General features: G+C 39.5%; 1 protein-coding gene and 1 non-coding gene across 2 annotated transcripts; one reads left to right on the top strand and one right to left on the bottom strand.

Moving 5' to 3' along the window:
- Positions 1-70,505: 70,505 nt before the first annotated feature.
- On the top strand, positions 70,506-139,918 carry GATA4 (GATA binding protein 4). The gene is made up of 7 exons (XM_072634398.1): positions 70,506-70,698; positions 74,681-75,879; positions 121,367-121,533; positions 130,775-130,900; positions 134,604-134,691; positions 136,135-136,277; positions 138,639-139,918. Exons 2-7 carry the CDS (start codon positions 75,225-75,227, stop codon positions 138,819-138,821), a joined length of 1,362 nt encoding a protein of 453 aa, XP_072490499.1. The 5' UTR covers positions 70,506-70,698; positions 74,681-75,224; the 3' UTR covers positions 138,822-139,918.
- Positions 139,919-140,645: 727 nt separating this feature from the next.
- LOC140521774 (U6 spliceosomal RNA) lies at positions 140,646-140,748 on the bottom strand. The gene has a single exon (XR_011973074.1). It is a non-coding gene; the product is annotated as a U6 spliceosomal RNA (small nuclear RNA).
- Positions 140,749-144,179: the final 3,431 nt, after the last annotated feature.

The following is a 144,179-nucleotide window of genomic DNA, read 5'->3' as shown; positions in this document are numbered from 1 at the left end:
ACAAGTCCTCTAGTCTCTGGTCTTTAATAAACCCTTCAGAAAGAGGGGTAGTGATTTGGCCAAGGTGATATAAGATGAAAGTTTTGGAGTGAAAAGTCTCATTCATATCTAGAACCCAGGCACTCTGATTCCTGGCCCAGTAATCTAACTATATCGTTTTGAAATTGAGGCTGATGGAGGATAGATGCATAAAGTCTGTTCCCTTCTTTAAGAATGGGATCACAGATTTAGAGCTGAAAGGGATCTTAGAGGTCATTTAGTCTTTGTAACTTTACACACAAAGAAACTGAAGCCCAGAGAGGCTGACTTCACAGAAACACAGAATTTGAAACTGGAAGGAAATTAATCACTTATCTAATTTAATGCATGGGGCAGCTAGGTGGTGCAGTGGATAGAGCACCAGTGAAGGAGTCAGGAGGATCTGAGTTCAAATCTCACCTCAGACACTTGACACTCACTAGCTGTGTGACCTTGGGCAAGTCACTTAACCCCAATTGCCTCATCCTGGGTCATCTCCAGTCATCCTGATGAATATCTGGTCACTGGATTCAGATGGCTCTGGAGGAGAAGTGAGGCTGGTGACCTGCACAGCCCTCCCTCACTCAAAACAAAGTCAAGTGCAAGTCCTGTCATCATTTCTCTGATGGCATGGTCTTCTTTGGCAGCGAAGGACAAACACACACATACACACACACACACACACAATTCAATGCATACAGAAAAAGTATCACAACCACAACATATCTTGCCCAAGGTTGTACAGGAAGTGGCAGAGACAAGATTTGAGGTCAGGTTTTCTAACTCCAAATCCATCATCCTTTTGGCTATACCACATGGAATGAAGATAATAGGATGATAATTTACATTTGTGTTGGGCCTTTTCTAGAGCTTCCCTCTCCTCTAACAGAGAGACTTTACATTTTTGTGAGCACAATAAAAATGATAAACTCTTCATTTGCATAGAACTGTTAAGTTAACAAAGGCTTTCAAATACATTATCTCATTTGATCCTCCTAACAACTTTCTGAGATAAGACGGACAGATTGTGCTATCCATCCCTATTTTACAGATGTAAAATGGAGGTTCAGTCACATGGCTAGTTAATGGCAGAACTGTGACTGTAATCCATATCTCTTGACTACAAGTTAGATATCTTTCCTCCTACCATCTAGTGTAGCAGTTTGATAAATTTTTGGTTACTCTTGGGTGGCCATCTCCTTTCTTCCACAGTAAGCATGATGAAGAGGAAGGTATAGGGCAAGAGGAGAAAGGGCCATGTTCTCTGTCCCCAAGAAAAAAGATTCTTAGCAGTGACTTGATGCCAAAGAGGAAAACGTCTCAGAGATAGGGTGGCCAGAGGGAAGTAAGTAAGGATCTTGTAAACAACATGAATTTCCATATTACCTAGTCTGGCAGCATATATGGAAGCTTTACTAGCTTTTTTACTAACTTTTGAGGAGAACAATACAGACTTGGAAAAAAATAATAGTCAACATTTTCATGTGGCTTTAAGTTTTACTAAGTACTCTATATGCATTACCTCATTTGATCCTCACAAAAATCAAAAGGAAGCTCATTGTCACCAGACATGCAATGTCTAAGATAATGGAAGTATAGGAAGGCCTGGGGACTGCAAAACGAGGACTGCAAAAGAAAAAGGAGAATACCTTGAAATCATTAGAGCTATGCAGGATGGAAGATTTCCTCTCCATCACTGGAGATGTTGGCAATGTTTGATAGGGGATTTTTTTAGATACACTTAGATCCAAATGACCTCTGAGGTCCCTAAAAACCCTGACATTTTTTCAAATATTATCTGGGAGCTTTAAAATATAAGTGGGAAACCTGGGAAGACAAACTTCATTACAGGATAACAAGAGTGATTTTATGCCACAGAATCAGACTTCACTAACAGGAAGGACTGTGCCTAAATTATTTAGAAAGAAAAGATTTTCCTTTTTTATTTTGTAACAGGGAACTTCTGTACTGAATTGCAGGTGTTAGGTGGTCTCTTCCCAACAGTGGGATGATAACAACTTTTCTATTAATTAACCCATAGCTTCAGGGCTATTTCAGCTCTTTTGTGACCCCTGAAAGCTACATCTTGGAGCAAGGTAATCTTTGGTTCAACATCTATTCAAAATCTCAACTCATGAACCTCTCTGTCTCTTGTTTCCCATTCGTTATATCAACTGGATAGAACATTTATTTAAAGCAAATGCATTTAATAAAAAGGAAACGTAAGAGAAGAAAAGAAGAAACTCCTCCCTGACTCCCCAACACACACAAGGGTATACTCTTGTAGCAAGATCCCCTTGTTACTCATAGGAGATGGAAGAGGAAACATGTTTGATGCAAACAATTCATGTTCCTGTAGTTGCACCACAGCTAGAAGTTGTTTTTCTGCCTCTGAAGTTGCCACTTGCTGCTACTCTACAAAAGTATATCTGCCAGGCTACTGATATCCTCTGTAGCACTACTTTATCCTCTGAGCACTAAGGCTCCTTCTCCTGAACCATGTGTCTTCCCCATAACTAGACAGCCTTTCCCCAACAATAAAGTGATAACAACCCATTCCTGAGGTAGCCTATCAGGGCTTTTCAGCTCTTTTGTGATTCAGACTCACAGCCCCATCCAGTCAAAATAGCAAGAATTACTCAGGCTTAATCTGTTAGGGTTTTGTTTTTGGTTTTTTTTTTCCTTTGGCTACCTTCCTCTCTGCAGGAACTTCAGTAGACCCATTTGACACTCAGTTTGGGGGTGAGTAAATTTCTTTCAACTCCCATAATGCTACTAGTAGCTAGTACCAGCAACATACAGGTTACCTTGGAACTTTAGTTAATAATACTTGTGGACCAGAGTGTGTCTATTAACAACTGTTATGTATTCCTATAGCTACACCAAAATAAATGTCCCACTTACACTTTAAAGTTTGCAGAGAATATTTGGAAAATGTGACCTCAGAGGTTATTTAGCTCTAACTGCACCTGAACAAAAATCCCTTATCAAACATTGAAAATATTCCCAGTGATGGGGAACAACCACTGGAAGTCTTTCCATCTTGGATAGCTCTAATGGTTTCAAGGTTTTCTCCTTTTTTCACATCTAAGTGTGCTGCTTGTATGTAATTTCCAACCCTTATTCCTTATTCTGCCTCTGGGAAAGCAGACCATGTCTAATCTTTCTTCTAATTAAGATTACTTCAGATATTTTAAAACAGTGATCACAAACCCCACAAGTTTTTTCTTCTCAATTTAGAACATTTCTAATTTCTTCAACCTTTTTTCCAATATCTTACACTATTTATCAGGGAGTTCTAAATTTTAACCAACACCCTTCATGTCACAGTTTAATCACCATCTCTCTAACATAATCAGCCATGTTCTTCCTTTCAGGATTCCCACCACTCCCACTCCCTTTCTTTATCTTGAGAATAGCATCACCAAAAAAACATTTAAGCGATCAATTCCAACTATACAAAATTCTGTACACTTATAAGAGAGAGACAAGATAGTGGCCGTGGGAAAGTAGAACTAAGGGTGGTGAATGTATGTCTCATTTCTGAACCTGAACCTGAACCACTGGAGTGGGCTTAGCCAGACATGGCCCAAAATATACAGTCTATAGTGGAGAGTTCCTTTTGTGCACAGGTTGAACTGGATGGCTGCTGAGGTCCCTTCCAAGTCTGAAATTGTATGAGCAGCTCTATACCGGTAGAGAAAGAGAGAGTAGATAGAGAAAGGTCAATATGTTTCCCCAACATAAATCTGTAGAGGACATTTTTTTCCACCAGCCAGTATGAGCACCATTTCCGACCCACCCCCATCCTCTCTTCCAGCAGAAGCTCAAGCTCATTCTCTAACTTTGAAGCTAGACTCTCCCACCTTACCACATGACTCAAGTTTCTGAGCTTTACCAACCAAGCCCTATGGAGGAACAGGGATAGAAGTAAAGCAGTGATCTCAAATGGTATATACATCAAGGACTGAGCCTTTGCTGATTCTTTGGCACAAACTCCAATCTCTCTGTAGTAGGTCTATGAAGGCCCAAACTTTGGGTGTTATAGACCCATTTGTCACCCATAATCACACTGTTGTCATTCACATTCCACACTTGTCTCCCCTCATTCCCTCCCCACTCCCAGTTTTTTCTTCTCATTAGGAAACCGCTACAGGGAGCTTAGAAACTTCCCATTTTTAAATATATATTTAGTATACCACAAAATCTAACTAGGCTTTCTCAACATGTCTTCCCAATACTAGTGTTACTGGAGGGGGGGAGGGAGGAGAGAACAGAATTAGAACTTTAAAAACATCCCAACCCCCACAGCAGATATTCTTACTCATAGAGAGTCCCAGAGCATACTCTGGACTGCCAATTCCAGACTTAATTTCCATGGAATCTCATCTGACTCACCTAAATTACATTTCACCTCTCTGTCTCTCTCTGTCTCTGTCTCTCTCTCTCTCTCCCTCTCCCTCCCCCCCTTTCTCCTTGCCCCTCCTTCCCCATTGCCCCTGCGTCCTCCCCCATTCACAGATTAAATACTCCTACTTCACGCTGTCATATATGACATTACCTCATATGTTCAGGCCTGACTTTTAACCATGCTGCTTTATCGATCCTGTCATTTCCAATACTGAATCAGTTTAGACCGATTCAGATATTTTAACTGTAATGATTTAGTTTAGTTCAATTCAGTAAGCATTTATTAAATACCTGCTATGTGCCATGCACTATGCCAGGTTCTGATGATACAAAGATAAAATGACACAGTCCCTACTATCCAGGAACTCATATTATATTGGAGAGAAACAACATGCACACCTAAAAATACAAAAGACAAAGTAATTTCTGAGGGGAGGACATAGGTCTAATATGAAGGGCAATCTTTTTTACCACAGACCATGGGTTCTAGAGAACACAACTGAAAGGTAATAAAGAGGGGATAGGGACACATGAGGAATGATAGTGATGTGGATTGGCATGAGGGAGTTCAGATGTCCAGGTAAGGGAGCTTCAGCATGGTCAGCCTTCAATTCCTAGGCAAAGAAATTCTGAGTAGAGTAATAGGAAAGTATATTGCCATATACCCCTTTATAACGGCAAAAATAATATTGATTGATTATCAATTGCCAAGCAAAAGACTGGGAAAGAAAAAGGCATAGTCAACCCAAAATGGCCTACTTGGTAGTTACAATTAGGATCAGGGGAGTCCTGGAGCCAGATTGGTAGAGGTTATGTTTGAAGTGCTCACTCTCCAATCATCAGCCAAGTCAAGTCTGCCTCAAGGTTTCCTCTAGTCTTGAGTAGATCATCTCTCCTAGAATGGGAGTCTCAGGACAGTATTTGGTCCTGGACTTATGACTGGTGTGGAGAAAGAAGTTTATCAGGACAGATGATGATACCTTATATTGCCATGGACTAATTTCTCCCAGCACAACTCTAATATCAGCATTCTGACTTGTATAGGACCTCATTTAGAGTTTAATTCACCAGGGAAGAGTCTCCACACTATTTCCTTCAAAAGTCTGTGCAGGGATTCTACAACTTGGAGACATCTACAGAGTCCTATGTGCTCCAATGAACCCAGGCACTCCTATGAACAAGATTCTAAGCCAAGACTATAGTCCCAATGCACATTATATGTACTGATTCAGAATGTGACTACGTATTATTCTTATACATATCAGTTACCATTAACCATTGTTAAGTAAGGGGAAAGCCTAGCAACAAAAATTTCTAATAGCTAAGCTTTTACTATAATCTTTCATTGGCAGGAAAGAAAATAAAATAGTAAATTAATACCATCCCCAGTAATATGGTGCTAAACTCTTAAAGCTCTGAGTATACCAAGTTTTAGAGCATTGGTTTATAATAATTTGGGGGCTGATAGATTCTTAGTATTTTTCAAAGAAATGTTACTATACAAGTTAACTAATTTGTGCAAAAATATAATGAGAAATTATTTACTAGAAATATTTTTATCTGCCTAATTTCAGATTGCTTGCTACTATATAGTTACTTTCTCATATTGAATCTCTTTTTTTTATCAAAAAGGGGTTACTGAAAGCTATGTGACTTGTGAGTATAGTGGTTCAGTCCTGAAATCTAAGCTACTGGGGAGACTGAGGCTAAAGGATCTATTGAGCTCTAGAGTTCCCAGTCTCAGTGGGCTAAGCCAACCAAATATCTGCACTAAATTTAGCATCAATATAGTGAAACATTGGGAGAGAGTAGGGGAGGGCAGCTGCCAATTTACCTAAGGAGGATTGAACTAGGCCTGAAATGGAGCATTTCAAAGCTCTTGTGTTGATCAGCAATGGAATTGGACCCTTAAGTAGCTCATACACTTCCATTCAAAGAAAGGAAGGAAGGAAAGAAGGAAGGAATGAAGAAAGGAAGAAAAGAAGGAAGAGAAAGAAAGAAGCAAGGAGAGAAGGAAAGAAAGAAAATAAAAGGAAGAGAACACTTTTAGGTAAATTACTGCCTCTTTCTGGTCCCTAGTTTTGGACAGGATCTTTAAAATCTTTTTTAACTTTGAGATGATTTAATCAATAAAAGACTGGACCTTTTCTATAAACTTTTACATGCAATTGAAAAGTTAAGAAATGTATTTATATATGTTGTCTATACAATTAATGCCAAAATATGTATGTTGCCTAACACTCATTGTTTCTTTTCATGTAGTTCTAACAACCAGATGACGGCAAACAAGGGTTTCCAGATTAATAGACCCTAGACTTAGGCATCCTATTGGAGCTGGAGATTCACTTATTGCTAGAGATACATGTGTGTGTTCGTCCTTCGTCGCCAAAGAAGACCATGCCATCAGAGAAATGATGACATGACTTGCACTTGACTTTGCTTTGAGTGAGGGAGGGCTGTGCAGGTCACCAGCCTCACTTCTTCTCCAGAGCCATCTGAATCCAGTGACCAGATATTCATCAGGATGACTGGAGATGACCCAGGTTGAGGCAATTGGGCTTAAGTGACTTGCCCAAGGTCACGCAGCTAGTGAGTGTCAAGTATCTGAGGTGAGATTTGAACTCAGGTCCATCCTGACTCCTGCACTGGTGCTCTATCCACTGCACCACCTAGCTGCCCCGCTAGAGATGAAAGGGGCTTCAAAGAACTGAGCAGAAATCCCATTTAGAATATTTAGAATAAGTGATCATCCAGCTTTTGCTTGGTATCATCCACTGTTTGATGAGCTCACTCCATTCTAAAATAGCCCATTCTATTTTTTCAATAGCTCTACTAATTAGGAAATGTTTCCTTAAACAAAAACCTCTCACATTAACTTCCACTCAATTCTCCTATTTCTGAACTCTAGGGCAAAGCAAAACAAATCGAATCCTTTCTTCCATGTAAAGCCTGTTATATACTTAAAATGGTGATCATATTTCCTCAGCATATTCTGTTGTCTTAAATTGAATCTTGCAAGACCCGGTCTCAAATTCCTACCTTACTACTCTGCATGCAGCCCTTCACTCTCCAGCATGCATTTGTCATTGCAACATCGTCATCCTTCATTTTTACCTATTTGACCTTTTAGAAGGTCCTTGTATTTTTCTGTTGACAATTTTGGTTGCTTCCTGGTTACAAATAGGGAGGAACCTTAATGTCATCACAATATAAGCCTGGAAAGTTAATTCTGGAAAGACTTTTTACTGACAACTAATGTCCTTCCTGAAGTGTACATTCTTTTTTTTTTGAAGTGTACATTCTTATTTGCTCCAGTCACAGTGTAGTTTGCTGACCTTATCCTTACAGTTTTTTTTTACTTTAAGATCTTCCAGTAGCATTAATTAATCCATGTTAATCTCCGCTTCTCCAAAGTAAAGGTGACTGTGGATTCTCTCCACAGTCCTCTTCTCTTCCTACATTCCTGTCCCATAAATACTCTGATTCCCCTGTTCACAGCCTACATCCATTTCCACACACTATTTCTTTCCCAGGACTTCCTACTTCAAGGTCTTCTTGTCACATCATCTATCTATCTATCTATCTATCTATCTATCTATCTATCTATCTATCTACCTATCTACATGTCTACCTTGAGAAACAGAGACAGAGAGACAAAGAGAGAGAAAGGGAAAGTACTTCCCTCCCTTTATCTTTTGACTGTCCTGGTTTCTACTCCCTTGCTGCTCCACCCCCTTCTGGGGCCACAAATAAGCCTTAAGATTGCATCATGAGCACCTTTAGACTACAGGTGCCACATGGACAAGGACTCTGCTATTTATTTGCCTTGGTGCCATTTTCTTTATTAGCTCCCCAACATCCTCGTTTACAACCCTATCATAAAAATAGAGGGCTGGAAAGAAATAAATAACCAACTGGCCGTTGGCACTTCCTTTTGCTAGGAGACTGCTGCTTTCCGATTTCATAAGGGAAATTTCACCTTTCACCTCAATTTTATAATGAAATCTAGACATGAACTCACTACTGTTCAACAATCCATCTATTCATCTCTTGTTGGTTCCCTATAGTATTTCTTGTCATGGCTTTCCAGACGTATCCACTTGTCACACATAATTTCGTTCTTCTCTACACGTATGTCTCCTTTCTCCTACTACACTTGTGAGCATATTCTGGAAAGGAATCTTGTCTTAAACAACTTTGCATACAATCCACTTTCCTATATTTCAATTTTATTGGCTTACTTTGTAATCTTATGTATTTTTTTATGCATTTAAAAACATTATTTGGAGAAAAGAGTTCTTAGGCTTCACCAGCCTTCCAACGGGGTCCTTGACACGTGCAAAAAAGATAAAGAATTCTTTGCTCTAACTAATAGAACTTCAGTCACTTGATAGAGCAGGGAAAATTAGGTGAATTAATTGTGTACCTCCTTAATGCCCCTTAAACCATACTAAATCATTTACCTCCTGTTCCCTGGAACAACAAAGGGATGCAGATCCTTGGCATACTACTTCTGAAAAGTTGCCAACCCCTGGGCTAGAACTTTTCCTATACCAGGTGAGATCGGTGAGAAATCTTCTGTAGCAGGTTATTTCCTACCAGATTTCTCCACTAACTTGACTGGGGTCAGGGACTCGGTGAAGGAAAGTAGAAACATCAAACTGCACCCATGTAAGTTTTATGTTTTTGCCCTACCAGGGCAGAGAGATGAAATGAGCAGATTTTCAATAAAGCAGTCATTTAACTAATTTCCTACCACACTTAATCATAGTTGTTCTTCCCTTTCTAAAGTGACACTGATCACAATGTAACCACCTTCACTAGAATGAATACCATATTCAGGACTTCATGAACAGTCACTCCCTAACCGTAAAACTCATGGGTAGGCCAAATAAGACTGCTAAGATGAGACAAAATAGAGGTCAACACATCACTGGTCTTGAAAGGAAGAAAAAGAAGTTGTTTCACAACATATCATATACTTAGAATTGGAAAGGACTTCAGAAAACCACTTAATCATGAATTCTTGTTCTTTTTTGTGTGTCATGGATCTCTTTGGCAGTCTAGTGAAGTCTATGGATATCTCCTCAAAATAATATTTTTAAATGTGTAGCATAGCATGAACAACACAGGATTACAAAGGAAACCAATTATAATAAAATGATCATTTTTAAAAAAAAAAACCAAGTTCATGGACTCCAGGTTAAAAAGCCCTGATTCAAGTGCAACCTCAATCTGAATCATGAATCTCACCTATAAAACTCCACAAGTACATCAGCTAGTGTTTACTTCTAGTGACAAATAACTCACTAACTCCTAAGTCGGTATTCTCCAAATTTTTTTAAATAAAACACCCTTATTAGTAAATGTTTTTGAGCATACATCCTCAATATACATATATATTTATTTGTAAAATATAAACATGGATTACTGTACTAATATTATATATACATCACATGTTACAGAAAATAGACATTTTGATGGATGCAATAAAGAAAAATATTAGTTTAAAATAATTTTATTTAATACAAAAATATTTTTGCTCTCACTAGAATATAATAATACTTTTCAAAAGAGTAATATGATTGAATAGGCTTCATTATATTATGGGGATAAAATGAATTTATAAATAATAACTGTTAATAATCAATTATTTGATTAATTTGATCCATGCAACTAGACAAGCAGGTGAATTTCAATTTGGAAAACCATTTTCTCCCACCAAAAATAGAAAGTTAGTTAGGTAATGTTCCCACTCTGTATCATGGCACACAGAGCCAACCAATGGGTACTACAATAAGGTGATGAAAAGATTGCAAGAAGGGGAGAGTAGGTATGTGCTGAGTGTGGGGTAGGGAAAGATTCCCATTAATGTCTACACAGGTGCTATGGATATCTGACTCATGGTTATAACTACCTTGAATTGATTTATTTGGCACAGAAGAAAGGATGGTGGGAAGCTTACTCAGAGGACTAGGTCAACAACAAAGGAGGGAAGGGTGGGAGAGAGATTATTGGATGCTAACTCATAAAAGAGTCATACAGTTGTGTTTGAGACAGTCCCAGTGATTAGTTTCCCTGTATCTCAGCTACAAATTTTTCCTCATTAGTAATTGAAGGCTCCAGGCTTCAGTAGAACTGGACCTTTATTGATGAAACTCAGCAGGTTGGAGTTCTCTGGGTGACAATCCATAGAAGGTGTAAACCACAGAGGTCTCAGTTCTCCTCTCTTTAGAAGAAAGCCCTTCAGATACTTCAAGAAAGTAATGATATCTCCTGTGTCTTCTTTTCTCCAAGCAATACATCTCCAGGAGAAAACAAGAATGAGTTCCAACCTCAAAAAAGCAATGGATTACCTTGTGTACAATCTAGAGTATTTCTCCATGTCACTTTGAAGACCGTTGTTCTAAGGCATTCAGTTTGATTTTAGGAAAGCTCTAGCATAGAAGTTCTCAGGTTCCCAAGACCCTTTCAAGGGATCTGCAAGGTAAAAATGATCTTCAGCATGATACTAAAATCTTCTTTGCACATTAAAATACTCCTTCCTTTTTCAAATACTTATCTCCATGAAGTCATTGAGGAGCAGCTACATGGCTGGTTGGTAGACTGCTTGGTTGGGAGTCAGGAAATCCTGAGTTCAAATCCAACCTCAGATAGTTATTAGTTGTGTGACCCTGGGAAAGTCATTTATACTTTATACTTTTTTCATATACTTTAACCAAAATGATTTACAGCAACAAATTGAATATATGAGGATCCAAACAGTAAAGAGACTTTCAAAATTATGTAAAACAATGAGTTCTTCTCAACAATTTTTTTTTGTTTTGGAAAACATAATTATTTTTCATAAAAGAATGTAACATTTATGTTAACATTTAATGGGTTTATTATCATTATTTTAAATGAATAGATATTTTAAAATTTATGATAAATATAAATAAATATAACCCACATAAATAAGAGCTCTCTGGAGTCCTCATAGTTTTTAAGAATATAAAGATGTCTCACCTTCAGCAAGTCATCTAACATCTCTATGACTTAGGTTCCCTATCTGTAAAATTAGGGTGTTGAACTTGTGACCTCTAAGGCCCCTCTCAGCTCTAATCTGATGAGCCTATGACTTAACCAGAATCACCCAGAAACTTGTTTTTTAATTCCCTTTCTGTCCTCTTTGCCTTTTTTCCTCCCTCTAGTTATCCTTCTTCCCTATGATTTCTCTAGCACACTTAAGATCTTGGGGTCAGAGGGCTTTACAGATGGAAGGAATCTATTTCAGAAGTCATTAAGTCCAGCCTTCTCATTTTACCCAGGAAAAAATGGAGGCAGAGAAGGGAAGTGACTTGTTCGTGGTTACCCAGTAGTAAATCGCAGAGCCCCCACTAGAACCCAGAGCCTGATTTCAAGTCCAGTTCTTTCGAAGCTATAATCCAAAGTCTGCTGTTGAGCAGTATTTTCCTACTGGCAGTATTGTATTTATATTATCCTATCCCCATAAAATTCCTGGACCTTAATCTGCCAGCTGGACATGTAAAAGATATGAGACTTTTTAGCCCTTCTCAGCAATGCAAGTATCTAAAACAACTTCAAAAGACTCATGATGGAAAATGCCAACCACATCCAGACAATACAGAATCTGAATGCAGATTGAAGCATACTATTTGCTCACTTGTTTTGTTTTGTTCTGTTATTTCTTTCTCATGGTTCCTCCCATACCTTCTAATTCTTCTATACAGCATGACTAATGTGAAAATACATTTAATAAGAATGTATATGTAGATCCTGTATTGGATGACACACCATCTTGGGGAAGGAGGAAGGGGTGGGAGGTGGAGAAAATTTAAAATTTATGAAAGTGAATGTTGCAAACTAAAAATAAAGAAATTAATTTGTTAAAAAAAAAAAAAAAAGATAAGACTTTTTTCCCCAAAAAAACCACTTTTACTCCAAGAGGGAAAGATTATATGCCCAACCCATTTTAAACTTCCAAACTTTAAAGAGCTCTCTGGGGGACACCCTACCTGCTCCCTGCTCTCAGAGGTAGTCTAAACAAGCATCTTGAGACAGAGAGACATTTTATTGCCAAGACAACTGGAGATAAGGAAAGATCATCTGTCTACAAAAATGACTCCAGTTGAGCCTGACCTGTGGCATTGGCAGAGTGACTTTAATGTCCACTGAGGCCTGTGCTCAAGTATTATAGTTTCTAGATAAGAGCCTTGTATTTATAGAGGTTGTCAGGAGAAGTAGGGGGAGGTAGGGGGAGCAATAGCCGCCACTGTAGATAAGAAGAATCTATATTTTGTTTAACCATACCTGTCCCAGCTAGAAAATCAAATGAGCTGACATCCATCAAATCCTTTTCTGATTTACATGAATGCCTGATTTCCTTGATAAGAAAAAGTGTAAGTCAACACTGTTCTGTTGTAATTGGGTGTTACCTGCCCAGATAGAGGACTTTATCTCCAGATCCCTTTGCAGGCTCCCTGAAGTTTTATCTACCTTCTAGGCGTGACCAAATTGTCCCCTTTTTGGTGCTGGCCATTCATAAATAGATTCTATAGAAATGTCTAGAAGTTACCCCTGCCAACAATGAAGGGGGAAAAGGGATGACTGCAGAGTAAACACATTTGTTTTAATACATGTGTCTAAGCCTTATTCCACTCTCTATTACACCTGATAATACTGCTCCACTCTGCCACTTATGGTAAAGTTGAAATCAATGAAACTCTACTGTAAAGCCCATTCTACAAGTAAATTGATTAAGGTTTCCAACTCTGTGTCTTTGAGAATTCAAATTCTAACACTCTGCTGGGACGCAATTTTTTCATCTACGAAAGGATCAACGAGTCAAATCCTTTCAGTGCACACTTGTACTAGGCCTATGTCTCAGAGACCGAAGAAAAAGGAAAAGGAATTATATGTACAAAAATATTTATAGCAGTTCTTTTTGTAGTGGCAAAGAATTGGAAACCCACGGAATTTCTATCAAATAGGAATGGCTGAACAAATTCTAATGTATGAATTTAATAGAATACAATTATGCCATAAGAAATCAGTAAGGAGATAGATTCAGAGACACCTAAGAAGAGCTGTGAAAATCTATAGAGAAGGAAGTGAACAAGATAACACACACACATACACACATACACACACGTACATCAGCAATGGAAAGACAAACAGCTTTGAAAGACTGAATATCTCTAATCAATAAAATTACCAAACACATTTATAGAGGACTGATGATGGCTCAACTCACCTCCTGATAGAGGTGATGGACTCAACATAGAGAGTGAGACAAACTTAGTGTGGGAATTTCTTTTATTTCACTATGTATATATGTTACAAAGATCTTGTTTTTCTTTTTAAATGGGGGGAGGAAAACTTAATGCTTGTTAATTGAAAAATAAAAGGGAAAAAAAAGGATGGAGAATTCTTTCAGGACCTGGAGGAAAAAGTGTTCAATGAAGATAAAACCTTAGATATCAGGATTTTTGGGGAATGAGTTTTTCCATCTAACTGGGTCATCTGTAGAACTGAGAGTTTAGCCCTTTAAGCATCAAACCTTCATTACCACTGTTATTATTACAACTGTTACCGTTAATTACCTGAAAAAATATGATGCATTTTCCTACCTTAAATAGAGTACACTGAATATAATATATTTTTTCTTGGACAATTAGGGTCAACCTAATGAAAATTAATTATTATCATTGTAACATCTGTGTAATAATATTATTCAGATGTTCTTGAATCCTACTGGAGAGGACAGGACTCTTTGCCCTCACATTTAATGGTCTTTGACTCCAGAGCCTTATGACTCCCTCTATTAGTGAGGTTTTTTTTCTCCTGTTACCTCCCTTGTTGTCAGATTTGTCAGATTTGTCAGCTGTCCCTTCCTCCAATCCAAGTACCTGTCTCTGGCAGTCTCTCTCCTCCTTTCTATAATCTACTGTCTCTAGTCTGTGATAAGCTTGGAAATCAGATAGCCAAGCTTGCTATCAACATATTCAAATCAAAAATAACTGTCAGCAAAGGCCCAACAGACTGTCCTGTGATTAACATGCTTGAGCTTTTAGTTCATGGACTTTGTGAAAGCTATTTTTGGCTGCTCAGCAGGCTTTTTCACTTACTTCCTTTGTTCCTGATAGGGGTAGTTATCAGATAATTGGGTTGCAGATAAATGAGATGCTATTGTAAAAACAATAATGATCCATCATCATTAAAGACATTAAACTAACTCAATGAATTGGCCTTGGGAAAGTTTTTTCACCTCTCTAGTACTCAGTTACTTCAACTGTAAAATGAGAGAGTTGAGCCAGGAAGGACTTTCAAGGATTGATTCTCCATGTTTAACCACATTTTGTGATTTCTAATTTATATTATAAAATATAGACTCCTAAGGCCAGAAGAGACTAATACAGATCATCTAATCTAATTGCTCCATTTTATAAATGAAGCAACTGAAGCTAAAAGGGGGAAATGACTTGTCCAAGGTCACAAAGCAAATTAGTACATAAAGAATTATAGTCAATCAATCCCTAATTGTGAATAGAATTAGTCATGGGTATTTCAGCTCACTCTCTCAGTGACTAGTGAGTGTTAGATGCTACCTAAGGATAACAGGTTTAGAGCCACAAGGATCTTATCCATCAGGAAATTCAATCCCCTAATTTTACAGATGAGCAAAATGAAACTGAAAGAGCTATGTCTTGTTTGGGATGGGATTTAAACCAAGATCTTATAGACTTCCAGTCTACCACTTTATCCAACACACCTCAGTTCCTCCAAGAGTGTCACCCTTTCTTCCCTCTTGAGTCATCATAAGCCCTCAGTTGTAGTACCCCAGACTCCCAGACCAGATATAGGAAGAGAAGACGTATGAAGGGGAGATAACTAGCCACTTTAGGATCTTTAACTCTCCCTACCTGCTGGTGGTCAATTGATTCCACCTCTACCAAGCCACTTTAACCCTCCAATTTCCAAGTCTGTATTTTATAAAATGTCAGAACCAAAAATAACCTTTAAAATTGCCCAATTCAACCCTCTCAGTTTACAGATGAGAAAACTGAGGTTTAAAAAAAAAAGGTCTATCAAAAGTCACACAGCAACTAACATTTGCAAGATAATCTAAGTTAAGAATTGTATCCTTCTTGGACTGATCAGTTCAGTTACCAGGAAAGAAAAGCTGTCACTTTATGATGAAGATGACTTAGAAGTTTCCAGGTATGATCTCTTGTAACCAAAAAGGGAAATATGCTCACTGGGAGTAAACCTTTACTGGAGGTAAACAAACTCCTTTCCACATGACCATGATGAGGTGCTGAATAGGGTTCTCTTAGAGGAAGAACTGGGTTCATTCACCTTACTGAGTGAAGACTTTACTCCCAGAAAGTTGATTCATCACAGGAACTGGTCCTTCCCCTCCTGTTCTGATAACACCCACACTTCTTGGAGTTGGAGGCTCAAGCCTTCCATTTTAGTCAAATGCAAGTCTGATAGACAGGAAGATCAATCAGGGAGTCACTGCATGGGTAAATAAGAGCTCTTGTTGAGTCCGATTAAAACAAATAGAAAGAAAAATGATAACAAAAGTAAGCATTTTCTATGACATAATACTGCATTGATAATAGTAGCTTAGTGTATCAGAAAGACAGCTATAAAGAGAACAAATGAACTGAGTTTTAATATTGTCCATAATATTTTTTGATATTGAAGAATTCAGTCGATCTCTCTGAACCTGTCTCCTTGCCAGTTAAATAGGGTTGATAATTCTCAGAATATATACATAATAAGATTGTTGTAAGGCAAACATTTTGGATTTTAAAAGATTTTTAAGGTTTATGGATATAGTTTGGTTTTGTATCACCTTTATTTTCAGATAGATGCTTCACCTATATCCTTGCCCAAGTGTCATCTCTTGTAATGGGCCATTACAAAATTAAAAGAATTATTAAAAAATAAATTTAATCTATATTTAAAGAATTTTAATGAAAGATTAAATTAATTGAAAGAAATTAAATTAATTTAAAATGAAAATAAAAGTAAATTAAAATTAAAATTTTAATTATTAAAAGAAAAAGGAAAAAAGTCAGGTCAACAAAATAAACCAACATAATAACTTAGTGTGACTACTTAAGCCATAGTGGTACCCACCTTTACTCTTCCACCTCTGGAACAAAAAAGAGGTACATTTTCTCATCTACTTTTCATAGATAAGCTTGATCATTATTATCATTACATAGTTTGGCTGGGGGAGTTGTTTTTATTTTTCTATTTTTGCAATTTTTTTGTTGTGATTACATCTATTGTTTTTCCTGAATCTTCCTGTTTAATTATCTTAGTTCATTTAAGTTTTTCCATTTTCTCCAAAATTCTTCATATTCACTGTTACTTATAACAAAGTAACATTCCATTTAAATTCATGTACCATATTTTGTTTAGTCATACCCCTATCAATCTTTGTTTCCAATTCATTTTGTAGACCACAAATTAATCCATAAATATGAGTTACTTATAATACAAATGGACAAGGCTAATAGACTAGCAAATCAATCAAACAACAAGCATTTACTAAATGCTAATAAGCACTATGTTCCAGAAACTGTGCTAAGTTCTGGGGCTACAAAGACAAACATAAACCAGTCCCTGCCCTCAAGGAGCTGACATCCTAAAGGATGAGACAACATGTTTGTATAAGAGTATCTACAGAATGTTCATGAATACAAGGTAATTTAAGAGGTGCCGTAGCAGCAAGAAGAACCAGGAAAGGTTTCACGTAGATGATGGTGCTTGAGCTCAGTAATGAAGGAAGACAGGGATGTCAAGAAGTATAGAGGAGGGAGTCCATTCCAGGCACAGAGGATAGCCAGTACATAGACAGAGACAGAAGATGGAATGTCATGTGTTCAAAGCAGTGGAGAGGTCACTTTGGCTATATTAAAGAATGTGAGGAGGGGAATAAAACATTAGACTGAAAAGGTAGAGAGGTCAGGCATTCAAAAGATTTAAATGTCTTACAGGTGTTTGTTTTTATTTGATCTTTCAGTAAAATGAAAACCACTGGAGGAGCCAAGATGGCAGAGTAGAAAGACACACATATGCTAGCTCCAAACCCACAGCCCATAAAATATCTGTAAAGAAGAACTCCCAACAAATTCTGGAGCAGCAGAAGCCACAGAACAACGGAGCAGAGGAGATTTCTGTTCCAGAGAGCCCTGAAAACCTGATGTGAAAGGTCCATCGTGCACCCGACCCGGAGCGGAGCCCAGCCCTGTCTTGGCCGGGTGGCACTGAGAGGAGCAGATCCGAGCAGGCTTCAGGGACAGAATCTCCAGCAGCCATGCAGGTCCTTCCACCCACAGGTGACAAGGGTTGGTGAGAGAGTCTTTTAGGGTGGCCAAAAGGGGAGTGGGGTGTCCCTGTGGCTCGGGCCCCCTCGGGAGGCAGCAGCGGGGGCAGCAGCAGACAGGGGTTCCCCAAGCAGGCAGGAGCTCAGATCCATTGTTGAAGGTCTCCACATAAACCCCCTGAGGGAACTGAGCCCTGTGAGGCAGCCCTGCCCCCACCTGAGCACCTGAACTTAATCTCATTGAATAGCAGCCCCTCCCCCACCCAAAGCCCTGAGGCTGGAAGGCAGCATTTGGATCTTAGACCCCAAGCGCTGGCTGGGCAGATCTGGAGGTGAGGTGGGGGTGGAAAGAAAACTCAGAAGGCAAGTCACTGGCTGGGAAAATGCCCAGAAAAGGGAAAAAAAATAAGACTATAGAAGGTTACTTTCTTGGTGAACAGATAATTCCTCCCTTCCTTTCTGATGAAGAAGAACAATGCTTACCATCAGGCAAAGACACAGAAGTCAAGGCTTCTGTATCCCACACATCCAAAATAAATATACCATGGGCTAAGGCCATGGAAGAACTCAAAAAGGATTTTGAAAATCAAGTAAGAGAGGTGGAGGAAAAACTGGGAAGAGAAATGAGAGAGATGCAAGAAAAAGCATGAGAAGCAGGTCACCACCTTGCTAAAGGAGACCCAAAAAAATGTTGAAGAAATTAACACCTTGAAAACTAGCCTAACTCAATTGGCAAAAGAGGTTCCAAAAGCCAATGAGGAGAAGAATGCTTTCAAAAGCAGAATTAGCCAAATGGAAAAGGAGGTTCAAAAGCTCACTGGAGAAAATAGTTCTTTCAAAATTAGAATGGAACAGACGGAGGCTAATGACTTTGTGAGAAACCAAGAAATCACAAAACAAAACCAAAAGAATGAAAAAATGGAAGATAATGTGAAATATCTCACTTAAAAACAACTGACCTGGAAAATAGATCCAGGAGAGACAATTTAAAAATTATGGGACTACCTGAAAGCCATGATCAGAAAAAGAGCCTAGACATCATCTTTCATGAAATTATCAAGGAAAACTGCTCTGAGATTCTAGAACCAGAGGGCAAAATAAGTATTCAAGGAATCCACAGATCACCGCCTGAAAGAGATCCTAAAAGAGAAACTCCTAGGAACATTGTGGCCAAATTCCAGAGTTCCCTGGTCAAGGAGAAAATATTGCAAGCAGCTAGAAAGAAACAATTCAAGTGTTGTAGAAATACAATCAGGATAACACAAGATCTAGCAGCTTCTATATTAAGGGATCGAAGGGCATGGAATAGGATATTCCAGAAGTCAAAGGAACTAGGACTAAAACCAAGAATCACCCACCCAGCAAAACTGAGTATAATACTTCAGGGGAAAAAATGGTCTTTCAATGATATTGGGGACTTTCAAGCATTCTTGATGAAAAGACCAGAGCTGAAAAGAAAATTTGACTTTCAAACACAAGAATGAAGAGAAGCATGAAAAGGTAAATAGCAAAGAGAAGTCACAAGGGACTTAATAAAGTTGAACTGTTTACATTCCTACATGGAAAGACAATATTTGTAACTCTTGAAACTTTTCAGTATCTGGGTAGTGGGTGGGATTACACACATACACACACGCACACACACAGAGAGAGACAGAGAGCACAGAGTGAATTGAATAGGATGGGATCATATCTTAAAAAAAATGAAATTAAGCAGTGAGAGAGAAATATATTGGGAGGAGAAAAGGAGAAATGGAATGGGGCAAATTATCTCTCATAAAAGAGGCAAGCAAAAGACTTTTTAGTGGAGGGAAAAAGAGGGGAGGTGAGAGAAAAACATGAAGTTTACTCTCATCACATGCCACTAAAGGAAGGAATAAAATGCACACTCATTTTGGTATGAAAACCTATCTTACAATACAGGAAAGTGGGGGAGAAGGGGATAAGCAGGGTGGGGGGGATGATGGAAGGGAGGGCAATGGGAGGAGGGAGCAATTAGAAGTCAACACTCTTGGGGAGGGACAGGATCAAAAGAGAGAATAGAAGCAATAGGGGGCAGGATAGGATGGAGGGAAATGTAGTTAGTCTTACGCAACATGACTATTATGGAAGTCATTTGCAAAACTACACAGATATGGCCCATATTGAATTGCTTGCCTTCCAAAAGGAAGGGGTGGGGAGGGAGGGATGAAGAGAAGTTGGAACTCAAAGTTTTAGGATCAACTGTCAAGTACCGTTCTCACTACTAGGAAATAAGAAATATAGGTAAAGGGGTATAGAAAGTTATCTGGCCCTACAGGACAAAAGAGAAGATGGGGACAAGGGAAGGGAGGGATGATAGAAGAGAGTGCAGATTGGTGATAGGGGCAATTAGAATGCTCAGTGTTTTGGGGTGGGGGGAGGGGACAAATGGGGAGAAAATTTGGAACCCAAAATTTTGTGAAAATGAATGTTAAAAGTTAAATAAATTAATTTTAAAAAAAGGAAAAAAAGAAGAAGAGAAAAAAAGAAAACCACTGAAGTTTATTGAGAAGGAAAATGACATGACCAGAACTGTCCCTAGAAAAATCATGATGGGACTTATGGGGAGGTTTGAAGTAAGGAAATATTTTAGGAAAGGAGAACAAACAGGAGGCTCTTGCAATAATCTGTGCTGAAGGTGATCAGGGTCTAAATTAAGGTGATTGCTGTGTAAGCACAGAGAAAAGGAAGATGCAAGAGATGTTATGGAGAAAGAAAAAAATGACAAGACTGGACAATGCTGTGAACTTAGTGGATGTGGATTTCAGCTAGTCATTTGACTAAGACTCATAATATTCTCAGGGATAAGACAGAGGGATCTGGCCAGGATAGTAACATGGCTAGCTGCATTTTTGGTTGGTTCAACAACTATACTGGAGAGTGCTGATTAGAGTATCAGTTAATGGAAAGAGGATTCTAGTACTCAAACTTTCCTGTTCAACATTTTGATCAACCATTGGGAGGACAAAGATGATGTTTTTGTCTCATTTGCAGTTGACATAAATTTGGTAGGGAGAGTTAATATACTGGAAACAGAACTCGAATTCAAGAAAACCCCAAAAGATCATGACCCAAAACTAACAAGATCAAATTTAGTGGGGATAAATATAAAATAATATATTTATAGTAGCTTTTTAAGTCAACTACATAGTTATAGAACAGGGGAGTGTAAGTAACCACCCTTATCAGTAATTCATACGGGAATAGGTCAGGACTTTTTAGTGAATTTTAAGCTCTATGAATCCACACTGTGATGAGACAACCAAAAATGTTATTTTGGTCTGAGCTTTATTAACAGAAGCATGAAGTCAAGAACTCCAGATGGGATGTGACCAATTCTGGATACCACATTTAAGATAAGAACATTGATAATCCAGCATATGTATGTAGAATCAGGCAACCAAGATGCTAAAGGTCCTCACAATAAAAGAACAGTTTAAAGAACTGGAGGCATTTAGTCTGAAGATTTATTCAGGGTAAGGGAGGAAACAGGTTAATGTTATTAAAGTATTTGAAAGATGATGATATTTGGAAAAGAGATTAGACATTTTTTTTTACAGGGTTGAAGGGGAACGAGAAAAATAGGGCCAATGGTGAATGTTAGAAAGAGGTAGATTTTTGCCTTGTGATAGAAAAGAACTTATGAATAATAAAAGCTGTCCAAAACATTAAATGATACACCCTTACTGACTGATAAGGTCCTTCTGGCTCTAAATCTGTTATCATTAGGTAGCATCAAACACTCATTAGTCACTGGGAGAGTGAGTTGAAATACCCATGACTAAATGTACATTAAATGAAGTGGTGAGTTTTCCAATAAGAGAAGTAAATGATTGATTTCCACCTGTCAGAAACATTGTAGAGAGAATTCCTTTGTTTCCTCACCTCCACCCCAGGCCTCCAAGTTCTTTTGTAGTTGAGGTTGTTGAGTTTCAAGCTGTTTTCGTTCCTCCTCCCAACCCTGCACTAGAGAAGGTCAACATTTGACGCATATATATTTGAAACTACAAAATACATAGTTCCATATATTAGGTCTTTCTCTGGAGGTGAATAAGATCTCCCTTCATAAGTCCTTTGTAGTTGATTTGAATATTCATATAACTCAGAATAGCTTAGTCATTGACATTTATTCTTCAAGCAATATTGCTTTTAGTATATACAGTGTTCTCTTAGTTCTGCTTGTTTCACTCTTCATTATTTCATAATAAGTCTTTCCATGCTTTCCTAAAATCAGTCTGTTCATCATTTCTTACTGCAAAGTAGGTAGTATTCCATTAAATATGTACTTACAACTTCTTCATTCATTCCCCAATTGATGGGCATCCCCTCAATTCCAGGTCCTTGCCACCATAAAGAGAGCAGCAAATATGGAAAGATAACTTTTCATTTTTCCTTGCTCACCTGGGGAAACAGATCTAGTAGGGGTATTGCTGGACTAAAGGGTATACAGTTTTGTAACTCTTTGGGCATAATTCCAGATTGCTCTTCGAAATGGTTGAATCAATTCAGTTCCACCAACAGTATATTCGTGTCCCAATTTTTCCACACGCCCCACATTTGTCTTTTTCCCCTTCAATCACTTTAGCCAGTCTGATAGGTGTGAGATGGTATCTTAAAGTTGTTTTAATGTGCATTTCTCTAATCAATAATGATTTAGAGTATTTTTTCATGTGCATACATACACACACACATATATCTACAGAGAAAGAGCTTTGATTTCTTCCTCCAAAAACTGCCTGTTCATATCCTTTGACCATTTATCAGTTGAAAATGACTCATTCTTATAAATTTGACAAAGATTTTTATATGTTTGAGATATGAGGCCTTTATCTGAGAAACTATAAAATTTTCTGCTTTCCTTCTAATCTTGGCTTCATTGGTTTTATTTGTATCTCATCAATTCCTTAACTGTTACTCCACTGGAAGAGCTAGAGGAATGGACACACAATGGGAGTCTAATGAACAATCATACTTTTCCTGTGGTTTCATTGTGATGATCTTATAGCACATTGCAGGACAATGGTTTTTTTTTTCAAATTGCATCTCATAGCTTTAGATAATTGTAAACATTTTAAGTGTACACTAATAATACAACGAAATTTTCAGTAATAATAGGAAATGATGACTTCAGCACATAATCCATCTTGCTTAGATTGATTATTAAAGTCAGCCTTCATTCTCTGAGTGAGCATTAGCTGGCAGCACAAAGTTTGAGCTTTTGAATCTAAAAAGAAAGTTTGGGGCCTGCCTGAGTGAGAGTTAGACTTAAATGACAAGGCTGAGGGAAGAGTCAAAGATGTTTGATAGAAGAAGAGAGAGATGAAAAGCCCAAGCTTTTTCTGAGCGCATAAGCAAACTTAATAACGTGCTAGTGATGCTACTAACCCTAGTGCTCACAAATAGAAATTAGTGAGTAAAATTACAAAAAAATCCCAAAAAACTCAAGCATGTCTTGAAAGAACCAATGAGAAGATACTCTCTCCCCATCCCTCTGCAAAGGTATAAATAAGGCCCACAAGTATTGCACATTGTACAATATATTCAGATTTTTTTCAATGTATTAAGTAGTCACACTGATTTTTTCCCCTCTTTTTCTTTCTTTCTTTTTCTTCTTTAAAAATCCCTTTGTATAGGGAATGGTGCTATGGGAGGGGGAGAGGGAAGAATACTGGAGAAAACTATTCTATCAAAAGCAAAATATATCAGTAAAAACTTATTTGAAAATGGAGGTGGAAAAAGATAGAAATGAGTGAGTAAGGCAAAAGCGGAGATTTTCCACTTTAACAACCATGAAGACCTCCAGGAGAAAAGGCAAATGTATTTTTGAGGATAGTTCAAGAGATGTACAATGGACAGGTGAAAATACAGCGCTGAAATTCAGAGGACAGTTATCTTGATTTGTTAACTTTTGTTTAAGATTCTGATAATGTGTTTTTGTCCTCCATTCTCGAAAGGACCATGACATCAGGGAGATAATGACATGACTTGCAGGTCATCACCACCACTTGACAGAGGGAGGGCTATGCAAGGTCACTAGCCTCACTTTCTCTTTAGGAGCCAGCTGGGTCCACTGGCCAGATATTCATCAAGATAAGACTCTCACTCTTCTCAGACTATAAACAGACTGACTATGGTTGGTTGTCCCTGGTCACATGACAAACAAGGGAGCATGTGGAGTGGCAACTCACCTGTCAAATTATGAGGGGCACAATAGTGACTAGTGGAAGGCGGGTTAAGTGAGTAACGGACAAAGCACTTGTTACATCTTTACTTTCATTGACATCCTCTACATTTTTCTGCAGATTACTGGAAATCCTTTGGCAGGCCACAAGCGGCCTGTGGGCCATATGCTGTGCAAGCCTATTTTAAGGGATGAGTTTCAATGGCTGGGACTTGCTCCCAAGTTGAATTGCCTGGTCTGGACTCTTGAAAGGAAGTATTTGTCTGGAAGGAATCGCTCTCTATGTTAGCCTATAAAAATGAGCCAGTAAAATCTGTTCAGTCCTCTATAGGATTATATTCTTCAATAGACTCTCCAATGTCCACAAAAGGATAGGCTTCAACAGAGTAAGGAACATCACTAGTAAGTAAACAATGGATGTGTTACACCCCACTTAGCCTTTAAATTCTGAATGACAGGCCACATCATCACTCTTTGTAGACTCTTTTAAGTAATACACGAATGATACTAGGATTTGTTATGTCTTAATAACCTTGGAAAACTCCAGAGAAACACTTTTGGGGTTAAACCGAAGTCACGAAATCACAGATTTGGAGTCAAAAACAACTTTAGAGATCACCTAATCCAACCCACTAACTTCACAAGTGAGAAAATTAAGGCTCAGAGTGGTACTGGTTATATTTTGGATGGATTATTTGTAAAGACTGGACGATTTTCCCCTTGGGAGGGATGGGAATAATATTCAACAGTGCTTCTTGTAAACCCTAAAGGGTCTCTGAGTTGACTGGATTCTTTCTCAGACCCATTCCTCCCCCCACCCCATATCCTCAACAACCAGAACACAGTCAGGTAATGCAATAATTCTTTTGCTGTTTTCTTTGAGCCATTCTGATTCTATATTGAATGTTCTCATCCTAACCAAATGGAAATTTTTAAAGGATTCATATGTAAGTATGGTACATTGTATCAAGCATAAAGAACAATGATCTTTGTCCACCAGGGACTTAGAATATAATGAAGGGTGTCCTAGTTTTAAAAATACTTAGAATGCTCTGCCTGGAGAGATCACATACATTTTAGAGTGGAGGTTAAGTTTAGAGACATTTTGATGAAGTCCTTTTTTGTTGATAGTTTTAATTGAATAGCTTCTGGGAAAAGGAAGTTAACTGTGGTCTGACAGGGATATATCACGTGGCCATTCTGGGTCCCAGTTTACTTACCTGACTGTCACAGAATTTGTGAAAGAGTGATTTCATCATCTTAGATCCTGGCCAAGGGCTGACTGGAAAACCCTTTTAATTTATACTGCTCACTGTAAAATTGCTCCAGGGTGTGGATTCTTAGCAAGGATAACCAGATTCTAGAGTGCATCTTTGATGACAAGGTGGTGCAGTAGAAAGAATTTTGAATTTAGAAGTCAGAGACCTGAGTTCTAATTTTGGCTCTTTTACTAAATACTTAAATTGAGCAAATCATGAAATATTCTCTGAGCCTCAGTTTCTGATGCGATAATGAACAAAATCACCTTTGCAGCCCACCACAGGGTCTGAGAGTACCATAACCCCTCTTGTTCTCAACCCAGACATTCAGATGAATTAAGATAATTCATAGATAATTTTTCAAGAGAAGGGCCTCCCTCTTCTCACATGCTTCAGCTCATTAGGCCTCTCATCTATTGCTCCCAGTGATCATTTTAGTTACTGGCTCAGGTCTAGCATCTCCTCAGAAAGGTGAAGTACAAAGATATTTGATGTATGATATGAAACAGACAAGATATTTATTCCCCAAAGGCTAAACATTAAAGTCCCACAAATGCATATTAACCAAGTAGAATTCAGTAAATAAATTTATAACTAGTGGCAGTCTAGTGCAAGGAAGAGACCCAAACTTCAGAACATGAAGCAATTTGTGCAATTGCTGATTAAACATTTTTCCTTGGGTTTTCACTGTACCACTCTACTTGAAATGCTAACCTCTTCTGAATTTCGTGCTCAATCACTTCCACGGTCCTTCATCCACAGAAACCATCTGTTCTTTTCATTGCTATAACCATCTGAATAGAACTCTTGGACCTTTCAAACTCACAAAGTCACCTCCAACCCTGGACACAGCTATCTCAAACTACTAGTTTATCAGAGATCACGAAAAGTACAAACAGAAAATAGGCAGCTCAAAACCCAGGCTCAAACTTCTCCAGGTAAGACATATCGTTAAATCAACAAATATTTATTAAATGTCTACTATGAGTCAGGCACTGTGCTAAGTGCTGGAGATACAAAAAACAAAAGAGGAAAAAGAGAACCTGCTGTCAAGGAACTTACAATCTAATGGGGAGACAATATGCAAATATATACCAAGCAAACTAGATACAGGATAAATAGGAAATAATTAACAGCAGGAAGGTACTAGAATTAAGAGGAGATGGGAAAGACTTTTTGTAAAATATGGAATTTTACTTGGGACTTAAAGGAAGCCAGGGGAGCAAGGGGTCAGAATTATTGAATATGCTCACGGCCACATGGAAACCATATGGGAGAATAGAGCCAGTCACCCCAGACTACAGGACTCTTGGGATGCAAATCAAAACAGTCTTGCAAGATTTTTAGCCGAAAGAGAGGTGAGGGGATGGACAATTCCCTTTTTATATCCACTGAGTAATCAATTTTTCTGAATCCACATAAAATAATAGAATTCAAAGGTATTTTACAGTGCAAGTCTCTCAGTTGTAAGTCACAGGTGGCCAGAAGCAAGCACCCTAAATCTTTCACATAGGCATCCATAATCAGAAATAGCAACTGAGCATGTTCCATTGGGGAGGAGAGCAGACCTGTTACACACTACTCACTTGTTGGAAAGTTATCATCAATACGATAAAAAAGGACTTATAATACAACCACAAGAATATCACTTCCGTAGCTTGGGAGGATATTCATGCAATATTGTAAGGTATCATGCTGATGGCCATTAGATTTGTCCCCTGAAAATTCCTATATAGTTTACCTGTCTATGGGGTTGTACTCAGCTTCGTATTGGTCATGTATCTTGCATGACCCCTGATTAGATTGCTTCACCAAGTCAGTCAATTCATCAATAAACAGTCTCTATAATGTGTCAGACGCTATGATGCTGGGTGCTGAAGATACCAAGACAAAAAATTAAACAGTCCCTACCTTCAATGTGCTTATATTCTACTGGGGAGAAAACATATGCATAAATAAGTATACGCAAAATATACTGAAGATAAACAAATGGCAATTATTTTCCCCCTGGGAGACCACTCATAAGGCTGAATGGGTGGGGAAAGGGTTGTACATCAAGATGATAGGACTACTAGCAGAGCTGTGGTCTGCCAGGCTTGCTATGTTTAAGAGCCCACAACCAAGAAAGATGAACTTTATTTTCTGGGCTCCAACATCTCATCCTCAAAGGTCAGGAGGACCACTTGCAGCCCTGCCAACACACACACATTCTCTCTCTCTCTCTCTCTCACTCTCTCTCTCGCCCTCTCATATCAATACAGAGAGCCAATGGCCCCCACCTGCTCCTTCAGAACCTCTCCCCAGTCCTATTGCTGGCATGTTCCTACTCTTTCCCCATAATCAACTTTGAAACATACTTGTATAGGATGTCAGATAGGCAGCTCAAACTGATGATAGGATCACAGTGGGACTAGAGGACTTCCAGTTTCTCCCAGGGAAAATGTTTGCAAAGTGACTTGGGGAAATTAGCACTGAAATACAAATCAGCAGATCTGGATTTTGGTTCCTATAAAAAATGTAAAATTTCTATACATTTTTAAATATTTGGAGGTGGGGAAGAGGGAAGCCCCTCCCTCCATGTTTTGAAAAGGAACATTTAGGGAAACTGGAAATAGGTATAATGTTTGTTTCAACAACCTTTTGAGATCGTTTACTTTAGGAACATAAAAATGTATTCTATTTCATATGGTTTGCTCAAAAAATTACTCTGCTTGGTTTTTCGATTAAAAAATATATACTTTCAGCAACTTTTTGGATATCAAAGGCCAAGAGGAACCAAGTTCTAATTCATGCTCAACTTCAAGACCTTTAGCCTTGCTCTTACTTCTCTCTGTACTTTGTCCTTTAGAAACAAGGAACTCCTCCTGCTTGTTCAAATCGATATAGGAATAAATGGATGCTATTATAGGAGGTAGAATAGTAAAGGAGGAGAATAAATATTCACTAAGCACCTGCTATGTGCCAGAAATTGTGCTAAGTACTGTACAAATATTATCTCATTTTATCATCACAACAACCCTGTGAGTTAGGTGCCTTACTATCCCCATTTTGTAGTTCAGGAAACTGAGGCAAATAGAGGTTAAGTGACTTGCCCAGCTAGGAAGTGTCTGAGACTGGATTTGAACACAGTCTTCCTGGGACCAGGCCAGGTCATCTACTCTGCCATCTATTTGCTATTTCAATACAGTAGAAAGACTACTGAATCTGGAGTCAGCGGATTTGGGTTCAAATCCCACCTCTGACACTATTTATGTGACCTTGTACAAGTTACTTTGCTTCTGAATGCCTCAGTTTCTTCATCTGTAAAATTGAGGAGGGGGATAAACTAGCAGATCTCTGAAGTCCCTTTCAGTTCTAGATCTATGATTCTATGATTTGTCAATGTTGCATCTATTCCTAGTACTCTGAGGAAGGCAAAAGCATCATTTCCAACCTCAAGAGCAGAAGGCTATGAAAAAAAATAGACCAAAAACACAACCTCTAGATCCTTCCTTCCTCTCTTGAGAAAATGGTTATGCCCCTCCAGCCCACCCCCAAAGTTAGGAATGCTTCTTGATCTTATATGGCAGGAGGTATACAGGGATGCTTAACTTCTGTATACTGACTGGATCAACGTGATCTATTACTATAGTTTTATATGAAGATCTTCCTATTATATGCTTCCTAAATTAGTGGGTGGGGTAGGGAAAGGGAGTGTGTTTCAGTGGGCAACTGAGTAGTAACGTATGAACTTCCTTTGTGACAATAACAATATTTTTAACTCAGGTGGCATTTTACAGCTTACACTTTCACATGCAGTCAATATGTGGTCTGGGCTCTGTCCTGGGTCTTCTCTTCTCTTTCTACCCTCTTTCTCTAAATGGCCTACCTTTTCTGTTGTAGTTGGTTGAACTCTTGCAACTATAAAGAAGTCTCATAAATCAACATATCTAGCCCTCATCTTTCTCCAGAGCTCCAGGAAAACATCACCAAATGATTGTTTTTTATCTTCACTTGGATGGGTCAAATGCCTCTCAAACTAAACCCTCTCTTCTCAGTTTCCCTCTTTCTGTCATGGGAGCTACCATCCTGCTCTTCACAGTGGTTCAAAACCTACTGAAGGCATCACCTTCAACTCTCCACTCTCACTTTCTACCCCTTACCCAGTGAGTTTCCAAGTCTTCTTCAATCTATCTACAAAACATCCTTCTAATGTGTCTACTCTCCATTCATGCCACAGCTACCCTTGATCAGGCATTCATTATCTTTTGCCTAGACCATGAAAATAGCCTCCTAATCGGTCTCCCTGCATATATCTACCACACTCCTATTCTTAAGGCACAAATCTCATTTACCTGGTCAAGATGCTTCAGTGACTCCCCATTTCTTCTACTCTGCTTAGCATTTAAAGCCCTTCACAGTCTGCCTCCAGTTTTTTTTTTTTTTTCTGGGCTAATCATTCATTGCTCTCCCTCACCCATTTTCTAAGTTATAGGTAAACTGGTCTACTTGCCCTTTCTGGTCCACAATATTCCATCTCCTGCCTTTGTCTTAGCATCCCCATGCTCACAATTCCTGGCTTTCTCATGGTTTGGTGTCTTCACAGTTCAGGTCAAGAAGTCTTCTGTTGACTCTCTCAGTTGTTAGTTCCCCTATCTCTAACATTCTCCTTTTCCTAACAAATTACTTTGTATTCATGTTGTATGTATCTTTTATTTACTTATCTGGGAATAAACGCTATCCCCTCCTACCCTAAACAGAACTTAAGCTCATGCAGGCAGAGATTATCTCATAATTGTGTTGGTATTTGTGCCCAGACAGTGCCTGGCTTACAGTGGGATTGTTCAGTTATCAGTTATCTTATTTGAGCCCTGTGAAGTACAAGTAAAATAAATTTCCCACTGTCATATTTCTAAGAGTATAGTATAGTCTAAGAAAAAGAACCATGGACTCAAAGAGAGCTGGGTTCTGGTCCTTGCTGGGTGACTCTGTGTCCTGAGGTAAGTTCCCTCCCCTACCAGGTCTCAGTTTTCTCCTGTGTAAAACCAAGTTTGATTTGATATTAAGATCCATCTCTAACATCTTAGAATTCTGTGAATGAATGAATAGAATTACAACTTACAATTCTATAAATGAATTAATAGAACTTCTAGAAAAAATTCTTGAAAGAATATAAAAAGAATCTTGGCTACACCCTGTTCTTCTGACTCCTCTGATTTGCAGTCCAGCTTTTTCCTTTATGCAATGCTATTCCACTTATTAAATACTAATACAAAATGTTTCTTTTTAAAAAAAAAAATCTGTACTGCAAGAAAAAGAAAGGAAAAAACCTATAAGGGAATTTTTTCCTGTTATTTCCCCCTTTCTTCCTAATTCCACTCCCCAATCCTCAGAGACACATCTCTAACCATGATCAACTCTACATTCTCTGTGGGATCCTGAGCAAGTAATAATCTTTGTTTCCTGATCTGTAAAGTAGGAGAAATATCACACCTTTCAAAAGGTTATGGCTGAAGTCATGAATAAAAAGTGGGTGGCTCAGTAGAAAGGGACATGGATTCATAGTCAGAAGTTCTGATTTTAAACTTTGCCACCTATACCACTTGCGTGACCCTGAACAAAGTCATAACCTCATTGGCCCTGTTTCCTCTCTATAAAATAAGGGAGTTGAGCAAGATGACCTCTGGAGACTATTCCGACCTTAACTCTATAATCCTATTAAGTGCTATACAAACATAATAATGTAATAATTTACAACTAGTCACAGTAGCCCCACCCATATCCCCAACCAGACCATTTTGGAAAGTGCCAAGTTTAGACTAGACAAGAGGGGAGAGCAGGATCCTGGAAAGCCTGCGGGGGTATATTTGGATACAGAATAGGCTCCTCAAAATATATTATAAGCAATAATCCTTTTGGGAATCCCCTACTAGTTCATTCCTTATGCTCCCATCACAAGGAGAAACATAGCCTAGGCACCTAGAGCTTTGCAATCACAAAATTTAGTCCCCAAAAGAGAGAAAAAAGAGCTGGGATCAAAGGGAGGTTTTTCTGACTAACAACTGCAATTCTTGTTTTACTTCAAGGTTTCATAGAATTTCACATTCTTGTTCTTTTGGGACTTACAGCAACCTGGTGACATAAAGAAAACAAGTATCCTAGCTTCATTTTGCAGAAGAGGAAACTGGGGTTCAAAGCAGTGCCCAAGTGGCATGACTCGTATTCAAACCAAGGTTTTCTGATGCCCCAGTTCACGTTCTCTTCTGTACACATTATGCCACTGAGTGATCTGATGATTTGGAGCTGGGGATAGAGCATTCCTCTCAAGACTATACACTCCTCAGAAGGAATCAAAAGCAGCCCTCAATTTGCTTAAAAATGAGGGACTCGGTATAGATTCAGAAGTGGCATTATGGAATGCCAAATGTCCTGTGCCTTTGCTTTAAATCCATTTGTAAATTTTTCCTTCTCCCCTGAATGTATCAAGGGAAGCCCTTGTTGAATTACTGAACCACTTTTCTTATCTATTTTTCCTGTTATCTAATTCTCAGGGAATTGCTGGGAACTCTGAGGGAGCAGGGAGACACTCTCTGCTTTGGAGCTCTCTCCCCTCCTGATTTCCAGAACACACTGGAGTCACCCGGATCCGGCCAGTACCGGATTCCTGGCTTTGCACAGCAGAAAGAAGCAGCGGATCAACTTAGCCTTAGGGTAAGCCACCTTCCTAGCTTTTCAAGAGCTATCCCTTTCCTCTTTGTGAGTCCATCCCTGTAACTAATGGTGGAGACAACTAAGAAAGGAGGGAAAAACACAAGAGGTCTGAAAAAAATGAAAGACAGGGTCCATGTAAGGACCACTCATGGAGAAATCTCAGTGGCTCAGAACAGGCAGTCCTGTAGTACCTATTAAATATAAAGTTGAATGACATTTTTGGGCATGGCCCATATGGGAATATGTATTGCTTGACTATGCTTATTTGTTACAAGAGTTTTAGGGTTCCCCGGCCATGGGTGAGGGACGGCAGGGAAAGAAAATCGATACATGAAAATAGAAAAATGTAATTTAAAATATTATATTAATTTAAAAAATATAACATAAGAAAGAAAAAGAAAGGAGGACTGAAGAAGGGATAGTCAATAGGCATGCTGCTACCATGCTGAGGGCCATTCCCTCTGGCCAGAACAACGTGTATTTCCAAAACAGGAAGACCATCACCTCTCTCTCTGCCTTTGTCTCTGTCTGAGTCTCTCTCAGTCTCTGTCTCTCTTATTTTTCTTAACAACACTAAAATGTTTTAATTTCTCTTTGCCTCTATGCAAGCTTCCCTCTCCTTATTTGATAAATTGACTTGAATCAGGATGGTTTCTTTGGGGGGAAATATTTTTTAAATACAATAAGGACATGAAATCAATAAAAGGGTCACTTCTGTTTGGTCAGGTGTCTTAAGGGTGCTAGAACCTTAGCCCCTGTACGTAAAAACCAGATTGTTTGCATTTTCATTACTGTTGGGCTTGGAGTCAAAAATCTCTTTGGAAAAGTTATATAACTCCTTTTCCCCAGCACCATAGCCCACATTTCTTTTCTGTGCTCCCTAGTTCAAAGGCTGATTTTTGGAGGGAGTAGTTAGTAAGCAAGTTAGCTCCTTAGTTACTTAGCTAGTTAGCAAGTTAATCAGTCAAATGATCAATAACAGGGTGGGGAGGAGGGGAGTGGTTTATAGTTTGTATGTAGGACCTCATAGGATCCCAGAATTGACTTTGATTTTTATTAGTTCTATTGAAAAAAGGATCTATCTCCCACCACATTAAAAAGAGTGATCTTGCTTAATAGTGATCAATTTGTTTTTATTGAAGGGGAGGGGAGACAAGCATAGAATTTTCATTTTCTCCAGAGCCCTCCATTAACTGCAGGATATTTTATTAACTAGGCAATGTGACCAAGAGAGACTGCACAATTCAAAATTACTCTTTCCTGTAAATCCAATATTTTGAAATACTACCTCTCAGTAGTTAATGTGTCATCAATCCTCAGGAATTTGGAATAAAACACAAAAGAAGACAGGATAAGGGATGGAGGGACTGTGATAAAAGCAGGAAGAAAACATATATATTCAAAAAATGTAGATATCTGAGTTCTGCACATAGATCCCTCCCCCAGCCAATTAATGTAATATTTCATCTTATAGATGCACTTGTATAAAAATACACAATGAACATAGCTCAGTACTTCTGAGATTGAAAGGACTTAAAATCCTGTAATTCTTTGCAATCTGCTGTGATATACTGGGTTGTATGGTCTTCTGGATCCCTAGGCAGTGGGCACAAATCTCATTTTTGCTCATCTAAGAATAGGTCACTGTGACCTTTGGGTTCTGCTGTTCTCTGCATGCTCTAGAACCAAATAGTGCCTACATCCATTGAAGACAAAAGCAAAATATGCAAAGGAAAAAACTGATAAACTGCCTTCTTACTTTCTCATTCCCTTAGAATTCCCCATGCTTTCTCAATTCATTTCTAACTTCCACCTTTTGCTAGACTTCAGAATATATGTGTGTGTGGACATTTGTCAGAAAATGTGTGTGTGTGTGTGTGTGTGTGTGTGTGTGTGTGTGTGTGTGCTACAGAGAGGGGGTGGGGGGGAGTTCCCATTTAGGAGTATCAGGAAAGTGTCACAATCTTAAACAAGAAATGATTGAGTTTTTTCCTAGATTGTGTAACTAACACATATTTTTTAAAGCCCTTGTTACTAATGTCCCTTTCCATTTCAACCTGACCTGTGGAAATTTACATTCTTGAAACCATTATTTTAAAAAAGTAACTTGTGTTTAAAAAAAAAGCTTTGTGCTGAAATCCAGCTCCACTAAACTATATTGAAATGAAAAGTAACAAAAAATAACAAAGTAAATACTTTGCAAACCGTAAGGCACGTTATAAACGCTCGGTATTATTGTTATTTTTTAAATCTATATCAGAATGACAAGATGCAAGAAAGATTTAGTTTTTCCATTTAGGGAAATCCTATTTCCAGTAGAGGTGACTGGGAAGGGAGAAATGCCTCAAGAGACATTAGAAAGCATTTGGATGTGGAGGGATATTTAGAACCATAACTATTTTCTGTTCTATTTCTCAAACTACCGACCCAATCAAAATTTAGTTGAAGAGTTTGTTTCTAGAAGATTTGGAATGGCTATGTAACCTATAATGGACAGTGAATGTAGGACATAACAGTATTTTTGCATTTTAGAAAGCATTTTGGTTTTCTGGGTTCAAAGTATTAAGTAAGGAGGCAGCAAGATGACCAGGAGGTAGTTTTTTCGTATTTAGGGGAAATACGCACCAAAAATGAAGCAAGATCCTGAAGACAAATGTCTAAACAGTCTGAAAATATTTAAGGCAATTATCTGGACAATTTAAGGAAGACTCTTTTCATTGAAAAATCTAGACTAGAAGCTCCCAAAGTGTGGTCTGGGGACCCCTGCCCACACCCTCTCAAGGAATCCTTGAAAATAAAATTTTTCATAATAATACTAAGATTAACGCAGGTAAATATCTATAGATGTAATTCACATAAACATAAGCTGTTTGGAAGAATTCTCAGTCATTTTTAAGAGTGCAAAGGAGTCCTGAGAGCAAAAGAAATTTTGAGAATTTCTGTTCTAAAGGCAAAGCAAAAGTAACTTTTGGGCTCGAATTCATTGTCTAACTTCTTTCCACTTTGCTGCGGATCGAAAGTTTCTCAGAGACAGGACAGGGAGGGAGGTGCCGTTAGAAAGAAGCTTAAAGCAAATTTATACACCCATGCAGGCACATACAATATGCAGAATGGAACATATATCTCAGGATGGATCCCCCACAGACGGAATAGAGCTCCTAGTGATCTAAAATCAATAGACCACGTGGCGTCGGTCTCTCGGGTTCGACCTGGAGAGAGCTTAGTGATAAGTATCAAAGAGATGAATAGTAGGGTGAAATAAATGAAGTTTCAAATGGGAGTGGGACCGAGTTGTAGGATGTAATGAAACATACCTCCCCTTTTTCTGCATAGAAGTGGACGACTGTGGGGGAAGAGTGTTGTATACCTTATCCGGCATTCATTGCTTAAAGTGCTTTTCATTGTTAAAGAGGAGGACAAAATGATGGGGGGGGAGGGGGGCAAGGATAAACAAAATGTGATGTACAAACAAGAAATATTAATAACACATTTCAAAAAATGCATTCTTTAGTGGGGAAAGAAGAAGGAAGGAAGGAAGGAAGGAAGGAAGGAAGGAAGGAAGGAAGGAAGGAAGGAAGGAAGGAAGGAAGGAAGGAAGGAAGGAAGGAAGAAAGCTGACCAGGACGGGGAATGTTGTCAGTCTCTGGCTTACTGTCTCCCCTAAAGGTTCCCTACGTTTTCTCCAACTGAACTGGGAGCCCTGGAGCTTCTAGAGAAGAATTCAGAAGCAGATAGGCAGCCCTATAAGTTGCTTTGCCTGTCCAGGCAAACACGTCGGGGTGGAGCGAAGCTGAGGAGAGAGGATCCCAGATGTCAAACCTCTAGCTGTCCCGCGACCACGAGCTCCCAGCTTCAGTTCTGGGGAGACCCGGAGACTAGAGATAAGGAGAAAAGGCAGAAACAGCCTTCTAGACGCCGCCAACAGCGCGGCGCCAGCCCAGCCGACCCCGGAGATACTGACAGGACAGGGAGAACACATAGAGAGTCCCTGGTTGCCTGCTGGCTGGGAAGACTGAAGCAAGTGGTCCTTGGGGAGGTGGAAGTAGTTCCCCCTAAAAAGCTCCCCAAGGCCCGAAAGGGGCAAGAGCTTCTGAGAAATGTGCCGAGTCTTCGTGAGAAGCTTCTAGTTGCCTTTCTCCAACCTTACTGAGCAACAAGTCCTTTAATTTCGCCCCACCCGGGAATCGCCCCCTAAACTTTCTCCAAGGGCAACCTCTCATTGGAAAAATATTGAGTATTGACTGAGAATAGTGATAAAAATGATGAGGATGAAAATGTTATCCTCTGAGCAATCTGTCTGCAGTCCTTGACCTTGGAAGCCTCTTTACTTAAACGAAGCACTTTAAGTTCTTACATCCTTCAAAGAACTTGAGGATCATAGAAAGTCAGACCTGCGAAAGACATCTTACAAAATAACTCGTACGACCTCATTTTACAAAGAAAACTGAGGCTCAGGGAAAGAAGGGGAACTTATCCAAGATTACATAGCTTGTTAGTGGCATTGCAGATGTCTCTAAAATCTAGGTTTCCTGACTCCTAATCCCATTCATTGCCTTTTTTTCCTTTACCAGACAGATAGAAAGGACAGGCATGCCCTTTTTCAGATGAAGGAAAGAGGTTTCCCTAATAAGTGACAATCAGGCTAGAACTTAGGCTTTCTACCCCCACTGCCAGGAAGTGTTGTTCAAAGAAACAAATTAGGGGTGGGGGGAGCGGAGAGGGAGTCTCCAGTGGATACGGGGGAGGAGCTAAAGAAAGTACTGACAGAAGAGCTAAAGAAAATGAAGGTGGAGAAAATGAATAAATTAGAGATAAAACTCGGCCTTTTCCCCAGCAGGAAATCTAAGTAGGGACCTAACTTGGCATCTTTTCTAAGTGTACCTCTTACAGATTGAGACATCATGTAGAGAATTCTCAGGAAGGATAAGAGCAGCAGACAACGAAGATGGGCCCAGGCTCTTAGGAAGCATGAAGTAATCCTGGCTGGCACATAGTTGGATTTCTATAAATCCTAGTTGGGATTGGTTGAATTGAGCTTGCCTTTCACTAATGAGGTATGATAATCATTTTCCTCCTTTAGGAAAAGGAGGATCTGAATGAAGAGTATGAGTGTGTATGGACCTTTTGGGCCATTCATTACAAATGCGATAAGAAATGAAGGGAGAATCCAGGTGATCCAACAAGCACCTAAATCAGAAGTAACACACGCTAAGGGCTACATATTCAGATGTACTCCATTGTTTTGTTTGCTTATTATCCTGATCATTATGACAGAGAGAAAGTCAAAAAGGCTTTAGTCTAAGAAGTTAAAATATCTAGCTGAACGACCTTGGGGAAAGAACTTTCCTCCCTCTGAATCTTAGTTTCCTTTGTAAAGTAACCTCGTTGCGCGTCCTAATTATGACATTCAGTAATAGTCCTTGTAGCAATCGTAGCACCGTAGGACTTGAAGCTTGGAAGGATCTTGGAATTCATCTCTTCTTCAGCACCCTCATTTAACAAAGGAAGAATCATGCCCAGAGTCGCGAAGGAGTGTGATCTTCCTGGGATGCCTCGAGGAAAACGAAGGATGTTTGCTCGTTAACTAAAATAAACCCAACTAAACTTATTAGGCGGTGGCCCTTGAAAATCTACTTAGGGAAACAGAGGTGGGAGACCACAGGTCACATCCTCTCCCCAGGAAGCCACAACTAGAAGAATGAATGGTAGCGGCCTCCACCGTGGTCAGAATCTAGACTCATCGTCTAGATACTGGGTATATCCGACCTCAGAGATAACTATTCAGTTATTCAACTCCTGATTAGAAAAAAAGGAAACTGGGGGCCAGGGAAGGGAAGTAACTTGCCCAAAGTCACAGAGCTAAGTGAAATGATGCAGAATGTGTCCGTATGAATTCTTCCGCGGCGTTTGCACACGGTCCTGCCTCGGAAATCCGAGCAGGCCTACGTGCTGCCTTACCCGCTCTGGGAAAATACGTTTAGGGTTTACGTATATATGGGTCTCCCCTCAGTCTATCAAGCGGTCTCAGAATCTCCCAGGAAGCGACGCGGAATGGCAAGAAGAGAGGGACAGAAAGGAGAGGGGCTGGATATGATAGACAGGGAAGGAGAGAGCCTTTGGAAATTTTCCCACCCTTAACCATTGTTTTCCAGGATACTAATGAAAAATACAAGATTGAGCTGCATTCTGTCCCGGAATGGAGGGGTGCAAGACCAATGTTTCGGGGAAATTGTTCCCTGCTTTTCCTAGACCAACGGACACTAGAAAATATCCCCAAACACCACAGTTCCCTCCCTCTGTGTCTTCCCGCAGCCACTGAATCCTTGAACCAAATCTGGGGACCTGAGTCTCCTCCTTAGCCCTGAACCCCGGGAGCCAAAGATCCACTTTTCTCTTTCGGCCGCTACTTTTCCGGGGCCAAGGGACTGATGTCAGGTGCATGATCCTGGGAAGTCAATGCCGATGGAAAGGAATCTCCCAGCGTTAATGAGAGCGGAGAACTAGCAGTGAGTTTGGGAGAAATGAGATTAAGGATGGGTCTGTATCTTGTTCTCCACTCCAGACCAGGATGGGGAGTAGGGCCCCTCAATTCCACATGTCAAAGCACCCTATCGCGTCAAAGAAAAGGAGAAAACCTTCCCCATACATTTTACCAGACGGCCCCGGCGTACTCCCAGGCGCCCCAAACGCTCAGACCTAAGCTGTCTCTGCCCCAACTGGGGCTGGAGAGTGGGGGTGGGGTAGAGGTGGGGGGATCGAACAATTAGGGAAACCTTCGGGGCGCCCTTAGGCAGAACTCCCGCGAAGTCGAAGCAGAGCTGTGGACAGCGCTCAGGCTCAGTGCCCGTCCATTCAACCATCCAAGTGAGAATCAAGAAAGCACCCAGAGCTTCTAGGGTGCTCTGAGAACCGGTATATGAAGCGTTGGAAAAGTCCAAGGAAGGAAGTTTTGTCAACATTTTTTCTGTCGGATGATTGATTGTGTCGTCTCTTTTTTCTTCTCCTTAGGTCTCCGAAATTTTTTCGGGTTGTTATCATTTTGCTCCCGTTCCTTTTCTCTATCCTGTATTTCTTCCCTGTTCTATTTCTTTCCCTCTCTGATTTCTTTCACTCACCTGTACTTAGAGGATGCAAACGCGGTCACTTCTTTTTCTTTCGTTCTTTGGTCTTTCAGTTCCTTTCCTCTTCCCGGTGCCTGTGCTTGAATATTCATTTTCATCTTCCTTTTTTATGTCTGTCTTTTATTTCTTATTCTTTTTTCCCTTTCGTCTATAGATTTACCACACTAGATCAGAGGTTCTCTCGACCAAAAAGTATATTCTAGGATGTCTCCTGGACCAGACAATAAAAACATACAAAACGGAACAAAAAAAATTTTTTATACTGCTATTGCTTGACTTCTCCAACCCCAAGCCTGAACTAGTTGGTTGCAAATTCATCTTTATTGTTGTCCTGGCTTGAATGCAGCCTAATCAACATGCCGTGTATTACAACAGCTTATTTAATTAGTTTAATTAGCTTATTTAATCAGTATTTTTTTAAACTGGAAAACTGTAGACCAGTTAATTTGCAATTATGAAAATGGAGCTACATCTCAGTCCCTCTGGGTTCCTGAGGGATTTCTCAAAGTTTGCAGATTCCACCTCCTTCCAAACAGATTTCAAATAGTTGTCTAATGACTTGGCTGTTCATTGATCCAATTTAAATATATATGGATATACGAACATAACTCTGTGTGTGTGTGTGTGTGTGTGTGTGTGTGTGTGTGTAGGGGAACCTGAAAAAAAATGAGCTAGACTGTTTTCCTGCCTCGAATTTATGATGACTTCCTATTGACTCCCGGGATTTAACAGGAAATTGATGCGATATAAATAGATGATTTCCTTTTTTTTTTTCCTTTTGGTCTCCTGGCTGTTTCATTTGCCTTCCTCAGATCACAGGAGTTAAGTATAATAATGATTGAGTTATTGGCTCATTTTTGACAGATGATACATTTGAGCCAATTTATAAATATATATATTTGTAATATAATACATAATACATACAATATATAATAATAATACATATATATGCCCCAAGGTGATAGATACATGCTGGAACTGACTGGATAATGTCAAAAAGTACTTCTAGAACCAATATTCTGATTCTATAGACATGTCTAGTAAGCCTAGGAGATAGTAAAATCCTATGATAGACTAAAAGTTTCTTGGGGGTAGAACTGTGTTTTATTTAACCTTGTACTCACTGCTCACTTCTCACGTTTTATCCCCCATATACAAAGACTTTACATTTAATTATTTATTGACAAGTCAATGAATTGTTTTCGTTATGGAATAGAGGCCCAATCTGTTATATTATCTTTTTAAAAGATGTTGTCTTTTGCATTCAATAAATAAGGAATTAGGTTACCTACATTCGATCAGATCAAGCCTAATTAGATTAGATAAGGAACTCTAACGGCAGCATAACTTTATTGGATAGAGAGCAGAAAGAGTCAGAAATATCTGCATTTAAGTCCTGATTCTCATCCATACTAGATGTATGTTCCTGAGCAAGTCACAATCTCTCAGTTCCCCCGGGGCAACTTACTAACTACTAAATTAATAGGGAAGACAATGTGCAAATAACTATGTACAAACAAGCTATATATAAGATAAATCAGAAATAATCAACAGTGGGAAGGGACTAGAATTGAGAGAGACTGGGAAAGATGTCCATAGAAAGTGGGATTTTAGCTGGGGCTTGAAGGAAGCCAGGAAAGCCAGAAGGCAGAGATGAGGAAGGAGGGTATTCCAGGTATGGGGGACAGTCTGTAAAAATGCCCAGAGTTGGGGCACGGATTGTTTTGTGTGAGGAGGAATAACTTGGGAGCCAGTGTCACTGAATCTCATAATATGTGAGGGGGGGGGATAAAGTATGGAAAAGGGGAAGGGGCAGATTATAAAAAGTTTTGAAAGCTAAACAGAGGATTTTATATTTGATCGTGGAGATAGTAGGTATCTCCTCGAGTTTATTGTCACTGCTTAGGGAAATGCGCTCTGAGGGGAGGGTCAACTATAATTTAAAGGCTTGGGGAATTTCCTGGAGAATTGAGAGGTTAAACGGCTTCCCCAAGAGGTGAAGAGTTAGTATCAGAGGCAAGAGTTGAATCTCAATGTTCCTGACTCTGAGACACATCGACTATGCCAGTGTTACCTCTGTGAAAGACATTATGAGAAAGAAATTAAGCAGCTGGTTTGAGATGTTAGAATGTTAGAACTGAAAGGGGATTTAGACATCTGATATAGATCTCCTTTTACAAATGAGGCAGCTAAGACCAAGAGACTCAGCAAATGTCATACGGACTGTAAATGAAAACTGGATTATTTTCCCAGGCTAGCATTCTGTCCCTCTGAGAGAAAAAGCCCAGAAATATCTTTAAAGTATCTTGGCCTTCCATGGAAGACCTTGGACTCCTGAGACCCTGCAGCAGTTCTCAGCAACTCCTTCATTCTTCTTTTTGTGATAGCTTCCTTAGTAACCTACCAAGTTCTTAGTGACTACTAGAGCAGTCAGTATCAACTGAGGTTTTCCCCAGCCCTGATAACTTGCTGTCTCCCTATCTAATCTGGATGACAACATGAACAATCTATTAGACCTCAGCATTTTACAATGGGGTGGGGTAGGAAGGGGAGAAAGAAGAGGAGGAGGAGAAGAAAAATGAAGAAGAGGAAAAAAAGGAGGAGAAGGGGAGAGGGAAGAAGAGGAGGAGGATGGGGATGCAAGCAAAAGCCCAGAATAAATGCCTAGCTGTTTTTGTGGACAGTGAGTGGAGTTGAGTCCTGGTCTCCAAGCAGTGAAATTTTAGCCACCAGAGTATGTTCCAAAATTGTGCAATTCTATGCGATTTTGGGGGGGGGGGAGTGGGGGGCTGATGGTAGTTACTATTTTTCTATAAATAATAGCAATAACTGCTAGGTTTCCAAAGTGCTTTACAGGCATTGTTACAATTGATCCTCACAACAACCCTAAGTGATAGGTGCTGTTATTATCCTCATTCTAGAGATAAGGAAACTGAATCTCAGAAAAGTTAGGTGATTTTTAAAAATTGAATTTAATTATTTTTTGTTATATTTTAAGTTCTTAACTGTCTCCTGCCCTTCCTTCCCACCTCACAGCAGAGAAGGGCACCATTTCATATATGTGTATATATATATATATATATATATATAGACAGAGAGAGAGAGAGAGATGTATATGTGTATAATGACTGTAAAATCATACCATGCATACTTCTATTTATCAGTTCTCTGCAGGTGGATAGCATCTTCCTTCATAGGTCCTTTGTAGTTGAAATGAATATTTACAATATTCAAAATAGCTTAGTCATTCACAATTAATCTTCAAACAACATTGCTGTTACTGTATACAATGTTCTCTTGGTTCTGCTCATCTCACTCTTCACTATTTCATGCAAGTCTTTCAATGTTTTTCTAAAATCAACCTGCTTCTTACTTCTTACAGCACAGTAGTATTCCATCCCAACCATATACCACAACTTGTTCAGCCATTCTCCAATCGATGTGCATGTCCTCAATTTCCAGTTCTTTGCCACCACAAAGAGAGCTGTTACAAATACTTTAGAACATATGGGTTCTTTTTCATTTTCCCTGATCCCTGGGGAAACAGAACTAATAGTGGTACTGCTGGGTCAAAGGTTATACACAGTTTTATAACTCTTTGAGCATAATTCCAAAATGGTTGGATCAGTTCACAGTTCCACTTCCCCTCCACTATTTGTCATTTTCCCTTTATATCATTTTAGCCAATCTGATAAAAGTTAGGTGATTTGCCCAGGGGCAAATAAGCTAATTAAATATTTAAAGCAGGATCAGAATTTTTTTTCTTTTTCCTTTAAATTTTGTTATTTTGAACTTGATGAACATCAAAAAGCATGAAATTTCCATGTATACAGAACAGGAAATATATGAAATTATTAATCTTCATTATGTAGAAGTTTCATTTTTAAAAGAGTATGATAAATTCATATTTCATGAAATTAGTTTCAAAACTGTTCCATGTCTCCTAAATTTGACTCAGTATTCGAATTTAGGTCTTCTTATTACAGTATTCCAACATGTGTTTATTATAAAATGGGCAAAATGTTCTATGTGGGATCTCATAACCATAGATGTTTCAAGGGATCCTAGAGGCTATGTAGTTCCACTCATTTTCCATTTTGCAGTTGAGGAAACTCAGAGCTAGAAAGAAGAAATTATTTGGCTAAGTTACTTAGCTAGTTAGGGGGAAAGGGGAGGAAAAGGATTAATGTTCTTTTCCTCCAATTACAACAGTTAAAGCAGGGCTTTGGCATTAGCACTGAATTTAAAGACAAATGACTTGCACTCAGATCTCAGTTCTTCTATTTGTGGTCAGTGGATATATCATTTCCTCTTTACATGGAAATCAGTTTTTTTCTCCATCTCCCAGTGTTTACTGCAAGTGACCATTTCTGCCTTCTGAATAAGTCTCTATTTGCTGGATTTTCTAAACACTTTTAGTTCTTCTACCTGTCTAAGAGATGCTAATTTTTAAATTTATTTTTAAAAATTCTTTATTTCTTTTTAGTTTTCAACATTTATTTCCACAAGATTTTGAGTTCCAGATTTTATCCCTATCTCTCCCCTTCCCCCTCACATGGCATGCATTTTGATTATCCCTTCCCCCAGTCTGCCCTCCCTTCTATCATCTCCCTTTATCCCCCTCCTCCTTTCTTTCCTGTAGGATAAAATACCTAATTGAGTGTATATGTTATTGTCTCCTTAAGTCAAATCCAATGACAATAAGGTTCACTCATTTCCTCTCACCTCCCTCCTTTTCCCCCCTTTGTGAAACCTTTATCTTGCCTTTTTTATGAGAGATAAATTACCCCCATTCTACCTCTCCTTTTGTCCTTCTCCCAATTTATTCTTCTCTCACCCCTTAATTTTATTTTTTAGGTATCATCCCTTCATATTCAACTCACCTTGTGCCATCTATCTATCTATCTATCTATCTATCTATCTATCTATCTATCTGTCTGTCTGTCTGTCTGTGTATCTATCTACCTACCTATCTATCCTCCAACTACCCTAATACTAAGCAAGGTCTCATGAGTTACAAATGTCATCTTTCCATGTAGGAATATAAACAGTTCAACTTTAATAAGTCCCTTATGATTTCTCTTTCCTATTTACCTTTTCATGGTTCTCTTGACTTGTTTCTGAAAGTCAAATTTTCTAATCAGCTCTGGTCTTTTCAGCAAGAATGCATGAAAGTCCTCTATTTCATTGCAATTCCATTTTTTTCCCCTGAAGTATTATACTCAGTTTTGCTGGGTAGGTGATTCTTGGTTTTAATCCTATCTCCTCTGACCTCTGGAATATCATATTCCAAGCCCTTCAATCCCTTAGTGTAGAAGTTGCTAAATCCTATGCTATCCTGATTTTATTTCCACAATACTTGAATTGTTTCTTTCTGGCTGTTTGTATTATTTTCTCCTTGACCTGAGAACTCTGAAATTTGCCTACAATATTCCTAGGAGTTTTTCTTTTGAGATCTCTTTCAAGAGGCAATCAGTGGATTCTTTCTATTTATATTTTACCCTCTGGTTCTAGAATATCAGGGCAATTTTCCTTGATAATTTCTTGAAAGTTAATATCTAGACTCTTTTTTTGATCATGGCTTTCAGGTAGTCCAATAAATTTTAAATTATCTCTCCTTGATCTATTTTCCAGGTCAGTGGTTTTTCCAATGAGATATTTCACAGTCTTCTACTTTTTTCATTCTTATGGATCTGTATTATAATTTCTTGATTTCTCATAAAATCATTAGCTTCAATTATTTTCTTCAGTGAGATTTTAGAACTCCTTTTCCATTTGGTCAATCCTGCTTTTTAAGAAATTCTTTTCATTAACTTTTTGGACCTCTTTTGCCAGTTGGGTTAGTTTATTTTTAAGGTGTTATTTTCTTCAATATTTTGGGGGGTTCTCCTTTAACAAACTGTTGACTCATTTTTCATGATTTTCTTGCATCACTCTCATTTCTCTTCCCAATTTTCCTCTTACTTGATTTTCAAAATCCTTTTTGAGCTCTTCCATGGCCTATGACCAATTCCTATTTTTCTTGGAGGCTTTTTATGTAGGTTTTCTTCTAGTTGTATATTGTGATCTTCTTTGTCACCAGAGTAAGATTCTATAGTCTGAGTGTTTTTTTACAGTTTCCTCATGTTCCCAATAAGATACAGACCTCTTTGTCAAGGTAGGACTCTGCTTACAGTGGGGTTGGGATGGAGGTGGATGCACTGTCCCAAGTTTCAGGGGTTTTGTATCAGCTGATCAATCCCCCACTGTCTGTGGATCCAGAGTTCTGGAAGCAGCCAGCCACTGTAGCCCCTGACAGATGCTTCTTGCAGACTTCACCTGAACTGTTGAAATGAACTGATTGGTCTGCCTTCATCTTGCCTTTTTCCTTTCTAATCCATCCCTAAAGCTGCAACATTGATATTCCTAGATAACAAATCTAATTATGTCATTCCCTTGTTCTCTATTCTCTTGGCAAACACAACACAATGTAGCTTCAAACTGTCTTTCTTTTTCAAACTATCTAGTTATTATTCCTCCCCATTCAACTGAAACCTAGCCAGACTAGCCCACTTGCTATTCCCCACATACAACATTCTATTCCTTACTACATTTTTGACTCTGCACAGTGAAGCAGGTACCCCATAACTGGAAAACTGCCCTTCCTTAGCTCTGCCCACTGGAACTCCCAACCCTTTTCAAGGGATAATATAGTGAGATCTTTTACAAGGAGCCTTTCACAATTTTCCTATTTCTTGCTGCTGTCCTCTTTCACAGAATCTATTTTTTCTTTATTTTGTACTTATTTATCTGTGTACATGTTGTTTCCCCCTCCCCTGACCCCAGTAAGATGTACGCTCTTTGAAGTCAAGGATGATTTTGCTTTTATCTTAATTCATAGTACTTGGAACCGTGTCTAACATGTTACAGGTATTCAATCAATGTTTGTTGAATTTCCTTATTACTGTAAAAATGGGGGGATTAGAGTATCTCTAAGGTCTCTTCCAGTTCCTTCAAAAGCTCCAGAGTCTGTGAGCTGATGAACATGTGGTTCCCACGTTCACTATAAGGAAGAAATGGCAGAAGCCCCTGAAACTATTAGCCTCAGATCATCAACATTCATGGGACCCAGGGTAGGATTATAAACTTAGTCTCCTCTATTTGGGTTCAGAGTGCCCTGGACACTACCTGCTGTGGTAAAATAATGAGCTTATCATTCAATTGTTTTAAAAAGAAAAACTACAAGAGTAAGCTCCCTAGACAATGAACTCATTATCACAAAGTCATGTCTGGGAAACCTTTGAAGCCTAATGGGATTCAAATTGATTTAAACTGACTTTTCAACCAACGTCTTCTTGGCAGAATGAGCTCCAAATTCAGGTCCATTATGACTTTAGCTAAGTTGGGATCCTCCTTTGATAGAGACTCAATGGTCCTGTCCCCAAAAAGATGGTAATACTTCCCCCTTTTCCTCAGGTTTTATGAGTAAAATATGAAGATTTGTCAATGGATTTCAACCGAGACATTTTGATTTGAGAAAATACTGAGTTTAAGGCTGACTATAGGTAACTGTCTGGGAAGGATAAGTGTGTGTGTGTGTGTGTGTGTGTATGCGTGTGCATGTGTGTATGTATGTGAGTGCTACTAAATTGAACTGTGAATTCCTGGGGGTGAGGGGGCAAAATGGAACAGAAAAACAAAACAGGAGAGAAAAAATATCTTTTCAAGACCTTTTCTCTTTCCTTTTTAAAACTGGAGAGGGAAAAAAAGGAAGAAAAAAAATTTATTTACAAAGCTCTTTAAATTTCCAACTATAGCAACCAAGATGACATTTTGAATGAATCAAGTATTATATAACACATTTATATGTTCCTAAACAAAAAAAGACTTTAGGCTTACAGAAGAGTTGCTTTTTACATTCATGACTTCAACATTTCCAGAAGTTTTACATACCTAGTAAAAAGTAGGAGGATTTGGCCAGAATCAGGCCATGCTAGGCTTTCCAAGAATCTGTGACTCTATTTTTTTTGGTGGGGGGGGGGGGGGTGGCAAAAATTTATGACCTTCATGGAACCCAGCATACTGAAACATGAATAAATGAACAACAGAGCCTGAGACCCAGATGAGGATTTTCACAATTTGTGGGAGTGATTTTTCCACATAGAGATTTTTCTTGTCTTAAAAAAAAAAAAATGTTTTTACAACTCTCCAAATCTTCTCTGAATTTTGCTTGTAGCCTTGAGTGTTTCTGAAATAGAAAACAGTGGTCTGAGTTCTTGTAGCGTTTTCCTCTCTTTAAGACTCCCTTTGCTGGCAAGGGAGTGAGGTGCAATCTAAGGCCAGGTGTACATCCAGCTGCAGAGAAAGGACAATTAATTCAGCTCTTTCCGTCCTCCCCATTAACCAAAGGTGGAGGAGATTAAGAGGGGCCTGCAGGGAGAGAAGGAAAAAGAATTTATAGGGATAGCAAAATTGAAGCTTCTACAGAATAATAGAATGTTAAAACTTGAGAACTTGCATGGAGATCATCTAATCAAAGGGTGAAGAACCTGTGGCATCAAGGCCACATGTGGCCCTCTAGGTCCTCAAGTGTGGCCCTTTGACTGAATCCAAACTTTACAGAAAAAAAAAAAATAAAGGATTTATTCTGTAAAACTTGGACTCAATCAAAAGGTTGCCCCCAAGGACCTGGAAGGCCACATGCAGCCTCAAGGCTGCAGTGTCCCCACCCAACCCTCCCATTTTATATGTGAAGAAACTGAGGCATAAGAAAGGGAAGACATTTGTCTCCTGTTACTTAGGGAGAAGAGACTCAAACCTTCATCTTCAGACTCTAAGTCCAAGGATCTTTCCTCTATTTCACACTGCCTCAGATGGACTTGGAAGGAACATTTTCCATTAAAGGAACAGAGAAGATTTTGTGAGGATAAGGAAATTAAACCATAAGAGTAAACAGAGAGATCAGAAAGAAGCAGCAACAAAATAATAATTTATATTTATATTACACTTTCACTTTTTATATAATAGCTAGCAATAAAAAATAACTAGCATTTAGATTTGTGAAGCACTTTACATGTGTTATCTCATATTATCCAATTTGATACAACAACCTTGTGAAGTAGGTACTATTATCTCTCTTTTGGCTGGGCTCAGCAATTTGCCCATGTTCACAAAGCTCCATAGTTAGAGGTAAGGTTTAAACTCAGGTCTCTCCTGCCTTCAAGTTCAACACTTTCCCCATTATATTTCCTTGCCTCTCAAAGGTAACTTTTGGCCTTTAACAAATACAGTAGCCTCTTTTTAAAAGCCTAAATGATGTGATTAATATATTAATTAACTAAAACAAATGATAGTACATTAAAGATTCATCCATATATTCATCCATCCTACAAACACATATTGACCTTTTGCCATTTGTAGAGAAGTATGTGAAAGGAACTACTAAAATTTTGAGATAAATATATCAATATGTCAATGCATCTGTGTGATGTCATTGACTTGGATTCTCTCTTCAGTGGTACATATAATTCTCCCACGTTCCCCATTCCTGTCAATAATTCTTGTCAATGTCATTCTATAAAGGGTCTACCTAATGCACAAAGGTATTTCCTTTAGAACTTTTAATAGCTAATAATAATTAGAGCTAGCATTTATATAGGTCCTGCCATTCACCAAGTACTTTACAAATATTATGTCTCACAATAACCCTAGAAGGTAGGTACTATTATCATCCATATTTTACAGTTTAGGAAAGTGAGGCAAACAGAGGTTAAGTGACTTATCCAAGCTCACACAGCTAGTAAGTATCTGAGGATAAATTGAATTCACATCTTTCTGACTCCAGATCCAGTGCTCTATCCATTGGACTGCTTAGTCACCTATTTTGTAGGTAACAGTGCAACATTCAGGATTTCCATTTGTAGATTCATCACTCTCATTAAATGACTGGCCTGACAACTTACCTACTCCTATGGTTTTTTTGGATGATACTACTTGTACCTCTTTTTCAGTGTGTCCTTATTAATAATAAGTCATGGGCTACGTATATCTATTATGTGGCTTTCCATTGTCTTTTTCTTCACCCATAATTTTGATTCTTTGAAAATCATGGTATTCTACAATTCACAGCATATAATATCACTAGAAGAATAGAATATTGGTGTTAAAAGATAGGTTTTTATTTTTGCATATTTTGCACAATTTCCAAATACAATCCAGCCCACTTTCTTCCTCCTTTTTTGCTTTTAATGTGTAGAAATTTTTAGATTCTTGATATATGAATGAGAGATAACTTATTGGAAGAGAGGCTTTAATGCAATTTTGCAAATGAGTGGATTCTGAGGTAGTATTATTAATAGCTACCATGTCTTACCACTTGGTAAGGAAATTATGTGTTTCTATCTGAAGTAGTTTCTGGGCTCTTTATCATGGTAATTGCCTTACATGAGTTGATCTTCTATAGGAAATGGTGATAATCAGAGTTAATGTCTCAATAAATATCCATTTTCACTACCAGTAGCTTGCTCAAAAAGGTAAAGTTTGAGCTGTAGTAATATTATACCATGTCTTCTCTTTATCGTAATTTGGTGTTGATTTTAACTTTTGCTCTATCCAGTCAATGGTTTGATTGTCTACAGACAATTAATTCTGAATCAACTTCAATCTTATCCTTCCTCTTAAGACATAATCAATTGTTTTACATTGTTTTGTGTTCATCATCTTCAGTCCCTTTTGATCCTTTTCTAGAGGAAGCTATTGATATATAGACATGAGCATTCTACAGGCCTTTGACCTTTCAGTTTAATCCCAAACTATGTTTTCCAACATATTTTTTACTTTCCTGCTCTGTGCATACTTTGCATTGGAGTCACTAGCCATCAATGTACATGTTAAATTGGTTTGAGAGATTTTTGTCAAGTTCTTCATAGAATTTATTGAACTTTTGATCCTTTGCAACAAATGTTGGAACAGAGGCTTCAATAATCTCCATTGTGGGAGTTTGGAGTTGTTTTTGTTCGGGGCTTTCACATATGATGAGCAATTCAAGGCAGGATAGCCAATTACCCCCATGAAATTATGCTTCTTGTTGCATTTGGTTATATGATGAAAATCGCTTGATTAGCCTCTCCAAAATTACCTATAAAGCATTGCTCCATTTGCCTGCAACTTCCTTATGTCTTTTGGTACCATTTATGATACAATGTTAATATAAATATGATTCCTTTCCTCTAGTAGCAAAACTCACTTGAATAAAGTTCTAGAATACCAACAGCGCAATTTATGTTTATAGACATTCTAAATACTTTTTGTTTCTTAGGACCTTCCAGGCCCCTTTCTATCACTCTGTCACTGATTCTTTAGAATTAAAAGGGGGCATGAGAAGATTAAGGGCCATTTTGTGTTTTTCTCTGTCTCATGGATTACAGTTGTCTCAGTCATGGCCAACACTTTATGAAATCATTTGGGGTTTTCTTGGCAAAGATGCTACAGTGGTTTGCCTTTCCTTCTCCAGTGGATCCATTTTGTCAGGCAATCAGAGGTAAAGTGATTTTCTCAGGGTCACACAGCTAGGAAGTGTCTGAAGTTGGATTTGAACTCAGGCCTTCCTAACTCCCAGTGCTTTATCCACTGAGCCACTGGCTGTCTCTCATGGATCAGTCTAGCCAAAGAATTTATTGCCTTGTGATAAGCTTCTATGTTCTTAGTTAGATTTGTCTGTCCTTAGCAGATATAACCTGACACTAAACATAGTCATGATAAATGAGTATTTAAAAAAAAATTAATGGTGCTCCAGAACTATGAATCCATGGAGTGATAGAATTTAAAGAAACCTTAGAAACTATCTAGTCTAATATCCTCATTTTGTAGATGAGGAAACTCAGGTCTGAGAAGACAAATAATATATCCAAAGTCAGACAGCAATTGATGAGAAATGACCAAAGTAATTTTTAAAATTTTAGTTAAAAGAACCTTCTTAGAGGCTCACCAAGCCCATTTTTATGACTGGTTTTAAGCAGGTTAATAAGTATACAGGCACTGTTTTAAATACAGCCAAGCAAATGCTGACACTAGTTTATAGATAAAGCTGGTAAGTAACAATAAGAAACTATTCATCTCCTATTTATCTTCTAGTCTTTTCAAAGTATTAGTTAAAGATGAAACAAATGCTCATTTAAAAGCTTCCTTACATATAATATTGAAACAGTCAACATCAACTGGCTTACAGAGCCATAAATTAAGAAAAGCAAGCATTTTCAAGGTTTTAAAAAAATTAATAAAAATCCCACAAATTTTGAAAAGTGAAATACATTTCACAAAAACATGTCTCACATAAGAGCCATATTTTAAAAACTGTAATCTGCAGACTCCCTTATTCATTCATTCATTTATTCAAGTATTGAGAAAGCATATAATAGCAATAACACAAGACTGAGAATCTGGACCCCTGGATTCAGGTTCCAATACTAGCACTTTTTGTGTGAACTCAGTAAGTCAGTGTCCTTCCCTGGAATTGTATAAAATGAGGAGACTCAATTATTTCATCTCCAACATCCCTGCTGGAAGTGTCTATGATTCTGTAGTGTCTATAGCCTTCCTATATTGCTACCCACTGTAATGGACATCCCAAAGTAACAGACAGCATTTAGTTGAGGAAACAAAACTGACCCACATCACTATCTCATTTTCATCAAGCTGAGCTAGCCATTCCCTGAAACGCTGAATAGGTAGTATGATACTTAGAATCAGGGTGAGTAAAAGAACTGCGTGTCTTGGAGAAGATGAGACTGAGGGTGAACATTAAAGGACTAAAGCTTCTCACAGGCTCATGAACGCACAATACACAATATGCACTTAAACTGGCCCCATAATCAATGTTTCAAATGAATTTAACAACCAAAATGGTGTTTTGCAAAAGTCAAAGATTTTTGACCAACTTGATGTGTCCTATAAAGTGCCTGCTGGAAACCAAAAATGAATAGAAGTAATTAGGATGCTCCTGAAAAGCTAGATTTCATACACCCAGCTCTACCAAGTGTTGCTATGCACGTAGAGATGATTAAGTGATCGTCAGACTAATCAGTATGGCTATAGAACAGGTCATCATGGTACAATGGGAGGAATGATAAATTTGGACAGGACCCATGTCCTCTTCCTTCCTGTGATCTTAGATAAATTGTTCAATCACACTAAGCCTTAACTCCTCAGCTATAAATTAGAGTTAGACTGGATGATCTTTGAAGTCTCTTCCAGCTGTAAATCTCTCATCTTCATAATGGAACAGTCTAAAAAATAATTTGTCTGGGAGTGAGTTCTAACAAACCCTATAGCATCCCTGCTTCACTCAGAGAAACTGATTGGTATAGTTCCCAATTTATGGATGATGAAACTGAGGTACAAACTTCAGTGTCTTAAAAAAAAAGCAATGAACCATCTAATAAATAGATTGGTTCATAGTTGCCTGTACAAGGATCCTTGAGTAGAAGGGTACCTTAGGAAACAACTGATTCCAAAAAGTTCCAACTAACCTTTGCTACACGATCGTGTGTCTTTAGGCATAAAACCCAGTTCCTTGTGTCTCATTTTTCTTATTTCTATGGTGAAAACCTTCACTTCATCCTAGCATCACAGAACTAAAATCATACACATACATATCATACACATACATATCATACACAACTGGCTTAAAGCCCTCATTCTACACTTTGACAAAGCTGAAGCCTAGAGAGGGATAAATCACTTGCCCAAGATCACACGGCTATCTTGTGACCAGGACTCCTGACTCCAAATCCTCTAATCTTTCCATTCTGCCTAGCTGCTTCCTAGACAGTTGGGGAGGTAACCAATTAGACAATTTCAAAATTCACTGCAAGTATGGAGACTGAGTAGTTCTGAGTACATTTTCCTTTTGTAAGCATATACTATGTTTATTTTTCCCCCATCAGTTTATTATTTTCTTAGTCACAGACTTAAGAGTTGAAAATATGGATAACTGTTCATTTGAATGTATGCTGCTCAAGATACATTACATTTTCATCATCTTCTCAAGTGGGCTAAGGTCCATTGTTTAGATCTTCAAAAATCCAAATTCAGGTTTTATTCCATAAGATGATTTTGCCCAAATAACAGTTCCCCAAAACAACCCTGGATAGTAGGTTATGCAATTATCATGATCCCCATTTTACAGATGAAAAAACTGAGGCTCAAGGAGGTTGTGATTTGCCTACAGTCATGTGTTTAATAGATGTCAAATGTGGAACTTGTCCCCAGGTCCTTTGACTCCTGAGACCAGGGTTCTTTCCACTATACTCTGCTTACTTAATCTTAATTTCTGCCACTTTGGTGATTGCATCATTGTGAAGAAAGGTCAGCTTTGGGATTTGGGTTAATAGAGACATGATATTTTCTAGCCAAATAGAGGTGCTAACCAAAGATGTGCTTTTTCTGCTTCACCTAAAAGACAGAGAGGCATGTGGCTGGGTTTCTGATATATGGAACTTGGGATTATGGCCATTGATGCTGATTGTATTCATCCATGTTGTAGTGCAGGGAGGAAGGGTTGTTGAAGACACACTAGGCAGACTTTTATGTGCATTAGGAGTCTATATATGTGCAAAGTGGAAGAGGCAAGTGTCAAATCAGCTTTTTAAATCATATAAAAAAATCATACTCATTGGCTAGAGCAACAGCTTCCCCCAAGATGGAAAATGATGATCTGTGGTTTTTAGGAGTAACCTTGAGATCTCAGTGTTTTCTCTGGGCAAGTGGTTTGAAGTTTTTCAATCTGGGATTCATATATTTTCAAATGTATAAATTTTGGAAAATATTGAACATATTCAGACTACCTTACTGAGGTGGATCCGTCAGTAGAAGCTGATTTTATGCACACACAGCCCCAAACTCAGCAGTTTTCTAGCTTTCCTCTATTGAGACCTAGCTAGAAAGAATCTGCCTTAAAGAAAAAAACAGAAACTACTTGATTTGTGATAGAGAAGGGAACAAATACAGAATATTCCAAAGGGCTTCCTGTAGTTTTAAGTAGCACTTAAGTAGCATTTAAAACTGCACAAACCCTTTTGGGAGATGCTGTATGTGTGTCTTGCCTCACTATTGGGTTTATGTGTGTAAGCTTCTTAAGGACAAAGACAGTTTTTTTCCCCTTTATTATCCCCAGTTTCCAGTATAGTTCCTGACAAAACAGTAGATGATTAATAAAGGTTTGTTGATTACCACAGAATTTTAAAGTGATGGAGAACCTTAGGAGATTTAAAAATATAGCTTCAAAAATAAGATAGGTAATACTACTACTCTGTTACATGTTGTATGAGATTTTCCTAGTTCACCCGAATGCTAGTGCCCTATTACCCTGAAACTTTTGTATGTGCTCTCTATAGAATTCTATATGGGCATGCAGTCTTCTTCCAGAAAGTATCCAATCAAAGCAATTTCAAAACCCACTGCAAATACAGTGGCAGTGAGTAGCCATCTGAAAACATTTTCCCACTTTAAGCCTATACTGGGTTTTCTTTTGTTTCCTTGGACCTATTCTTGCATTAGTCGCAGATTTAAGAGTTGAAAACAGGAATTTGAAAGTACTCTATTTGAATAATAAATACATTATTTATTATTTATATATAATATAATTAATATGACATAATATAATATAATAAATTACTAAATTCAAATAAAACATTAGAATGTTTGCTACATTACAACTTTATATTCACCTTCTCCACTGGGGCAAAAGCCATAGAATGGACCCTCACTGAAGGCAGGAATTGTATTGCTTTTGTATTCCCAGCACACAGCATTGTTTGACATCAACACAGTACACAATGTATCTTGTTTAACATTAACCACACAGTAGGACCTTAATAAATGTTTGATTGGTTGCTAAACAATCCCTTTCTGAAGTCGGGACACTACCTCCAGCCTTTCCCCTCTACAAGTCATCTTCCACAAGCTGCCGAAATAACATTCCTAAAGCCCAAGTCTGACCACACTACTCCTCTGGTCAAGAATCCTAAGTGTCTCTCTATTACTTCTAAGATATAAACTTCAAATGCTTCACCAGGTCATTTAAAACTCTTACATTCTTGCTCTAACCTATCTTTCCAGACATTTCATATAATTCTCCTTTATGCATTTTACATTCCAACCAATCTGTTCTACTTTCTGGTCCCCAAACTTGACATTTCATTTCTTGCCTGCATGCCATTGCACACGGTATTATCCCAAATGCCTGAAATCCTTTTCTAATTCCTCCCTCTAAGGAGCCTTCATTTCTTTCAAGGCTCATTTCAGTCACCAATCCCCAGGAAACTTTCATGTGCCTAGTTGTTAGTACTCTCTCTTCCTCAAGTTATTTTGCACTTACTTTGCTATGTAAATATATTTCTCCCTACTCATTTTTAGTAGGAGATAAGCTCTTTGAGCAAAGGGATTGGTTTTTATTTTGCCTTGTCAGCATCAGGCACAGTACTTTGCACATTTTGGGTGCTGTTCAGTCTTGTCCAATTCTTCCACAACCCCATTTGAGGTTTTCTTGGCAAAAATACTGGAGTGGTTTGCCATTTCCTTCTCCAGGTCATTTTACATATGAAGAAACTGAGGCAAACAGGGTTAAGTGACTTGCCAAAGGTCACAAAGCTAGTATGTGTCTGAGGTCAAATTTGAATTCAGGTCTTCCTGACTCCAGGACTGGCCCTTCTATCCACTTTGCCATCTAACTACCTTTTCAACTTTAGGATTCAATAATAATCAAATCCAACTTCCCAATACACATACACACTCCACTTACAGATTAGTACTTTGAGGTCCTAAAAAGCCAAGTTACTTATTCAAGGTTACTCAGCTGACTGGTAACATAGTATAAAATTGAATCTGTATTTCCATTGCCTACCCCAGTGATTTTCCTATGAACATACTACATCAGAGAGTTTCCTTGACCTTGACCCTGAGGGTCATTTTTTCCAAGTCTTTGTATACCTTTAGTGGGTCACATTCCCTACTTCTGGTCTGCAATCACGTTTTTCTAGGAACAGCTGATGGACTAGAGTTTGTAAACCATTACCTTAAAAATCATATGATTCTAATTGCTCAGCCTTCTGAATTTGTCTTTTCTTTTTCTTGACAGTATGTTTCTGCTCCTCCCTACACACACACACACACACACACACACACACACACACACACACACACATTCCTCCCCCATACAAACGGTACCCAGAGGAAGAGACTTACATTTATTAATTGCATAACAATCAAGGAGAATCCATCAGCCACTCAATAAGCATTTATTAAACACCTACTTTGCTCCAGGCACGGTACTAGGCATTAGGGATACAAATATAAAGGCTTAGATCCTTCCTGGATGTGGCTTTGAACTTAAGTTTTAAAAGCCTAACTCAGTTATTTGTAATGTACAGAAAGCATTATTGTTCCCCTTCCTTTAAGGTACTTTATAGGTGGAGCTTTAGCAATCCTTGGAAGAGTCTTAGAGGTAACTGGAATATTACAAAGCTTGTCATAGGGACCTAAGACAGCACTGGGAGTCATGACTTGACGCAACTGCTTTGCATGTCTATCAACTACAGCCTCACATGGAACCCAGCTGTCCCTTCTTCCAGTTCCAGAAGGAAAAAGTGAGGAGAGAGAGAGAGAGAGAGAGAGAGAGAGAGAGAGAGAGAGAGAGAGAGAGTCAAGAAAACAGAAAAAGAATATTGTATCCACCTTATCCAACTAAGCAGGATTCTAGTCTTGCATTCCACAGGGCTTAAAAGTGGCTTCTACCTGCTCCCAATAATACTTCAGAGTAGAAGCTTCGAGAAACAAAAGTTCTTTTCTAAGGCAACATAGACAATAACCAATTACTTTGTTCAAATTCTTTCTAATTTGCACTGATTTTGTGTAAATAACAAAGATACTGAAATCTCGTGGAAACTGAAATAATCGTTAAACCCCCTTCATTTTCCCAACAAGGAAACTGCAATCCATAGAAAAGTTGATCGACCCAAGGTTCCACAGATAACAAGTGGCGCGGCAGGATTTGAACCCATGGTTTTTTCCAATAGTTATAGTTGTCTCCCTGTAACCAAGAGACATATAAAAAGGTGAGATTAACCCCCAAAATAAAGAGGATTGTAAACGAAATGGAAAAAGAACTTAGAGACAAGAACGTCTGGAAAAGCCTAAAAGAAAAGAAAGAAGGAAAAAAGAGGAATCAGAGTTAAAAGATGATGAACAGGGAACGGGGGGCGGGATAAGTGAGAAAAGAGAGAACGCAGAAAGCAAGGAAAGGGAGAAGAGACTGCCGGAAAGAAAAAAGTCAGAAGAGAAGAGCAGGAAAGGAAGGCAGGAAAGCTATAATCTTCCTGGTAAATTGGGCTTCTTGCATAGGGAGAAAGGGTGGGGGTGGGATTTTCCGGTCCCAGGGCTCCCAGGACCGTGTTGCCCCGAGCCGCCTCCTTCCCTCCCGGTCCCCTCTCTGCGTACCGGCCTGGAGGTTCGCAGGGGAGGGAGGGGAGTGGGTGGGACTCAGGGTGCTGACCCCGCAGCGCCGTGCAGTCTGCGCCGGGGCCGGCAGCGCCGCGCAGGCGGCCCCTCCGCCTTGCCTCGGGCCGCCTCGGGTTACGCAGCGGCCGTCAGCGCGCACCTCATTAATAAGATCTGACAGGCCTCCAGCCCGGGCCGGGGCCGGGCCCATCCATCAGGCTCGGGGCGCGCTGTAAAAGGGCTGCGCCTGGGGAGCCGCGCTTTGACGAGGTTAAGCTGGACTTGGCGCACAGCCCGGGAGGCCGCGGCTGGCCGACAAGCTCAGTTTAGGAGCCTAGCGGAGACGCGGGGCATCCTCTGGTCGCAAGAGCCAATGAGCCGTCTTCGTTCACTGCACCTTCCGCTTAAAATAGGCTAGAGTATTCTCGTGGTGCCGACAGTGAGGCTTCCTGGGGGGTGAGCTCTAACTTGGTAGGGAGAGAGGAAGGACCATCCCAGCCAAGTGGCCCCAGACTCAGGGCTCCGAGGTCCAGTAGCCAGCCCCAAATACTAGGTTAGTCCTGCTGCCTGGTTTCTTTAAGCCCTTATTTCAGAACTGATAATCAGAATTGTATGATGTTAAGTGTGTGTACCTAAAATGTGTTTCCTTAGGCTCTCTTTTGAGTTGATTCTTTTTCAATACAGTAGATGATGATGATGATGACGGAAACTGTGTAACATGCCCCTGTATGTTGCAGAAATGGGGCACCTACCAAATGCCTCAAAAAATAAACAGGATTAGGATGCTCAGAATTTTCGATCAGAAGTTCTCTAACTTTCAAAAACTAACAGAACAAGAATCCTCATACATGCATATATACATATACATGCATACATAATACAGATCTCCAATTGTTGTTGAAAATTCTGTCAATAGACTGTTTGGAAGCATACTATCATAGATAAAACTGTTGCCCACTATGACACAGACGTAACTGATGCTTTAAAAATATATAGAACATTTTAAATAGATCTCACCATGTAGAGTACTTAAAATCTCCAAGTTATGTGGAAGAAAAAGCTTTTAAAATATAGTCAGTAGAAGAAGTCAAAACCATATTGGAACAGGATAAGGAAAATAACATCCCCTTGCTCCTGACTACTTTTGAGCTATTACCTAAGCTAAATGGGTCTGCAGATGATAAATTTACTTCTCAGTAAGTTTTTTTTTTAATTACAAAAAAAATGCCTTTATTCAATTAATCAACAAATATTTATCAAATGCCTACTATGTACTAAGAGTCAGGTTGGCCATAAAGTATCATGCTGGTTTCTGAACCTCAGCAAATCACTTAACCTATCTATGATTTGAAGCTCTAGGCCACTCTTTTAGAATCTAAGCTGTAAAGAAGTCACCTATCTGCACTGGTAGATGAAGTTTCCTCACCTGGAACTTCCTTTAACTAATGAAATCACAAGTCCAGTCCCTATCCCTGTATGCTATATAGTGTGCTAGGTACTGAATCTAGAAAGATCAAAAGAAGAAGCAATTCATTCTCTCAAAAAGATTATATTCAGTTGTGGGGGAAGGTTGTTGGTAAAAGCAATAACATGCATATATCAACATATACAGAAAATACAGACTATACCTGGATAATAGAAGAATCTTAAGTATGAATGCTTGTCCCAGAATGATTTCTACATGAAGCCCATCCCCTCCAAAATGAGAATAAGATCATAATGAACAAATAACAATGCCTTGTTATACATTATCTCATTTAATACACTTAGGAGAATATAGAGAGAGAGCCCACAATTCCAGATGACCACCTATTTCTCTTCTTCAAGAAAATATAAGGTCCTGTCCAAAACTTAAAATTCAGTGGTATTGTGATGATGTGTAAGAGAGAACAGAAAGTATGAAAATAATGTCCACAGGTACAATTAAAAGGGTCCCTCAAAATCATACAACACACCTTTTCTCCAAGGAGTAAAAAGCAGTCTTTCATATGTACACCTCTGAGTTGATCATATATATTTCCATTCTTTGCGTCTGACCTTTTAGCTTTCTCGTGACTTAATGAGTACTCCACCAGAGATGAAAGAGAAAAAGAATATATTGGAATCTAAAGTCTTGTTTATTGTGGGCAACATTTTTTTTTGTTTATTTAATGGAGGAAATTAAAACCTTGCCCCTAATACAGAATTTGGATTGTCCCTAAATTTCCATGAATACGCCTCCAGTGCCACTGAGACAGGTGAATACTATGATGTCAACAGCCATAGAAAGTGTCTGGTATTATTATCCCCATTTGACAGTGAAGACAGTGGCTTCTTCATTGTATGGTGAAAACTATCACAAGTAGTTTGTGACACAATCACCAAAGAATAAAGCTGTTCACTAGAGAGTTTCTTCTACGTGCAGCTACAAAATAATATCTTCTAAACTGTGTGAGATCTGTCTGGCCACTACCAACAATAATAGCCCTTTAGTAATATAACTACAACAAATATCAGCCCACTTTACATTTATATCATTCACTAAAGTTATCCCTTGATACCTCATATGAGTTCTCAAACACCAGCAAAGCCCAAACTCTACCTGATCCTGTCAAGTTGAGAAGTCTGAGTATGATTAAGGAAGACTAGTCCCTGAAGGACCAGCCTAGCTAAGAACCTAGGGAGTTGATTACCAGGAGAGAAATCCTTCAGCCACAGAAGCCCAGAATCTGAGTAAGTTCCTCGAAGGCAGGGAGTGTTTCATTTTTTTTGTCTTTATATACCCAGAACCTAGCAGAGTACCTGGCACATGTGTGACCTTGAGGTTTGTAATACTTTCAAAGTAAAAGTCTGTAGTGCTTTAAAATTTACATAGGAGTGCTTGTCACATACACTATCTCATCTAATCTCATTCCCTTTGTCCCTTAGAAGAGACAACGGAGCTATTAGGAACAGAACCACTCCCTCTTAGAAATAGGCCAAGGAGGCCATAGTCCATGCCAGCTGAGGACTAGAAGCTGGAATTAAATTGGTCCCAATTAAATTGGCCTTCTGTAAGCCACCCTTCCCATCCTTTCCCCTAATTCAACCAACCTGGCAGAACAAATTTTGTTTATATTAGAGAGACTTCCCATGGTTGCATATCAAGGCCATTGTTCATTTTCTTAAGTATTTCTGGGGTAGATGGGGGTTTCAGGGATTTACTTTTCTTTTTTATTTAGGTAATGGGGTTAAATGACTTGCTCAGAGTCACATAGCTATATAAGTACGTGAAACTGGATTTGAATTTAGGTCCTCCTGACTCCAGGGCTGGTGCTCTATCCATTGTACCACCTAGCGGCCCTTGCATTCTTATACGTAGGCACAACACATACATAAACATATGTACTTATATATCAAGGATTGTAAATTACTTACAAGCCTGCAAATTTCTCATGGTATGGTTGACATGAATATGAGAAAGCAGTTCCTAGATTCTAGCTCCTAAGGCATCATGCTTCTCCTAGTCCCTAAAAGAAGCCACAGAGAGAGGGCAAGACAACACTCTGTCAAATGACTTTTGTGCTGCTTCCATACAGGCCCAGGTATTTATATGGGTTTTGTGATTTGCAGTCATTTGTACCTCGTCTAAAATCATTGGTTCTGAGGAAATCCATGGTCCTTAGAGGAAACAATGTTATAGCAACAGTTAGTACATCAGGAAAGTTTTAAAAATGGGCGATGGGCTTAAAGATGTTACCACCAAAATTTTGCACTTTGCGGTAAGGCTTGGCTATGTATTATGAATAATATAAATAATGAAACAGCTTTATAATTTATGAAGTGTCTTCTTTGCTACAAAACATGAGACAGATTGTATAAATATTATTACACTGTGATATAAAATTGAGAGGCATCAATTAAAATCTACAAAGGACAGAAGAACTAGAATGTAAGCAATTTTAGGATGACTGCTCTGCCTCATTGTTTTTGTATCTCCTAAAATAGGACCTTGTATATAGGAAGTGCTTAACATATTTTGTGTTTAGTGCATTGAATTCAAACCTAAATTGCATTTTTAAATTTCCTGAAATGGGAGTCAAATACTGTAAGAACTAGAAATGGTAGGTTGGGAGGATGGAAAGTGAATACAGTCCTACCATAATCTCAGGTATGTCTTCTTTGTGGCTCTCCAACCTTGTTCATTTTGTAACCTGACTCTCCGTTTTTAGATTTATTTGTTGTTGGGGGTGGTGATGGGGAAGAGGAGACTCAGCTGGAAGAGACAGGTGAGCAATTCCATAACCACTGATAAAAATGTGAAACAGAAAACGAATAGGAGGAAATGCATCTGAAGCTTAAGAATATGTTAACTCCTTGAAATAAGGGACTGTCTTTTGCCTTTCTTTGTATCCTCAGCACTTAGCACAGTGCCTGGTATATAGTGGGTACTTAATAAATGCTGTTGATTGACTGAAAAACATACTAGCTAAATCTTTGAAGTACTTTGATGACTAGTAATGAAGGGCAACAAGCTAGAGTGGAAAAAGCACTTAAGCTCTAGACTAGAGTGAGAAGAGTATTTCCCCTCTTAGTTCTTCAATTTAATAGCCTTATGAACACTGAATTTCTTGTGCCCTCAGTTTCCTTCTCTGAAAGTTGAAGTACTGTGAGACAAGAGGTCTGTAAACCTTAAAACACTATTTCAATATGACTGGGTGCCCTTCCAAGGTGAGTGTGGTTTAATGTCTTAACTGATCAATTCCATACCCACCTTAGGCATGATCACTTTATACAAAGTCCAAGCTATTGGTCATCTTAGAGGATCTCTCTTCAGAATTGCAATTTTACCTTCTGGAGGAGACCCATGTGGTTCCTATGGAGTGTTCTGGTGTGTGATTAGCTAGACTATTGTAAGTGAAAGGTTTAACATCAACTCTGTCTACTCCAAGTACCAATTATTCAATTTGAGGATTTTCCAGGCTCTTTGTTGCTCCTATTTTACCCTGCCTTTTGGCTAGTTCACAGCTCATTTACACCTCTGCCAGAGAGGGCTCAGGGGGAAATAAAAGAGATAAGGTTTGGGCTAGACCACTTTCCAGCTCTTAGTAGCCCCAGTTAAAAAATAAAGATTAGGTCAAGTTAGAGAGAAAGTTGAAAAAATGAAGTTTAATAAATTTTCTGGTGATTTCATTTGTCATTATTTACAAATATCAAGTACTTGTCTCCTGAGTGGGATTTTAGAGAGTGTGGAATATAACCTCTTTGTGTCCTGGGTATGTTTTTTTGTGTTTTGGAGTGAATATGTCTTTGAAAATGAATAATAACTAATATCAAGGAATGCAGATTCAACCTAAAATTTACAATCCCTTTTGTGGGGAGTTGCATTTTTCAATGGGGGGGGGAGGAAGAAGAGAGGAGGAGGGGAAAGAAGAAAAGAAAAAAGAAAAGAAATAATAGCTAAATTGTATTTAGCCATTTTGCAAAGATATTTATTATCTTACTTAATCTTCACTACAACCATGTAAGATATGTGCTATTAGGATCCTCATTTTATAGATGAAGAAACTGAGGCTGTGAGAGGTTAGGTCATTTGCCTAGGGTCACACTGCTAGTGTCTCGCAAATGATTTGAGCCCAGGTCTTTTGGATACCAACAATCCAGCATATTTGAAGGGGAGGAGGAAGAAGAAAAAAAATAATCTAAATCTCTGCAGCTTCTTTCTATCCTCCTAACTTTCCCACAACTTCCTGACAGACAAGAACTATTTTACAATGTCCTTAACACCTTTTTGCACCTTCTGCTCCTCTACCATCCTGACCCCAAGTTCTCAAGTAAAAGTAGAGGTGTAGTTCTGGTCTGGGCTGCTGCCTTTAGTTAGGAATAAGGCCAGTCCCCTGTGACCAAGACAAGGATATAGAGCTAATGAGGCAATTGAGAGTTCAGGACTCAGCTTAGAGGGAATTGGGGAGGGGGGAACCTATGTGAGTTCACAGCCATAACCTGGGTTACAGAAAGCATCTATGAAATGTCTCCTTGGTATTTCCCATTGAATTTCTGAGTAGAAAATTCATTCAAATAAACTCACTTTCCTCATGACCCTCCCTTCTTCAGTCTCTTTCCCCCCTCTACCCTCCAGGCCTTCTTTGAAGCTTATGCCTCAAGTCAGCCTCAGTTTTCTTCTAGAGTTTCAAAACCTCCTTAGACGCTTAGTGGGTAATCATGGGCAAATTACTTTATCACTGTTTCCTCATTTGTTAAACGGGATTAGAGCAAAACCTACCTCATCTTCTGGGGATAGAATGTTAATAAATGTAAAACACTTTGAAAACTTTTAAGTGTCATATAAACGTTTGTTGTTACTGTTGCTGCTGCTACTGTTGAGACAGCATTTTTGTGTCACAGAAATACTGTTCAGCTAGGTGGTGAATCGGATGGAGTCGTGGATCCAGAGTCAGGAAGACCTGAGATCAGATCCAATCTCAGTCACTAGCTGAGTTACCCAGGAAGAGTCACTTAACATCTGCTTGATCTAGTTTCCACAACTGTTTTTAAAAAAAGTGGAAGGGGGGAGCTGGGTAATAATAACACCCAGATCCCAGAATTGAACGAGGATGAGAATATTTTGTAAAGCATTTTGCAAACCTTAAAGTGCCATATAAATATAGGTATTATTACAGTGATAGTGGCTCATCCCCTCCTGCTTTTGCTTCTAGGTCAGGTTTCCCAGGGATGTTCTATAGTTATCGACCATATATAGAATCATAGGATTACTTCGCTTCTTAGCCTGTTTCCTCTGTTCAGACATTTTGTCTTCCTGAATCCTGGCTGGCTGTACCTTTCTCCATCACTCCCTTCACCTCTCCCCAACCGGGTACAGGACTGCGCTTATTTTCTTATTCTGCTCCACCCTTTGACGCCACTCTCATCCTTGGATCCCGCAGCCAAGAACAGGATCCCTTAGACAAAGTTTTGATGTAAAGTTTTACTTTAAGAATATACATTTCTCATGATGAATTATTTCTGCCATTAGTCAGTGAGATCAGATGATCCCTAGATTTCCTTTATGGAAGAAATTTAGACTGCCAAAATTTATTACACCTGGAGTATCACAGGTGAAACAAGGATAAGGAGGAAAAGGAGTGCGGGGTGCATGGGTGTGTCTACTTTTTAGTGGAAACTAGTCACCCAGTATTAAGAACCCCAGTCTAGTCCCCCTGCTAAGCTTTAGAGCGAGGTGAGGCTTCTTTTCTCGCTTTGCCGGGATTTCACCTCCACGCGCACCTGCGGTCCCGGTTTCCTTGCTTTCCAGGTCCGTGTGTTCCAGGGTGCTGGGGACAAACCTGAGCCTCAGTTCCTCAGGCCTGCACTAGCCCTTCATCTCAGCCTTCTGCCCTCCCTAGTCTCACCACTAGGGTTTCTAAAGAGTTTTTTCTTTGCGGAGGGCGGTGAGAAAAGTTCCTTCCTTCCTTCTTCCCTAGCAATGAGATTATCCTTTTCAAAGATTTTTTGCGCCTTGATTTACTTGATAAAAGATGCGAAATGTCACCATTTAAAGTATCGTGACTATATAATTAAAATGATTTGGGTTCTACTCTACTACTTCTTGAGCAAATCACTTCCCCTGTATTCTTCTCAGTTTTCCTAGTCTGTAAAATACGGGGATTGGACTACATGATATCTGAGGTTGTTTCCAGCTCTAAACATTTCATCTTAGGAAAAAGACAAATTAATACAGTACTTCTTCATTAAGAGAATGCCTGATAGCACAAATACATAAAAGATTGTGTGTGTGTCTGTGTGTCTGTGTGTTTTAAGGAATTAGGACTCTAACGAGGTCTGGTAGGACTTGTGGGGAAAAAAGAGGAAAAGATTCATTTCTAAAGGGTAGTGTGTGTGTGTGTGTGTGTGTGTGTGTGTGTGTGTGTGTGTGTGTTTTCATCTTTTGTCTTCACTGATGTAAGGAACTCTCTCTACCAGTTAGACGGGAAACTTCACCAATTTAAATGACTTGCCCAGAGTCAGTCAACATATGTCAGATTTAAACCCAGTCTTCCTGATTTTGAGACAGGCTTCATTTGGCCTCTCATTTAAATTATTATGCAAAAGCTTTTATAGACGTTGTCCTTCTTGTTATTTTTCAAATGATTTGGGACACCAAGTAAAAGAATCAGAAAATCTAGAGTTCTAGCCTCAGCGCTGCCACTTGACCTTGGGTAAATCACGAACCTTTCTAAGTGGATTTTCCTGTATCTCCTTGCCTCCTTCAAAAAGCCACTGTGGCAACCAAACGAGATAATTCTCATGAGAATCGCTGTATACACAGGAGTTATTGTGGATTATCTGTGAATTCGTGAGCTCAGCAACTGTACCTCTTGGAAACAAACCAACCCACCGGTTTTCCTCCTGGACAAGGGTTCCAGGCCCAAGGTTAACTGAAGTCGGCCCCCATTCAGGTTCGTCTTTATTTCTGCTTTTAACATGCACTGTGTGTAGTAGCGCTCCTGGAGAGTGGGTGTTGACCCAGAAGGGATCCAGGTCTCTAGGCTCACGAAGGGAGAATAGAACCGAAGTCCCTTTCTTCTTTACTCCCTTCCTCCGTGACAGTAGAAGCGGGATTATCTCATTTTCGTTTCACTTTACCCGAAATTAACCGAGAGTCGGTATATGGAATGTGTTGGGGGGTGTGGGGGAAGAGAGCTGACTCAGCAGTGACAAGAACCCTCAATGCTACCCCTGCTTAACCAGAGAGTCCAGGATCCACTAAGGAGAAAAAAAAGAGAGCTCTATTTCTTTTCTTTCGTTTTGGATTCATTAAGATCCCTGTATGCCCGGCGGGGTTAGGATTCAGTAGAGGCCACCTACGAGTCGAAGATGTGATCGAGTGGCAGAGACTGATTTCAGAGCAGGATACACAAGGCAGACAAGACCCTGTAGGAGGTTAAAAAGGGTCAAGTAGGCAAGAATCGTGAAGAACCAATCTTGGGTTTACCCGATTCTATCTCCTAAATTTTCTCCATCCGGAGGTGACTTTATCCACACAGTTCTTCATAGTCTTATTCCAAGCAGTGAAAAGTTTCCTTCAAGGTACTTCTTGCCCGGAGGCTTTCCAGGCCTCTGAATTCTTCGGGGTTCTCCGAACCTGTCTGTTGAGATCTGACCCTTTCCCTACCATTCTGATCGCATCCTTGTCCTTCCCTGCCTTTAAATTTCTAAATAGAGATAGGCATCCTGGATTTGTAGCCAAGAAATAGGCGAAATGCAGGCAAATCTCAGAAAATGTCACCCCCCCCAAAAAAAACTACGGGAATGGAGCTTTTGTGCCCCCAGGGTTACCCATATTCTCTCCCCGCAAACACACTTCCCCAATTTTCCCCAGGTTTCTGTTAGGTTGTTGATAATAGGTCAGACTAAGCGACTGCGAGTGACAGACTGGCTGTAGCACATAGTAGGTATTTTTACAAGTTTGATGAATGAAAATGCAAAGATCATGAAAGGTGTGACATGCTATTTTGCTTGTCTTGGAGTTTTCCCCAAAGCAAAGCCAAAAACAGCAAGTTTGTTAAGAGCCTCTGTGATTTGATAATTGGGTTATTTTAGGTAACTTAATTAAAGTCTCTTTTTTAGATAGAATCCCTATTATTTCGCCTGCTCCATCACCTCTAGGGAAGGGTTGTTAATGAGCCAGGAAGGCACTTTACCACCTATGTACAGAGTGCTTCCCAGGTTTTCTAAATTCCTAAATTACTTTTCTGGGGACCAAGAAAAGACAAAACCTTCCTCCATTCAGAGCCTCTTGGTAGCACACAAAGCGAACATGAAGTCCTTGAAATGTTTCCTGCTCCTGGCAACCGCCTCCTTTGGAGGAAGAGGACCGGGCTGGAAGTCTGAGAGGGGTAGAATGGATAGATGGGCGCTATGCAGAATAAAACCCAAATAGGGTCAAAATCAGTAGCCTAGCCAGTCACCTCAACCCATTCCCTTCAGTAAATTTTGGGCCATGGAGCTGCCCCCGGAATTCAGGTATGGATGCCCCAGGCTGAGAGGGTTAACTGAAATTTATTAAAGCTTAAATTTCTTTCTCTAGATTTGATCTAGAGATCTAGGCAGCTCCTAGATCCTCTGTCCTGTCTCACCCACCGAAAGTCACAGTCTTCTTAGAACCAGCCAGGGGCTCACAGAACTCTCAGCTCCTGTGCACGTAGCCTTTATCCCCACCTTCTCACAAACCCCTTTTGTGGAGGGCATGAGAGATGATTTACCACTGCTGCTACCAATGAATTTAGGAGGGATCCTCTTTCAGTCTGATCTCAAAGGCTTGGTGATTCCTGGAAAGGTCATGGCATTTATTCCATAAATTCATAGAACACTAGAGATGGAGGGGACTGTTGGAACTATCTTATCAAACTCTCCCCATGCCCAAGTTTCTGTGTGCTGCACTATTGTGAGGACAGTAGCTGTCAGAAATTGTGCTCAAACCCTCACAAATCAGCATCTTTTAACAATAAAAAAAGGATTTAACCACCCCCACACATGGAAAATTTTCATTCTCTCCATTAATATTTCTCTTTTAGTCCCCTGAATTTCTTGGGGGGAGGGAAAGTTAAAAGCCGTGAAATAATGGTGCAACATTTTGAAATTCTCCCCATTAAGAAAAGGGAATAATAACTCCCTTAATGCTCCCAAAATTCAACAATTGGAAAAGTAAGTTTTGTTCCTTTGAACACTAACTCCTTCTCTATCAGCTGCTCCCCCTTCCCCTTCCAATCTAAAAGAACTAAAAGTGACTGTTCCAATGAGCATCTTTGTGGCCAATGCCATCTAGAGTTTCTGGGCCTGTCTTGGTCCCAGGGTCCTTCTCTTCCCTTGCTTTTGCTTGGTCTCATGGGACTTGGCAGGGAGATGCCCACCCATCCACTACCCTACCTCCACCCTCTGGGACTTTCAGAACAGTGCACTGGCTTGGGTAACCCGACTCCGCTCAACTCCAGTAGGTTTCATTACCTGGAGGAGAACTGTTCTCCACTGTACAAGGACAGACTCCCAGGGCTGGACCTCCACTTAGCCTGTCCAATCCCAGACCAGATACTCAGCTCTGAGCTTTAGAAACTGCCAGAAACTGCCAGGGGTGTTTTAACTTGATCTGTGAATTTAAACACTTGCCACTGTACTCATATTGACATGACTTACAGGAGTGTGAAGGGAGTTACCGAGCAGATTTCGAGGGAGAATTCTTAAACACCAGGAGTTTTGCTTTAATACATGAACAATATTCCCTCCCAAACACACAAACCCTACACACACACACACACACACCCCCACACACACACACACCACGAGAACAGGAATGCTTGGGCAGTTGCTCGTCCTTAACTTGTCGGGTTTTCCCCCATTGTGTTGAGTAGCTTTGGGTCTGAGCTCCACAGAATTTTATCCTGTTTCCACCCGCCCCTTAGTCTTTCTCTTCCTTCCTTCGGAGCCATCTAAGAATTTAAATGAGTAAACCTGCTTTGAGTTTGGGAAGTTGAGTGTCTCTCACCTCAGCCTACACTGAGATCCATAATCCAGATAAAAACTCCAAATCCCTAGGCGGGAGTCTTTCCAATGGAAAAGTTTCCCAGTGGCGGGACTGTTCTGTCCCTTGTAGCTCCGAGATGGCCACTGGTCTCAACTGGCTTCCACACTTCCTGCCTTCTACCCACCGTGCACTCTACAGATAGATGCAGCCCAGCCCACCCCTTTATTCTGGGATGCTGTACTAGAGGGGGGGAGGGAAGGAAAAAGATTGGGGATGTTGTCGTGGGTAGGAAAAATGTATGGGGCGGGGGGAGAGACAGCACGGTGAACCAAAAGCTTGAGAGCCTGATCTGCGCTGTTATCTGGGGCCGAAGGCTGCGGGCTAATCGATGGGTTATTTTTACGCGGTAATCCGGCCTTGTGATTGCTCTATTAACCTTTAGACCTGTCTGAGGGGACTATTCGGCTCTCCGCCCCAAAGCACAGAAGGCCTCCGAATCATGACACGGCCGCCAGGACAAAATTTACCTGGGCACTGGGAAGTAGGAAGCAAGGGATGGGGGTGGGGAGTCCTCTTCCATCCCAATCCCCACTCTCCCCTCACCCCTTCTCAGGAAATCTGCCTCCATGTGAATAGCAAGACCTTGGCTGGTGATAGTGGGAAACACAGTGAAATCCAAAGGGGAAAACGTGGAGAGAGGAAGAGGAGGAATGGAAGGGGCTTAGGCTTTGCAAATATTATCAATAAATATGCATGAATAAAAATGTATATATGCACACAAGTATATCCACCTTTATGGAAATGTGTGTGTGTGTGTGTGTGCTTGTGCGTGTATAATCTTTAAGGTGTATTAATTGCGGAAGAGAGTGAGCTTGAGTCCTCGGCGAATCTATTGGCCCCGGAATTGTCTCCACTCCCTTCCTCTCCTTCCAATCTAACCTTCTTCGAGTTTCTCCAGCTTACTAGGAAGAAAGAAAAAAGTTTCTCCCAAGGGCCCTCCGAAGTTACACGCATTCATTTCTCCCTCCATCCTTATCTTCATTCACTGGCAGTTTTAAGCACGGGAATATAACTTCCCTCAGAGACCATTCAGTTGGTAGTGATCCTCAGTCACGCAACCTCAAAATGAGTGCTCCTGGCGTCACCTCCCGCCCCCTGGCCCCCCATCCCAACAGCTTGAAGGTTGACTAGGGGAAGCCAAGAGATAGGGACTACATCTGATGAGAATGAAGGTGAGGATAGCAAGCATTATCAACACTAATAATGACCGTCTTGGTGTTGAGCGTTAAACCTCTCTGGTCCCAGGCACATATTTGAGTTTCCCTCGGAGATCCCCCCCGACTGGACTTTGCCTGCTGTGTGTATTTTTTAAACAGCATCACAGTCCGGCGCCAGCTGACTGTGCAACCGATACTAGGCACCTCCCGCCCCCTCCCACCACGTGACTAGATCAAACCAGTCACAATCTGAGAAGCAGGGAGGGGGGAGTGAGGAAAGGCGGAGAAGGGAAGGCTTTGGAAGCTCTGGGATAGGTACTCTGAGGAAGCCTGCAGGCTGACAGCTAGAACCCTTCATCCCCCAGACTTTCTAGGCCTCCCACTGTCTTGGGCTCCTACCGCGGACCGCGGGCAGACCCAGGCTCTCAGCTCTCCCAAATCGCCTCAGGGAACGTCAGCCAAGGAGAAAGATCTCACCCTTCACAGGTCGGTAGAGTTTTTCTTATCTTCTTCCCCTCCCCTCCCCTCCCCCCTACACCTTTTCCTTCAAAAAGCTATGGTTTAGTGCAATCGAGTTTTCCCGGTGGGTAGAATAAGACTCGAAAAGTAGAAATGCGACCTTCCCTGAGCCTTCCCCTTCATTTAGTCTCTCTCGCCTGCGCTCCGAAAGTGCTCTCTAAGTCAGTCAGTTAGAGTTTTTCGAATGCCCTTTCCATTTTCAATTGGAAATTTGAGGAAATCCAGGGAACACTTTTTGTTTGATATTTAAGGGCCCTTTCTTTGTAGGGATTTCAATGCATGAAACGTCCCCCAACACTCAGAATCCCACTTCCATATTTGCACTACTCAACAACCGCCGATTGACGCCCAAACACAAACCTGTAGATAGAACACGTAGATGAATTTTGTTGGTAAATGCACACATAGATATATGCAGACGTGTGCACCCTTTGGCTATGTAAGCTACTTACCTATGGAAGCGCACCCTGCCGACTCCAACCTATGCAGAGCTTTACGCCCCCATCCTCACCATAACGAGCGATCATACATAAATGAGTGCCTTCGCCCTGGGTGTGCTAACAGAAGTTCTGATATTGGTGAAGGGGGTTTATCTCGGTAGCCCCAAATCTGACAAGATGCCGGTGGACGCTCGCTGCAAACTTACAAGTCTCCTTCTAGTCCTCTGGTCTTCCCCACTTCCACACCACCCTACTTGACAGCTAAGATAATCACACACACATACAAGCACCCTACTCCTCAACCACTGCCAATTTCCATAAAATTACTCTTGGGCGGAACTGAAGGAGAACTAGAGGTAGCGGATAAGAGAACTTTTCCCTCACGTTCGCCCCCACTCACCTCCTGTCTCTGCTCCTCTGGTTATCTGCTCTTATCCCTGACGTTATCTCCCTTGGCTTTGGGCGGGAGATTCACTCCGGTGGGGAGCTAAGGTGAAACACTCCAGTCAGACTTTAAAGAGGCTGTGTGTGGGTTACTTGGACTGGGCGCTAGGGGAGTGAGCAAGGGAGGAGAAACAAACTTCTTCGCGCTTAGTATTTTACGTGTTCCTACAGAAAGGACTAATTTGTGCAGTGGGAGGGGGCGAGGGGAGGAGAGGGCCCTTATGACAGCTGGGATTACAGGGACTTCACTACCTTCGAATCTCAGGACTGTTTGCTTTCGTGTGTATTTGTGTAGAAGGAAGCAGCTGCTTGTGTATGCCTGAGTATGTGTGCATATGCCTGTGCGCTCTTATGTCAAGAGTAAAGTCATTTCTAAAAGGAAGACAAGGAAAGGAGAGCAACAATGAGAAAGACCAACGGTGCTTACTAGTTTTGAGTAGATACTAGAGGTAGTGTGAAAAAGATTACTTGTGTAACCTTGGACAAAATCACAACCTCTCTGGGCCTCAGTTTCCTCGTCTTAAAACTAAATTGGGTTTCGGCGGTTCTAAACTTGAGGTCTGTGAACTTTTTAAAAGAAATATTTTATAATTATTTCAAGGTAATTAGTTTCCTTTGTTATTCTGTGTATTTCATTTTATGTGTTTAAAAACATTATTCTGAGAAAAATCTATAAGCTTCACCAGACTTCCAAAGGGGTCCATGATGAAAAAGGACAAAATTATCTCTATGGTCCCTTTCAACTCTAAATTTGTTATCTTGTAGCCCATAGGGGAGGAGGGAAAAGATGATGGAACAAATCATTTAATCCCTACAGGAAGAAAATAGTTTATTTTGACTTCTGAATGTAGGGGAAATGATTGTTTCAGAAAATCAGAAAACAGGAGAGAAGAAAAATGGGACCAGGATCGTTCTTCCTGCTTCCTGGACCAAACATGGTTCACACTTCAGACACTCTTACCCTGATTTTGTCTTTATTTTTCTTCTCTTCTCTATTTAGAGAGTCGTACTTGCTCTGTTTGTTGTCTTTAAAACAAATATTGTTCCCTAAATGATTGTCCTGGGTAAAATACAAACTGAATCGACTTTCCCTAGGCAGTGGTTGAAAAGCCCTTAGGTGTGGTTCCCCTCTGGTTCCTATAGTTCCAATTAGGCTTCTCTGTGACGCCATGTAAGAATAGTCACACAGGAAAGGTAAAGACAAAGATCTGGGTCAGTTTATTGAATTATGGATCACCCATAAATAACATCTGCCTCTGCATGTATGGAGAAATTAAAACAGTGGGGGGACAAAAAGTCTTTGATGTTCTACTAATTATCCAAAATTTAAATCTTAAAATTGTAAGTTATTTTAATATTGTTTATCATAAGTTGAACGTTTCAAAAGAATTGCCCAAATAATTGAAGGCCCCAAGTTAAAATTTAATAATGGGTGGACAAGAATCTCTCAGGATGAGAGAGCAGTAGAGGGAGTAATCACCCACTCAAGACAGGATCACGTATACAACGAAAAGTGCCCTAAGGTCCATCTGCCCTGTAGTTTATTCCTAGAGAGCATTTATTTCTCTCCTTCGTTTCAAAAGGGGGAGGAAGGTTGAAGACCCAGATCAAATTCTTAGTACCTCTCTTCTCAACCAAACTTCTTATACTTTGACACCCAAGAGACAGATAGTTTGGGAAATACTAATGAATTGAAAGAGTGCTTTGAAGGAAAGCGATAAACAATCCAGACCAAGTGCCAGTAAGTTCCTAGTGCTACTCCATTTTCCCTAAACCTCAAGAGTTATCTTTGCAAGCAGCTTTTACAAAGCATTAGGGCTTCCATGTCACAGGTTCTATTGCCATATCTCAGAGTAAAATAATAATTATTTAAATAACACTTTATGTCCGATACAATGTACATGATTCCTTGGATGTATGTAGTAACTACTAGTTCATATTTTTAGATCTATTATTGTACTTAAAATTATAATTCTTTTGTTACCAGCCCCAGAGCCTAACACAGTACTTATATTCACTGATCGAAAATAAATGAGGCCTTATGTAGACTGTTCTATTATTTGTTTGTGGAATTAAATAGTATCTGTGTAATCTTGGGCAAGTCAAATTAACCACTCTGGGCCCCAGTTTCATTATCTCTAAGGTCTGTTACAGCTATAAAATTCTACATAAATTGATATAATACAACAAACAAATTAGTGTTATAAGATTAAGTACTCCTGTGCGTGGTCTTTTATAACCATGAGAATTAACTGGGCCTTTGGAAATTAATAATTCGAATCCCAGATCTTTCAGATCCTTCTAGTTCAAGTTCGGACCACAAACCTAGTTGGCGCTAGCATCACAAATCTATCAAGAATCTAGTTCCACAAATGCGTTTTTCCCCCTGTGCCCTGTCCGAAAGCCATCATGGAGATTTTTCTTATGGTACAAGGGGAGAAAAAGCTTTGCGAAGAGGAGGGCTGGGTGAGGCCTGGGGGCTGGGGAAGGGACAGGATGGTTATTCCTGGAGTTTGGGAGCTCAGGGACCGTAATCTGTCCACCTCTCACTAGTTTTAGAAGCCGAAACCACAGGAAGCTTACCTTAGCAGTTTTAGAGGGGGGTAGGAATAAAAGTCAGAAAAAGAAGTGCCTTTAAATAGAACAAATAAAGGAGTTAAAATTAATAGCCATCAATCAATTAAAATTGTGAAATAAAATCGTAGTCCTATCAACCAGTACAAAAATGAAATGTTTAGGTCAGACTGTTGCCCTAGTATGTTGGTAATGCACGCTAGCCGCCAGGGCTGACCCCGAAGACTTCTCTTTGGATGCTCACATTCTGGATCTGGAACTCCGGGGGAACTGGAGCTGGGCATATTAACAAGAAAAAAGCCGCCGCTCCCGCGACTCTCGATGGGGCGGAGGGGGTGGGAGTTAATTTAAGACTGAGAAATTGGAGATTTTTTTTATTATTTCTGTCTTTCTGTTATTTCTATATTGCTTTGGGAGGCCGGCGGAAGAGGGGAAGGATAGTGCTCAAAGATGATGGTTTTCCCCCTGCTTGTTTCTCCCTCTGATATTAGGAGAGACCTATTGGCGGCAGCGGTGAGAACACAAGGAGACAGCCCAGGCATCTGCGTTGGACACGAGTTGGGCAGAGGGGTGCCTCGGCCTCAGCAGCAACTCTTTGAGGTCAGAAGACCTGAGGCTCCTAAGACCCCCCACCCAGCGCAACTTAAAGGATATATCTACACTCCTCCCGTACTTGCACTTTCTCCTCCCTTGGGTTTTCCCCCAGGGAGCAGAAACCTACTAGCTGCAAACCAGGAAAATCTCGAAGGTGCCTTCTTCGACCCATAGGTTCTACCTACCTCAGGTTCTCCTTGGTCCCCTGGTGACAAATCGTCAATTTGCTTTTGAAAACCAATAAACAAAGGCACCCTAGTCCTAAACTGGATTTAAATTTTGTTTTAATATCATAAAAAATTTTTTGAACTCTGATCACTTTAAAAAAAAAACATCCCCTCCCCTATTCCGTTTTTGTGGATTCTTTTTGGGAGGTGATTGATCTTTGACTCTCGGAGGAAAACGAGGACTTGAACAGGGGAGTTCGTAGACGTCACAGATATGTACCAGAGCCTGGCCATGGCGAATCACGGCCCCCCTCCTGGAGCTTACGAGACCGGAGGGCCTGGAGCCTTCATGCATGGAGCCGGGGCCACCTCCTCCCCAGTCTATGTGCCCACTCCCCGAGTGCCGTCGTCCATGCTGGGTCTGTCTTACCTGCAAGGAGGCGGATCCGGGGCGGCGGGGTCCGGACCGGGAGGGAGCAGTTCTAGTAGCAGCGCCGGGGCAGCCCCCTCCGGGAGCGGGCCGGCCGCTCAGCAGGGCAGCCCGGCTTGGAGCCAGCCCGGGGCCGAGGGCTCCGCTTACACGCCCCCACCCGTGTCGCCACGCTTCTCCTTTCCGGGAGCCACTGGCTCTCTGGCAGCCGCTGCAGCAGCAGCCGCAGCCCGGGAGGCAGCCGCCTACGGAACCGGCGGGGCTGGAGGTGCAGCTGGTCTCGGAGCCCGAGAGCAGTATGGGCGGCCCAGCTTTGGGGGCTCTTATTCCAGTCCCTACCCCGCTGCAGCTGCCGCAGCCGCTGCAGCCTACATGACAGCTGCAGACATGGGAGCATCTTGGGCCGCAGCCGCAGCAGCTTCTGCCGGGCCCTTTGACGGGCCAGTCCTGCACAGCTTGCCCGGCCGGGCGAACCCAGCTACAAGACATCCCAATCTAGGTGAGTGCGAAGTGATGGCGCTGCCAACAAATGGAATCACAAAGTTTCCACTGCACCCGTTCTAAGGATTAGAGACCTTAAGAAACTAGGGCTCATCTCTCTTCTAGTTGGTAAAGAGAAATAGAATGAATCTAAAATAGGTCTCCAACTTCTCTCATCGTACTGAGAAGGAAAATGAGGGTCTATCTAATCTGATTCCACTCTGGGCTCAAGGGCCTCAGGGAATCCAGTCCCTCATTCCACAAGGGATGTGGGGAGAGGGGAAATGTCCATTATCTGGATTTCCCAAAAGCTGATCCTGACCAGGAGTCTAAGAGCTACTTGGTATCTAAGTACTACAAAGGAGAGCTGGAGAAGGAAGCCTCTTTTGGTGGAATAGGAAGGGAGGTTTCCTCAACCGATAGCATTGAACTGTTTTGATTTTTTTGGGAAAGGAAAGTTTGAGTTTTACCTGTGGGGGGAATAATTGTTGTTTGGGTTCCATGAGTGTCATACATGAAAAGGGACACTTAACTATCTCACCTTCACATTCCCTTTCCTCGAAATTTTAGGGAACACATCTCGTCTTCCCCAAGTGACTAAATTTAGGGAAGAGGATGAATGGGAAGAGATTATTGCGAGATTATTAAGAAAACGCGACTGAGGCATTGTAAAAAAAATTTTATTTAAATTTTTTAAAACGAGGGTGAGACTTGGAGTAGGGAGACTGCTAATTTGATCTAGGCCTATCTTATGTTTCGACCCACCCAGTCTAGCCTTCCCACTCCCAGCCTAGCTACCCTGGACAAGGTGCTTAATTTCACTATCAGTTTCCTCCTTCTATAAAATGGGGCCATTACATGCCATCTAAAACTTTATTAAGTGCCTACTAAGCTCCAGTCCTATGCTAATAGTATCTCTATAGCTGAGAAGTATAGATTGGCTGGGTGTCTCCAAGGTCACTCCTGCCCACCCAGAGAGTCTTAGGAATGGCGTAAAGAGAATTAAGTCAGGCAGCGGCCCTATCCAAGCTGTTACGAGTGGCAGACATAGGGGGAGGGCGCAAAATATTAATGTTTCTCACCTAGCAAAATCACCTTCCCTCCAGAGAATTATAGAAAAGTTTCCGGAGATTAAAACACAGCTCTTGGAGCACGGGTGGCGAAGCTAGTAGCGGAACCTGGACTGTGATGGAAATTTTCCCCATTGCCCCAACCCTCACCCACTGTGGGCCACTGGTACAGCCATGGCTAGCTGCTGTGGTGCCCTTCTGGACTTTCCATTGTTCTTGCCTTCCTTGGACTCCCTAGGAAACTTGGGCGCGGGCTTTCTGTCAACGTCTTTCTCCGCCATTTGGTGAGGGGCGGGGAGGGAGGATTGGCCAGGTTGCCTGGCACATTTGTGTGGCAGCTGCTTTTCCTGCCCTCAATTTAACACGGACTTGTGGGGAAAACGCCGTTGGGAAGAATGGAAATCAGTTTAAGAACCCTATGCTAAAACCAAAGCCCCTGAGGAAGTTAAACTTAAGACGCCGACTGTGCTCATTAAGTAAGACGCCTTACTGTGACCCAGAGAAAGGCCTGCCCTTCTCTGCCTTGGTTTACCCTAGTGGTGGTAGAGTATGTTAGAGGCTGTCCAGCACAGAAACAGGGGCCATTAAAGGATCCCTGGAGACCACACATTGAGTTAGAACACCATACATTAATGTTGTGTTCTATTGCACTTCTATTTATTTTGTTAAATATTTCCTATTTGCATTTTAATCCTATTCCGACTGCAGTCAGGAGTGTTTGATACCTCTGGAGCATATGAGAAGGGACTGTAATACCTGCTGTGCCATCAAAATCGCTCACAATTCACATACCCTTTTCCTCTCCACCTGATCCCCAAATAGCCCACAGAAAAAGTATTATCCACATTCTACAGATAAAGATAGCGAAGCGAACTGTGGTAAAGTGACGGTCCGATTATGCCGCTAGCAAATGTTAGGAGCTGAGATTAGAACCCAAGTCTTAAAGAGTATGAAGCTCTTTCCACTCTGCTCCACCTCTGGTTCAGAAACACTGGGGTTTTTCCAGGGTTCATTTTAGTCGCTTATTCTAAAAGAAAGGGGGAATATTTTGTTGGTGGTTTATTTTTTTAAAAGGCAGAAAAAAACAGTAAATCGTTGAGTGCTATATTTAAACCTGGAAAACAAAAGAAACTCTCTTGAGGTTAATTTATCTGGTGAACATCCTTGACCAGAGAATTTAGTATGTATTTGATAGCCTTTTGCTGAGCAGGCTAAAATGGGGAATGGACCCTTTTAAAATGGAGGCGACGGTGAGAATTGGTATTTGAGACGTACTCCCTTCCAGGCTTTTATACCCCAGATTAAGATCCATTTTGGATATATTATTTCTTCGAATGCTAGGATGTACTGGCCATTTAGGAACCGGAATCCTTTCAGTTTATCCTTTGTTCTACCCCAATTTTCACTGTTACTTTGTAAGTACCAAACCATTGAATGAAGATATGTGAATTGCCTGGGGGCTTCCTTGTAAATTCGCGTCTCTCCTACTTCGGTTGAGATTAGGATAGAGAAAAGGCCTCTCTGGCCTGGAAAAGGACGGTAGGAACTCGAGTTCAAGTGAAATTGGCCACAATGGCAGTGGAGGTTCTGTTGAGTAGGAAGGCTCAAGATCAGACCTTCTGGGTTAGGGGGAGGGAGTAATTTTAAGGCTAGCATTCACGGCCTGGGAACAAAAGGAGATACGGGGACTGGTTCTTAGGATCCAGAGTGAGAGGGAAGAGCCTTTATTGTACCTCTCCCTCAAAGCTTTAATCTGGGTAAATGGATTATGCGGGTAAATTCAGTAAATCCGCTGGCTTGGTAAACGGATTAGAACATAGTTTCTGGTCGGATGTGGTGACTGAGCTGAGCATTCCCAGTTCCTTCCCTCTGTATTCTACTGTCTGCAGTGTGAGAAGGCCTGACTCCCTATCCCTTTGCCACTTTCCTCCTTACCCACCCTGAGGGCAGTGTAGGACTTCAGGCAGATTAGCCTCGAAGTATGGGTTGAAACATCGTGTCGGCCTCTATTAACAAATGGCTTCTCTCTCTTGGTAAAATACAATCCTTGAGTGCCAGTAGGTCCACAGTGAGAGGAAATTCTGCCTCTCTAGCACTCCTTAAGTTTTACCTTGGTTTCAAACCCATAGACCCAGGAGTTAGAACGTAACCACGACGGAGAAACTACAAACTATGTGACCCTAGGATAGAGCCATTGGAGATCTACAAAAGTGCCTGGGGAAGTACATGAGGCTCTACCCTGTGACCAGATAATTCTGTTCGTTAGCTGTGTGCGGGTCCATGTTACTAAGTGGAATACATGGTCACATACAAAGAATGCTGAGGTAGCATTTCCCATCATTTGCTGTTGGAAATGGTTATCCATCCTTGGAGATTTTTCTTTGATATGGGAAGTTCAGTACTATTTTTCAGGCTTACATAGGATACTCTTTACACAAGTACACACTTTAGGGATGCCCAACATCATAAATTAACTGCAGTCATCCTGAACTGGTGTCCCTGTTTTGAAAAGCAAATAGGGATAGCCTTTTTAAACCCCTTTCCTTTCCTTTTTTTTTTAAGCACGAGTATTATCTTCGTTCTTGTTTGGTGCAATGAACAGTGCCTTGAACACATCAGGTGCTTACTAGATGTTTGTTGAATTGAAAGCTCTATCCATTGACTTTCAGATCATGAAAACTGTTGGAATCTCCATGTCATAAAATAAAAAATGTTAGCCCTGTGTGAATGAATAGGTTGGAATAAACACCTTCAGTATTACTGGAACATCATTTGATATTTGTGACTGGCTGTCTCCTATTACTATTTATCTTTTTAGGTAGATGTTCTATCTTCTCACTGAACTATAAACTGGAAAGGATTGGATCTTAAAACTCATGGTATCTCCAGTCTAGTTCAAGTTCCTTGCAAATATGAAATATTCAATAAATGATTGATGATAAATATCTCAAGATAAAAACAGTTTTAAAGGACTTTGGGTTTGGGCAGTTATGTTGTTCCAGTATGAAACTACAATTTAGATTTTTTGATTTTTATTACCTTTACATAATAATAGCTGTGATTTAATCTGATTTGACAGTGATGTTTGTTATTCTACTTAAATTATAATCAGACACAGTGTCTCACTAGCCTTAGAGTAGAAAAGACCTGGGCTTGCTGTTTATTATCTTTGGGACCCTGGGCAAATCTTGTAGCCCCTCAGTGCCCCCAGATGGCTCGCTAAGATTGTAAATTACAAATGAATTACTAATCTTCATTGGTGAAGGGAGTTTTCACACAGTGATGAAATAGCAACACCAAAATAAAAACAAAAAACAACTTATTGGTCTCCTGATCTTGGGTTAAACATGAAAAGTAAAATCAAAAAAAGATTCTGGCAGAGTAACAGATGAGTTACTATTACCATCGTCAATCTATTGTTACCCACACTTAAAAAGTTTACAAAGTACTTTATATATACACCTCACTTGATCTTTAGTTTCAACTCACCTTTACTTTGAATGAGAGATGACAATATTTTTATAAACATATATGGCAGGGGGAAGAAGTACACCGCCACATATAATGAACATATATGCTGATGTAGTTGTGTATGAAATTAAAATCTCACCTAAATTTTTAAAAAAGGTGAAATTCAACAGGAATAATTATAAAATTATTCATTTATGTTGAGAAAATACACATACTTAAGCAATAAGTATAAGTTGGAAAAGAATTGACATTACAGAAAGTCATGGGAGCTTTATTGATTAAGATCTAGTATTCACATCATCAGTCAGGTAATGATCCCCTTCTACCCAATCAGTTCTGGACATCAAACTTTAAAGTAGAAAATGAAAATTGGAGAGCTTCTAGGGGTGGGTGATCAGGATGGAGATAGTGCTGTGAATTAAGTCTTATTAGGAATGATGAAGGAAATTGTTGATATTTAGTCTGGAAAAGAGACCATGGCCGGGAAGGGTGGGGGAAGAGTCATGAGAAGGAAAAGGGAAAAAGTAATCTTTGCCTTGGGATATTTAAAGAGGATACGGGGAAAGGACTAGACAGAATCTATGTAATTCCAGAAGGCAAAATTTGGAACAGGAAGTGAAAATTATTGGAAAGCATATTTTAGCTTAATGTGGGAAAGAACTTAATATATTAGTCCTGCCTATTCATTTCATTTGTTGCCTCCCGAGGTCCTCAGAAGAGTTCTGAGTACCAGCTGGTTTGATTAATATCTGTGAGAGACAAAGGAAACCTGCATCAGGAGACAGGTTAAATTAAAATGATTCAATGCTGTGAATTCAACATGGAAAACTGTTAACGTTAGCTTATGTCAAAATATTTTGGTTCTGATCTCATTGATAATCATGATAGATGTGTTAAAAATGCCCTTCTAAATGCTTTATAAGATGTTTTATAAAAATATATTTTTATTAGAATTTTATTAGATTTGGAGGGAATGGTTAAAATAGATTATGGAATTACTATCAATAATGTGGTGTGCAGTGTAAGTATTGCAATGAAATAATAAGACTCATTTGCATACAGGGAAACAAAACATCCAGTTCTCCAAGGATCCCAAAGAAACAATTAAAGTGTCAGTTAAGTTGATCATATGATAAGGTATATTTGTATACTCAGACCTTGTATTATTTAGGCTGTTAGGTGGCAGTCATGAACACCTTAGTTCAAATGCAGCTTTAGACATTTAATAACTGTGTGATCCTGGGCAAGTCACTTAACCTCTGTTTGCCTCAGTTTCCTCAACAATAAAGTGGGGATGATAATAATAGCACCTACCTATCAGAATTGTTGTGAAAATCAAATAAAATAATATTTGTAAATCATTTGACACATAGTAGGTACGTAATGAATACTTGTTTCCTTCCTTAATCATTTGAAAGAAGCTTTGTTTGACTAACAATGCTACTCATATTGGCAATTTGTCCATGATGTTAGAATAAAACTCTCAAAGGTTATAGAACCATAGGACTTATAAAGACCTGGAAAAAAACTTAAAGATCATTTGTTCCAACCTCCTCACTTTACAGAGGAATAAAGACCCAGAGAGCAGAAATGACATTTGCAGATTGGCACCACTTGTTAAGGGAATTACTGCTGATACTGGAAGCCTATCCAGTGGTATGTCCTTATACCTGCAGATCAGCCAAAAGCTGCTGATTTTCTTTCATTCCTCTCATAGAATGATCATCATTCAACTTAAGTTCAAATCAGTCCTATCTTCTAAAAGTTTCCTTTGATAAGTCTCAGTCTAAAGTGATTTTTCCCTCTTTGGAGAACTGATAGACTTGACTTACTATATTGGGAGTGTAGTTAGTTACATGGGAAATGGTATAAGAGCAATTGAGTAGTTTGCTTGGTTAGAGCAGGATTTCTCCTTATGCAATTTATAGCTTACTTAATTCCAAGCTTAATGGTTCAAGGAAAGTGGTTCAATTATTTTAAAATATGGAGGAATAGTACTACCTCCCTCAGTATGGTGCATTGTGATAGATCCAAAGGACTTGCTTCCCATTTATAGAGCTAGTTTAAACTTTAATGCATAATGATAATTTGTAATATGTTTTTTAAAAGCTTTTTAAAAAAACATTTCTTTGAATTTTATGGGCAAATGTGCTGAGGAAAAAAACACATCATGTGTATGAACAGGCTCTCTGGAAACTTTTTTTTTTTGGAGCTGAGCCATACATACCCTTTTCTCATATCCTTTAGTTATCCTAAACTTTTGGGTTCTCTGTCTAGTGTTTCTTAGTAAAGGAGAACTGGTCGGTAAGATTAATTGTCTATTACTTGGCTTTTGAGGGGTTTGTTTATCCATTAGGGGATTCTTTTATTTGCCAGAGGTTTAAACTTTAATCTATCAGGTTCTGGACTCTATCAATCCTTATTTTGATTTTTAAGGTAAAATTTGAAAGTAATGATGATATTAATTTACAAGATTTTATCAATTTAACCTTTTCAGTAGTATGATTTTATTGTAAGTACAATGATTTTGATTTCAGTTGGAAGTAGGGCAAAGCTTACCAGCTCTTTTCAGTCTTCTCCACCCAGTCCAGCTTCTATTATTTGCATGGAATACAAGGGGCATGATAGGGAAATTGACATGTCTGCTCAGGATGGTTAAAACCATTCCACTTTTGCTTATTAGAACCTTTGAAAATGATGTGCCCAGGCCAAGGGCACAAAAGGAATTGAAAGGTATATTCTGATCATAATTTATATGAGAGTGAGAGAATCTAAAAGACAGAGAATAGTCAGCATAAGAAATAAGTATAAAAATTCCTGACTGTGGTGGAAAGGACTGTGGGGAGGTTGCTGAGAGTTAAACAAACTGAAAAACTGGCAGATCTCTTTCCCAGAATCCACATGGTAGTCAGAGATCAGGAGGTGGTAGCAAAGAATGGCAAAAGTTTTAGGGGGATGGATACCCCATGAAGGAGCAATGAAGGCTCCCAGTAAAGAGCTGGGACAGAAGAAGGGAACCTTGGTTCATGATTCTGATGATATCACCAGATAACATGGTTCTACAGTGCTTGGAGCATGAGTGACCCTGGAGATGTTTGCATGTGCTCTGGCCACATGTGTTCTGTGCCTAGGGCTTTGGGAAGATTCAGAGATGTGTAACATTCTGTTCCCTGGAGGAGCATGATATTAAGCTATATTTTTTTTTCTAGGAAAAGGTCACCAATAATGACAGAAAACTGTCATATGTGTGTGTCCAGGGCTCTGAGTTGTATAGACAGGAAAGATTATCAATTCTCCAAAGTGGGGAAAATCACCTTAGACTGGGAATAATCAAAGGAAGCTTCTGGGAGATGGGATTTATTTGATCTGGGTCCTGAAGAGAGATAGTATTTAGATAAGGGAAGTAAAGGGATGAAAAACAGCAGGGGAGCAGGGAAAGGGGAGATCATACACATTATGTTGTAATTTCCTCCTGCAAGGAGAGAAAGTATGGCCATCTTGAAAATATGGGGCCCATTGTCTCTTTCTTAATCTCCAATCTCTAGTGACTGACCTAGGGATAGTTTTCTCCTGCAATGACTAAGCAAGTTCAAATATTCTTTATTTTTCTTGTGCTGTTGCTTCTTTAAGGACTTTATAGTAGAGGAAACATACTGGAGTGATAAAAGACATGTATTCTTCATTCTTTATTGGGGTGGGGGAATATAGTCATTTTTTTTCCTGTGTCTGAAGGGGAGATTAAAATACCCTTTCTATTTGGTTATGTTTCACTTTAGGTACAAGTAACAGACTCAGATGAAACTGAATACTGACTAACTCTAATGGATTCAATATTGTAATGTTTCTTTCAGTAGAATGAAATGGATTTAATAAACTCCAAAAACCATATCTTCCAGAATTTGTCTTGACTATTCTATGATGCTGTGGTCACTTAATATATGCTTTATAATAATTATAATGCTTTGGTAAGAGGCAGCAAAGCTTGCTTAGCGGATAGAATGATGGACTTGGAGTCAGGAAGACCTCTATTCAAGTCAACTCAGCTTCTTCATCTTTAAAATAGGGGAAATAAAGTCTGTAGAGCCTTTACAAGGATCAAAGCCCTTTACAGCACCTAGACCCCTAGTCTTTCCAGTCTTCTTTATATCTTACCCACCTTCATATCTGGCAGTCCAGTGATCCAGTAAGGCTAACCTTCATGCTCTTCCTTGAACAAAACTCTCCATTCCTGAACTCCAGGCATTTTCACTGGTCTTCGTGCCTGGAATTCTCCTCCTCTTCATTTTTTACCTCCTGACTTCTTTTGCTTCCTTAGAGACCTAGATAAAAATCATATTTTCTAAAGGAAGCTGTTCCCCATCCCATCCCTCTTAACATTAGTGACATCTCTTTATTAATTATCCTTATTAATCTGGTGTATACATACACATATACATATTTGTGCATATGTATATGGATATATAATTGTTTCTGTGTTCTCTCCCCCATTAGACAGTGAACTTCTTGGGAAAAGGGTTTCTTTCCTTCCCTGAAAGAAGTCAACAAATCAAGTCAACAAACATTTATTATGTTATATTATTATGTCTTAGGTACTAGATTAAGTATTGGAGATGTGGAGGAAAATAAAGATAAGCTCCTCAAGGAGCTTATTTTCTAATTGGAGGAGTCTAGATCATTTAGGAATTGACCTGAACAGTCCCATCTTTTCTCTGCCGGTTCTTGCACAAGTTGGCATTTGAAGTTTTCCTAAGGCTTAGTATTTTTTGTTTGTTTGTTTACTGCTAATGCAGAATACAGATAGGGTTGAAATTCAACTACGTATAAGGCATGCCACTATGTATTGGAAATACAAAGAACAAAGCAATCCTTGCTCTGCAGATGTTTTGTCTGGAGAAATCATGTCCTTTTGCCTCCCCACAACCTCATTTTCACTTAAATCAGTGGATCCCAACCTTTTCCATTTATGGTAAACTTTTTAATGTCCAAACATTTCTGAAACAGTGCTTCCTCTTATCCACTACTCTACATCAATTGAGAAAATACAGAATGACAAAATTATCCTATAGATTTAAGTATCCTTTTAAAGTGAATTAGTATTTTTTTAACTATCTACATCCCTTTGAAAATAGTAGTATGGCCTTTTCTCAATCCTCATTCTCTTTGATGTTGCTGTAAGCCTTTGATACTCTTGGTCTTTTCTCTCCTTGATACCTTCTTCTCTCTGGGCTTTCAGGACACCACTGTCCTGGATCTCCTCCTGTGTATCTGATTGGTCCTTTTCTGTCTCCTTTGCTGGATCTTCATCCAGTTCATGCTCTTTAACTGTGGGCATCTTACAGGATTCTGTCCTGGGTCCTCTTGTCCTATAAACTAACTTTCTTGGTGATCTCACAAGCTCCCATGGATTTAATTACAATCTCTATGCTAATGATTCTCATATCTATTTATCCTGCTCTAATCTCTCTGCTGACGTCCAATCTTATATCTCTAACTGCCTTTCATACATCTTGAACTTGATGTCCAAGTAGACATCTTAAACTTAAGACATCCAAAATGGAACTCGTCTTTTCCACTAATCACCTGCCCCCGACAACTTCCATGTTGCTGTTGAGTGCGACACATTCTCCCAGTCTCTCAGGTTCCCAGCCTAGGTGTCATTCTGGATTGTTCACTATCTCTCACCTCTTATATCCAGTCTCTTGCCAAAGTCTGTTCATTTCACCTTTGCAACATCTCTCCTATACTCCCCCTTTTCCCTGACACTGCCACTGCTCTGGTGGCCCTCATCACTTCATGCCTGGACTACTGAAATAGCCTATTGATTCTGCCTGCCTCATGTCTCTCTCCACTCTACTCCATCCTCCTTTCTGCCACCAAAGTGAGTTTCCTAAAGTATGGAGCTGACCATGTCTCCTCCCTACTCAATAAACTCTAGTGGTTCCCTTTGGCCTCGAGGATCAAAACCAAAATACTCTGGCATTCAAAGCCCTTCATAACCTACTATCCTCTTATCTTTCCAGTCTCCTTATTTCTCAACAAATACTCTTCAATCCAGTGACACTGGCCTTGCTTTTGCATGAACAAGATACTATCTCTCTGCTCCCAACATTTTCTTGGTTGTCTTTCATGCCTTAAACGCTCTCCCTCATCTCCACAGACAAACTTCCCTGGCTTCTTTTAACTCTCAACTAAAATCCCATTTTCTACAGGAAGCTTTTCTCAACTTATTCTAGTGCCTTCCCTCTTTTAATGATTTCCTATTAGATTGTGAGAGATCAGATTTTTGTATCCCTAGCACTTGGCACAGTGCCTGGCATATAGCAGGTGCTTAATAAATAAATGTTTAGTGACTGGCTAGCTGTTACATATGAATGTGGGACAGATTATTCATTCCATCCACAGAAGGTGTGTTTGCTAATTTATTATGTTGAGTCATTTAATGATAGTGCCTGTCAAAATAATGTCCCACATATGCCCATCAATTGGAAAATGACCGAACAAGTTGTGGTATATGAATGTAATGGAATATTATTGTGCTATAAGAAATGATGAGCAGGCAGATTTCAGAAAAGTCTGGAAAGACTTACATGAACTGAGGATGAGTGAAGCGAGCAGAACCAGAAGAACATTGTACATGGTGACAGCAACGAGCAATGCTATGAATAACTTACTTTTTCTCAGCAATACAATGGTCCAAGATAATTCCAAAATAGTCATGATGGAAAATACTATCCGTATCCATATACATACATATCCATATCCAGAGAAAGAACTGATGGAGTCTGAATGCAGATCAAAGCATGCTATTTTCACTTTTTTAAGTGTTTTTTTTTTCCCTTTTGATCTGGTTCTTCTTTCATAATGACTAATAGGTGACTAACCTATGGAAATATGTTTTACATGATTGCACATATATATTCCATGTTGAATTGTTTACTGTTTTATGGAGAGGGAAGAGGAGAGGGAGAAAATTTTGGAATTCAAAATTTTTAAAATGATGAATGTTAAAAATTATCTTTACATGTAATTGGAAAAAATAAAATAACCCTTCAGGAAAAAATAAAATACTATCAAAAAATAAAATAACTCCTCAGTTTGGGGAACCACTGACCTAGAAATGGTAGGAAAAGATAAAAGATATATTCTGGTCATGATGATGGGTACCAAAAAGGACCAAGGCAAGATTTCTTGCTATTGTTTGTTGTTCTTGTTTTTGTAATAGGGAAACCCAAACTCCTTGTGTCACGTGTGTATTTCCTCTGCAGTTGAGTGGGGAATTATTATGGAGCATAAGGAAGAAGGTAGTAGAGTTGACCATTATGGATGACATGAAATTGCCTCCCCTTCCTTTCTATTCTACTTTGCTTTTATTTTACCCTGACCCAAGCAGATCCCACTGAACTGAAGTGAGAATCAGCAGAACTTGGGGATGGGAGGATAATCCCTGGGAACATTTTGTCATGTTCCTGTGGCCACTCAGACATTTGTAAGTGATGTAAAAGCACTTTATGTGGAAAAAAAAACTGAAATGTAATGAATTGCAAAGGGTACCTAGAGAGTTTGCATTTATTGCTTAGTCCAAGTAGACTACACCTGGGAACAGATAGTCCCATCTGGTCTTGAATTATGAAGTCTATCTGACAATGTGCCTGAAGGAGTGAACATGGATAAGAGAGTGTGAAGTTCCAACCTGGTAAGGAAGTTGCAGGTGAGATGATGACATCCATGCATTTAGAATTAAGATAATGTAGGCAAAGGTTATGAAAGTTTTAGTGTCTAAGGATTTTCCATCTTTTCCTCAATACACCTCAGTTGTTTTGCTTCTTCTTGGCAGCTAGGTGGCACAGTAGATAGCACACTTGACGCAGAATCAGGAAGACCTGCCATCAAACACTGCCTAAGAAACGTATTAGCTTTGGAACCTTGATCAAGAAATTATTTGCCTCAGTTTCCTCGTCTATAAAATGAGAATAATAATAGCACTTATTTCTTGATGATTCCTTGTAAAGCTATTTGCAAATCTTAAACTGTTTTATTCATGCATTCATCATTTCCCACCCTTTGGTCCTTTCACTATGCAGTACTCTGTATCCCCTTTTGATTCTTTTGGCTACAGTTTAGAGCCCAACTTTTTGGAGTTGCTAAACACAAAATTATGAATCATTCTGACTTAAATTAAGGTAAATTCTTTTGTCATTTCTTTAGCCATGACTTGTAGGAACAAATATTGACTAGAATCCAGCTACTTCCCAAATAAGCAATTTTTGTTAATTCATAGACACAATCTATCTATGGACAGCATACTCTGATCCTTTAAAAGTATCTCTCTGTTTATAATATGCTGGTAACACTGTGATGTTTGTCATATCACCTAAATGGTCTTCTGCCAAAGATCTCTAAATATAGTCTGTCCTTGGGAAGGTGAGAGAAGACTTGGAGAAAAGGGGAAGGATTATGATTTTCCTTCAAGGTAAACACCATAAACAAGGAAACACAAACAGTCTATGCAAAGTAAAGAGGAACATCAGAATAGCTCATCAGTGGAGGCTTTTTTCTCTTTGTTTCTGGCAGTTGGCCCTTTAGTTGTATCTATTATAGCATAAATAGGATTTTTTTAAAAAAATACTATGTAATCAAATTAAGCCAGAATGTACAGCTTCTTATCGGAAAGAATGGGAATTTGGCTTTGTGATGTTCAGTACTGTGGGGGAGTGAGAATCAACTTGACATTGTTAAGAAAAAAAATTTAGCTTTTTTTTTCATATCCTTATGGACAAGCTACTACATACATTGTGGAAACAAAATTATTTTAAAGACCAGTCTGCAAGGGAGATGGAAGATTTTTTAATCACCGTTTCATTTTATACCTGATAGGATCTCATATATTCTTTACTTGAAAAAATGAAAAGAGATGTGGGGGAGCCATGAAACCTTCTAATCTCAGGTCCAATTTTGGTTCTTCAATTCAATTCAAATACTATTTATTTATCGATCATAAACTGCATGCACAATCCAGGGCTAGAGGCTCATTGCCTTGGAATTAGGCATTATATTTTCAAAATGTATTCAGTTCTTAAGTATTTTCATCTTTTTCTCTTTTCCTGTTCTTTTTTCCCATGCTTAACCTCCATTTCTACCTCTAGAAATTCAGTCAAACTTTATCACCCCTATTCAAAACTGATCGATAGCAACTGGTGAGCAGGTTAATTATAATCACAGAATAAACGCTCAAGTCTCAAAGTTCATCCGCTTTTGCAATGTTTCAAAACTCCGGAGGGGACAACGCCAAGAGACGCTCATTGATCCCTTCAGGGCAGGTGTGGGAGTTTGAACCAGGGGCATGCAATCTGATGGGATTCAAGACTGCTCAATTTGGTTCCTTATCTGCAGCTTTTCCTATCTTATAATGTCTGTCATTTCAGATAAAAAGTCCAATCAATTGAGTTGGAAAAAATGGCAAGTTACATTTTCTTCTGATAAAAGTTTTGTAGTTGCTGCTTTATCGGACTGGGTTGGAATTGTATGTGTTTCTGTCAAGGTCTGAATTGACCTTTTCAGATATTTTATCAGTTATTAGAGAAAAAAAAATTCTTTTTCTTCCTAGAGAAGAGTGACCTGACTTCCAGGCTCATAAATCAAGCAAAGTAAAAGAGTCAGCAATATAAGTTACTCCCAAAATGAATTAGGCAGTATAGAAACAGAAAAAAAACAAATAGTTCCTGTCATAGATAGGGCCAAGAATTAAATTGCCCTTGAAAATGCTTTGGTTTTATATAAAGTATAAGTTTTAAGAAAATTATATTTTCCTGGTTTTAAAGAAGGGGTTTTATAATTTAATTCAACTGCATTTATTAAGTACTTACTGTGTCTCAAGAACAGTGCTGAGTGATAGGAGAAAAAGACAAGAATGAAATCAAATGGTTCTGGCCCTCAAAAACCTACATTTTCCTAGGGCTGGACGGGGAGAGGGGAGCCCAGCATATATAGATAAATAAATAAAAATGTATCCAAAAGAAATTTTGCAGATGGGGAGCAGAGCCCTCATAATTTTGTGGCTAGGGATGGGGAAGAGGAGAATCTGCAAAGACCTTATGTAGAGATGGCCCTTGAGCAGACCCTTGAAGCAGGGCTAGGAATTGTAGAAGGTATACATGAGCAAGTGGAGTATGGCAGGCAGAGGGGACAATGTAAAGGCCCAAAGCCACAGAGAGTAAGTTTTCATTGAAAACAATGAAGTATTTCATTTAAGCAATCCTTTGTAGGTTTAATACCCTGTCCCCACCCACAACTAGACCTAGGGCTTAGTTTGAGAAAGAGCTGAAATGTTAAATGTATCATATAATAGATGTTAAATGTATATAAAAGTAAATAGTAGAGCTGGAGAAGACCTTAGAATTCATTTAGTCCACAGGTTCTGATCTATCATGGGTTCTTTTGTGAGTCTGATGAAGCCTGTGGATTGCTTTTCAAAATAATATATTTTTAAAAATTCATAATTGAAAGAAATTCCTGTTGCTGTTAGAAGTTAATGAAAGGAATTCATTTTTCCCCTCCAAGTTCATGGACCCACCAGAGGTCCATGGACATCAGATTAAGAACCACTGATGTCCTCACAATCATTGGGATGTAGGTATGGCAAACTGAAAGCTGGATAAACATCAGTACAATGCTCTTTTTTCAGATGTGAAAACCTGGGTCCGGTTTACCATGAGCAAGTCCTTTCTTCTCAATAAAAGTTCTCATATATAATATAAAGACTTTGGAGAGATGATCGCTAAGATTCATTTCAACTCGAATATTCTGTGACTCAATTAGATAACAGAATCATATCCTTTTCAGTTGTTCATCTAAAACCTTTAGAAATAATTTAAATCTCTCTCCCTGCCCCCCTCCCCAAAACCCAGTTTGGGATGGTTTTTTTGGTGGTGCTCACCTGATAATGAATACAGTATTTCAGATAAGGAATTCATTTGGCAGGATCATCCCAAATGGAATAAATAATCATTTACCCATATTTTCTGAAAGATGTGGTCAAAGACACTTGATGTTAAATAACAGTTGCTAATAATAACAACGATGATGGTAATTGTTATAAATATAATACTAGTAGGTAAGATTTATATAGCTCTTTTAAGGTATGTAAAATGCTTTACATATATTCTCTCATCTAATCTCAGTTCATTGCTAAAGTCACCTTGTTTCCTATCTAGTCACCAAGCCAGGATGGGTTTAGAGCAGGGGTGGGGAACCTGTGGCCCCATGTGGCCCTCTTGGCCCTCAAGTGCAGCCCTTTGACTGAATCCAAACTTTACAGAACAAATCCCCTTAATAAAAGGATTTGCTCTCAGACAAAAAGCCTCTCAGCCAAGGACCTAGAAGGCCACCTGTAACCTTGAGACCTCAGGTTCCCCACCCCTGGTTTAGAGTATAGATTTATATCTTTATCAGAACTGAATTATAACATTAGGTGTAAGGGCTATAGTGATCACACAAAAGAGCATTAAATTTGAACTTGAATTGGGCACCATTTCTACTCTTCACTACATGTGTGAGTCATTTAGTCTTTCTGCAGTTCATCTTTCTCATCTGGAAAATAGGGAGGTTATATTAGATGACTTCTGAGAGTCCCTTCAAGCTCTAAATTCTGGAAATAATAAGATCATAGAGTTGAGTCCAACTGTCTCATTTATAGACAGGAAAATGTGATTTGCTCCTTGCTATGCATGTGACCTTGGTGAAATCACTAAACCACTGTGTACTTCTGTTTCCTCATCTGAGGATGTTGGGGTTGGATTAAACAACTTAAGATCTTTTTTAGTTCTAAGGCTATGAATTAATGAGGCACAGAACTTGCCCAAAGTAACACAGGTAGCAAGCTAGGATTAGGACTCAAATCTTGTAACTCCAAAGCCAGTGCTTTTTCCAACACCACAGGGCTACATGCTTTGCCAAAGGTCATAAAATACTATTTTTTATGTGGAAAATGTATTATTTATTACTCTGTTATGTAAGGGAATGGGGGTGGGGGGGGAAGCTGCTACAGATGTATGAGACCAAGGAAACTCTCCATGAGGAAACTCTGGTTCAAAGGAACAAGTGATAACCTGCTCCAAAATTTAGTCTTATGGGGTTTGGGGGGGAGGAGACTTGAATGACTTACCCAGAAACATAAAGTATGTGTCAGTAGCCAGATTTTAATTCAGGTCATCATGGCTCTGAAGTCAGTTGTCTATTATTGGGCCATTTAATTTGATCTTTAGAATCTTTGTTAGCATAGAAGCTCTATTGTTGAGCCATTGGAGGAATAAGAGGCAAGGAGAAGCAGAGTATTTCATGGTTTGCTAGGGTTACTATCTTACTGGTTTTCTTCATAATTAATAAACAAACACAGTTAATACAAGAAAGTCTGGTCCCCATCTCCTACCTTTTCATAAGGTGTTTGGGCCCGCTCAAAGTGAGCTGAGTCAAGGATTTAAGCTATATGGTATGTGTGCCATCAGAGATGAGCAATTTCCAGCATGGCTGGTCTATTCTGTGTGCCACATTTGTCATTCTTGTTATTTATCCTGCCCCAGCCTTTATATGGAAATGGCTCGTGACTCTAGTTCCCTTCATAGATAGGGGTACCTGCCATTACCCTGAACAGTGGGAACTTGTAATCTCTCTTCATCAGTCAGCCTTCAACAATGCAAACTGTGCATTGTTCTAGGGTAGGGGTGGGGAACCTTCCACCTTCCATGTGGCCTTCTAGGTCCTTGGGTGCAGCCTTTTCACTGAGTCTGAGTTTTACTGGACAAATATTTTTATTCAGGGGATTTGTTCTGTAAAGTTTGATATAGTCAATGGGTGTAAGAATGCAAAGGAAAGCAAAAAAAGGCAAGTACATTCCAACAGCGAAAATAAGCCAATATAAGTAGATGGAAAGTAATCTCCAAGGGAAGGCACAAGTAATTCAGGGGACTAGGAAAGGCCTCTTGTAGAAAGAAGGTGAGGTCTGAGCTGAGTCTTGAAGAAGCCAGGAAAACTTAGGAGCAGAGGTAAGGAGGGAGAGCATTTTAGGCATGGGGGCAAAAGCACCAAGATGGGAGATGGGGTACAATGAGAAGAATAGCATGTAGGACAAGGGATTGCAGAGTTTATAGAAGTGTGTACAGTATCAGAAGCCTGACATTGACTGAGGGGTAAGGGATGGTGACATGGTCAGACCTGATATGACAACTGTCTTCAGAGATCAGCTCAAAGGTCCATAGAAAGCCTTTCTGGTTCTCTCCAAGGACTGGTGCCCTACTCCCAGAAACTGCTTCATTTACGATCTGTGTTTCATTTTCTATGTACTTATTTTTTGTCCAGAATGGAATATAGCACTATTTAATAGTTGTCTTTCTGTCCTCACCATATAACACAGTGCCAGACACATAGTAGGCACTTAATAAATGCTTATTGAATGGAATCCCTGGCTATTAAGCTATTCAAAGAACTAAACTGATTATGGGGGGGAGGAGGGGGCGCGCAGTAAATAGCTTTGCTAACAGCAGCCAAACTTCCATTTGGTGCCTAGAAAAGGCATGTATGAGTGAAGAGGAAAATCCCCACCTTTATTAAAGTGGATTCAGAGTCAATCAATTTGGTAAATCAATCAATAAATCAGTCAGCAAGTTGAATCAAGCAGTAAATCAATCAGATTGAAAAACTAGATGTGAACAAGCCCTTCACTAGGAAAGTGCTAGTAAATGTTTAAAAACCAGTTCTCAAAAAAAAAAATGTGCACAAGACAAATTATTAACATTTTTTCCATCACCTTTTATAAGTCTAGACAATCAACAAAACATTAAATCAAGCCTAGATTTCTAAGGTATAAATTCAACTGAAAAACATAACAAACTGTAAAAATCTGCTTTTTGAGTTGGGTCCAACATATCCTACCTTAATCAATTTGGGAGCAGGGAAGTGTTGAATCACTGAATAAAATGTTTGGGATTGGTTGAAAGAATCAGATGCTGTTTTGGGCCTATATATATATGTTAAGTTTTCTAGCAGTCAGTTTAGTGGTGGTTGGAAATTGCTCTGAGACTGGGTGGCAAGAGGGGGTATGAATTGAGTCCTCTCTCCTTTCTTCACTAGAGTATGGCCTTATGAACTTCTAAAGGTTGGAAAATTTGAACTTCCTATGATGGTCAATAACAGTAAACTTAATAGAGCATCAGTGATTGAATCAAGCTGAAAGACACCCCAAGGATTTCCAACACTCTATAAAAGCACTAACCTTGAGAAAATTCCAAGCTTCGGCATTTTCCCCAGGGACCTTTTGTGTGCAAGTGGAGAATATCCCTCCTACCCTCATGGGAAGATTATGATATTTCTGTACCTATCTTCTTTTTTGCAAATAATATTTTATTTACCCCCCATTACATGTAAAAACCATTTTTAACATTCATTGTTTTTTTTTCAAGTGCCGAGTTCCCAATTCTATCCTCCTTCCCCTGCCCTGAGATGGTAAGCAATTTGATATAGGTTATACATGTGCAATCATGTAAAATATTTCCATATTAATCATTTTGTGTAAGAAGACAAGGAGAGGAGAGGGGAGGGGAAGGGAGGAGAGGAGAGAAAAAATAGTGTGCTTTATTTAATTTCCATTCAGACAACATCAGTTCTTTCTTTGGAGGCAGATAGCATTTTCATCATAAGTCCTTAGAGAGTGTCTTGGACCATTGTATTTCTGACAATAGCTAAGCCATTCACAGTTCTTCACTGTATACGGTAATATTGCTGTTACTTGTGTACAGTGTTCTCCTGGTTCCACTCACTTCACTTTGCATCAGTTCATGTATATCTTTCCAGGTTTTTCTTACGTACCTACTCTTCTTATACCACCTCTCTTTTCTAAAAGTTATTGAACTCTGATCGTCTAATGAATACTCAATGGAAAGTGCACCAGATGGTAGCTCTTGAGCAATAGTCCTGGACAGCAGAGTTATCCTTGGAACTCTGAAGCAAGAAATAGTTAGCCTCTTTTTTGGTCCTGCGGCTGCAAACATGAGTGGGAAGTAGCCCTGGAGGGAATGCTACAATTTATATTTTATATTTCTTTATAATTTATGTTTGTGTATTATTATATGTAATATGTTATATATTATTATATATTTATATATAATTTATATTTCTTCAGTGCTTCAGGGCTTATGAAGAACTTTCCTCTTAACAATCTGAGATAAAGTAAGAATGAGTGTGTTAGACCTTAGACCTAGCGAGGCCTAGGTTCAAGTACTACCTCTGACACATATTGGCTGTGGGATTGTGGGTAATTTATTTAACTACGACAATTTATTTAACCACTTACAATTTATCTAATTATATCTCTCTAAGACTATAAATTGCAGGTGACATGTCAATTTGCATTGGTTCAGGGCTTCCCTAATACCACTGAAATCAAAGACATGACATAGACATAAAGTCCCTAATCTTTTTTCTGCTTTTCACAGATAAAATCAATAAACATTTATTTAAACACTTACTAAATTCTAGGCTGTATGCTAAGCCCTAAGGATACAAAAACAACTAACTTCCACAACTAAAAACCTCAAGAAGTTTACAATCTAATGGGGAAAGACAACTCCGAAAGGAATCTGAAAGGGAACCTGTTGGAGAAGGTGTCTTTAGAGTAGTGCAACAAGTGAGAGATGTCTGAGCTGAGCTTCCTCAAATGTAGTTTTGGAAGTTCATGGCTCCAACCTCCTGTCAGAGAGGCAAAAGATAGTGAATAGGTGAGGTACCAACCCTGATGGGATTTTGCAGAGTGATGAGATTTTCCTAATAATGAGCTTACTGGGATATGGTGGAGAAATCAGTCAGAGAAGTCCCAAATTCATGAAGCCAGCTAAGAAATGAGGAGAAATAGGCTTGTATTAAAGGTGGAACCTTACATGTCATCTCATACAAACCTCCCATTTTTCAGATAAGAAAACCAAGGTTAAGAGAGGCTAAGTGAACGTTAATAATGATAATGCTGACTTTGCCAACTTTCACTAAGTATACCTTCTACAAGGCATAAAGTAACAGGACACAATAGCTATGGTCTGAGTTCAAATTATTCCTTGAGTAACTGGCTATGTGACTCTAGATAAGTCACTTGACCTCTCAGTGCCTCCAGGAACTTTTCTAAGATTTTAAAATGTAAAATAATTGTTGATCTGAATTAGTAGGGTCAGGGAGGAGGTTTCCTCTGTGAGAGTTTCCCCACACTAATTAAATCATACAAATGGACAAAAGAAAATGTTTGTAGCTGAAGAGACAAAGAAAGGAGAATAAAACCATTCCTGCCCCCACAAAGTTTATATTCTACCAGAATAATAAAAGGAATAGTAAAAAAAAAAAATTTTACATTGCTTCTAACAGTATTCAAAGGTAGATCTGAGGAGGGAGGAACATGGAACAACCAGTGAAAAGTGACAAAGAATCGGAGATGAAAAATCGAGTGCCCCTTTTCAACTTTCTATTACTTTACTTCCATCCACATACTCTGAGATGCAGTTAACAATAGCTTCCTCGCCCTTTCTGCCACATTACACTCCTCCTTCTACTCAGAGCATTTTCCCTGGCTGTCCCCCCTCCAAGTAATGCTCTCCCGCCTCATTTCTGCCTCCTGCCTGACTTCTCTGGCTTCCTTCAAGTCTCAGCTAAAATCCCCCTTCTGCAAGAAACCTTTCTCATTCCTTCTTAATCTTAGTGCCTTCCCCCCTGAGACTGACCCCAAATGATTTTATGTGCGTGTGTGTGTATCTTGTTTGTACACAATCAATTTGGGTATTGTCTTCCCCATTAGACTTTTGAGCTCCTCGAGCAGGGGTTGGGTTTTCGATGTTGGTGGTGTTGTGAAACCTTTGTTGTCAAACCTTCCTTTGCAGTTCCAATATCTTACCACAGTGTCTGGTACATGGTAGATGCTTGATAAATGCTAGCAGACTGACTGATTGGAATAGGCAGAGGTGTGTGAGGTATAAGAAGTCTAGGCAGGTAGGAAAGGCTTAAGCTATAGAAGATTTTTAAAAACAAAATACATTTTATATGTGATCCTGGAAGTTACAACAGGGAGTCACTGAAGTTTATTATAGAGTAGTGAGAGTGACAGTCTCAGATTTGTGTTTAGGAAAATCAGTGTGGTAGCTGAGTGGAGGACAGATGGGAGTGGGGAAAGACCTGAGCCAAGGACACCAACTGGAAATGGTTATTGCAATAATCTGGGCATAAGGGTTCACACCAGGATGGTGTCTATGTGAGTGGAGAGAAGGGGACATTTACAAGAGATATCATGAAGGTAGAATGGATAAGACTTGCTAACAGACTTCAAGATTTCATTTCCCCTGCTTTTGCTATTCTCCACCCCCATCTTAACTCTGGGGCTCCTCTTGCAAAAGATGGCTTTTTTTTTTTGTTCATCCTTTCTTTGAGCATTACTCCCCCCCTTTCCCTTTTAAAATCCACCTGCAATCCTTCTTCAGAGGGGCCTCAACTCAAGGGAGGAAATTTTGTATACATCTGTGCCTGCCTCTCAACTCTCATCATAACAAACCAAGTTAAGAACCTCTGTTCCTCTGCAGAAACAAACTCTTCCCCTCAAGGGCTGTTTAAATGATCTAAGTATCTTTACTGTTCTTCGAGAATACTCTCTTTGGCTAAAGTGGTTGCTCCTTCACAGAGTTGACAAGACACTTTCCTTTGGGGGATGTTGATATTAAATTTCCCTCTCTTATGTAAACACCACTCTTGCGCTTGGGTAAGTAATAGGAACCATTTCCCCCAAGGCAAACATGAAGGTGAAAGGGAAGGGATAGTTTGGAAAGGGAGGAAGGAGAGGAAGAGGATGATTAAAAGAGTATGGCAACTAATTCCTATATTCTGTTTCTACCATAGTAGTGCAATCAACGATCACCTATCTGTTTCAGCCAATGTAGGTTCTCTGAAAGAGCCCTATTCGGACATTTGTTCATAAAGAAGTCAGTCAATAAATAGTTATTAAGCACATACTATGTGCCAGGCATCGTGTTAAGAAGTATTCGGTTAATTGTTAGAAGCAGAGGTCAGGGTTTTGGTTAAAAAAGAGACTGGAACCATGGGATAAGAGAAGACTTTGAGGGTGTCACAATAGCTAGCAGTGGGATATCATCTGGGGTTGACTTATTCCAAGCTCTTCCTCATCATTTCCCACCCATCCCTTTCACTAAAATTGGTCTAGATTGGAAGGTTGAAGATGGTTTAGAACCCACATCTGAACTGTTAGAAAAGGGAAGCTGGGTACCTAGAAGACTAAGGGAAACCATGTCTACTATGTTGGGAGCACTCCTTTGTAATGAATACAATGGAAGCATTTAGAATGTTGGAGCAGATGATATCTAAGGTCTCTTTCAGCTCTTCAGTCTTCAGTCAATAAGCACTGGGTAAGCCCCCTCTGCCATATGTCAAGCATCATGCTAGGCACAAAGACAAAACACAACAGGCCCTGACTTCAAGGAGCTTGCATTCTAGAAGGTAAAGTCACATCAAGATATATAGGCATACACAAAGTAGTTTACAAGGTAATTTTGGAGGGAGCTGATAGGGGCATCATGTAGAAAGTGACACACTTGGAAAAAAGTTGGTGACTAAGTTGCTCTCTGTCTGCATGGCAGAAAAACTTTTTTTTAAATGGCAGTGCAGTGAAAAAGGATTCAGATCTGACTCCAGATAGAAAGAACTGTAAGACAGTTTCAAAGGGGCCAGAAACAACAGTTTAAGAAACGTCTGGAAGTTGGTCTCAGCATGGATTAATAAATCCTAAGTGAAGTCTGGGGGAGAGGAACTCCAAAGGTTTCTTAAGACTTGAGGGTTTGTCATGCCTGACTCTCTTTGATATACAAAACACTTATAATAACTGAATGATTTGATCATCATGACAATCCAATGAAGTGGGTATTACAGGTGTTATCCCCATTTTATAGATGTGAAGATTGAAGCTTAGAGAGTCAGTCAAGTCCTCAACCATTTATCAAACACCTACTTTGTGCTATGTTCACTGCTAATCCCTGAAAATAAAAATACAAGCAGAAAGACAGTCCCTGTCCTCAAACAGCGTATATTCTAAGGCGGGAAAGAACACATACAAGGAAGCTGCAAATAGAGGAAGGGAGGAAAAGGTGAGGGGCATGTGGTGGAGAAAGTCTGGAGAGTCAGGAATTTCTATTCCTGAGCTCTGAGAAAACTGAAGACAAGGTTAAATGATAAGGAGGCAGTGTGATACACTAGAAGAAGTTGAACGTGAAGTTCAAATCTCAGTTCAAAGCTGAATTAAAATCTCAGCTTTTCCTCTTATTATTTGTGTGACCTTAAACAAGTCACTAAACTTTCAAGGCCTCAGTTTCCTCATCTGTGAAAGGAGGGGATTTTGGACTAGATGGCATCAAAAGACCCTTTTACATCTAAATCTAAAGTTAAAGGATATAACTTCTGCAAGGTCACTTGGGTAATAAGTGTCAGAATGAGAACCATAATGCTAGGGGACAAGTGGAGCTTTACTGAAGTGATATCAGATTGGGGCTAATTGACCTGGTGGCTGTTTTGCTGGCCTCCACAAGGGAGTGTGGTAGCCAACCCTTTATTCCTGTTCCTGCAAAGAATATTATTTGTTCCCTGCAACTCTAGCCCCAGGGTATTGGGAAGTTAGAGCCACTTATCCCTTTTCCAGCACTTGTCCTGGCTTCAGCACCTTGGCTGACCTTCCATCCAAATTGAGACGTGGAGAGAGGACACACACACACACACACACACACACACACACACACACACACACACACATACACACACACACATACACACACACACACACACACACACACATCCTAACATTTAAACAGGGGGTAGAGGATTCCCTACAACAAGTATGTTTTCTCAAGAGTAAAACTGGGGCCTTCCCCATCCCATAAGCTCAATGTTAGATGGAAGATCATAAGATGCCATAAAGCAGAGAACCCTAATAGGGTGATGAGTTGGAGCAGGGGTGGAGAACCTGCAGTCTCAAGGCTACATGTGGCCCTCTAGGTCCTCAAATGCAATCCTTTGACTGAATCCAAACTTCACGGAACAAGTCCCCTTAATAAAAGGATTTGTTCTGTAAAACTTGGACCCAGTCAAAAGACCACATCACAAGAACCTAAAAGGTCACATGTGGCCTTAAGGTTGCAGGTTCCTCACCCTGAGCATGGAGAATGTCCAGAGATGTTGAAGGTCACTGAGTCCTTGTCATCTGAAGACTGGCTAAAGGAATTGAGGATGTTTACCCTGGAGGAGACGGGAATATGGTAGCTGTCCTGTCCTCAGATTTTTCTATTTGGCCACAACATGCAGAACCAGGAACAAGAGATAGAAATTGCAAAAAGCTCAATTTAGGCTTCATTTCAGGAAGAACCTCTGAACAGTTAAGGCTATATAACATTGGAATGGTCTGCCTGCTGAGGCAGAAAATGGACAATTACTTATCTAGCATATTGTAGGAGGGATTCTTTTAGTATATAGGTTGGTATGGATGGTTGCTAAAGTCCCTTTCACCCTCAAATTCTGTGATTCTATAGGTAGAGGAAGAAATCCTATCATCACAAAGGATATTTTATTGTTCGGTTATTTTTCAATCATGTCTGATTCTGGCAAAAAGAGTAGAGTGGTTTGCCATTTCCTTCTTCAGCTCATTTTATAGATGAGGAAACTGAGGCAAACAGGGTTGAGTGACTTGTCTAGGGTCAAGCAGCTGGTAAGTGTCTGCGGCCTGATTTGAATTCAGGAAGATATGTCTTCCTGGTTCCAGGTCCAGCACTCTATACACTTCACCATCTAGTTGCCCTTTCATAAGGGATGACCTGATATAAACTCCCAGTCACATAAGGGGGAAAATCCTTCAGTTACCCATCTGCTTGGCTTTCTAAAATATATTCTGCTCCCATTCCCACTACCTTCATACCTTGGTCTAAAGTCTAGGCCTTTCACCCCCAAAAACTTTCAAATCACCAATGTGCCATCAGGACTAAGAGGGAATAGCAGGTCAGGACTGTATTCCTATCTTTAGACAGGGATGGGGTAAGCTTAGAGAAGGGGTGAGTATAAGACCTCTACATGTATATATATTCTAGATCAACCATACATGGCCTAATACTAATTTGCAACAATAGTTACATATAAAGAAGTTATTCCATCTCTCTCCTCCCTTTCACAGCTAAACTCCTAGAAAAAAACAAAAATGTTGATACTCCCTGTTTCCACTTCCTTTTCTCCCAGTCCTTATGGTCTGACTGACCTTGCCTGAAACTGCTGTATCCAAGGTTACCTCAGTCCTCTTTTTTTCTTCTTCTTTTCTTTTTTCCTTCCTTTTTCTTTCTTTCTTTCTTCCTTCCTTCCTTCTTTTCTTTTATTTTCTCTTTTCTTTTCATTCTTGACCAAGATCACACAGGTAATAACTGGCAGAGTCAGGGCAGCTAGGGGGTAAAGTGGATAGAGCTAAGCCTGGAGTCAGGAAGACATGAGTTCAAATCCAACCTCAGATACTTATTAGCCATGTGACCCTGGGCAAGTCACTTAACTCCATTTGCCCCAGTTTCCTCATATGTCAAAGAGCTGGTGAAGGAAATGGTAAACCACTCTGGTATCTTTGCCAAGGAAACCCCAAGAGGAGTCAAGAAGAACCAGATCTAACTGAAACAGCTGAACAAGATTCAAATCAAAGTCAGTCAGTCAATACACATATATTAAGTGCTTTCTCCACTTATGGCACTGTGCTAAGTGCTGGAGATGCAAAGAAAGGCAAAAAACAGTCCTTGCTCTCAAGGAGCTCACCGTCTAATAAAGAAACATGTGAATAATTATGTACGAGTCAGATTTATACAAGACAAAGTTCCTTGATTTGAGATCCAGACTTCTTTCCACTTACCAGACTTCCTCTTTATGTATGAAAAGAGAGAGAGAACAATAGAAAAGGAATTATAAAGGTACAGGAGTTAGTAAAAATTTAGTCAAAGCAGGTCTTCTTTCCATCTTCTTTTTAGCTTTCTCAATCTCCAACCCAGAATGCTTGAAAAATCATCCTTTTTCCTCTTGGCATATAGACTTTTATCTAACCTGTCTCATGACTAGTCTTGCTGGTTTCTTATGATCCGTGTTGATACATTTCATTGAAAATCTTGGCTTATTCAGTACAATTCTTCTATTTGATTAGAAAGTTGTTTTCTTACTAAATGTAACTTCAGAAGTTTTGATGGCTATTTTCATGACCTTATGCTAAGGTTTATTTTATTTTTTTCCTCTCTCTAGGAACATCAGACAATGGAATAGCATGAGGAACTCTGGGTTTGGTGTTTTTAGAGAACCCCAGATCTGCTCCATGTTACCTGTGTAATCTTGGGTTAATCACCTCTCCCTTTTGACCTCAGTTCCTTCTAAGTAAAATTAGGAATTTGCTCTGAAATCATCAGTCCAATACAATCTCCCATGTCTTTATGGTAATAAATTAAACAAGTAGACAGTGACAAAGCTGAGCCTTGCCTAACCTTTCTTCTGAAGGTAAGGGTCATAGAATGTCACAGCTGGGAGAGACACTTAGAAGTTTTCTAGTCCAATTTCTTTCTTTTATAGATAGGGAATTTGAGACCCAGTGAGGGGAGGTTACTCATCTTATGAGTGGCATGTCTGGGGAAAGAACCAGGTCTCCTGAAGAACTAAATAACTTATTCCTCTTTGAGTAGAGGAAGTGAAGCGTTAAAAAAAACCTGGATTCTAGAAAATTAGACACTAGATTCAAGTCCCTAACATGACTCAACAATAGGCAAAGAGCTGGTTGGTGAGATATAAGCAATTGGAAACTTTGGGAAAAGTGACAGTATCATCTCAGATCAGTGGACTATTGAATAGAACCTAATGTGTAGCTGAGGCTTCAGAAGGGTCAATTTTTCAATCAGTCAACAGGTATTTTATTAAGAACCCACTGTGTTGGCATCAAAGTTGGAGACGTAAAAAATGACTCAAGATGGGAGGTTCTCTCGTCCGTGGGATCCCAGTTGATTTTGATAAAGAGGAGATGGCATCTAAAAACCTAATCTATCTGGACAAGGAGCTCTCTGAGATCAGAGTTTAAAAGGACATGTGCAACCCTGAGTAAATACAAAAGAGTAACTTAGACCCATAAGAATAGTGACAAAAGGTTAAATGAGCCTAGAAGAAGTGGAGGTTGGTAAAATAAGGATGGGGGGGAGGAAGAAAGGCTTTTTAAAAGTATGTTTGAAGAAAAACAGAGACACAGAGAAAGTGCCTCTGAAGCACAAAAGTTGACTAAAGAAATCTACATTCAGAGTTGTCAGGTGACTTTTTTTTTTGTGATGATGAAAGTGCAAAAAAACAGAAGCCAACTGGGAGACCCCACCGCAGAATAGCAATTCCTTGAGGACAGGGACAGTTTTGCTTGTTCTTCCTGTCCCTAGATATTAGTACGGTGTCTGGCATATAGAAAATACGTAATACAGTTATCCCTTCCACATGGTGTTGGTGGTGAGGTCTTAGGGGGGTGGTGCCCCAACAATATGAATGTGTGATTACTGAGTCTTGGAGAAATCTTTGAACATTTACTATGTGTAAGTCACTGTGCTGGCTTTCTCTGGGGATAGAAACCATTATGATACAAATCCTTCCCACAAGGAGCTTACTTGTCCAGTAAGTCTAGTTGCCAGAAAGCTGAAAGAATGAATTGTTCTCTGAAGAGATTACTTTAGGTTGGGGTGAGCTGGGAAAGCTTAAGAAAAGATAGGATTTGAATTAGATCCTAAGAGATAGATAGGATTTATTGTTGTTTGCCCTTATTCTGTAGGCAAAAGACCGTCAAAGTTTCTTGAACAAGGACTGGGCTACAAAGCTGTGTTCCATTTGTTTGCTTCTTTTCTTGTTATGGTTCACTCATGTCTGTCTCCTTGGCAAAGATACTGGAGTAGTTTGCTATGTCCTTCTCCAGCTCATTTTAATAGATGTGGAAAGTGAGGCAAACAGGGTTAAGTGAGTTGCCCAGGGTCACACAGCTAGTAAGTGCCTGAGGCCAGATTTGAACTCAGGAAGATGAGTTTTCCTGATTTCAGGTCTGACTGACACTCTATCCAGGTACTAAGATGGGAAAAGTCTGTCTGGGTCAGCCCACAGTTACACTGGATGTTAATCTTAGATTTTCCTGACTCCTCCTCCCTACCCCTCAGCTAGAGCCACTAGACCCCACAGCTCTTTAAAAAGCTTGTTGAGTAACAGTCTTGAATTAGTGTGAGAAGATGTAAAAGTCAGGGAATCCTAGCTTAACCTTGTTTGGTTAAGTAATCCTCCCCAAAACCCTCAAGAGGGTGAAAAACACATTTTCTTTCCTTGTCCCCACACTGCCGCCCCTGCCCCCCCATCCCCAAGAGATGTAAATCTTCTCTGCAATACCTCCCTGGCATTCAGAGTAATAAAGAGGTCACATCATATCTCCATAAATCTGCCTGCTGGCCTGTGGTTTTACACTGTGAAAGGAAAATTGTTTCCCCTTGGCTGCTGCAGCACTTCAAGGAAAAGCCTTTTCCCTCCTTCCTCATTGTCTAGGTCCCTAGGGGAGCTGTTCAGGCAATTTGTTGCCTGAATTAGTGTTTCCTCTCCATCCTGCCAGCCCCAAGCATAAGCGGAAGGTGGGGCAGTTTCAGGCAACCGCATAATAACCAGATTGAAACTAAAGCAAGCAGCCCTCAAGCAGTAAAAAAAAAAAAAAAAAAAAAAATTTAGCTGAGTGCCTAAGGGCTTCTTCTAAATCATTCTAATTAATATAAGGAATGGGATTATACTACTTCTGGGTGAGTATATGTAAACCAAAAAAAAAAAAATCCAAACAGATCCATTTGGCTGCTTGTGACCTTGACTGCCATGGGCTTTCCAGATGGATCTGGAAGGGCCAGGAACCTGAGCAGACCCCACTTTGGGCAATGCTTCCAGAGAAAAATACTAACATCTCACTACCACCCCAGAAGGGGTAGGGGGATCACTAATTAGCAAACCAAGAAGCTGTAAGCAAACAGGTGATTCTTCCTTCTCTTTTCCATGTACATTATCATCATCATAATTTACATTTGCGACGCACAGAGAGTAAGTCTAAGCATGAAACCTCCCTATTCAATGAACTTGAGTCGTTCCTCATTATCACCAGGATCAAATGTAAAATCTTCTGTTTGGCTTTTAAAGCCTGTCATAAACTGGTCCTTTCCTTAAACTTTATTCCTTGTCTCATACTCTTTGATCCAATAACACTGGCCTCCTGGTGGTTCCATGAACAAGATACATCATCTATTGACTCTAGGCATTCTCTCCGGCTGTCTCCCATGCCTGGAATGCTCTTCCTCCTCCACACAGTTAAAATCCCATCTTTTACTGGAACTCTTCCCTAATCCCTCTTAATTCTAGGGCCTTCCCTATGTTAAGTATTTCCTATTTATCCTGTATATGGCTTGCTTTGTATATATATTTGGTTGCATTTTGTCTCCCCCTCCATTTAGATGGAGGGCAGGGACTGTCTTTTGTCTCTTTTTGCATTCCCAACACTTAGCACAACGCTTGGCGTTTAGTAGACTCTTAATAAATGTTTATTTACTATCACCATAATCCCTACTGTATAGATAGGAAACTGAGACTGAGAAAGGCTACGTGACTTCCCCAGATAGCTCATAGATAGCCAGTGTGGGAGGCAGGATTTGAACCCAGGTTATTCTGACTCCAACTCCAACACACTCTCCACTATGCTATCTAGATGTTTTACACCTTACATTACGTTAATTTGTGTATATTTCACAGACGAGAGTATGTGGGTAGATTGCCATCTACATCATTAGAGATAGCAGATACACTGAAGTAAAGTATACCTCTCCCCTCCATATACATTGTCAGATTATCGAGGTCAGAAACTATGTCATTTTCAATCTTTGTATTACCAGGGCTGCACACCGTTACTTACTTGCATATAAGAGATACTCAGCATTTGTAGAAATAAAATTAATTAGTGAGATGAGCAAGGTGGTTCACAGCAGTAATCACAGGCACCAGGAAGGCTGAGACTAGCGGAACCCTTGAACTCTGAAGTTCAAGAGAGGCTAATCTGATCTGGTGTCAGCATGAAAATGGTGAGCTTCCAGGAGTTGGGGGGGGGGGGGGGGGGCAGGGAGAAGAGGGAAAATTTGGTTGTCTAAAGAGGAGCAAACTGGCCCAGATCAGAAACTGAGAAGATAAAAGCGCCTGTGCTAATCAGTGGGGGCCTAGGTCCATGAATAGCCAGCCCCTAGGTGAAACAGGGAGAACCAATCTTTTTTTTTTTTTAAATGTTGAGTAAAAAAGAAACTATATTAAATGAATAGAGGGACAAGCGACTAAGGCAGTGATAAAATTGCTACCTTGGTAGACCAATGCTCGTTTCTGGTACGGAAAAAGAAGAAAAACAGATGTTCCCAGGCTTAAGGTGAGTGTGAGGTTCTAGGATATTTTCTGGTGGAAATTTCAAAATTGATTCAGGCTCTTTCTCTAGTATCATGATCTTAGTCTCAGAATAACTTGCAGTTCCTTCTACAAGGCATTTGGAAAATACTTTAAAATTCACCTTGAGTGTTACAGATAGGAGGAAGAGAGAGAGAAAACAGAACAAACTCAGGAAATAATTCCTGATTCTGCATTCATAGATCACAAGCCAGGTTATGAGAGTTCAGCTGGGTAAAAAAATACTTTTTATAAAACAAATCTATTCCATGGACATAAACTAATGTCCTAGAGTTAAAGGACAAGGTCCCTGGGATGGATAAACTTTTGGTTTGTGCTATGCTGACAAGGGTGAGGCTTATCCAGAGGTCTTGGGCAAGGGACCCCATGTTCTGTTCCTTGCCTCCTTCCGTGTGTGTGTGTGTTTAGGCAAGTGAATATTACAAGTAATCCCCTTCCCCCCACTTTTCACATACATGTGGGATCTGAGGTACAGGGTCTAATCTTTCCCATACCAACATGACCCTACTCCTAACCAAAATCACCTCCATGAGAAAGCCACACAACTCTTTTGGGATTGTTTCTTCCTTCCATAGCAAGTTGAAAAAAAAAGACTGAGAATCATGTTTTATTTTTTGCTTTAAAAAAAAAACAACTGAAGTCATTTGTAGAAAGCTCTGCCTTCTTCCCTTTTTCTTTTCTCTGTCCTCCTCCGCTATCTCCTTCATCACCAAGGCAAACCCCTCTGCATGAACCTTTGATCCAGTTTCATCCCATCTTGTCCTACAGATTGCCTCCTCTATCATCAATACTTTCTCACTAATCTTCAATCTCTCTCTCCACTAGCTATGGCCCTTCTGCCTATAAACATGCTCATGTTTCCCCTGTCCTCAAAAAACCTGTGTTTGATTAATCCATGCCCAGTTGTTACTGACATATCTCTCCTCCCTTTCATTGCCAGACTCATTAAAGAGGCCTTTTACAACGATCTCTTAATTGACAAATCTAATGGTCTTTTTCTCAAACTTCATCCTCTTTGACCTCTTTGCATTCTTTTGATATAGTCATTGCTGTTTTCTCCTTGATCCTCTTCTGGTTTTCATGACACTGCTTTCACATTTGGCTATTCCTCGGTTGATGAATCTTTGTCCAGGCCATGCCCACTAATTGTGGGTATCTTCCCAGACTCTATCTTCAATTACCTTATTTTCTTTATATATACTGTCTCATGTGGTGATCTCATCAGCTGCTCTTGATTCAGTTATCATCTCTATACAGATGATTCTCAGATCTATTTATCCACCCCTAACTTCTTTCTTGATGTCCAGTCTCACATCTCCGACTACCAGTTATACATCTCAAACTGTATTACTGTCATGTCTAAAACTCATGTCTAAAACTGAACTTATTATCGTTTCTCCTGAGCCTTCCCTTCTTCCTAATTTTTCTATTATTGTTGAGAACACCATCATTCTCCCAGTCGTTCAGAGTCACAGCCTAGGCATTATTCTTAACTCCTCATTGTTTCTCATCACTCTTCTGTGGGGATTATTGCAAAAGCCTTCTGATTGGTATCCCAACTTCATGTCTCTCCCCACTCAGATTGATCCTCCACTGAGCTGTCAAACTGATCTTCCTAAGGAGTAGATCTGACTATTTTATCCCTCTATTCAGTAAACTCCAGTGACTCCCTAATCCCTCCAGAATCAACTATAAGTTCATCTCTTTGGCCTTCAGAGACCTTCATAACCTAGCCCTTCCTACCTTTTTAGTCTCTTACACTTTATTTACCCCAGTAGTAATTAGCTTTTATACAGTGACACTGGTCTCCTTGCTGTTCCTCCAACAACACTCCATCTCCTGATTCTGGGTATTTTCATTGGCTGTGAAGCAAGAAATTAAAAAAAAATTAAATAAAAACTTTGGAGGAAAGAACCAGAAGCAACACTTTGGAATAAAAAGTGGTAAATTTTACTCTTGTAATGGACTCCCTGTAAATAAGAATAAATCAGACAGAAGTCAATGACTCCTTGAGACAGCAAAAAATATTAGAACAAAATCATGATTGGAAAAACATGAAAATATAATGTATCTGTTTCAAAAACAACTGAGCTGGAGAACAGATCAATTTATTTTAAGAATCATCAAATATCCTGAAAAACCATAATGAGGAGGAAAAAACAGCCTGAACACTATATTTCAAGAAAAATAGCCAAATCTATTAGAAACAAAAAAACAAAGTAAAAAAAAAGAAAAATTCCACCAATCACCTCCTGGAAGTGTTCCAGAAGGAAAAGTTCCAGGAATATCATTGTAAAAAGGTGTCCGTTTAGAATTTTTAAGTCTCAGAAGGCATTGAGGGAGATAAATAAGACAAAGGATATGGGCATGAATTGGTTCTGTTCTGATGGTTTTGGGGGGAGCAAGAAAAATAAGAGCAAAAGAAACATTCATGTATAAAGGAGAAAAAAGGGAGTAGAATTTATTTAATTCAGTGTGTTCAAGAAAAGAAGTATACAAACATGGAGGAAGGTATGAGAGAAGCAGACATTAGATGAGCCGCATGCATTTCTGAAACCAACAAGGGAGGGTGAATATACATATGCACAAATGAGTTTAGTGTGGAAATATATCAAATTCAACAGGGAAAAAATAAGTGAGGATAGGGAAAGAGAAGGCTAAGTGGATCCTCAAAAGGGGATTTAAGATGGTAGGAAAAAGGAAAGACCCAGTGCTTGGGGTGGGTGAAGAAAAAAAAGAGAAGAGACAAATAGAAGCAAATATTCCATTTTAAATCCTGGTGTTGACACATTCCTTCCCTTACCACTTCTTTCTTTTAAAAGGGAGAGAGGTAGAACAGGAAGTCATAACTAGGGGAGGGGGGAATCTTTCCAGCTAGTTTCTCTGTTGATGGACTCATTGTGCAGAAAGAGACCTATATTTTCAGACTGGATCACTATGTTAATTTATCTTGCTTCACCATGCTTATTTCTTTCAAGGTTGTTTTGCCTTATTTTGTTTTTTAATGGAGAGAAAGAGAGGGATGGGAGCTAACAACAGTGATGACAAAGATAGAAAAAATTTTTAAAAGCTATTGAAGTAGTTTTAAATGTTTAATTTATATTTAATGTAAAATGCACACAAAAGATCAGAAAGAATTTCAGAGGGATGCACAAATAAGCAGGTCAGCTTTTATTATAATACATACTTGATTATTATATACTTTTAAAAAAGCAAGGTATATGGAATGTTCTCAATTTTATAAACAATTCTCTTTTTATAGTCTACTTTGTACATGGAAGTGTATTTATATTTTGGGTATTAATTTCAGAGCAAAAATAAAGTTTTAAACTTTCAAAAAAATAGGAAGAGGGCTTTCTTCATACTCTGCAATATTAACATCTTTGTCTTTCTTGGTGCTTACCTAGTATATAATGTGACTTACTGAAACAGTAATCATCAACAAACATTTTTAATAGCATTTTATTTTTCCAATTATGTGTAAAGACAAATTTTAACATTCTTTTTTTTAATTTTGAGTTACAAATTTTCTCCCTCCCTCCTCTCCCATCCCTAATATGATTTGATACAGGTTAAATTTGATACAGGTTAAATATATGCAATCATGTAAAACATATTTCCATATTAGTCATGTTATAAAAGAAGAAACAGACCAAAAGAAAAAAAAACAAAAAATAAAGTATGCTTCGATCTGTGTTCAGACTACATCAGTTCTTTCTCTGGATATGGATAGCGTTTTTCATCACGAGTTCTTAGAATTGTCTTGGATCATTGCATTGCTGAGAAGAGCTAAGTCACTGATCATCATACAATACTGCTGTTACTGTGCACAATGTTCTCCTGGTTCTGCTATTTCACTTTGCATCCATTCATGTAAGTCTTTCCAGGTTTTTCTGAAATCTGCCTGCTCATCATTTCTTATAGAACAATGTATTCCATTATATTCATATAGCACAACTTGTTTATCTATTCCCAAATTTATGGATATCGCCTCAATTTCTAATTCTTTGCAACCACAAAAAGAATTGCTATAAATATTTTTGTACAAGGAGGTGCTTTTCTCTCTCTTTTAAAAAAATTCTCTTTTTAATACAAACCTAGTGGTATTGGGGAATCAAAGGATATGTAGTTTGAGAGCCCTTTAGGCACAGTTCCAAATTGCTCTCCAGAATAGTTGGATCAGTTCACATAACAGTACATTAGTGTCCCAATTTTCCCACATCCCCTCCAACACTTAACATTTTTCCTTTCTGTCACATTAGTCAATCTGATGGATGTGAGGTGGTATCTCAGATCAACAAGCATTTATTAAACACCTAACATATGCAAGGTGCTGTGCTAAGGACTTGAGATACAAGGAAAGGCAAAAAAAAATTGCCTGCTTTCAAGAAGCTCAGAGTGGATTGAAGGTAGACAGAAAACAGGCAAACAACTTTGTACAAACAAGATAAGGACAGGATAAATTGGAGATAAACAACAGGAGGAAGAAACTAGAATTAAAAGGAATCAGGAAATGCTTCTTGTAGAAGGTGAGATTTTTAGCTGGAACTTGAAGGAAACCAGAGAATTGAGGAGGCATAGGTGAGGAGGAAGAAAATTTTAGGCATTGGAACAGGCAATGAAAATTCCCAGACAGATAGGTGAGCTAACTAAATGGAGGATGGACTGGTGTGGGGAGAGATGAGGAAAAAGATCAATCAGAAGGCTATTGTCAAAATCCAGGCAAGAGGTGATTGAGAGGCTATGCCAGGATGATTGCAGTGTCAGACCAGAGAAGAGGGTATTTACAAGAGATATTACATAGGTAAAATTGACAGAACTGGGCAATCAATTGTTGGAAAGTGGGGAGAAAGGAAATAGTAAGGAAAGCAAGCTATGTGACTGACTCCTCCTCAATGCACATTCATTGGACACTTAAGTGTATGTGTGGTGCTGGGCACTGAATATGAGTTGTAAGACACAGTCTCCCCTCACAGAACTGTCACTGAGGAAAGAAGACACCTACTTTACTAGAAAGAGGACTGACCTTAGAGACAGTAGATCTGAGAACAAATCCTGGCTTAGGTACTTAATCAATTGTGTTGAAAACAAGTCACAGAACCTTCTATAAAATAGGGTTTAAAAAACAATAAAATAGGGTTAAAATACCTGCATGATCTGCTTTGCAATCTATTGTGAAAATAATATTATCATTGAATGTACACTGAGCTATTATTGAACTGGTATTTTCTAAAGCACTGAGATCTTCGGATGAAAACTACCAAAAATTGAGTCCCCAAAGACTTTTTTTTGTTTTTATTGAATCGCACTAGATTTTAAAAATGTATATCTTTTATGTACTTATCTGTGAACATGAAGTATTCCCCTAGTGATCTTCTTAAGGATATATTTATCTTTGTTGTGTTCCCAATGCTTAACATTTTCTTAGATAAGATCTATGATTTGGTTCATTGGCACAGAGAATTCCTGGTTAGGAAACTCCCTCTAGAGTAGCCTGGGAACACTGAGAGGCAGGCTAAGTGACTTGGGGAACCAAGTCTTCTAGACTCCAAGGTCAGTTCTTGATGCACTGTGCCATGCTGTCTCTCACATGGCACATAGTAGACATTTAATAAATGCTTGTGGATTGGTTAAAACCATTAGGCAACATTTTGTGGTCCATACAAGTAGGAGGAATTAAGAATTTAATCCCCTAATAATCAACAAATAATTGCTGAGCACCCACTTGGTAGTGTGGGGGGTGTCGAGAAAGATAAGCAGGCCCAGCCCCTGTCCTTAATGAGCTATTATTTGAGTACAGCAGGATCATCTTGGAGCACAAGGGCATGTATCCGGGGTGGGTGAAGTCCCACGAAAAAAAGGTAGCATATTTTAAATGGACCATCCTGTAAGTGTAGAATGGTAATAATAACATGCTCATGTGATGATTTACGGTTTGCAAAGCCCTTTTCTTTCAAACAAATTCTACAAACATTTATTAAGCACCTACTCTGTGCAAGGTAATGTAATAGTAGTAGATCCATCTGTTTTCTTAGAAAATAGTACATTCTTGGCTTCTTAGAAACACAGTGCTCACCTTTCAACTATATTATGCGTGTGTATGTGTGGAGTATATATACATATGTAGTGCATATTTAAATTTTATTTACATATTTGATCTGAACCTATCATTTCTTTAGCGTAGGGAGCCCCAAGCAAGCAAGCTACCCATGCAGATGAGCACCTGCTCAGCAATTTCTAGTCTAGCATGTTGCCAAGGGACCCTGAGAGACTGACTAACTTGCTCAGGATCCTACAGCCAGTATGTGTCAGGGGAAGGACTTAAAACCAGGTCTGTGGAGGAAGAGCCTCCAAGGTCCTTCTCTATCCAGTACACCAAGATGCCTTTCTCATTTAACATTTTATCACAAGGGAAACAAACACAGAGGTCAGGACGACCTAGGAATGGGAAGAAAGGGCACAACAAGTTCCATTGGCTTCTAATTATCCCTGGGTTCTTGGCAGCTGGTAATAATAGCTATAAGTTATATACAAAGTACTCTTCCCCCACAACAACCCTGTAGTTTCTATAGTACAAGTATTATTATTTCCATAGGAAGGAGAGGTCTGTATGGTCACATACAGCTGAGCTGTGATTTCAAACCAAGTCTTCTGACTAAATCCAATATGCATTTTGCTACACCATGCTAATTTACAAGGAATCCTACTACTCCAGTACCTTGCATCTGCCTCAATTGCTGAACAAACTTGACCTTTGTTTCCCTGAGTCTGGAGAAGACTGGTCTCTCTCCCTATACTGCTTTCCACATCTGTCAAATGCACTGCCACCTCCATTCTGCAGCCAAACCCCTGGGTAAATTCCTCATCCCATCTGTCTATCTGCAGAGACACAGGGGCAATACTCTGGCTGCAGACAGGCTTGCTTGTAGTAGCTTCTGTTTGGCAGCCAAGGGCCTCTAAAAAAAATGGCTTTTTATCAATCCATGTCTGGGCATGGGTTGTCTCCTCCCTCCCTACACATCACACACAGCTCAGCCCACGCAGCTTAGAGCTTGGCTTGACAAAGCCCAGAAGACTAAAACCTCAAGGCTGTAGAGAGGTTTTTCCAGGACCCAAGGTCTTACAGAGTTGGTTGTTCTTCCACTCCAGGCTCCAGTTGTGCTTTTAAGATCAGGCCTTGGCTGCCAGGCAAAGGACTGAGAACTGGAAGGCATTGTCTAGCACAGTTTCTTCATTATGCAGTCGAACAGAGACCCAGACAAGTTAAGGGACCTTCCTGAAGTCACTCAGGTAGTAAATTACATCAGAGGCAGAATTTGAAACCAGTTCTGATTCTTCTCTGTCTCCTTCATTGTTTTACCATCTTCCTGCCCACCCCCCTCCCCCAGTTTGATCTCATCTGTTTCAATAGGTTAGAGATCATGTCTATATCCAAATCTATGTCTTGATTCCTAATCTCTCCTCAGAACCCTATTCCTGTATCTCCAACTGACTAATGGGGATCATCCTAGATTACAAATGCTTTATTAGTGCCTCAAACTCAACCTGTCTCATGCTGAACTCTACATCTTCCTGCTCTTTGAACTTTCTTATGTTGAAGGCAAGGCATGTCAAAGCATTTATTAAGTGCATACTAGGTACCAGGTCCTGCATTGGGGATATAAGTACCCCTCCCCGACCAAGAAATAGCCCCTATTTCCAAGGAGCTTATGATCTAATAGCAGACAATTGGCAACACCAAATTCCCAGTAACCAGGGCCCAAAACTTCAGAGTATTCTTTGATTCTTCCTTCTTTTTCATCCCCCACATCTACTGATTTATCAAATCTTCCATCTGTCCTCTTCTTTTAATGCACCTAGCCAGACCCCTAGTTCAGGCTTTCATCACTCTAGCATAACCAATTGGAATAAACCTCCTTAGTCTCAATCCTCCCTAGCCCATCTTTCACACAGTTGCCAAAGTAATTTTCATAAGGAACAAATTTAGCTATATCACTCCTAATTAGAATCCTCTAATGGTTCCCTATTGCTTTTAGGATAAATTCAATTCAACAAACATTTAGTAAAGTGTAAGACACTATGCGATATGTGGGGTTATATCTCCAATTTTTAAAAATCTCTGCCTTCAAGGAGACTTTTCTATTGGGGAGATATAACATGTACATATTAGTAAGCAAATAAAAAACACATACAAAGTAATTTCAAGAGGGAAGGAGTAAATAACTGAGAAGAAGAGAGAGCAGGAAAAAATCTCACATAGGAGATGAGATCTGAGCTATGCTTTGAGAACGTTGTGAAGTTGGTAGGGACAAACAAGTGCATTCCATCTTTACAAAGGCCTGGAAAGGGGAGATGGAATGTCACGTACAGGGATCAGCTAGCAGCTACTTTGATTGAATAGGTGCCCAGTCACTTTAGGACTTAATTCCTCTTTATATTTTTTTCCCTCCATTCTCTGTTACCTTCTCCTTTTCCCACTCTATGACTGAACCTACCAGAGGCAGAGTGAGCATTGCTTATTACAGCTGGTCAAACTGAGAGTGAGAAGATGATGGGAAAATATATGGGCAGATATGTAGATATAGGGACTAACAGGTCTAGAAGGCAGCGTGAAAAGCTTTCCTCAGACCTTGTTTTTGGAGAAGGCAAATGGCAGATAGAGATTCTGGTTTGTTCTATAAGTCTTTTTCAGATATTTCACAGTCTGCTAATTCCTCCCCATCCCATCTTGTATTTATTATATATAATATGTAGTACACAATGTGCACATATATTAAGGATAAAGGTAAGAATGTAATAGTCCCAAAGGGGGTACTATGCTTTGTACACAGTGAAGTACCCAGAATGTGGTAGGCACTTAATAAACATATATTGATTGATGAATTGGTTACTTTATACCTCTCTGGTGCTCCTGAGTTCTCTTGTCTTCTAGGTGTGTGTACATTTCTTATCTTTCTGCTATATCTGAGCTCCATGAGGATAGGGACATGTGATTTACCTGTATATTTCCCTAAGCTTTAAGCACAGGACTCTCCAGAAATTCTTGGTGAATTGGACATTGGGGGAGGGGAGTCCCAGTTGGTGAGGAAGCAGAAAAAGCCCAGTAAATGTCAAGGGGGAAATCCACATCCTCAGGGATTAGGTGGCCTGGGTCCAGTAAGCTTACCCCGTGATCGATTCCTTGGGAGCCCTTGCCTGACCACTGCAGTGGTCATTAATTAACATTCCTTGTCAGCTGGGCCTCTGTGACTTTACCTGTGTTGACTATCAATGCTGATGCTGGTTCCCTGCCTACAATCTTGCATTAAACAAACACAGACGCAGCTTTCTGGTGGTGGGTCATAGGTCATAGGAATGGGTTGAGAAAAGGACAGCTTCCTAAATCTCCACCCCTCTTTCTTTTCCACCAGAGCACAAAGGTCTATCAGGTGCCCCCCTCCCCCTAGCCTCCTAATTATAATCCATCATTGTTATCAAGTTTGATGTTTGCAAAGCACTTTATTGCCATTGTTGTAAGTTTTTCCTTCTATTTGCAAAGCACTTTACAAGGCTGGTTATGAGTCCCACCCTATCTGGGGGTAACGTTAACCCAACTTCAGGGCTGCATGGACTACCTCCATAAAATAGGCTGGGCAAATTCCCTTGATGCCAAGCACTAGGCAGAAGCTTTAGGGAAGACAGGTCACAGCTGCTTACTCCTTTCTGCCCAAGAAGAGTAAACTCACGGGTCCCCGTGAAAATGTCAGTGCCCGCTGGAAAAACTGAACCACCCTGCCTCTCGTGAGGTTGCCAAGTCACTGAAAGGTTAAGTTATGACATAGTTCAGACCAGCACAATTGCAGAGGTTGGGACCAAGGACTCCCAGCCCTCCTGAGGTCCCTAATTCTTCAGAATCCTTCTACATCAGCTTTCTAGCCTGCGGAATGCATAGAAGGGTTCAAGATAGTCACATTTTATTTAAGGAGAATTACAGTTGGGGGGAGGTGATGTAGATTATGTACAAATAAATCATGAGAATTTCTGACTGGTCTCAAAACTAGACCCTACATTGAGATGTGGGACCCACAGGGGCTACAGCTGACTAATAAAGACTTCTAATCTAATTTGGTCATTATCAGTCACCCATTGTGCAGATACACTCCTCTCTGCCCCCCTTTCCTCTGGGTGCAGTACATTTACATTATGAAATCTGTCCCTTTCTGAATTGTAGTTCCAAAAATCTCTCCTAAGCCTAGCTATGTCTTGGATCTAGCTTTGACCTTATTCTTTCCCTGCCTTATCCACCAACATACTATCCCAACCATAAAAGAAAAATTTTCAACCCAATTTTTCCTGAAAAATAAGCATTTTAAAAATAAAATCTCTAATATGTACCATAGGCATTAGGAATAGAAATATAAAAAACATGATGGACAGTCCCTGTTCTTGAGAAGCTTATATTCCACTAGACTCTATTAGAATATGGCCTTGTTTTATGTCCTGGGATTCCTTTGGCAGGCCAATGAAGACTATGGACTCCTTCATAGAATAATGGTTTTAAATTGAAGGAAATGTTAAATTTCATTTAGACATAAAGATTATTTTTTTTCCATCCAAGTTCCATGGGCCTCCTGAAATCTATCCAGAGCCATGGACCTCAGATCAAGAACCCTTTTATTAGCTGAATATTCATATTTACAAAGAAACAAATAGGAGATACAAAATAATTTACAAAGGGAGTAGGGTAATAACAACTTAGGGTAATGGGAAAATCTCAGTGCTCAGATTCAAGACTCATTTTGGTGATAAACTTAGCATCCTCTTTCCTGTATTCTGTGGCCTGGTTCCCCAAAGACAGTCCCCTGGGAGTAAATATTATTCCTCCCATTTCACAGAACCTTCCTCAGTGCCTTGCACTTAGTTGATGCTCAATTTTTTTTCTTATTGAAGATGAAATAGTCTTGATGTAAAGGTTTATGAAAACCACCTGGATCCAAATTATTTGTAAGTAGTACAAACCATGACTTTCATGTAGACTTTAGGATCATAGCTGTAGAGCTGGAAAGAACCTGGAAGGCCATCTAATCCAACTCCATCATTTTATGGATGAGGAAACTGATGTTCAGAATGGTTAAATGATTGGCCTAATGTCCTGTGGTTGGTGTTAAAGGTCAATTTTGAGCCCAGGACCACATTGCCCCAGAGGCTCCAAGTCTTAAAAGGACATCTAAGTGAAGTGAGTTCTAAAGGGTCAGTTGGAGGTAGCTGTTTGAAAGAAAGTTATTTCTTTGGGTATGTTGTTTAGAGAGATTTCAAATGAGATTGTTTATTAACTACTTATGAATAATTTGTTCCATGTTAAAGCAGTTTAGTTTATTATGATGTGAGAAAGTTATTTCCAGTCCACAGATCTACAGGAAAGAGAAAACTGAAAGATGTGAGGAGAGGGGAATAGGGCAGCTGGGCAGGGAAATGTTTGCCTGGGACTCATTCCTACCTGGTACAGTCCCAACTCTGTCACCTTGGGCAAGTCACTTCTCCTCTGGGTCTCAATTAGAACATTAGAATAAATTGCCTCTAAACTCCTAGCTCTGGGGTTTCGTGATCCTGTGTATTTCTAGTTTTTGTGAATCTCTTAAAAAAGGTTCCTGGCTTATTCATTTGTGTAGCTGTGGAGCCCTCCTGTGGCCACTGCCCTTGCTGGCTGGCTTTTACTTAGTGGCTTGAATGTGTAGAATCCCAGTCAGTGAATTTAGAGCTTACGGATCATTTGCTTGTTTTACAAGGAGGAAAATGAAGGTCAGCGAGTAAGTTAAAAGATTTCAAGGTCTCACATTTAGTGAGAAACAGAGCCTATATTTGTTATCAAATATATAGTACAAGATCAACTTTTTCAGCCACACCAGCTTATCTTACATGGAAGGAACCAATCAATCAATCAACAAGCATTTATTAGCACCTTCTGTTGTCAGGTATTGGAGAAAGCAAAACAAAACAAAACAAAAAACATAATAGCTTCTGCCCTCAAGGAACTTATAGCCTATTATGGAAAACAACAGGTATAGTTACAAATAAATACACAGACAAAATAAGCCCAGTAGAAGTGTGACAAGTAGCACAGATTGTGCAAGTAGACTCAAGTGATGGAGGTAGGAATGAGAACCCACAAGACTGGTGGCTGGTGCTCATCCTATGCCCACCCCCCCTTCCCCCACTCTTGTCACCTTGGGCAAGCTGCTTTCAATACTAAGAAGCTTGATTCTGGAAAGCTATAGAAGTGCTGATTTCAGGTGAGTTGCCTCATTTCATGAAAGGTAGCTGACCTTGGTTGACGAGTTCGCAGTGTAGTACAGGTGCAAAAATAGCTGGCCTTGTGACTGTGATGTACACAAACAACATGAGCAAACAACCATTCACACCTGCCTGGTGTTTACCTGGTTGTGACACTGACTGACTTGGTTTGCAGGTGCAAATGACTGATTTGCTACCCAGAGTTAGGACCCAAGCATTTTCTTTTAGATGAGCTCTGATACAAGCAGATGATAGGTCCGTCATACAGTCTTTAAAAGAACAGGAATTTTTTCTGTGCTAGGGGTTGAAGGAATAAAAACTTCAAGGGGACAGAACTAAGACAAGGGAATCAATGGGTGGTAGTTACAAGGCAGAAAATCTCAGCTCTATATAAATATCTCAGTAATTAGAGCAGGCTATACATAAAATACACACACACCACCAGTATATTTTTATTTGTTTTTGAAGTGGCTGCTAACCTGGGAATAAATAAAATAAGTTAAAAGAAAAAAAGAAAAAAAAATAAGATTCTCAGAGCTTGGGTGCCTGTCCAATATAAACAGTACAGGTTGACTCAAACTCTCAATTGTAAATGAAATTTTTTAAAGATAGTACATTTGTCCCTGAGGGTGCCTAAGCTGTGTCTGGAGACCATTTATTGAAAATGTTGTAGAGAAAAACTTTTTAAAATAGTTTATTATTAATATGTCATTTTGACACCCCTCCCCCAATTAATCTCTTGCTTATAACAAAGAACTGTGTTTAAGCAAAGCAAATCAGAACATCAACTATGTCTGAAAATATGTAGCTCTTTCCTTACTTGTACTCTACTACCTCTCTGCAGAAAAGAAGGAAGCATGCTTCTTCATCAAAATGTCAGAAGTGACTTCATTTATCTGCGTTATTATGTAAATTTTTCCCTTGTTTCTGCTTACTCTAGTATGAGGTTCATGTAAACCTCAAATATCTCTGAATTTTTTCATATTTGTAATTTCTTACAACACATTATATTCCTATACTACAATTTATCTAGCAATTCCTAAATAAAGGAGTATACTTTCCAGGTTTTTGTTACTACACTGTCAGTATTTTTTGCTTCTCAGTATAATTTACTTTCCCCCCTCCCTCTTGGGGTATATGCCTAGCAAAGTATAATGGTATATACTGGGTTTCAGGGTATGGGGGTGTATACATACATATATACATACATACATATATATATATATATATATGAGTTTGTGTATGTTTAGTAATTTCTATTGTGACATTAGGAGATATTTTGTGTGTACTTGTGACCCGTCGGAGTATAGCCGTTGCAATAGCAGCTCTCATCAGCTTGTGCCTTCTTTAATCATGCAGGTAGGTATTAAGTATGGAAGCTGTAATATATCAATTGCCCACCAGGTGATGCTATACCCAAGCTACCAGCCAAGTGATATTTCAGTCTACGTATAGCCTCAACCATAAAGTTGAGCAGCTCTGGGCAACTGAACATGTTAAAAACTAACTACATTGGCAGTGTCCTGAATTTAGACTAAGAGACAAAAAAATTCAAGAGATGAAACATTGCTAATAATTTTTTTTAAGGAAATCTACGGCTATGTTCCTGAGACCTTTATTATGAATATCCTTCATTCACAAGACACAGTCAGTGAGCTACAGTTTATTAGATATAGTTAAACTCAAAGGAAAAATTATTAAGCACACTCCAAATGGAGCCTTTTTCCCAACCATCTCCAGCAACTCTAATCCTTGGTGTGCCTGGGGAAAAATTCTAATAGAACCCACACTGATAAATCCTACCGAGGAAATAAAGATATATACATACATACATACATACATACATACATATATATACACACACACACATACATGAAGTCCCAGCTCTGGACTTCAGACTTTAAATCTATGGTCTGGGCATTGCTACTTCTGTTGCTTAAAAGGATAAAATACTTACTATCATTATGTGTTGTTCCCTCTGTCATTTAGAATCTTAGTAAGGATGAATGAAATCATGTTTGAAGTGTTTTAAATTCTTAGAAAAAAATTGTTTTGGGATTTTACTGCTTAGGTTCTTAAACATAAAACCAGGTAGGGAGGAAAACTAACTTCTTAATTTTCTCTCCACTTATTTCCCAATAGATATGTTTGATGACTTCTCTGAAGGTCGGGAATGCGTCAACTGTGGAGCCATGTCTACCCCTCTCTGGAGGAGAGATGGGACAGGTCACTATTTGTGCAATGCCTGTGGGCTCTACCACAAGATGAATGGCATCAACCGGCCTCTTATCAAGCCACAACGTCGTCTGGTAAGCAATCGCTCCTGATGTTAACAACCATGCTTCCCCTAAGTCCAGCACTCTGGGGAGTATCCATTGGTCCTTTGTTTCTAGGGCTTTATTTTTGTAAGTTTCACCTTTTGTAGGTTTCACCTGCTGAAACCTTTTCAGAAGGTTATCTAGAACTTGTACTTCTCCATTCTTAGGAGTTTCCTTATGTCAACATGGCTTTGGGGGTTCAAAAATTACTTGTTTGAGTACGATGTTTAGAGTCCAAGGGGACTATGCCAGTTTAGTTTATCGTGATGTGTATTAGAAGATGCCAAAAAGAAGGGAAATGGTTTTTTTAAATTCTGTTTTGATCAACATCAGTATTTTTTAATCTAATGTAGATGCAGTGTGGAATCTTTTTCAGACATGAAATGGACTTGATCTTGGATTCTCAAAGACTAGGTCAGGGGTCAATTCAGCAAACTACTGGCCCCACTGCTGACTTTTGTACAGCCAAGAACGTTAAGAACTGTTTTAAAATTTTAAAAATAGTTTTATTGTATCTTTAAAAATTTGTTTTATTCTTATTGTATTTTAATAGTAAAAACCATTCTTAGTTCATAGACTATACAAAAGCATGCAATGGGTGGGATTTGGTCAACTCTCCCTAGTTTACTGACCCCTGGGCTCGGTTACTGAAACACAAGTTCTGGAAAGTCTTACCAAGATTTAAGTATGTGTCTTGTTTAAGGACCAGGCAGAAGAGGGTTGACCTCCCAATGGTGAATACTTTTAGCCACAGAAACTCAGAAAGACTGTCTGCTAATGCATAAGAGTATTACAATTTATATCAGTGGTTGATGGGCCAACTCTGTTGAACTTCTAGATCCTTGAAGCATAGATTCATTCCAAATAAAAACTAGAACAGGAACAGTAACCATGGAATATGTGGTAGCTCCTTATGTATCCTTTTCCCCATCTATTGCCTCCTATTTTTTATGTTGTAGTCCTAGGTCAGGTCAGGAATTTGTAGAACTCCACCGTAGGCTGATTGTTTTTGTTTTTGTTTTTGTTTTCACCTGAGGGCTCAATTCAACTTCCTTCTTTTTTAAAAAAAAGTTTCTTTGGTGCCTTTTGCCTTTACATTATAGTCATTTTTGGATATACTTCCTACTCCTCTGCAAATAAAGAAAAGCAGTTAATTAAACAATTAACATTATGATCTGTCAGAGTATATAACATTATTCACCCATAGTCCCCCACCTCTCTTCCAAAAAAAGGAGAGTTCACAGATTACTTTGAAAGGAGTGAAGTCTTTTATAATTGCTGACTTTTGACCTGGTCTGAACCTTTTCGAGCTTGTTGGAGGAGAGGTGCTGGAAGTCCAAACATGTGAGGGCAATTTAAGTTGGAAGTCAGAAAAAAATGTAAATACAGTGTGGCTAAGATCTCACAAGCAGAACACTCAATTCCAGCTTCTATCTCCATCTGAAACTAGTAACAGAATAACCAGGGCAGAAATCCTAAACCAAAGGAGATTTTGCAGGTTTATCACCTTGAACTATATCTTCCTAGACTAATAGAGACTAAGTCTGGCAGCAATCTACTATTTCTTGGACCTAAACCCAGGTCAGGAACTCGCAGAACTCAGATATGGGGTTCAGTGATCAGACTTTGTTTTAGATATCCTGGATCAGACTATTTTAGGAGCACTGAACACTTACAGGTCCCCAGCATGGGCTGTCCCTGAGACCTGAGAATCACACAATAACTCAATACACCAAGAAAGCAGCAATGACAGCAGCCTAGACTTTTCCTCCAGAAGTGCAAAGGGTCTGACCCTAACACTAAGACTGAAGCTAGGAAGTAGGCTGGAAGAATGAGCAGATAAAATAAGATCCCACCACACGCACACACACAAAAGATATTATAGTGACAAGGATATTCAAGATATAAAGAAAATTACTCCAAAGCATCTCAAGCAAAACCTCAAATAAAAGCAGTTTGGACATAGATTCAACTAGAATTTCTGGAAGAGATGAGAAAGGTTTTTGTTGTTTTCTTTTTTAAGTAAATCATGTTTTTACAAATGAAAGGAAAGCACTAGAGGAAAAATTTGGAAAAGCTATGAGAGCTATGGAACAAAGAATTGAAAAGTGAATTAACAGAAATTTGTGCACAGAAAGCACAAACTGTTACCCAAGCAGCAATCTCCCTGAGAATTAGAATGTATTAAATAGAAGACAATGGTTCCAAGAGACAAGAAACAATCGAAAATGCAAAGTATCTCAGAGCAAAAACAACTTACCTGGAAAACAGAGGAAAAAACAATTCAAGACTGTAGGACTACCTGAACCTCATGATCAAAAAAGAGCCTAGATATCATATTTCAAGAAATAATAAAAGAAAACTTCCCAGATCTCTTAAAACAAGAGGACAAAGTAGAAATAAAAAGCATCCATTGGTAACCTCCTAAAAGAAACCTCAAAATGAAAACTCCCAGAAACATTATAATGAAAATCCAGAGCTTCCAGGTCAAAGAAAAAAATATATACTGAAAACAGCCAGCAAGAAACAATTCACATACCAAGGAGCCACAGACAAGATCACACAAGATTTGGCAGCCACCATTATAAAGAAACAGAGCTTAGAATATGATATTACAAAAATCAAAGATATAGGCTTGGTTGTAAAATCAAGAGTAACATACCTAGTAAAACTGAGTATAATCCCACAGTGGGAAATGGATCTTAATGAAATAGAGAACTTCCAAGAATTCCTGATAAAAAAATACCAGAGCTATGTAGAAATTTTGAAGTTCGAACATAGGAATTAAGAGGAAATATAAAAAGGTAAACACAAAGAATTATAAAGAGCTAAATAAAGATAACCTACATACAATTCAAATCTGGGGAGATAATACATGTCCCCTCTGAACCCTGTCACCACCAGGAGTCATAGAGAAAGGGGAGGAAAAGGAAAGTTAGGGGACATTATCTCACATAATCAGCGTGTGCAAGTTGATACCTTTACAAAGAAGAAAGAGGAGATAACAATAACTGCTGATAGCTGAACCTTATTCTCATCTGAAATGGGGAAAAGAGGGAAGAATATGTGCATAGAAATGTGTGCATTTAGGTGGCATAATAGATAGACTGCAGGGCCTGAAGTCACGAAGATTCATATTCCAACTCTCAGACACTTGTTAGATGTTATTTGGTTTTTTTGACCATACATTTTTAACAATGTTTTTTTTTTCTTTCAATCTCAATCACTGGGGAAGGGAGAAGGAGGGTAGTAAAAGAGATGGAGAGAAGAGAATTTTGCTGATTGAAAAATTCCTATCATAAATAACATAAATTGCATATATATATGTGTATATATACTTTATATACACACACAGATACATGTACTTTTATACTTTTTTAAAAAGAAGTGGATTTAGGGTATAGAATGAGACATACTTTTATATACAGCTATTGAGAGAATTTATTTTGCTTGATTCTATCAATCTGTTACAAGAAATTTGTTTTTTCCTTTTTTTTGCAATGGATTTTGGGTGGTGTTGACCTGAAAACTTGGTTAGAGAAAAGGCAACAGGCTAAATGCATACATTTTATGATTTAATTAATTTATCAATTCCCCATAAGATAACAGTTACATAGCGCTATGGAGCCAGGATCAGAGCTGGCTGCCTTAGTACAGAAATTGACTTTCTTAAGTACATTTTGCCATGAGAAAGGAGTTCTCACATTGTAAACACATTGTAATTGGGTTTTGTGATCCCAGGCTATGGGCATCTTCCTTCCATAGCATGCCTTTGTGATTCAAGGTAAGGAAAAGTCCCATCACCTAGATTGCAGACATCCTGTCCTCAACAGGCCTTTGAAATGTTTATTCACAACCCAAGGTGTAGGCATCCTCTAAACAAAGGAGATTATTAGGTCCAGACTCTTCTTAATTCAAACTTTAGTCCTTATTAAAGTCTAAAATTTATATTAAACATTATCAGTGGGAAGACAGAAAACATTAATTTTTTTCTAAATATAGAAATGAAGGGTTGCTACAAATATGAAATGTTACATGCACTTTCAGATGAGATCACTATATCATATATTTTACTTAACTGTTGTACTTTGTTATGAGATCTCTCACAAAGTGGAAGTAGTCCCATTCAATTTTTCTCTGGAGGTCTATCATTTCTAACTTTTCTAAAATTCCACTCATCTCCTTAACTTCTTATGGTTAGATTTGTCTAGCTCTGGGAGGGGGAAAATTGAGGTCCTGCAATAGTATAGTTTTACTGTCCTTTTCCTTTAAGAATTTAGATGCTTTGCTTTTTGTTGCATATATGTTTATTATTGATACTACTTCATTGTCTATGGTATTGATTTATCTGTAAATGTTTGTAATGTAAAAACAAAGCATTTTTATGAAGGGGTTGAGGTCCATAAGCTTCATTCACTGGACTGTCAAAGGGCTTATAACACACAAAAAAGGTCAAGACACTCCCCCCAAATAGTCTTTGTATTATAAGGTAGAATTATTATCATTATAAGTAGAATTATCAAGGAAAGAATAAATAATTTTAAAATTGCCTCATGTTTATATCTTATTTATATGTTTATGTTCTTTAAAAAAGAATTTGTGTGGTTGCGTTCGTCCTTGGTTGCCAAAGAAGACCATGCCATCAGAGAAATGGTGACATGACTTGCACTTGACTTTGTTTTGAGTGGGGGAGGGCTGTGCAGGTCACCAGCCTCACTTCTCCTCCAGAGCCATCTGAATCCAGTGACCAGATATTCATCAGGATGACTGGAGATGACCCAGGATGCAGTGGGAGACCTTGGGTCTCTTAGGCCAAGGTCTATGCAGGTACTCACTTAGGGTGAGGTAAAGCCATTCATTGAATAGGCCTCTTTAATGAGGCAAAGAAGAGAAAGAATTCAGGCTGGGAGGGAAACCAACAGTTACTATTGATAATCACTCTGAAGCCAGGAGGGTCCAGAAGAGAGCCTTTAGGCAGGGCCAGGGGCCCCAGGGTGTCTGAGCTTCACAGTGCTGTAGGCTCAAGGTTCAGGGAAGGGAAGGGGAGGGGAGGGAGACTAGCCAGTAAAAACTAAATCCTCTCATTTTTAAGTGAATCCATATCTTTTTGTAGAATGTGAAAGTGGGAAGTTCTATAAATGAAGAGAAGGAATATAGGTTTGTGGGGGTGTGACAACCTGTGAATAGTGAAGAAATCATTGTTCTTTTTGTCTCTCAATAAGTATGGTGCTTATAGAAGAATGGGATAAAGGCAATAGGAAGATTGAGTTGAGGGTGGGAGTATTCTTATCTCAAAAGGACAAAGGAAAATCTCCTGGGAGAAGAGGTGTATGTCTGAAATAAGAGACCTCATATTGAGTTCCTTCCAGTGTGTGGGGGGAATTTGTATTTCAGGGGATCACCTTCTCTTAGGAATTATTATAGCATCTTGAAACACACCATCCCACAGAGAGGGAATGTATAAATCCTCGGAGACAGTCAATCTCATAGTTAGGGGGACATAGAAAGTCAAACTACCCTGTGGGGGGGAGAGAAGGAAGCAGGAGGCAGCCCTCAGGCCTTTACCTCTTACTTCATGATGTAGTCCTTCACACTCAGGCACAAATGCTGAAAAAAACTTCTACAAAATTGTCAGACTGATTTACAGATGTCCTCAGGTTGCTGGAAATGGTGGCACCATCTTTTTCATCTAGTGTTCCTTAATGCCACCCAGACATTGTATTGTGTTAGTTGTTGGTACCATATAGTTTTGGCTTTCAGAGGATGTGGGAACTGTGGGAAACAGTTAAAAATGCAGCTATTTTACAAAAAGTAACCGGCTTGAAAATCTATGGCATTCTGAATTGCTAATATTTTTGAAGTGAACACTGTCATTAAAGTGACATGACTCCCAATGAAAATGTGATAGAATTATATCACACAATATTTTGTCAAAATTTTGTATTTTAATATAGACTCTATTTTGATTTTGTTTTTGTAAAAATGTATATGATTTAGAATGCAGAATTGTGGGCTTGTTCTATTAACTCTGAAGTTCAAAAAGGAACCAGAAAAAAATAATTATTTAATTCAAGAATTTAAGAATATCATAAAGTAACAAACAGCTGTTCACATCTTATAAGTATTTCTCATAATGTTTAATTAGCTTAAGCAAAAATTTGCTGCAATTGAATCATGCTTCAATGATTGCAATTGCCTGATATAGCAAACTATTTAACTGTAAAATGGTTAATTGCATTTTTGTTGTAATAATGAACTATGAATGAGTCTTTTTTTGCATGCAGGTCTGTGGAGCGTTTGCTTTCATTTCCTGTTTGATTTGAAATATAAATCCTAGATTCATAGCTCTCTTTATAATCCAGTGGGATCACTGCCAAAGAAGAGATTTAAGCACCACTAAGGGAAATTGCATTGAATCTGTTGTTTAAAAAAAAAAGTCCTTCTTTCCAGTACTAGAGGGCTCACTAGAAAAATCTAAAAGCTATTCCAAAAAATGTATTTTGTTTATTATTTCAAAAAAATCACTTGTTAACTAGTATTTTGGCAGCTAGACTTTCCTTTTATGCTTAATATAAGTTAGACCTCCTGTAAAGGTTTCCTATAAGGGAAAAGCAAAACTAGTATACTTAATTTAAATGTTTGCCAAACTATTTAAAAATCAGTATTTTGTTCTATTTAAAATATTGTTTCATTTGAGACTTTGTTAGTATATTTGTATAAGCAACTCAGTCCAATTAAGATTAATTTTTGTAATGGGTATTTTTTCTTACAACTTAAATGCTATTTTAGTTAAAGGAAATATATGTCACAACCTAGCAATATTGCTTCTAGGCCTGTATCCCAAAGAGATCATAAAAATGGGAAAAGGCCCCACATATACAAAAAAATTTATAGCAGCTCTTTTTGTGGTGGCCAAGAACTGGAAACTGAGGGAATGCCCATCAATTGGGAATGGCTGAACAAGTTGTGGTATATGAACATAATGAAATACTATTGTGCTATAAGAAATGACAAACAGTTGGACTTCAGCAAAACCTGGAAAGACTTATATGAACTGATGCTCAGTGAAATAAGCAGAACCAGGAGAACATTATACACAGTAACAGCCACAGTGGATAATGACTGTTACTGATAGACTAAGCCCTTCACAGCAATGCAAGGACTTAAACCTTCCCAAAGGACTCCTGAGGCAAGATGCCATCCACATCCAGAGAAAGAACTATGGAATCAGAACACAGAATGAAGCAGACTATCTTCTCTTGTGCTTTGTTCTGTTTTGTTTTTTCTCATGGTTTCTTCCATTTGTTTTAATCCTTCTATGCAACATGACTAATGTGAAAATATGTTTAATAAGAATGCATGTGTAGAACCCATATAAGATTTCATGCCATCTTGGGGAGAGAGGGGGGAGAAAAATTTAAAACTTGTGAAAGTGATTGTTGAAAACTAAAAACCAAGAAATTAATTAAATTTAAAAACTATATAGTGTAACAATGAGTACCCTGATCCTCATTGCCTGAGAGACAGATGATATATTTCACTGCACGCCAGGGTTCTCTAGTATCCTTAGGTGGGTTGCGAGTATCTAGTCTCTGCCACTGACTCTATCCTCCACTGATTTATGTTTGCTCATTTTTAGGAGTCCCATGTACCCCAGTTCTGTTTACCCACTTAATAGTCAAATTAGCTTTTACAAAGAAATATTTACTTCAAAGGTATAGCAAGAATACAAACATCCCCCTTTCTAACATTTGGAAAGCATAATCCCTAACACAATCTCAATCTCAATCTCTGGAAAAAAGGAAAGTTCTCAGTTAAACTCAATTCAATATGCGCCAAGCTCCCCTTGGGCTTGAATCCTGGTCGTTCTGACTTCTCAGGGTTTCCCTGGTGGGCTGGTAACAACATCTGGCCTAGAATCCTGTCTCCAAAGTCACCATGACTTGAGTATAGATCCAGAGACTTTATCTAGCTCCTGTGCCTAGAACTGAAAAGGTTGGACAAAATAAATCAAAATTCCAAGTCCAATTCTTGGGTTGGGTGGTATGGGATATGGGTGGGGAGAATATAGCCCCCTCCCTCCACCTCCTCAGCTTAGCTCATCGCTCCTGTGCTGTGGGTAAATAGGACCTTCATGCCTCTGGTGACAGCTGGAGAGACAGAGGGAAAGGGAGAGGGAGAAGGAGAGACAAAGAGAGAGAGACAGAGAAAGAGTGCGAGTGCAAGTTCCTGGTGTCTCCCATATAGATGCTTCCGTCTTGGATGATCTTGGTATGCCTCAAGGCTCCATTAACGTAATAAATTTTAATATTTTATCAAAATTGACTGTGCATCATTTTTGTAAATTGTATTTCTGTAAATCATTCTTAAAAAATATGATATTCTAATGATAAAATATTTCTAAACAAAATAATAAAATTTCAAATGCCAACAGTTCCAGCTACAGGGCTATGGCTATGCAGCCAATGGAAAAAGACTGTTCCTATGCATGTGGAAGTACAGCACAATGTCTAGCATACTTTAGGACTCTAGTCACCCAGAAGCAAACTTCCACGGAAATGGCTACCATCTTTGCAAACAGAGGACATCTGCACATGCTCCAAGCCCCCATTAAACATTCTTCAAACCATGCTGCCTCTGCCATTTGGTCTGCCTCTGCTCTTATTAGCACTCATTATTAGCATTAAAGTTATATCTTCTATTGTTTATGAAATGTGTATGTTTGTGTTTATGAAAGTTGTTCCTGTAGCTTCCTAAATCTCACTTTTATCTAGAAGGTAGCCTTGGTATCTACTAGGAGATTCTGACTTCATGACTCAGTAAAATAGCTGAGTGACTGTAAAATGATAGATTGAGGTCTGGAAGAGACCTTAAAGGTCATATAGTCCAACTCCTTCACTTTAGAGATGAGGAATGGGGGCTCGGGTCACATAAGTAGTAATTAGCAGGACCTAGGCCCTTTGACTCCAAGTCCAGTCATCTTTCTGCTTAGTATGCTTCCTCTCAAGACATTATTTCCTTCCTTAGAACCTTCCCCCACCCATGTGACATGGTCCTCTATGAAGTTCTTTCGTTGTATTGGGCATATTTATTGACTAATTTTAGTACCCCAACAGGAAATTGGCTGTCTCAGGATTAGATGCTCTCCCATTAGTCTGATCTCTAAAATCCAGTAGGGATAATCTCTCTTTTGGTGAATTACAAAATAAATCTTTTGATTCTGTCTTTTTAGTCTGCTTCACGCCGGGTGGGGCTCTCTTGTGCAAATTGCCAGACTACAACTACCACGCTATGGCGCCGCAATGCAGAAGGGGAGCCTGTCTGTAATGCCTGTGGCCTTTACATGAAGCTGCATGGGGTAAGTTAAGACTGGGTTCCTGAACCTTTCCAATGTGGTGAGTTTTCATCTCTCTATTTGTTAGGTTTCATTGCCTTTTCGTTGTCTAAATGTTTACATTGCCACTGAATAGAGACATGTCTTCTTCTGACAGCTTATCCAGTGTTCTTTCTACTATGTCTTCATTCTTTTTCTTATCTTTGACCTAATATTACCCATAGAATGAGAGTTCCTTGATACTAAGGGCTATGTCATATTTCATTTTTGTATTTCTAAAATTTGCATACAGTAGGTACTTCACAAATGTTTGTTGAGTTGTACTGAATTACCCTCTGCCGTAGCTTCTTTAATTCTTTCAAGAAATTTTTATTGATCACCTAGCAAGTGCAGAGCACGGCATTGAAGACAGCACAGTGGGGGAAGTAGACTATATTTTTGGAAGATCAGTCCAATGGAGAGATCTATCAGTGAATTAATCTATTAAGCATTGACTGTGCCAGGCACTTATGCTAGTTACTGAGCATACAAAGGTAAAAGTGAAACAGCTCTTCTCCTCAAGAAGTTCACATTCTACTGGGGAGAACAACATATACATGTACAAATATATGCAAAATACATACAAAATAAACACATAAATATAACTTGAGGGGGTGTGCTAGCAGATGGGAAGATCAGGAAACCCTTCATGTAGAAAGTGACCCATTTCCTGAGTTGTGAAGAAAACTAAGAGGCAGAGGTGAGAAAGGAATGAATTCCCTACAGGAAGGATAGCCACTTCCAAGGCAGAGATAATAGTTCATAATAATAATAAATATTTACACAGCATTTACCGTGTACCAGGTACTGTGCTAAATGTTTTATAATTATCATATCATTTAATCCTCACAACAGCTTTGGGGAAGGTGCTATTATTAGCCCCATTTTACAGATGACGAAGCTGAGGCAAATGGAAGTTAATTGACTTGCCCAGGATTATACAACCTTGTCTAAGACTAGATTTGAACTAAGGTCAGGGAGATTAGTTTTCTCAGGGTCACACTAATATACCTTCCTCATTCCTTCCTCTATGCCCTTGCTCATCTAGAGAAGAAGAAGAAGTTTGGGTGTAAAAAGGAAGAGTTCAGTTTTGGATATGATGAGTTTGAATTAATGACAAACATAGAGAGATGGAGATCCTCTTTTGGATACCTGGGCTTGGGGCTTCAGGGAGTCAGTCAGTCCATAAATACTGACCAAGTACCTAACATGTTTCAGGCACTATGCAAAGAAGGTAAAAGATTGTCCCTGTTCTCAATGAGTTCAGTTTAATGAGGGAGACAAGATGCAAACAATTACATACAAACAAGCTATGTACAAAATAAATTGAAAATAATCAACAGAGGTAAGACACTAGAATTAAGAGAGATGAGGAAAGGCTTCCTATGGAAGTAAGATTTTGCCTAGGACCTGAAGGAAGCCAGGAAAGCTAGGAAGCAGACATGAGGAGAGATAGCATTCTAGGCATAAGGGAAAGCCAATGAAAATGCTCAGAGTTACAATGTCTTAGGGGTTAGAAATATAAATAATAATTAGATAATTAGAAAAATTCTAAAATAAATAATTACAAAATGAATCATACATACATATTCAAGTCCTCATACAAATGATAGCTAAAAGTGTGAGACAAGATCAATTAACTAAGAGAAAGAATAGAGAGAGAGAATAGAAAAGAAGAAAGAATAGAAAAGAAGAGAATGGAAGAGGGAACCTTAAGGAATGCCCACATGAGCAAGTTGGAGGAGAAAGTGAAGGGGTGGAGGGAACCTGTGAAAGTCAGAGGAGTAGGGAGAAGTCAGAAAAGAGCACTATCAAAGAAGTCAAGGAAGGCATTTTGGAAAGAAGGAGTAAAAAGTGTATAATCCTGCAGAAGTGCTCAGCAGGAGAAAACCTGAGTAAAGTCCATTTGAGCCATCAACAACCTTCAAGAACTGTGATTTGGTAGTAATACAGTGAAAGCCATATTGCAGAGGGTCAAGGGAGAACCAGTAGAAGCAGTAGATAGATATGCATCACTCCTTCAAGAAGTTTGACAATGAAAGGAGATAGAGAAGTAGAATTGTGCTAAAGGGAAAAAAGCAGGATCAAAAGAGAAAAACATTTGAAGATGGAGAGTTCACATGTACCTTGTAAGGCAGCAGGGATGAAGTCAATGCTGAGGGAGAAACTGAAGATATTGGAAAGTAAAGATGATAAGAAGAGAGGAAGAGATGAATTCTAGGGTATAGGTGGAAGGGCATTGGGAAAGAGGGACAACTTTTCCTTTGGGACTGGAGGGATGAATGAAAGAATGATTATAGAAGTGAAAAGGATGGTAAATTGTATCATTCATGATGTAAGACAGCTTCTCTCCCAATCTTATTGTATCACAGGAAATGAAATTACCTTCTCAATCTTTTTTGAAAATAACTTTATACCGATGTTTTGTTACATCACCATAATTTCTCCCAGTATCCTTCCCTCTCCCTTCCAGAAGGTCATACCATATAAGAAATAGTATTTTTTGGAAGACAAAAAGAAAAAGAGGGAAAAAAAAATAGCATGAGTGATCCATACTTAGAAAAGTCTGAAAATATATGCAATGTACATTACTAGGGACCTCCAACTTCTGCAAACAGTGCAGTAAGTGTGTCTTCTCACATCACTTCTTAGAAGTCATACTTGTTCTTTATAAATTTGTGACATTCTATTTTCTTTTGGGAGGGAATTGTGGCTATTCTTTCCATTTACGTAGTTGTAGTCATCTTTATTGTTTTCTCGACTGCTTATTTCACTCTGCATTAGTTCATGTAAATCTTCCCATGTTTCTCCATATTCATCATACATATAATTTCTTACAACACAGTAATATTTCATTAATTCAAGTACCATAATGCTTAGCTATTTCCTAATTAATGGGCATCTTTGCTGTCACAAGAAATGTTGCTATAAATATATTGATGTGTTTGGAGACTTTCTTCTTATCAGTGACTTCCTTAGGGCATAAGCCTAGTAACAGAATCTTTGGGTTAAGGATGGATACTTTAGTCACTATATTTTTATAATTCCAAATTGCTTTCCAAAATGGTTGCACAGATTCACAGCTCCATCACTAATGTATTAATGTGCCTATCTTCTCGTAAACCCTCCAATATTAATTATTCCCATCTTTTGCCATTTAAAAAAATTTTCAGGGTGTGAGGTGAAACCTCAGGTTTATTTTGATTTGAGCATTGTTTCATGTAGTTGTTATACCAGCTCTAACTTCTGACCTAATTTTCATCTCTGCCCTTTCTTTTTCCTGTCTGCCCTATCTTAACTGTTTTAATAATCTTTGTTAGTCCTGTAACAAATAGGTCAATTACCCAGACTAAGAGACCAAGGAAATTGGGATGTGAGTGAATGACAATTTTAATGGAAAAATGGAAAAGGGAAACCTCAGACATCATTATCAAGTTTGAGAAGAGTTTGCCATGGTTAAAAAAAAAAAAGTCACTGATGAACAAATTCTACAATTCCTTTGCAAGGCTGATTTCTTCCAAAATGCTTTCTTGTCAGAATTTCCAAAGTCCATTCACATTGCTCAAACACACAATGCTACAATTGTTCAAGATGATTACTGGCATCTCTCTGCCTCTTGCTGTGTATTAGAAAATAGATTACATATGGAAACTTGTGTTTGCTTACATTATTATTTTGGGCTCCCCAGGTCCCAAGGCCTCTTGCAATGAGGAAAGAAGGGATTCAAACAAGAAAACGGAAGCCCAAGAATCTTAACAAAGCCAAGACAACATCAGGTGGGTCTCTAATATTAACAATGTGATGTGTAATTATGTAAACAAATCAGTAGAATTTTGGGCTGTGAAAATGGTTATTCTTCTTGCTTAACTAACTCTTAACATAGTGTTATGTAGCTAGTTTGTAATCATTATGGCAATGATAATGTCAGTTCCTTTGTGTGTGAGGATCTGTGTGACATGCTTTATGTAAATGCTTTGAGATCCACCATAGTTTCTCTACTTCATTCTGTCATCTTGTTAATATTAAATATGATAAAGGAGGACAGGTTGTTTAGGAGGGATGCAAATATTGCTCTACTTTTACTTAGCCTTGTCAATCTATGAACTTAATTAATTTGGTCATTTCCCCAGATATAATCACACTTAGAGAAACTAAGTCATACTAACTGAGATCAGAAGAAGTCAATTTACAAGCTAAGGGACCAATATATGGTTTTACTGTGGAAGCAATAGTTTCCTGTCTTGCCCCTTATGCCCCTTAGACACTTTCTTCTCAGTACTGATGTACCTAGGAGGTATTTATTCATTCCAGGAAATACCAATGGCTTGTGAGCTTGCTGTTAAAGAAAGGATATGTATTTATCTTCATTGACTTTTCACTCAAGCCATATTAGAGCTAACTTACCCTTCTCTAGAGAGAAAACATTTATAAACTGCTTCTTCCTATACCCTAAAGACAGGATTGACTGATCTCTTTTAGAATGGGATGGTGATGAAAATAGTTCACATTTACTGTAGCATTTTCACGTGTGCACATGTCCTCCATAAATTAGATCACAATAGACCTGTGAAGTAGCTCCATTTTACTCCATGTATCTTTACTACATGTTCCAGTAAATATGGCTTTAGAGTCAGAAAGACCAGCCTTCAAGTCCTGTCTCTGATAAATTGTGGCTTTATGAACCTAGACAAGTCACTTAACTTTTCAGTGCCTCTAAGAAACCCCCTAAGATCAAAAATTGCAGAGAAACTAGTGATCTCTCATGGGAGGGGTAATTCCTTCAAGAGCTCTATATTCTGATGAAATCACAGGTCTGGTTAAAAAAAAAAACCCTCTATTTTATAAATAAGGACACAGAATTGCAGGTAAAGTGACTTGTCATAACTAGTGAGTACCAAAGATAGGATTCAAACTCAGGTCTTCTCCTGACACTGAGAACTGCAATACTTCCACTATATTATATTGTCTTTGGTCTTGTGATTGAAACATCTTGGCAAAAATTTACTCTCCAGGTCTTAACTGTATACTGACACAAACCTCCTGATTTCTGGCCTATTTCTGGCCATAATTCATCCTATCCTTCCCTCCCACAGTAATCAGGTGTCTTTCTGTAACTAGCAATCCCACTGTTATCTGCCTCCTGGTCTTCTCTGAGGAGATCTATTCCTGTTTTTCTGTCACTCTCCCTGAGAGTCCTGCTGTGTGTGCCTTGTTTCCAGGTTCCACAGGCAGCGAAAGTCTCACTCCTACTACGAGCACTGCCAGCAGCTCTAGTAATACCACTAGCACTGAGGAGATGCGTCCCATCAAAACAGAACCAGGGATTTCCTCCCATTATGGGCATACCAGCCCTATGTCTCAGGTAAGTACAGCAAGTGGGATGAGAAGAGGCTTGCTCCCTGGTGGGCAGATAACAGCTGGATTAAACATAGCTTTGAAGAAATAGGAGCTAGTGAGGAATGTGATTTAACCAGAAAGCTTTGACCTTAAGCTAGAGTTGAAGCAAGTCCGGGGGGGAGGGGAGGGTTTGCCTTGTGGTAAATATCCTAAATATCAAGGCTCCTTGTTTTATGGTACAAGATAGCTACGTTGGGACTGTAGGGAAATTTTCCACCTGGGTTCATCATCAAGGAGGAAGCACTGTGTAGTAGAAAGAGTACTGGATTTGAAAGCACTGTGTAGTAGAAAGAGTACTGGATTTGAAGTCAGATGACCTGGGTTCAAATCTCAGCTCTGCTGCTTATTACCTATATGATCATGGGCCAATCTTTTAACCTGTCTTGAGTCTGAAATTCCCCTTCTAGAAAACAAGGAGATTGGGCTAGGCCTCCAAGGTCTTGTCCAGTGGTAAATCCCATGTCCCATTAATGTAAGGAGGTAGACCTGCAAAAGGTGAAATGGCCCCTTCACATGTTGTTGTTTAGTCATTTTTCAGTCTTTTCTGAATCTTTGTGACCCCATTTGGGACTTTTTAGGCGAAGATACTAGAGTGATTTGCCATTTCCTTCTCCAACTCTTTTTACAGATGAGGAACTGAAGCAAGCAGGGTTAAGTGACTTGTCCAGGGTCACATAGCTAGTAAGTGTCTGAGGGCAGATGTGAACTCAAGAAGATGGGTCTTCCTGACTCCAGGCCCAGTACTCTATCTACTAAGTCACCCAACTGCCCCCTTTCTCTAATAGGGTGGCTTTTAACATAACTTCAGAGGTATCCTGTCCCTATTTTGCGATCCAGGCTCAGGACTGCCCTAACCCTTCTAGAGTCCTTGGTAGTCCCAGTGAGCTGGTTTCCTGTTTCATCTTAGGGCTAGAGTTCAGGTGATAGAAAACCCACATTCCTTGTGGAATCCACTTGCTTGCCCTTCTCTTTGGATTACATGAGGAAGTGTTCAACATTCCTAACTACCTTTGTGTTCTTGGAGTCGATGAGGTGGGGTTTTTGGGCCCCAGAGTGAGAGAAGCCTTGAGCATCTTACATAGGAATTGAAGGGAAGGTTCCTCACTGCTAAGTGCATACATATTGGAGGTTCAGTTGTCTTTCACTGTGGCTAGATCATATAATGATGATGATGATGATGCAAATTAATATTTATATAGTACTTACTATATGCTAGCATTTTGCTAAGCACTTTACAATATCATCTCATTTGATCCTCACAACAGCCATGGGAGGTACGTGATATTATTATCCCCATTTTACAGATAAGGAAACTGAGGCAAAGAGGTGAAGTGACTTGCCCAGGGTCGTGTAACTAGTAAATATCTGAGGTTACATTTGAACTCAGTTCTTTCTAACTCCAGCACTCAATGTACTGCACCACCTAGTTGCCAGTAATCATCGCTATGTGTTGAAGAATCTTCCCTTTGTCACACAATGCCTATCCTATCAAGGCACCATTTTGATACTCTTTATCAAAGCAATATGGTATATATGGGATTCTGGATATTTGTGTTCAACATCTGGTTTAGTAATTCAATAACTGTAATCTGTGATATCATAACCTCTTACCATCAGCTTCCTACTTGTGAAATGGGCAAGTTACACTTGTCTTACCTCCCTCATAGGCTGGTTATGAAGATAAAATGAGACAATGAAGGTGAAAACTCCTTGTGGCCGTAAGAAAGTGTAATGCCTTGATGTTGAAGATCTATTATGCAGGTCCTTTGCATTTCTGATTTCTTATAGAACCATCGATTTCAGTTCTAAAATGAGACCTTAAAGATCATATAGTCTAACCCCCAACATTTTATAGATGAGAAGACAGACCCAAAGAGAAGTGATTTGCCCAAGGTCTCACAAATATTGAATGCAGAGCTGAGACTTGAAACCAAAATGTCTGATTGCAAATCCTACCCATTGTCCACTGGGGTGGTGGGGGCAGGGAAAGCAATAACCCTGTATCACTCTACCTCTATTCAATGGACTCACTAGGAGAGGGACTAACTGGTTTGTTTGCTTGTTATTTTACTTTTTCCCTCTCCTCATCCTTTTTCTTTAATCCACTTGCTAGAGGCTTGAGTCTGCCCAAGCTTTTAAAATATGATAAGTGCTTTAGAATTAAGGGCTCCCAGCAGGAAATATTTTAAGCCACAAGACTAGTTAGGGTCTTCATGTGACCTGAGCCCTGTGACTAAAATTCCACCTTGAACTCTCCCATCCCAAATACCTTGTAGCTTCTGTGATAAACTCTCTTTCACCTCATTCTTTCACTTTTTATTTCTAGTCATTCTCAGTCAGCTCGATGTCTGGCCATGGGGCCTCTATTCACCCAGTTCTCTCAGCCCTGAAGATCTCTCCTCAGGGCTACCCATCTCCAGTCAGCCAGTCCCCACAGGCTGGAACCAAGCAGGACTCCTGGAATAGCCTCGTCTTAGCTGAAAGTCATGGGGACATCATCACTGCATAATCTCACCTTTCTCCACCTTGAACTCCTCACATGGATTCTGGGATTTGGGAAGCCAGGGGAGAGAGAGATTTGGGGCTTTCTGAAGCCAGAATTCCCAGTCTTTCCCCTTGATGAGACTGACTCCAGAAGAATGATTTGGAAGAAACTTAAAGGCTACTTGGGTAGGAATACTGGAAAGAGCTTGGATCATCGAGTACAGATGACCTACCCTCCACAGACCAAATGGGGAAAGCTTCTTCACTGTAATCAGAGACCATTTCTCATATGACTTCCTCCTAAAGGATTTCCTGATGGGGAGATCTTTTCCTTTTACCATTTCACTCCCATGACCTAAGACTTGAGGCTTTGCCTGGAATACAAAGCCATACCAGAGAAAGTCTGATTGGGCCCTTCTCCCTCAGCAAAGCTCAGTGACTTGGGGATGGCAAGGTTTTGGAGGTGGGAGGATCTTTCTGGAAACCAGTGATTCTTATTCCCATACTCTCTGAACCTTCACTTCTGATGCAACTCTCAAGCATAATGTAACATGGACCTTCCTTGCCTCCTCTCTCAGGCTTTTTCAAAAGTTCTGGACCAAGTTATGTGTATGATGATGAGATATTAACTGGTTTAAATGTCTGACTGATTTTTTCTAAATGGAAATCTTCGACCTGGCAGATAAAAGCCTCAAGAGAGTTGAAAAAACATCCCATAGCGGAAAGCACTGAGTGTGACCCCTTGAAAAGCCTCCTCTGTGAGCCTCTCTGGAATTGGTCTTTTTTCTTTCCCTGTCTTACCCCATGACCACTGTCCTAGAATACTGCTGATTCAAAGAGGGTCCTAGGGCCCCACAGAGACTCTTCACCATGATCTTTTCTCTTTCTCATAAACAGTGCTGTAACTTTCTATGACATTGCCTACCCCTGACCCAAAAGAATCGACCAGTAGCAAAGAGCATCTTTAAAATAAGGTTCAATTTTAATCTCCCATTTTGTTCCCTTCCATGAAGGATGGATGCCCATACCCTCCCTGACCCCATAGACCCGTTAACGTTGTCTTAAGGTGAGGTTGCTGTAAAATCAGTATTTAACTAATAAATTTATCTCTGCTAACCTTTATATTCTCTTTCCCTCTCAGAGGCCTTTATTTTGTAAAGTTTGCTGTTGCTATTGGGCAGGGAAATTCCAAGTACATAGCCTATCCTTGCAGTTTCTGCACAAGTTAGACACTACAATGCTTCTTTCTTTATACCTCTTTGGCAGAGATAATCTCTTTATATATGGTGTGATGTAGAGAGAGGCAAGCACTAAGAGTCTAGAGACTTTACAATTCGGCTACTACTTAGCTGGTATGACCATGGACTATCCCCCTTCTCAGTTGACCTCAATTTGTCCTCTGTGAAATTGGGAGAATTGGACTATACTCTGCCATAACTAGGATAGAAGGAAAAGACTTTACCCTAGGGTCAATATTCAAGGGACAGCAATTTCTCCTGGTGCAGCAATTCATTCCACCAGCTCCATGCCTTGCTGTAGCAACTACCCCCCTTCTCTTTTCTGGCCCAACGCTGCCATACCTTTAGAGGATAGTGCCTTCTCTCTCCCAAGGTCCACCTTCTTAAACACAAGGTAGATTGTCCTCTGAGGGACCACCTTAATTCACCTCAACTGAATTTATCTTAGAAAACAAATCCTACTTGGATGTGTGGAACTAGATGATCTCTGAGGTCTCCATCAAATCTAAAATATTATGATTTTTATGGAGAAGAAAGCCTGTATTGACACTTTAATTTTCTAATGATCCAAGCCTTCAAAGTATGGATGTGGGCAACATTTTTTTCTCTAAAAAAAAATGGAACACTTCATGAATTTCTATGTCATTCTTCAGTAGAGATCATGCTCATCTTCTCTTTAACATTCCAATTTTAGTACATGCTGCTAAAGCAAGCACACTGAAACATTTTCAAGAATACTTGATAGAAACCCTGATTTTGGGGAAGCAGGGTTAATAGCTTTATTCCCCACTTCCTCAAACAGACAGACTGCAGTTCTTGTTTTTCTGACTCATAACTATCAAGGTTTGATCCAAATAAACAACCACTATAAAGCCAAACAAGTAGAGAGGGGTCAGCAGGGCCCCTGTATGACATGTTTTACACATTTTGACTTAACCTAATTTTTTTTTGAGACATTCTAAGTGATCCCATTTTGGGATTTTCTTGGCAAAGATACTGGAGTAGTTCACTATTTCCTTCTCTAGATCATTTACAGATGAGGAAACTGAGGCAATCAGGGTGACTTGCCCAGGGCCACATAGCTAGTAAGTGTTTGAAATCAGATATGAACTCAGATCTTCCAACTCTAAGGCTGGTGCTCTAACTAATCACTGTGCCAACTAGCTGCCCTGTTAACCTGATTTTTTTTAAGAAAGAAGTATCTCTAAGTCTTAGTACAGTAATTCCAATTCCTGGAAGATTTCTAGAATGTATTACTAAAAGATATTTAAAGAACATCTAAAAAAAGAAATGATCACCAAGAAATCATCATGGTTTTATCAAAAATTGTTGATGACAGACTCTCCTTCTTTCCTATTTTAACATGGTTACTAGACTGGTAGATCAGGGAAATGCTATGGATGTATGACCAGAGAAGGGGTACTGCTATCATCCTCTTCATAAGAAAAACATCGATGCCATATAGGCTAGGCTATTTTTTCCTTCAACTATATTGAAACCAAATGTAATCAGCCCAGGAAGCTAAAGCACAAATCATTGGTATTACTTCCTGGTGGTACAAAAACCTAGTGTATGACAACGTGGCAGTGCCTCCCTCTGACTACAGACAAAGTCTCTTGACTAGTCCTCCAGTACAGCCAACATAGAAGCAAGGAAGCTGTGTCCAACTAAATCAATTTGTATCTATGATGAATATCCTTTTTTATGCTATGGCTAAGTAAATGTCCTTTTATGAACTATTAGATGGTCTGTGAGTGTCTCATTTCATTCCAATCCTATTGGACAAGCCTGGATCAGGCCTGGCCTACAACATTTGGTGTTAATTGGAAGGATTGGATAGGAATGACTTTGAAATGAAGGAAGGGCAATACAAAGGAAGGTGGATCTTGAGTAATTAGAGACCCGGATACAGAAGGCCTGTACCCTCTACGTTCCATGATTCTGGCAATATTTCTGGAAATCCTAGTTATATACATTGGACAGGGTGGAAATTCATCTACTAGAGACATATAAATGTACTCTGTATCTTTATGCCCTGAAGATGATGAATACAGTCTAATTTTCATAACTTATTTTGGGGGTAACTGATCTTTAGGTCCTCTAGCTGTTATACGACTGGTCTCTCCCTAAAGATTGTGGTTTGGGGATTGTCTGAAATATACACTAATAGATTGCATGGAAATTCTTGCATGGCCTTTGGAAAGCCATTGAAAACTGTGCCACATGGACTTTGTTGGGACTTGGGTGAAAGAGACTGGGTGGGGAGGAAGGAGGCAGTACTTGAGAGGATAATACTGGATCCTCCTCAATATAACAGAGTCTTTTCTGAAATGATGACAGGGATGAATGTGGGATGAAACATGGGAATGTGGGATGAAATATGAAATATGCCCCAGCTGATTTGCTAAAGATGGAGTGGGGGAGGGGCTGCACCTGTCCAAAAGGAGAGACCATTGCTTTGATTGCTTTCAACTATAACTCCCCAGTAAGAGGTAAGTGAGGAACCAAAGAGTGGGTTCCAGAAGAGGCCATAGGCATACTCCACACTGCCAAAAAAAAAAAAACAACAAAAAAAAGGAACTGTCCCCACATGACAGGTAGAGCACATATCCTGGCCTAGAAGATACTGGTCACCTCTTTAGTTTTATGCCTCCCCCTCCTACTCCTCAGAGTAGGTGATACAGAAATCAATCATCTTAGCCTTGGTGGCAGCTTTGTGAGTTCTAGATGTAAAGAGCTCTTGGGTAGAAGCTGGAGTTTTATGTATCAGATAAGATAATTAGTAATAAGGAGCTCAAGACCTACTTTGGCTAACCAGAAAATCCCTTTGAGTGGCCTGAACCAACTCAGGTGGCCATTTCTGACCTCATCAATGTGGTGGACCAGCCAGTTATCAGTGATGTCCTGGCCTGCAGCACTGGAAGTGGACAGCATAGCCCTGGCACAGAGAGATAGTGCTTAGCCCAACATGGAGAAGCCTTGGTAGCCCCTAGTCCTAGCACTCAGCTAGGCACAAAAGAACAGCAGTAATACCCAGTAATGTTCTGACCCCAGCACAGGAGGATAGTAACAGTGCCTGAAGATGTGCTCTAGCCATGACACAGAGGGGCATCACTAGACCCCAGTAAGGGAGGATAATGGCAGTTCAGGCAAGGCATGAGTGACATTATTATGTCCTAATAGAGGGGAACACAAGCCCTGGCACAGGGAGCAGTGAAAGTGTCCAGGACAAGCAGAGAGGGGCATTTCTTGGCCCTAGTAGAGGGAAGTAAAGCCCCAGTCCTAATTCATGGAAGTTCTTTGCCTTAGCACAGGGTAGGACAGTACTTGGGCCCCTAGCATAGGGCTCAAGACTCAGAACCAGTTTACATGGTCAGTTTTGAAGCCTTAGCAACAACGAACAGTGCTTGACCCTGAAAGAGGAGGCAGTGCTCTGGTCCCATCATAAAAGAGCAATGGCAACGCTCATGGCAGTACTTAGGCCCTGGCACAAAGGTAGCACCAGTTGAGTGCTAAGGCCTCAGAACAGGGGAAGCACTTATACTCTGTCACAGGGGACAGGTCTAGTCTCAAAGTAATGAGTAGTATTATAGGCCCCAATAGTCACAGGGCAGTTTGGAAGACCAAGGGGTAGAGTTGTTGGGAGATTCCTTGCTTTCTGATGAATGAAAAAAGATGAAACTGTCTACCCAAACTCTGCAAAAGAAGGCAGAGACCTCTAGCAGAGGTTTCCAAAGTGGGTGATGCTGCTCCCTGGGGTGGGCACTGGAATGATGGGGGGCAGTGGTAGCCTTGGATGCAATTGGGGGGCATTGAAAAATAAGGGGGACAGTGGATGGATAAGAAAAAAAGAGAAGATAAGAAAATTTTGAAAAACCACTCATATGTTTCATCTGTTGTATAACCATTAAAATTGTAGTGATTACATTATTTTCCAAATAAACACACAAAATGCAAGTTATAACTGTTCAGTAGTCAAGTCTACCAATAGGTCTTAGCAAGCAAGTGTTGGCAGGTCAGCATGTGGGCACTGTTGGGAAGTCCAGCATGCGTTAACGACTTGTTTACAATATGATATTATAGGTTACATGATGTAATATTACACCATCAAAATTTCAATGCAGGAAAAACCCACAAATTTACAA

This window comes from Notamacropus eugenii, chromosome 1 (genome assembly GCF_028372415.1).
Source record: "Notamacropus eugenii isolate mMacEug1 chromosome 1, mMacEug1.pri_v2, whole genome shotgun sequence".
NCBI lineage: Eukaryota > Metazoa > Chordata > Mammalia > Diprotodontia > Macropodidae > Notamacropus > Notamacropus eugenii.
The sequence above is the reverse complement of the archived record's forward strand: the minus strand, read 5'-3'. Positions and strand labels throughout refer to the sequence as shown.

Bases quoted from the DNA above. Each gene is read 5' to 3' on its own strand.
- GATA4 (XM_072634398.1), top strand. From the start codon at position 75,225: ATGTACCAGAGCCTGGCCATGGCGAATCACGGCCCCCCTCCTGGAGCT. The intron at 121,534-130,774 runs GTAAGCAATCGC...CTGTCTTTTTAG, and splicing joins TCAAGCCACAACGTCGTCTG to TCTGCTTCACGCCGGGTGGG. The intron at 136,278-138,638 runs GTAAGTACAGCA...TTTTATTTCTAG, and splicing joins ATACCAGCCCTATGTCTCAG to TCATTCTCAGTCAGCTCGAT.